This window comes from Macaca mulatta, chromosome 4 (genome assembly GCF_049350105.2).
Source record: "Macaca mulatta isolate MMU2019108-1 chromosome 4, T2T-MMU8v2.0, whole genome shotgun sequence".
NCBI lineage: Eukaryota > Metazoa > Chordata > Mammalia > Primates > Cercopithecidae > Macaca > Macaca mulatta.
Genome location: NC_133409.1, coordinates 85,409,639 through 85,553,817, shown reverse-complemented (window position 1 = coordinate 85,553,817; position 144,179 = coordinate 85,409,639). Strand labels below are relative to the sequence as shown.

Genomic DNA, 144,179 nt, shown 5'->3' with positions numbered 1-144,179 from the left:
TGTTAATATTGTAGTCTGTTCACCTTCATCTCCACTTTATTTCTGCTGTAGAGATTTGTATGTTGTAATTACTGTAACTGATGTACAGTCAAAATCTTAAACAATATTCCACACTCTAATCACATTATCCTAGCCTTAGAACTTCCTGTTCTGTCGTATACTTGCTTTTGACCACACTGCAATCTTCAACTCCTCGAACCTCCATTTCTTTTCAATTTATCTTTCTACGCCAATCCTCATTTCCTTTCTTACCATTTAACTTTCTTGACCCATGTTCTCTGCCACACTTTCAATAAAACGTCAACTATAGATGGCACCAAATACCTGCTTTCTCTCTTCCAAACTCTGGGCTGATGACTGAAAAATCACACACACACACACACACACTCACACAAATATGACATGGGTACATCATAAATTCATAATATCTTAACAAGTGATTCTGCAAGATTAAGTAATATTGAAGATACTCACACCTAGAAATTCTACCAATACCATTGAAGAACTTCATGGACAGGAAGACTTGTACAAGGGAGTTCAGTAAAGATGTGTTTGTAATAGAAGAAAGGAAGAAGTAAATCAACTGTCAGTCAGGAACATGGATTCATACTCTCTGTTATATTCAAACAATGACATAGCCAGCCCTCTGATCCCAGCATCCTCCACTACTCTAACTTCTTCCCTCCCAGAGAAAATATAACAAGAACTTTCTCAACGACTTGCCCCTATTCACACACCTATAAATGTATGTGCACCTTTACCTCTCCTCATTTGCACCTTTTCTAACTTAGTAGAAGGGTTTCTTCCTTCAATTCTCTGTATTCCACCCCTGCACCCAACAAATTCTTGGTGATCTCCTTTCATTGGATATCCCTTGTCTCAACTTTGTCTTCATTAGCTCCATTTAAGTCCTTCATTCGACACAAAATACTGAATGCCAAGCATGTCCCTGCCCTCTGTTAAGCGCTAAAGATGCTACTAAGCACAATACAGATGTGGCCACTACCGTCATGGATCTTAGGCAACACCTATCACTCTCGGGTGGTACTTCCCTTTCAGCCTGTACGAATACTAAAGCCTTTCCCTTTCTCTCTTTCTTATAACTAAACTTCTCAAAATATGTCTGAATTCACTGTTTCCACTTACTCTCCTCTTTAACATACTGCCCTCTGACTTCTAAAATCTCTCTAGCCAATATTATGTATAAATTTCCCATTTAATGCAATGGACACTTTTTATTTCTTCTCTTGACTTTTCTTGAATGATTGACACTCCAAACTTTCTTGAAATTTTTTCTTACTATCGGTGGCATTATAATTTTCTGGATTTCTTCTAACAACTACAGCCACTCCTTTTGCCCTACTCAGCTCTAAAATGTGGTATTTATCAAGATTACCACCTCAGGTGTTTTAGCACACTCCACATTTTCCTTAAAAGACTCATTCAATCCCATCCCATAAACTCTAGAACCTCTGTATTACGATGACTCTTAATCCCTGGCTTCAGTATAAACCTCACCCCTGAATTCCTTTCTTATACCTCATAGTGCCAACTGAACATCCCCATCTGGACAGGTGCCTCAAACCAACACTTCCAGGATAGGATAATAACTCTCCCACTGAAAAGAATTATAACAACTGATAAAATACCAGAAAATGTTACTATAAAATATCTAAGACCAAACCAAGGCAGTCAATATTTGAGCCAAGGGACGCATATTGATGTGAGGCCTATGTTCACAGCAGTTTTCACCTGCAGGGCATTTGTCAATCACACGGCAAGATGAAAAAGCCAAAGAGAAACAGCAGTATACCGTTGGAATTCAAAGCTACAAAGACAGCCAGGACTTGAAAGATCAAAATTCCAGAGAAAGGAAACCACAGAGAAGCATGACTAGTAGTTTGTTTAAAATGTAAAACATGCAAGGTGGATCTCTGATAGATCAAGCAGAAAGCATCAATAAAAGACTAAAAAGCTAAGCACAGAGTTGTTACACTCTTACTGTGTTAGGGAGACAGAAACTGGAGTTTAGGGCTCACCAAAGAAGGGTCCGGTCTTTTTTGAGATCTCTTGAAAGTCTATTCTATAGAAGTAAGGACAAACTGGAAACAGTTCAGCCTCAACCAGATCAAAGTTATTTTCTCTTACTCAACCAACCTACCAAAAGAAATTTAAATCCTCTGTGAAAGAAGATAACATTATCCAAAGCCTCTATATTTTGTCACAGGGTACATCATTCTATAAAAAAATTCCAGTGATGAAATAAAACAGGACCTCATGACTGAAATCAAGAGAAAAAACAAGCAATAAAAGTACATTGAGAGGTAATACAAATATCAAAGTTATATAAAGCAGACATTAAAATAATTATTAGCAGTATTTCTAGGAAAAAATATAAATAAACGGAGTGTGTTATCAGAGTACTGAAATCTACAACAAAAGCATCAAATGGAACTTGTGCAACTGAAAAATACAATTAAAAAGAAGAACTCAAAGATAATTTCTATAGGATAGATACACCAAAAGAGAGGACTAGTACATTGGTCAGGTTAAAAGATCAAGATTGATACTCAGAAAAAAAGGATTAAAATACCAAAAAAAGTAAGAGACATATAGAACATAGATAATATACATGTAATTGTAGTCTCAAAAGGAGAAGAGACAGAGAATAAAGAAAAAGCGATATTGTAGATATAGCTAGGTAAGAATTTACCCACCGATTCAAAGAAGTTTATGAACCCATACAGGTATATATACAAACAGAACAACATCTGGGCAACCAAAGACAAAGAGAAATTTTAAAGGTCGCCAGAGAAAAGAAGATATTATTTTTAGAGAAGGTACCAAGAAGACTGAAAGCTGAGTTTTTAACAAAAACAATAAAAGTCAAAGCTGAAAGAAAAATGACTGTCAACATAGAATTTTATTACTGGTGCAAATAATCTTCTAGAAAGAAGGTAAAATAAAAATGATTTCAGAGAAACAAAACCTAAGAGAATTCATAGTCAGCAAGTCTAAACCAAAAGAAATACCAAATTAAGTTCTTTTGGCAAAATAAAAATTATCTCAGATGGAAGTATGGTAATGCAAGGAGGGATGAGAAGCACTGGAAAATGGTAAACATGCTGCTGATACTAAATAAAACTTGATTACTTGGTTGTTTAAAGTGGTAACACTAATGTATTGTGAGTTTTATAACAAATGTAGAGGTTAAATATATGATAGCAATTTTATGTAGGACAGGTAGTAGATGAAATTAAAGTGTTTAAGGTCCTTGCATTATATAGAAAATCAGAGCCTGATTAGAACTTAATTTAAGGCAGGCTTTCATAATATAGAGGTGCTTGTTATAGGCTAGATTAACCATTAAGCAATGTTTTGCTAACAAACTAAAATACGGAAAAAAATGAAGCAGTAAAAATAAGTAAATGCAAAACAAAGAGACAGGGAAAAGTGTAAGTGAGACAAACAGAAAATGCTTATAAAATTGAAATATTTAAGCCAAAATATGTCAGAAATTATATTAAGCATAAATAGAATAAATATCTCTTCTAAAAGACAAGGATTGTCAGACTAGATTGTATCATATACATATATAACTAGATTATATTATATAAATATTTGTTGACTAGATCGTACCATACAAATATACTGTGAGACTTTTTGTATCATTATGTTTAAGGTATAAAGAACTCTTGTAAGTATCATATATGTATTATGTTGGTGCAAAAGTAATTGTGGTTTTTGCCATTACTTTTCATGGCAAAACTGCAATTACTTTTGCACCAATCTAATATGTTTATATGGATATATACATAGACCCATATAGAATGTGGATATAAGTATTATATATGTATATATAATAGTCACAAGAGTCATACCTTAAGCACGGTGACACATTCCTAAGTACAGGAACGAAAAAACATACCATGCAAATATCAAGTTAAATAAAGCTGCTATAGCAATATTATCAGACAAAGTAAGCTTTAGAAAAGCAAGTGTTATTAGAAATAAAGAAGGATATTTATAATTACAAAAGAATTGATTTTTCAGGAAGACATAACAATCCAAAATCTATAGGTATGTAGTAACAGAACATCAAAACAAGTAAAGCAAAAACTCATTAAAGAAAAAATAAATAAACCTATACCCATCATGAGATATTTTGCATGCCTCTCAGTGAAACAGAAAAAAAAAAAAAACACTAAATCTGTAGATTTGAACAACTTGATTAACCAAATAAACCTCATTGACTTGTCAAGTACACAAGAAACATTTCCCAGAAGAGGCTATAAAACGAATCAATCAGACTTTAAAGTGTTGAAATACACGGAGTATGCTATCAGTCTAAATTATAACCAAACTAAAAATAAATAGCAGACATTTAGAATTTACATAATATTATTCTAAATAACAATGGCCAATGGTGAAATTATAATGAAAATTAGAAAATACTTTGACCTGAACACAGTGGAAATGCAGTAAATTGCAAGAAACTTGTAAGAAGCAGTTAAATCTGTGGCTAGATAGAGATTCTTGACCTGGAGTTAGAATTAAGGAGATATGTGAAATTGGAAGGGAAACTTTGTTTCTACCAGTCCCATACTGAAAAAGACTAGTTATTTCCTTTATGAATACAGACAACAAACTACATTAGTATTAGCATGTTCTGGGAAGCTTACAAGAGTATTACAAAATTTAATATAGAAATGCAAATACAAAAATAATGATTAAGAAGAAGAAAAACTAGAGAACATATACAACCAGACATCAAGACATCATAAATCTACAATAATAAAATAGTGCAGTATTGGCAAAAAGCTACACAAATAAATGGAACAAAATGGTCCAGAAACAAACCTGCAGATACATGGTCACCTGATTTATGATGAAGGTGATACTGCATTGTGATGGAGAAAGGAGAGTATTTTCAATAAATGTCACTGGATCCACTGGCTATACCTATGTGAATAAAAAAATGAAACTTGACCCCCTATCTAACAACATAAAGAAAAATTAATTCCAGATTATTAAAGAATTAATAATTCTGGAGTCAGAAGATGACTCCAGAAGATAAAGTTTCTAGGAAAAAATACAAAGATGTCTTCTGGCTTAAGAAAGACAAATCTTTATTAAACAGGATACAAAAAGCATTAACCATAAAGGAAAATATTAATAAAATAGACTTCATTAAAATTTAGAACTTCTGTTTATTACAACAACAATATAAGGAAAGGCAAGTCACCAATTAGAAGGTATTCTCAACATATGTCCAACAAAGGATTTATATCTAAAATATAAAATCAGTTTCCAGGAACAATCAGCAAAAGATAGGCAACATAATTTTTAATAAGCAATAACTGAACAGATACATTACAAAAGAGAATATCCAAATGGCCAGCAAGAATTCAACAAAGCTATCAACATCATCATCAAAATTCAAAATAAAGTTACAATGAGATATCACAACATACCCACCAGTTTGTCTAAAATTAAAGGTTTGAAAATTCTGTGGACCACCTAGATTCCTTAATCAGTGTTGATGTGAGTGTAAATTAATACAATCATTTTGGAAAACTATTTGATGTATCGACTAATACTGAACATACTTATAACCTATAACCCAGCAATTTTAACACAAATGCATATATATGTGCATCAAAAAAATACAAGAATATTCATGCACCATTAAAGTAACACAGAATTAAAGACAACCCAAGGGTCAATGAATAGTAGACAGGCTAAATAAATTGTGATATTTTTACATCAGGTGATATATGCTCACAATTATAGCAATGAAAACAATGAAGTAATGCTACATTCAATAACGTAAATGTTGAGTAAAAGAAGCCCTAGATCAAAATGTATACATATATATACTGTATGACTTCATCTAAAATCCTAAAACAACCAAAACAAATCTACAGTAACAGAAATCAGATTAGTTGTTACCTTCGAGAGATATCTAAGTAATCATGTAGTCATCTCCTAAGCAGTTTTAAAACCTATTCTCTTTTGTTTCCATTTCCATTGCTTTAACTCAAGTTCTAATTATATCTCACCAGGATTATTACAATCATGTACAATCATCTTCTGACTCCAGTCTTGCCCCACTGTATTAAATGCTTCATTATGTTGATTTTTCTAAATTGCAAATCTAATTATGTTTCTCCTCTGCTTAAAATCTTAAAATTTTAGGTCCTCAGTTAAAATTGTTGGTCCTTGGAAGAGTCCACAAAGCAGTTTATTTTCAGTTCCTATTTCTCCAGCTTCATTTCCTGCGCTCTCATATTCCATGCTCTAGTCATGCAGTTTCCAAATCACACCCGGTTCTATGTCTTTGTGCCCTTGCATGTGGTATTCCTCTGCCTGCAAGGCCCTTCATTTTATCCCTTCTCTACCAGAAGAAATATTCTGGATAGATGGCCCTCTACATCTGCAGGCTCTATATACATTTTCAGGTCAAAATATTCAGAAAAATGTTTTTAAGGTACAAATTTTAAAAAGCAATACAGTACAACTATTTACATAGCATTTACATTGTGTTCGGTGTTATAGGTAATCTAGAAATGATTCAAAATATACAGGAGGATATATGTAGGTTAGGTACAAATACTATCCCATTTTATGTAAGGGACTTGAGCATCTGCGGGTTTTGCTGTGGGAAGCGGTGGTCCTGGTACTGGGGAAGGAGTTCCAGAACCAATCCTCAGTGGATGCTATGGGACAACTGTACATCCTTCAAATTTTATGCTGCCCAAGTAGCACCTCCTCTATGAAGTCCTCCTGGGCTGCTTACTTCCTGTCACTACCCCAAGATAGGTGATCCTTTTCTGTAAACTTAAATTTGCTTCTGATCTAGTCCTGCTCATAATGCATATAATTATCTCTTTACTCCTCTGATTATCCAAACAAACTGAGGAACCAAGAGCATGAGTAGCGTCCTTTACTTAAGATACCAATAGATCACGCAAAGTGAGCATAAAGTAGGCTTTCAATAAATAAAGGAAAAAAAAGAGACTCGTCTCTGTTGTACAAGCATGGCCCAGTAAGTTATCTATTGCTTCTTTCTTGAATCTAAAGAGGTCACACAATTTTATTTATTTATTTTTGGTAAATTTAAAACCTACCTAGAGAGAAAAATAATATTAAATAATTAAGATCATGTTTCAGAATTTTACTTTTTTGCTCATTGAATCCTAACATTATAGAAACTTACCATAAAATGGAAATTCAAACTCTCGAATAGATTATCCCATATCTACAAAAATTAAGGCAGGGGCTCTGGAGTCAGACTGTTTGGGTTCTAAATCCCAGCACCGCCCATTCACTAGCTGTGAAATGGTGACAAAATCACTTAACCTCTCTATGCCTCAGTTTCTTCATCTGTAAAATTAGATCAGTGTCTCTGTCTCACACAGTTGTTGTAAGGATTAAATGAGATGATACATGTAACACACCACACATAGTGGATGTACCTGTTTGATGATTATCTAGTGGTAGTAATAGCAACAGCAGCAGCAGCAGTAATCCAGATTTTAAAAAAATCTGTTTATAGTATGGAAATATTCTCAGTAAATTGTATGACAGGGAGTTGTGACCATAAGGCAAAGACAAAAAAAAAATTTCTATTGATGCATTATTCCTTGAAAAAATCTTCAATCAGACTGTCAGTACTTTCAAAGTATAACTTAGAAAGATATTCATGTGAAAAGTATTGAATTATTGTCACAGGAATTATGCAAACCAAGTTACAGGTGTTTCAAAAATGCTACCTTTTGTTTAAAATAAACATAAAGGTAAATCAACATCATATGTTTTTCACTATCAGGTTTCTTTTTTTTATTTTTTTATTTCTTGTTATACTCTAAGTTCTGGGTACATGTGCACAACGTGCAGGTTTGTTACATATGTATACATGTGTCATGTTGGTGTACTGCACCCATTAATTCGTCATTTACATTAGGTATATCTCCTAATGCTATCCCTCCCCCTTCCCCCACCCCATGACAGGCCCCAGTGTGTGATGTTCCCCTTCTTGTGTCCAAGTGTTCTCATTGTTCAATTCCCACCTATGAGTGAGAACATGCAGTTTGGTTTTCTGTTCTTGCGATAGTTTGCTAAGAATGATGGTTTCCAGCTGCATCCATGTCCCTACAAAGGACATGAACTCATCCTTTTTTATGGCTGCATAGTATTCCATGGTGTATATGTGCCACATTTTCTTAATCCAGTCTGTCATTGATGAACATTTGGGTTGGATCCAAGTCTTTGCTATTGTGAATAAACATACGTGTGCATGTGAATTTATAGTAGCATGACTTATAATCTTTTGGGTATATATCCAGTAGTGGGATGGCTGGGTCAAATGGTATTTCTAGTTCTAGATCTTTGAGGAATCACCACACTGTCTTCCACAATGGTTGAACTAGCTTACAGTCCCACCAACAGTGTAAAAGTGTTCCTATTTCTCCACATCCTCTCCAGCACCTGTTGTTTCCTGACTTTTTAATGATCACCATTCTAACTGGTGTGAGATGGTATCTCATTGTGGTTTTGATTTGCATTTTTCTGATGGCCAGTGATGATGAGAGCATTTTTTCATGTGTCTGTTGGCTGCATAAATGTCTTCTTTTGAGAAATGTCTGCTCATATCCTTTGCCCACTTTTTGATGGGGTTGTTTGATTTTTTTCTTGTAAATTTGTTTAAGTTCTTTGTAGGTTCTACATATTAGCCCTTTGTCAGACGAGTAGATTGCAAAAATTTTCTCCCATTCTGTAGGTTACCTGTTCACTCTGATGGTAGTTTATTTTGCTGTGCAGAAGCTCTTTAGTTTAATTAGACCCCATTATCAAGTTTGGCTTTTGTTGCCCTTGCTTTTGGTGTTTTAGACGTGAAGTCCTTGCCCATGCCTATGTCCTGAATGGTATTGCCTAGATTTTCTTCTAGGGTTTTTATGGTTTTAGGTCTAACATTTAAGTTTCTAATCCATCTTGAATTAATTTTCGTATAAGGTGTAAGGAAGGGATCCAGTTTCAGCTTTCTACATATGGCTAGCCAGTTTTCCCAGCATCATTTATTAAATAGGGAATGCTTTCCCCATTTTTTGTTTTTGTCAGGTGTGTCAAAGATCAGATGGTTGTAGATGTGTGGCATTTCTGAGGGCTCTATTCTGTTCCATTGGTCTATATCTCTGTTTTGGTACCAGTACCATGGTGTTTTGGTTACTGTAGCCTTGTAGTATAGTTTGAAGCCAGGTAGCGTGATGCCTCCAGCTTTGTTCTTTTGGCTTAGGATTGTCTTGGCTATGCGGGCTCTTTTTTGGTTCCTTATGAACTTTAAAGTAGTTTTTTGCAGTTCTGTGAAGAAAGACACTGTTAGCTTAATGGAGATGGCATTGCATCTATAAACAACCTTGGGCAATATGGTCATTTTCATGATATTGATTCTTCAGATCCATGAGCATGGAATGTTCTTCCACTTGTTTGTGTCTTCTTTTATTTCATTGAGCAGTGGTTTGTAGTTCTCCTTGAAGAGGTCCTTCACATCCCTTGTAAATTGGATTCCTAGGTATTTTATTCTCTTTGAAGCAATTGTGAATGGGAGTTCACTCATGATTTGGCTCTGTATTTGTCTGTTATTGGTGTATAAGAATGCTAGTGACTTTTGCACATTGATGTTGTATCCTGAGACTTTGCTGAAGTTGCTTATCAGCTTAAGGAGATTTTGGGCTGAGATGATGGGGTTTTGTAAATATACCATCATGTCATCTGCAAACAGGAACAATTTGACTACTGGTTTCCTAATTGAATACCTTTTATTTCTTTCTCCTGCCTGATTGCCCTAGCCAGAACTTCCAACACTATGTTGAATAGGAGTGGTGAGAGAGGGCATCCCTGTCTTGTGCCAGTTTTCAAAGAGAATGCTTCCAGTTTTTGCCTATTCAGTATGATATTGGCTGTGGGTTTGTCATAAATAGCTCTTATTATTTTGAGATACGTTCCATCAATACCAAATTTATTGAGAGTTTTTAGCATGAAGGGCTGTTGAATTTTGTCAAAGGCCTTTTCTGCGTCTATTGAGATAATCATGTGATTTTTGTCTTTGGTTCTGTTTATATGCTGGATTAAGTTTATTGATTTGTGTATGTTGCACCAGCCTTGCATCCCAGGGGTGAAGCCCACTTGATCATGGTGGATAAGCTTTTTGATGTACAGCTGGATTTGGTTTATCAGTATTTTTTTTGAGGATTTTTGCATCAATGTTCATCAGGGATATTGGTCTAAAATTCTCTTTTTTTGTTGTGTCTCTGCCAGGCTTTGGTATCAAGATGATGTTGACCTCACAAAATGAGTTAGGGAAGATTTCCTCTTTTTCTATTGATTGGAATAGTTTCAGAAGGAATGGTACCAGCTCCTCCAGGTACCTCTGGTAGAATTCGGCTGTAAATCCATCTGGTCCTGGACCTTTTTTTTTTTTTTTTTTTGGTTCATAGGCTATTAATTATTGCCTCAATTTCAGAGCCTGTTATTGGTCTATTCAGGGATTCAACTTCTTCCTGATTTAGTCTTGGGAGAGTGTATGTGTCCAGGAATTTATCCATTTCTTCTAGGTTTTCTAGTTTATTTGCATAGAGGTGTTTATAGTATTCTCTGATGGTAGTTTGTATTGCTATGGAGTCGGTGGTAATACCCCTTTATCATTTTTTATTGCATCCATTTGATTCTTCTCCCTTTTTTTCTTTATTAGTCTTGCTAGTGGTCTATCGATTTTGTTGATGTTTTCAACAAAAACAGCTCCTGGATTCATTGATTTTTTGAAGGGATTTTTATGTCTCTATGTCCTTCAATTCTGCTCTGATCTTAGTTGTTTCTTGACTTCTGCTACCTTTTGAATGTGTTTGCTCTTGCTTATCTAGTTCTTTTAATTGTGAAGTTTGGGTGTCAATTTTAGATCTTTCCTGCTTTCTCTTGTGGGCATTTAGTGCTATAAATTTCCCTCTACACACTGCTTTAAGTGTCTTCCAGAGATTCTGGTATGTTGTATCTTTGTTCTCATTTGTTTCAAAGAACATCTTTATTTCTGCCTTCATTTCGTTATGTACCCAGTAGTCATTCAGGAGTAGGTTGTTCAGTTTCCATGTAATTGGGCGGTTTTGAGTGAATTTCTTAATCCTGAGTTCTAGTTTGATTGCACTGTGGTCTGAGATTGCACAGTTTGTTATAATTTCTGTTCTTGTACATTTGCTGAGGAGTGCTTTACTTCCAACTATGTGGTCAATTTTGGAATAAGTGCAATGTGATACTGAGAAGAATGTATATTCTATTGATTTGGGGTGGAGAGTTCTGTAGATGTCTATTAGGTCCGCTTGGTGCAGAGCTGACTTCAATTCCTGGATATCCTTGTTAACCTTCTGTCTCGTTGATCTGTCTAATGTTGACAGTGGGGTGTTAAAGTCTCCCATTATTACTGGGTAGGAGTCTAAGTCTCTTTGTAAGTCTCTAAGGACTTGCTTTATGAATCTGAGTGCTCCTGTCTTGAGTGCATATATATTTAGGATAGTTAGCTCTTCTTGTTGAATTGATCCCTTTACCATTATGTAATGGCCTTCTTTGTCTCTTTTGATCTTTGTTGGTTTAAAGTCTCTTTTATCAGAGACTAGGATTGCAACCCCTGCCTCTTTTTGTTTTCCATTTGCTTGGTAGATCTTCCTCCATTCCTTTATTTTGAGCCTATGTGTGTCTCTGCATGTGAGATGGATCTCCTGAGTATGGCACACTGATGGGTCTTGACTCTTTATCCAATTTGCCAGTCTGTGTCTTTTTTTTTTTTTTTTAATGACTAGAAATTTATTTAGGAATTTTAACTATTAGTCAGAGGTGATATGGTCATTATATACTCTTTAAATTCTCATATTGAGTTGTTGCTTCATCTTTATGTGGCTAAATCAGCATGTCTAAAGGGCAAAGAAACGATCCAAGCCCAAATGGAAAGGGTTAAGAAGCTGTTTCAGCAGACCCACAGTCTTGGGTCAGAAGTTCCACTTGGCATCCCCCCGGGCCCCAGATCCAAGACTAGAACTTAAAGTATAATAATAATAAAAAATTAAAAAAAAATATATATATATATTTTGAACAGTCATATTATTCTGTTAGGCTTCTAATATTTTTACTGTTGGTAGAGAACTTTGTTATGTGTAACAGTCTGTGTCTTTTAATTGGACCATTTAGCCCATTTACATTTAAGGTTAGTATTGTTATGTGTGAATTTGATCCTGTCATTATGATATTAGCTGGTTATTTTGCTTGTTAGTTGATGCAGTTTCTTCCTAGCATTGATGGTCTTTACCTTTTGGCATGTTTTTGCAGTGGCTGGTACCAGTTGTTCCTTTCCATGTTTAGTGCTTCCTTCAGGATCTCTTGTAGGGCAGGCCTGGTATTGACAAAATTTCTAAGCATTTGCTTGTCTGTAAAGGATTTTATTTCTCCTTCACTTATGAAACTTAGTTTGGCTGGATATGAAATTCTGGGTTGAAAATTCTTTTCTTTAAAGAATGTTGAATATTGGCCCCTACTCTCTTCTGGCTTGTAGAGTTTCTGCCAGGAGATCTGCTGTTAGTCTGATGGGCTTCCCTTTGTGGGTAACCCGACCTTTCTCTCTGGCTGCCCTTATCATTTTTTCCTTCATTTCAACTTTGGTGAATCTGACAATTATGTGTCTTGGAGTTGCTCTTCTTGTGGAGTATCTTTGTAGCTTTCTCTGTATTTCCTGAATTTGAATGTTGGCCTGTGTTGCTAGATTGGGGAAGTTCCCCTGCATAATCTCCTGCAGAGCATTTTCCAACTTGGTTCCATTCTCCCGGTCGCTTTCAGGTACACCAATCAGATGTAGATTGGTCCTTTCACATAGTCCCATATTTCTTGGAGTCTTTGTTTGTTTCTTTTCACTCTTTTTTCTCTAAACTTCTTTTGCCACTTCATTTCATTCATTGGATCTTCAGTCACTGATAACCTTTCTTCTAATTGATTGAATTGGTTACTGAAGCTTGTGCATTTGTCACATAGTTCTCGTGCCATGGTTTTCAGCTCTATCAGATAATTTAAGGACTTCTTTACATTGGTTATTCTAGTTAGCCATTCGTCTAATCTTTTTTCTAGGTTTTTAGCTTCTTTGCTATGGGTTTGAACTTCCTCCTTTAGCTCAGAGAAGTTTGATCGTCTGAAGCCTTCTCTCAACTCATCAAAGTCATTCTCCGTCCAGCTTTGTTCCATTGCTGGTGAGGAGCTGGGTTCCTTTGGAGGGGGAGAGGCGCTCTGATTTTTAGAATTTTCAGCTTTTCTGCTCTGCTTTTCTCCCCATCTTTGTGGTTTTATCTACCTTTGTTCTTTGATGATGGTGACGTACAGATGGGGTTTTGGTGTGGATGTCCTTTCTGTTTGTTAGTTTTCCTTCTAATGTCGGGACCCTCAGCTGCAGGTCTGTTGGAGTTTGCTGGAGGTCCACTCCAGACCCTGTTTACCTGGGTTTCAGCAGCAGAGGCTGCAGAAGAGTGAATACTGCTGGACAGCAAAGTTACTGCCTGATCTTTACTCTGGAAGCTTCATCTCAGAGGGGTACCCAGCCGTGTGAGGTGTCAGTCTGCTCCTACTGGGGGGTGCCTCCCAGTTAGGCTACTCAGGGATCAGGGACCCACTTGAGGAGGCAGTCTATCCGTTCTCAGATCTCAAACTCTGTGCTAGGAGAACCACTACTCTCTTCAAAGCTGTCAGACAGGGACATTTAAATCTGCAGAGGTTTCTGCTGGCCTTTTGTTTGGCTATGCCCTGTCCCCAGAAGTGGAGTCTACAGAGGCAGGCAGGCCTCCTTGAGCTGTGGTGGGCTCCACCCAGTTCGAGCTTCCCAGCTGCTTTGTTTACCTATTCAAGCCTCAGCAATGGCGGGCAACCCTCCCCCAGACTCACTGATGCCTTGCAGTTAGATCTCAGACAGCTGTGCTAGCAAGGAGGGAGGCCCCATGGGTGTGGGACTCTCTGAGCCAGGCACAGGATATAATCTCCTGATGTGCCGTTTGCTGAGACCCTTGGAAAAGCACAATATTAGGGTGGGAGTGACCTGATTTTCCAGGTGCTGTGTGTCACCATTTCCCTTGGCTAGGAAAGGGAATTCCCTTACCCCTTGTGCTTCCTGGGTGAGGCGATGCCTCGTCCTGCTTCGGCTCTTGCTTGATGGGCTGCACCCACTCTCCTGCACCCACTGTCTGACACGCCCCAGTGAGATGAACTGGGTACTTCAGTTGGAAATGCAGAAATCACCTGTCTTCTGTGTTGCTCACACTGGGAGCTGTAGCCTGGAGCTGTTCTTATTTGGCCATCTTGGAACCCACTAACAGGTTTTTAAAAACTTAAGTCAGTAAGTTGCTGCCTCAATAATATAATAGCATAGTCTTTGAAAATATAAAAACCCATTATTGATTTAAAATTAAAACAATGCTGACAATGCTGCTCCAGGAATCTGACTCTTTTTTAAGAATAAAAACCATTATTTTATCTTCAAAATTGATTTGCATGGTGCTTGATTAAAATGATGTGCAAATTAAGTAAATTTCTATTCCCTGAATCATAAAACGCTTTCCCTCCTCTGAACTTAGTACCAAGATTTTTTCCTGTCTGTCCAATAAAATTTTCGGAGATCCAATACTCTTACCGCCATTTCCAACAATCGGAGAGCTAGACTTCTTTTAAGATTGGGAATAAATAATGGTTTCTTAAAATCTTGGTGATATTACACTTAATGGTAAATGACCTTCAATTTTCACTTTTGGGGAAAATATTCTTGCATTTCTGATAGTAATTATTAGATGTATAAATAACACAGTGACATATGGTTCTAAAGAAAGCAGAAAGACTATGTAAATTTTTCCATTAAAATGTGTAGGAAAATAAACCTGAAATAAAATTTGATATGTTCATTATTTTACAAAGGCTTTTTATGACAACAATAACAAAATATTGTATACAAGATATATATATATATATCTTGGAACCTCATAACATTTGTAAGCTTAAAACAAATCTTTACCTTAAAAAATCCAAGTAACAATTTTACTGCGTCCTTATCTTTATGACATGAAATTTTCCCGTTAGTTATTTTCTGAATTCTGATACAGAAATAAGTTTAAATAATAATTTTACTTTTTATTGTTAATACAGATTTAATATGAAAATGTCTTATTATTTACACATTTTAATACTGCTTCAATGGAATACCAGAAAAAGTTCTTAAAAATAGGAATATTCTACTCACAAATTGTTTTAACTAAAACTCTCTGACAATGTTTTAAATGATTATGTGATTAAACTGACTGTTTTGACATATTTTAGACACAAGCTAGAACTGTATAATTCTGTCGCATTTGCCAGCGGCAGAATATAGCTTGAAAGTAAAAAAAAAAAAATTACTTTCAATAAATAAATATTATCTTTGAAAGTTGACATTTTGATACCAAAAAAAGTCATATTTCCGTGTATGGCAAAATTAAACAATATTCTTCCAAGTACTAAAAGTGTAACTATGAAATGAGGAAGGCAAGAAACAATAATATACATCATTATGTCCAAATGGATGTTTATAACCAAAAGACACTTTGATGCCTACTGCAGACTTATCATATTGCATGCAAAGTCAGATCAGAATAGGTCAGGCAAACAAAAAATTCCAAATGAAACCATGTTAGTAGAGAAAATCCTATCTCCTAAAAGAACACTGAATACAGGCAATCCCTATAGGCTTTTATAAGACATTCCACTTCCACCTGGCAGTGAGGAGTTTCCAAACCAGTGAGTGGCAACTCAGCAATGTCACAGAAATTCTCAATAGCAATTTTTTCATTAAAATGTCAATGGAAAAGACAAAAACTGTAACTCAAGCAAACTTCTGAACATGAAAATATCCAGATATGAAACTTTATAGCAAGAAGTGACTCTAAATCAACAAAATTAATTTAAAATATATTTTTGACCATATGTAATCACTCTTTGGCCTGTCCCTAAAAGCTGAGTAAGTTAATTTTAATATTTGTTTTGTTTAAATTCTTTTAACTATAAAACATTTATTAACCAAAAATAATTCACACAGAAAAGTATAAAGGAAACAGAAATAGCACACAATTCATTCTAGCAGATTTATCTTCATCATTGGCTTTAAAAAACAAAAGCAGAACACACATAAAAAATTCCAACTGCTCAGAAGGGCATAAAATGAAAAGTAAAAATCATCCTCTTCCTCTCACCGCTATTCGTTTTAGTCTCTTCTGAAATTGTCTTAAAATTTTTAATACATTCATCCAGAAACACACATATATATTTGTACCCACATTTACATGTACTCACCTACCCTTGCACAAGCATTTTTATAATGTTTTTCCACTTAAAAACATAATGTAGAAGCTATTCAATTCTAACATTAGAATTCTGTTATTAAAAATGTAAACATTATTTTTATGATTGCCTTATTACATTTTGTAATAAACATTATTTTGAAATAAATTCACCAACTGCATGTGGCTTGTTTCAAGTCCCTGTAACTAATTCAAATGACTTATAATGACATCTAAATATCCACATATATGACATCCAAATATCCACAAAAAGTGAAGGAGAGTTCTTCAGATAATTCTAGGTAGGTCCCATGAAAAATGGAATAAATAAAATTTCAAAAACCCTTAAAAGAGAGACAATTCCGATAAAATCTAAGCTAATTATAAGACTTATAATTTGTTTTATAAACTACTATTTAAAGCAGTCTAAAAAACCGACTTCCATTTACCACTGCTAAGACTGAATATAAAAAGATACAGAAATTAGGTAAAAGATATAAATTTTTAAAAAATTGATAGTCTAACATTCACATCTATTTTGTATCATAAATACATGAAAATAAATAAAACTCTCTTCCCAAAACGTTTGATTTGAATTTTCCAAAAACAACTGAAGTTAGAAAGATGTCTCAATTTTATACTTGGTTTTGAAATCTCTTCAAATTGAAATTTTAACATCTGCCTACTTTATCTGAACATATTTTAAATATTTTTAATTAAAATAATTCATAATTATATTTCTTATTTTTAACTCTTCAAAAAGATCCTAATTCTGGTTAGTTTCATGAATAAAGATCTATTTCTTTATTTCAACATATTCTAACCCAAAATCAAAATTTTATCAACCAAAAATTACATTTTAACTTAGAGATATAAATCTTATGATTCCCACTTTAATTCTTCTACAATGCAATCTATCTCACATGAGAAAAATATTCTCCAACTAAATCTGCAAATTTTTTATTATTAAATCAGAGTTGTTGATCAAGGCATCTTAGACCTTTGTCTCAAATTTTGTCAATACCAATAACTTGACTTATGATGGAGTAAAAGTCAAACTTCTAAGTTGGCACTCATATTAAGAAATGCTTCGTGGGGTGAAGTCAATTCAAATTAATATTCTAATGGGTGAGGCTACCTGTGTCAGAGGAGGATACACCTCTTCAGTTGAAAAAGATTCCTGAAATTTGCAATAAACTGACTTCATCGAAAATAAAAACACTGCATAGCAGAGTAGTTTTAGGAAGCAGATTATGTGCATTCGATCTGCATAGTTCAGAAAGAGAGTTTGAAATCTCTTTCATGGTTACTAATGACTTGCCCTTACTGCTTGAATACAAGTACATTCGGAAGTCAACATTTGCTTTTAAATGTGCTTATCTTTTTCTCTCCCTTGCCTGTCTCTCTGGAAGCCAGATCCAGCAGCTCCCTATTATCCCTGCAACCACTACTGTCCAGGACCACAATGAGGAAGGAAACTACAATAGGTCAAAATGTTCTACCAACTCAACTCCACTAGACCCATTCACCATTATGAGTCCTGACAACCTCTTATGATTAATATCATCATTTGTAGTAAATGAAATTGATTCTTTCATCACCTTCAAAGCTCTACAAAAAGAAGACCAAGAGATGTATGGGCAGTTGGAGGTGATTTGTCTTTTACAATTTACAGAAGTGATAAAGAAATTTAGCAGAAAAAGGAAACAATTTAACAGTAAGTTAGGAGGCTTCTGTCATAGAGCAAATTGAATCACTGTGTGTTTACAACAAATCCCATACTAGTTCTGCCTAATTACATGACAAAATATTTCCAATTTCGACTCAACCTCAGACAAATTCCCTGCTGTATCTTTACTGGCTGCATTCTTGAGCAACTTGGAGACTATTTGCTCAGTATTTGCAATGAACCATATGTTTTGGGTAATTTCTCACCGTAGTTTAAAACATCAATGTCCTTCTCTTCTCTTGAGTAGAATTGTGAGTTGAGTGGAAACCTCTAACACCAAAAAAGCAATATTGTTTACTAAATCTGAATGTCTGTGTCAATTAAGAATAAAATACAGTGACCAAAAAAGAACAACTTTTCCCACTTGTACATCCATTTCCCCCTCTCACCTGTTTCCTCTTTGGGAAACTCTTCTCTCAGGTTTATATTTGTTCTAGAAAATCAGCCCTTAGCTTCATTCCTTTGCCTTTTCTCTGTTTTGTCCTCAGTGAAAAATTCTTCTGGAAAACGACATTTTATGCCTGAATTGATAGCCCAAGCTTTTAATTCTAACATTTCAATACATGGACTAAGGGAGATTATATATGTGTCTTGTGTTTCATGGACTTAGGGTTGTGGTAATTTAGGTCTAGATTGCTGATAATATTGGGGCATTGTACAATATATAGTCTGACAGTGGCCATAAAATAGACATTTGTTACTGCACTGTGCTTCGTGTTGCTTAATGGTGTCCACAAATATTTGCAAAACATAAAGAATACTGATATTTTAATGATGCAGTAGGATTACATCAAATAAAAAGCACTTTAGCTATAGCTGTGTGACAGCAAAATTTACTGCACAACAATGGCAACAGAATTTAAATGAAAAGTTCTATGGAAAAGAATAGCCTGCTTTTTCTAGGCTTATACGTGTGTGTGTTTTTATTGGTGTGCTAAATTGATTCTATGCAGTAAATGGCATCATTGCTTTTACATAGCATTTTGATAATTTCCAGATGGTTCGTGTTTTCATTTTGCATTGGAAATTGTGAACATGGAATCATTTTCCAAAGTTTTAAAATGTGACGTAGTTGTGAGTCTAAACCTACATAAACACCATAACTGTGTGAAAACCTTTTTTCTATATAAATGTAACATTTACAGACATATTCTCTATTAACTGGACAAAATCACTTTATGCCTAAAACTAACTTATTGTTGGTGATGGTGATGACCTTAATAAAGATAGTCATTGATGAGCAAACTATTTTGCCCTCTATCTGTCCACTAATATTCCTTCAACCAAAGCTAAAACTTCAGTGTTCTTTGCTCATTTTTCTCTTTCCCTTCAGAACCATCGGTCACAAAGGAATGTTGCCAAGGTGTCTGATTTCCCAGAAGTCCACTGCCACAGCCGATAATTTGATATTAAACCACAGTGTTTCTTCTGCCCACGCTGTTGGTGGTGATCCCATTTCAGCTCAGTGCACAGCCTGCATTGCCGCCCATTCTCCACACGTCTGCCCCCAAAGATCTTGTGTTGCCGACAGCTTTGCCACAGGATAGTCAGGCTGGCTGAGATCCAGAAGCACGTTGTGGGTGATCCTGCTTTGTGTTTCATGTTAAGTACGGCTGGTGGACGATGATGAGGGAATGACTGGAGACGCCAGATGTGACATCTAGTGAAGGTTGGATATGATCACCATGCCAGAGAATTTCCATTTGGTGTGGAACTGGATGCCATGTTGGTTTCTTGCAGTCTTCTGTTTTGCAAAGGCTCATTGCCAATGTTCTCGATGTGATTATCTTTGCTGAGGAAACTGAATTAATCCAGGTAGCAAAATTCTTACTGTCTCTAATATGCTAATTAATATCATTTGTTCCATATATGCATTTTAAGTCATAAAAAACATGTGTCCAACAAACCAAAAACATTCCTTCAACTAATATTGCTTTATTCTGAGACCTGTGCTCAGTATAAGGATAAAGTGGAGAGTAAGACAACCTGTAGACATACCATTAAATTGGGTCTGCATTTTTTCCCTTCTTCAATGAATTGCTTTGGCATTACAAACCTGATTCCAGAACAGTCTTTAATTGTGCTATCAATGGAAATGCCACAGTTTTGGATATATGCCAGTATTATACTATAACCTTGGACTGACTAAAAATACTGTGCAGCTAATTAATTAAACCATATCTCTTCTTGTTTAGAGTGTGGTTTGTTGCAATACCTAAATGTAGTCTTGTAGATATTCAAACTGAAAGTCTCTTACAGAACAAAATATGTTACCTTCTAATTCACTGCTTCCCATGCCACCTATGAAACATAGATGTTCATGCACATATGCACACATATACACATATCTACTTTCTTCCCTCGAAATAACCTCAATTGGTCATTTGGTGTGTGTGTCTTGTGTTTACATATATGTATGTTCACATCACAGTTATATTTCATGACTGTTTTGTATACATGTGAATACTACTATTGTTTCATGCATTGTTCACTTAAAAATATGTCTTAGAAATCTTGCCAAGTAAATGTGTGTTAAGTCTACCACTTTCTTTTCAACCACTGAATAATATTCTTTACTACAGATGGACAATATTGGATTTAGCCCAGGCCTCCACTGATGTATCATGGTACCATTTCTCATTTAGAAGGAATAATACTTTATTGCCAATTTTTTTCTATTTAAAGGAATTTCCGTGGAAAAGCTACACCATACATATGATCTCCATTTTCAATATGCTATTCTTTTTCATTTGTAGTGTTTGAAATGTATCAAAGCTCCATAAGAGAATTCTGGGTCTAATTCTCTCTGGAGTCTTCTCTACAGTACTCATTGCTTGAAGGCATAAGTTTCAAGTTATATACTTGGTGGCAACAGTAATCTCCAAAGTATTTCACACTTTGCATTTTTTAAGATAATTAATTAGTTTATAGCATTACATACCCAGCACTGAAATTTAAAAACTGTACTTTGGAGCTATAAACCAAGTGACCTGTAAATCTTTATTTAGATGACTTGGAGAAGGTCATGTCTCATAAAATCTGAGAATATTAGTACAATTTGTTATTCACTTGATTGAATTTTGAAAATCTAGTCTCAATAGGAACAGAGGATGGATCAAGATTAAATCTGTGTGCTTTGATTATAACCTTCAGAGACAAGACATATAATTTGTCCCTTCAAATTCCTTTTTGGTGAAGATATAAACAAATATCAATGGAAAAGAATATATTTGTGAGTAGTGATAATGACGTGGTCCAAATAACTCAGAGCAGCAATTTCATCCACACTTCCAGTTACTAGTTGAATTTTGTCCCCTAACAGAGATGATAAGTCACTCAAAATCACTATTTTTTTTGAAATCTCTCTCAGGTTGTAAGCTTTTTGACATTCTGTTAATACAAAATATGTCAGCACACACAGCTGGTGCCATTTCAAAGAATGGGCATAATACCAGTTTCCTGAGAATTTCTAAGTTGAATATTGTCATTTTTATTATCTCATGCCTCTCTTTAAAGGATCAACTAATTGAATTTAAGTTCTCCACATGTCTCTACACATTTAACCAAGTTCTGCATAAATCAGTATGCTTAATTTCCATAGTATACAGGATTGGTTTTGCAAAGATTTTAGACTAAAGAATAAGCCCCGGACTGTCTATGAAGCACATTTAAGGCCAAGAGCATAATTATTGCTGACTCAGGAGTATTGGTTTTTTCTTTAACCCCTGCTCAGGTTAGCCAATAGTCTGGCTTTGTCCTTTCTACTCTCACAGACCTAATTCAAATGTTATCCCAGCACACCAAATTCTTAGCAGAAACTGAAGGGGAGATCATTGTCCAACAATGGTAAATATTCAATTCCATCCCCTTTGTTCCTAGGTTTAGGAGGTGAAAGAGTGAGTCAACCGGAGAAGTAGAATTTTATATTTATTAATGCAACCTCTATCAGCACAGTGAGAAAAGTAATCATTCAGCCTCAGGAATGTTTGCCTGCTTCTACAGGCTAAATGCTGGCACTCTGCCTGTCTCAGACTTTCTCAAGCAGCTCACAATACTGCTGCTGCCTCTGTGGCCCCATCAAAGGATGTCTAGGAGTCTGTTCATTTCAAACAAATCAAAATATCCATACTTCATGCTATCATCTCATGTGATAAAGTCTAATGTCTTTAGTTCCTCTGTAACGTATAATTTTTCTTTAGCTTCTGATTTTCCATTATTTTCACTACAATAGTAGATAATAATTTTATGGCCTATTTTTACCCAAAAACTGTATGAAAAGATTGTATCAAAACTAATGGCCAACCAAACTGAGATACCAGTTCACACCCCCAGAATACTTAAAATTAAAAAGACTGACAATATCAAGTGTTGGCAAAGATGTGGAGCCATTGGAACTCTCATCCATGACTGGTAGAAATGTAAATTGGTTAAGCTACTTTGAAAAATAGTTTGGCAGTTTTCTACAAAGTTAAGTATGTACTTTTCATATGATCCAACAATCCTCCTCCTTGGTATTTACTCCCAAAAAATGAAAACATATGCCCACAACAAAGACCGTGTCAAAATGTATAGATCAACTTTATTCAGAATAACCCAAAGCTAGAATCACTCCACTGTTCAACAGTAGGTGAGCCGATGAATAAACAAATTATGGTATATCCATACAATAGAATCCTAGAGTCCTCAGAAATAATACCACACATCTACAGCCATCTGATCTTTGACAAACCTGAGAGAAACAAGAAATGGGGAAAGGATTCCCTATTTAATAAATGGTGCTGGGAAAATTGGCTAGCCATAAGTAGAAAGCTGAAACTGGATCCTTTCCTTACTCCTTATACGAAAATTAATTCAAGATGGATTAGAGACTTAAATGTTAGACCTAATACCATAAAAATCCTAGAGGAAAACCTAGGTAGTACCATTCAGGACATAGGCATGGGCAAAGACTTCATGTCTAAAACACCAAAAGCAACAGCAGCAAAAGCCAAAATTGACAAATGGGATCTAATTAAACTAAAGAGCTTCTGCACAGCAAAAGAAACTACCACCAGAGTGAACAGGCAACCTACAGAATGGGAGAAAATTTTTGCAATCTACTCATCTGACAAAGGGCTAATATCCAGAACCTACAAAGAACTCAAACAAATTTACAAGAAAAAAACAAACAACCCCATCAAAAAGTGGGCAAAGGATATGAACAGACATTTCTCAAAAGAAGACATTCATACAGCCAACAGACACATGAAAAAATGCTCATCATCACTGGCCATCAGAGAAATGCAAATCAAAACCACAATGAGATATCATCTCACACCAGTTAGAATGGCGATCATTAAAAAGTCAGGAAACAACAGGTGCTGGAGAGGATGTGGAGAAATAGGAACGCTTTTACACTGTTGGTGGGATTGTAAACTAGTTCAACCATTATGGAAAACAGTATGGCGATTCCTCAAGGATCTAGAACTAGATGTACCATATGACCCAGCCATCCCATTACTGGGTATATACCCAAAGGATTATAAATTATGCTGCTATAAAGACACATGCACACGTATGTTTATTGCAGCACTATTCACAATAGCAAAGACTTGGAATCAACCCAAATGTCCATCAGTGACAGATTGGATTAAGAAAATGTGGCACATATACACCATGGAATACTATGCAGCCATCAAAAAGGATGAGTTTGTGTCCTTTGTAGGGACATGGATGCAGCTGGAAACCATCATTCTTAGCAAACTATCACAAGAACAGAAAACCAAGCACCGCATGTTCTCACTCATAGGTGGGAACTGAACAATGAGATCACTTGGACTCAGGAAGGGGAACATCACACACCGGGGCCTATCATGGGGAGGGGGGAGGGGGGAGGGATTGCACTGGGAGTTATACCTGATGTAAATGACAAGTTGATGGGTGCAGCACACCAACATGGCACAAGTATACATATGTAACAAACCTGCACATTATGCACATGTACCCTACAACTTAAAGTATAATAATAATAAATAAATTTAAAAAAAAAAAAGAAGCAAACTACTGATACACACAACATGAGTAAATCTCAAAAATATTTTGCTGAACAAAATAAGACAGACACAAAAAAGTACAGATGATATGATTCCACTTACATGAAATTCTGGTAAAAGTGGAAAAACTAATTTACAGAAAGCAGAAGTTGCTGCATGGGGCCAGGGTAAGGAGTGTATTGACTGCTAAGGAATACAGGAAAATTTAGGGGAGCAATGGAAATGTTTTATAGCTTGATTGTGGTGTAGTTACATGGATATATATAATTGTCAGACTTAATGGAATTGTATATGAGCACATTTTATTGGGTATGTTATACCTCAGTAAAGCTGATTTTTAAAAAATTAAATGGCCAGACACTAAGAAAGAGAATTCCTAAATCTGTCGAGATGAGCCTGAAATGAATAAACAAAGAGCAATTCACACTTCTATAAGGAGCATATTTTAGCAAAATTTGGGGAAAACAATTAGGTTCAGAGATATTTATATCGTCAAGCCAGTAATCCCACTTCTAGAAGCACATCTTAAGAACATTATGCGATCATTAGAAAAAGACATATGTAGGAAAATATTAACTTTGGTAGCAAAAATAAACATTATTTACAGTAGCAGGAGTAAAAATTTATAAAGGAATCATCCCAATGCCCAACAATAGGAAAATGATTATGAAAATTTTAACGCAACTCAATAAAAGATTATTCAATGATTAAAAACATTGAAGATCATATAGCGGTGTGAAAAATGACCATCATATAATGTTAAAGAATACAAAATTGTGTCTGTACAATACATATCTCAGATATTTTGTTCACATATGACATGAATTGAAGGGAAACATAGAAAAATAGTTATATTTGTAGAGGTAGAAAGAGAAGCCGTTTACTTTCTTCTGTTAATGTTACCATGTTATTCTTAGAATAAATAATGAATAAATGTTAGATGACCCAGAAGTGCATTTTTTGTGTCCTAACATCATCATAAGCTATTCTGTAGGCTGCATGCTGCTTAGAAACCTGGGAAAGGGACAAATCAATGTACCCAGTGGAGTTGAGGGGACAGTATTCATCTGTAAACAAGAATGAACATAAGCCATGCTTTTCTCTTTACAAACTTGAAGTCCATACTTATGTTTTTCAAGCTTTCTGTTTCTTTCATTTTCACCTCTGTCGTTTATGATTTAACGGCAATTGCATTAGGTTTTTTAGCTGCATAACAAATTATATCCAATTTACCTGCTTAAAACAACACATACTTATTATCTCAGAGTTTCCATAAGTTAGAAGTCCAGGCATGGCTTAGCTGGTCCTCTGCTCAGAGTCATGTAAGGTGGCAATCTAGATGTAGACCATACTGTCTTTCCCCAAGCTCTCATAGTTGTTGGCAGAATTAATATTTTTTTGATTGTAGGACTGAGGTCCCTACCTTCTGGCCGGTTGTTATACAAGGCTGCTCTCAGCAACTAGAGGCTCCATCAGTTCCCAGCAATGTAGCTCTCTCACAGGCCCTCTCACAACGCTGCAGTCGACTTCCTTAATGCTAGCAGAAGCATCTGTCTTTTCAGAAAGGGTCCAATCTTTCTTTTAAGGGCTTTCATTTGAATAAATTGGGCCCACCCAAAATAACCTCCCTTTGAATCAACTGACTTGGGTCCTTAATTACACCTGCAAAGTTTGAATGAATTTTATTTAAATAAAGTGGACCCACCCAAGACAATCTCCCATAGTCAACTGATTTGGGTCCATAATTACATTTGCAAAATTTTGTAATCATAAGAGTGGCCCTCCATCATAATCATAGGTCCTGTTTATACTCCAGGGGAGGGGATTATACAGGGTGTAGGCGCCAGCAGGTGGAAATCTTGGGTTTCATCTTAGAATTCTGCCTGCCACTGTAATTGATATTTATTATATTTACTTATTTACATTATTACATTATATTTACATATTACATATATTTGCTATGGTAAAAAGAGGATTCCCACAGAGATTGAACCTATCCTCGTATGTGTCCACTACAATTTATAAAGGTATTGCCTGAAACAGACAAACACAACACACACACACACACACACACACACACACACACAAACCAATAATAATGGAAAATGCTGTCCTTGCAAGACTGGCATCCCCATAAGCAGAGAGGCCACTCACCTTCATATGTAAACATAACTGGCCTCCAGGGAACTCACCATTTCCTTCATTTAAGTGATTTATTATTAGGTTAAGATAAGGATAATTAATATGAGCAGGAATTCCTCCAGTTCCTTTTCCATGTCAGTGACAGACATCACTAGTAGATCACAGTATTTCTTTACACTGTGTCCAGACATGGCTTCAGAATTCTCAGCACAGCTCTTCAGAATCCACAAAAATAAGTAGCAGTTGACACATGAGATTAAATCTACTTACCATCCCTGGTTTAAAATACTGTTTTCAGAAAGTGCCAATTAAACAACAAATTTGAGTGCCAGCTATGGGTAAGGCACTTCAAAGAACTTACACCCAAATTCAGAAAAAAATAAAAATATTCATAATGTATTTCATTTTGTTTTCATTCAAATTAGCACTCACTGAGGTTCTTAAAGAAAAACATATATTCCCTACCATTTAGATCACTAACTTAATTGACAAAAAAAAAAAAAAAAAAGAAAGTGGGAAAAGTTGTATTGTGCTTCTGAAAGCATATTTGAGAAGAGCAATGGAAAGACAGCTTTCTTATTTCTTATCGTTTTCCTCCATAGGACACTTCAGAATTTCCAAAGTGAATTCATGGTATGATATCACTTAATTCTTGAAATAATGTTGCAATACAGGCATTATTATAATCTTTCCTTTAAGTTGGAGAGGTCAATATAGGTCAATTGAGATCATACAGGTGACCACATCACTTGCCGAAAATGAGAGTATTCTCTGCAGATAGAACCAGAATCAGTTTATTGTAGTTAAAACCACATTTACTGTCTGCCAAAGAATCAGCCTTGAGAAAGGGCTTTAACTGAATTATTCAGGCTACAAATAACACCAACTCAAGCTGTGTTAAATAATAAAGTATCTCACATAACAGGAAGTCCAGGCAGTTGTGTCAGTTATGTTAACAAGGACTCAGGTTTTTTCTGTCCATCTGCTCTGCTGTCCTCAGCAACCACTTCTTCCTAAAACTAGTTTCCTTTTCCCACTCTCCATGGCCTCCATACAGAAGCTTCCTACTCTCCCCAAACCCTCTCTGATTCATGCCTAACTGCTAACTGTGCACCCACCTGAATCATTTTCTGCCTCTTCCTTATCCTCTCCATTTGACTACACCTTTTATCTTTAATGAGTTCTCACTCTTTCCAGTAGAATCATGATTTAGTATTTTTCTCCTCCTGCTCGGATAAGCAATTTCCATTTACAGGAATCAAAACATTATTTATTCCTAGCTACTGAGATGAGTAATATGCTCATGTATTTACATTCAGGTGCTAGAGCTATTCAAACTATCCAAGTACCTACAGAATAAGCTTTTCAAAACTTAAGCACAGTTTGCAAAAACATAGCAACAACTTTCCAAAGTATACTTTTTCCTTTTTTACAATCTTTGCTAAATCTGGTTTTGAACGTGTATCTAATAATTCCTTAGATGTGTATAGTAATAGTCGAACCTTTTCAAACCACATAAAATAACTGATTTGAGCCTTACAACAATTCTACAGGGCTGGAAAAGTGTGTGCTCTGACCCCATTTATATCTGAGGCATTTCTTTGCTCTTACAGAGGCATGAGCATGATAAGCAGAACGTCATAGACTCCTCTGCAAATTACTGCAACACGCATTGAAAGCTTACATTTGCCAGGCATGATTAACTCAGTGATTACATTGAAGAACACAGAGTGGTAATATGCATTGTAGAGGATGCTATAATATACATCTTTATTAACACATATTAATTAATAATATATTCATATCTATTTGTGATTAATATATTAGCTATTATATGTTATATAATCAATAACAAGTAGGTATGTATTTCACAATACTTAAAGAGATTTGTAATTTACGATGCACTTTCACATCTGCTCTCCCATGGTAGAGGCTGCCATGCTTGCTTTTTCCTGTGACCCTGCTAACTTAGCTAGCCCTGGTTAGATTTGGAGCCCCAGAACCCATCAAATACTTTGGCAGGAGGAATAAATACCCTCAGCTGTGTACCACACTAGGTGACACCTCATCAACTGATGACGATCCTATGAGACATACAGTGAGAGGACTCACGGGTTAAAAATGAAGAGAGAGCAGATAGAAAAGGAAAAGGGAAAGGCTGAGCCACAGAAATGTGCAACTAGTAGAGCTGCCACGTTATCCTGGAAGATGTTCCAGTCTTCGCTGACATCTGACTCTCCAAACCGGAGGCAGCTTCTCGGCTTCCTTACTTTCTCGTGAATCCTTAGAAACCCCCCACCATCTGAAGTCCCAGAATTTGTTGTTCCTTGAAACTTGAAAAAGCCAACACACTGATTTTATGAAGTGAAATGTCATTAAACATTCTCTGGATTAATCAACAAAATCAAATCTTGTTTCCTTCTAAATGAGAAAGACAAAGGAAAAATAATAAAGACCGAATATTTTAGTATTAGGAGGAAATCATTTTATTTTCCTGAACAAAATTATGTTTTCAATTACCAAAGGGTTGAAAAATCTTCAGACTAGAAAAGAAAAAGTACTTTCAGTTTTCCCTCTTTCCCACCCTAATTAAATAAAATATATGTGCAAGGGACAGAGTATCACAATGTTTGCCATAAATGAACCAAGCACACGACGTCTATGCAATTTTACAGATTGTTCAGTTCCATTTAGGTCACATTGGACTTTCATTTAAAATGCATCACGTTTTATTTATTATTTATAATTATACTACTAAATGCTGCTAAACGTACAGAGTCTAGATGGTACTTGTAGCATGCAAGGGTCTGGGCCCAAAAACTAAGGTCACATAGACCTGGAAAGTGAGGCTTAATATCCACTGGCTTACAGAGTGAATGTTACTTTTCCAACACTATCCACCCTCTGAAACTGTGTTAGGATGAGAGAGTTAACTCCATTTTGTGAAATCATGTTTCAGGTTAAAGTCACCTTTAGCAGTTTGCTGCCCCCGCAGGGGAATAAATAAATATAAGTAAATAAGAAATAGGCATCTCGTAGCTTAAAAAAAAAAAAAAAAAACCACATCCTCGTGTATGTTTTTCTTCTAGTGAGTTGTATGTGTATTTGGAATGGGTAAAAAATGAATCAGGAAGCAATGATTCTTGCTTTAAAGGAAGAAAAACATCACTTCTTATTGTGCCAATTTCCAACAGATAATTAATCTATATATGTTGTTGCCACTTAGTAGTCTGACCCCAGGACAGCAGGCAGAGTCAATCTCTCTGTCTCTCTCTCTCTCTCTCTCTCTCTCTCTCTCTCACACACACACACACACACACACACTTCACACAAAAGTCTCTCTCTGTGTCACATACACCTGCATGTACTAAGGTCCAAAGTGTCATTAGTAGTACACACAGTCTCTGTTTAAAGATGATAACTCAGTTATTCCAAGATAGGAAGCTCTCTCTTACCCTTAACACCTGCATAAAAGTGCCAGGTATTTAAAACAAGTTGCCTGGTATTTATTTCCAAATACCAACAGTATTACTGCTGCAGCTAGATAAATACCACATGACATGAGGGATAACCACCATTCTGCCATGGCCCTAGACAGATCTGAGTTTACAAAGATTAAGGCAGATAACACTGAGAAACTCAGGGCAAGCAAAGAAATTAAAAACATGACTTTCTCTCAATGGTGTGAAAAGCTATGGGAAATTAAAAAAATAAGCTTCATAGAAAGCTTTGTAAAAATGACCTGGAGAAAACACAAATCTGAATATCAGTAATAAATTAAACATACCTGGAAGTGGGTGACTCCGACAATGCAAAATTTTGAAACTGGGACTTGAGACCAGTCCTTAGAAGGATATGAAATTGGCAGCAACAGGAATGGGCATATCACTCACAAACTTTGAAAAGTTAAAAATACTATCCTCAAGTAAAGTGATTTTTATTAAAGTTCAAAAAGCAGGACTTAAAGTTTCTCTTCTCATGCAGTTCTCAAGAGCACTCTTCAGCTTTCACTTCCTTCTTGCCCAAAGGCAAAGATGACATAGCTGTGTCTTTATGAATTTTCATCCACTCTTATAAGAAAACTGAGACACACCAACACTTTCAAAACATTTAAAGATAGTTCTATTCTTGAATCTGTGTGACCAGGAAATCCAAAATAATACATTGACTCAAAGTCTTGCAATGTTTTGATTCATATCCAAGATCTACACAAAGAACGGCTTTCATTCTTTGAACAAATAATTTCTGAATGTCTACCATATGCCAGGCTCAGCACTGGGCACTGGAAACTTAACAATGGTATAAGAGGCATTCAGTAAGTATTTTTTTTCACTCATTTGAACCAAAATTAAGATGAAATGGGGCAAAAGATGTAAGTTAGGAATTCTTCATTAAAGACTATTTTTAGAATTGTCTTAATTTTAAAATAATTTTATTTTTTAATTGATGCATAATAGATGTACATATTTTGGTGATATGTGTGACAATTTATACATTCATGTAATTTGTAAAAATCAAATCAGTATAACTGGCATATCTATCACTTTAAATATTTGTCTTTTCTTTATGCTAGAAACATTCAAATTATTCTCTTCTACCTATTTTAAAATATACAATATATTGTATGTAGTCATTCAACTGATCTCTCAAACTCTAGACTTTATTTCTTCCATCTAATTGTACATTTATACCTATTAATCAACTCTCTTCATTCCCCCCATCTCCAGTTTTATCATTGCGAAATATGATTACAACTCAACTGATATAGCAAAATTAACTTGACAAAGTAATAAAAAATAAGACAGATTAATATATAATTAGGAACTCAATTTGTACACGTAAATAAATACTTCTAAAATATTCAAAAAACATTTTTTCTCTACTAATTTACTCCTCCACAATTTTGTGCATACTATTAATTTTAAATTTTAATGTACTGAGATTTTAAGAAAATTTTTAACTCAGTTTTCTCCTAAATAATAAAAATTTCCACATATAAGAGACCAGATCCATAAGGTTTGGGGGGCTTCTATACGCTCTTCTGCATTCTGCTCTTCACACTCACATCCCATTTAGAGCCTTCCTCTTAGGTGTCTTGGTTAATTCTGAAGCTGGCTGGGCACATGAAAGTGTGCAGACATTCAGTGCTCCCATTGGAAGTTTGCCTCACAGCCCAAAATATAAACATTTGCATTCTCACTTAGAAGAGGGTGAGAGAAGAGAGCAAATCAAAGTAACTTAAAAGCTGTTACAGCATTTTAAATGTTCACTCATTTAATCACTACCTTAACATAGATGTGTAAGTTATATTTATTAATACTAAAGAAAATCCTGCCCTGGTTATAACATCATTTTGTTACATATTATAAATAAACTTTTGTCTGTTGGAATTGTTTTGTGCAAAAGTAATTGAGTCACATGACAGCATTCGTGATTTTAACAGAAACCCTTTTTGCTGGTGGAAGCTTCTGTTAGAATGTTACTCACAGAGAAATCACAAGTGCATTTTTTGTTACTAGGGAAAATAGAACAGATATGCTGTTAGACTTTACCTTCCCTTAAAGCCCAAAGAAAGAAAAGATTTCTACTGCCTTAACAGTTTGAAAGCAAGTGAAATAAGCTTTACTTCCCAAAGCATTCTTCTTGTTTAGAACACTATGTAATTCAAATTCACTTTGCAGAAAAGAAAATCAGAACATTTAAGAGGAGAGAAAGGATCCTAGAAGAAAAGACTGAAGGAAGCCATGTGTCATTAATTCAGTTATAAATTATTAGCCAAAAGCAGCCTCTCTGCATTTGTATTTGATGAACAAAAATTGATTGCTTCAAGGGCATTTCAATCCTTTTGATGTTCCCATCTTTTAGCCCACCACAAATCTGAATCCTTAACAGAATGATTATAGCATTATAGTAATCCTGAGAGCCAATACTAAAGGATTTGCAAGAGCAATGGAGATCAATAGTTTGAAAAAAGAATGTCTTTTTGAATTGACAGCGCTGTCTCGCCTGATCGTGAACCTGAACAAAATAAGTGGAGTCTAAGTACACAAGCAATCTCACAGGCCAAGCTGAGCTGCTGCGATGAGCCAGTTCTCTGAGAGCTTGAATAGGCCTGAGCGCTGAATATTTCTAAAGGATTAAACCCAAACTAATGGCAACCCAAAGATATTTTGCAAACAATCAGCTTTCCCAAAATAGTTAAGATAATACATTATGGGTCTTGGTTTGGTATTCAAAAGACTGAGTTCAGCTACAGGTTCAACATTTGCTTTTGCATAGAGTTTGAGATTATGGGAAATTGGATTAGCAGCCACGTTGTCTTAATGGCCATCTCCTTTGGGCTGCTTTGAAATTGAGAATCCCCGCAGTATTTCAGGATGGACTGGAAAAAACTACATCCTTAACACATAACATGTTAGAAAACCCAACGAGCCAGAATTATTTAAAGACACAATTGCCTGCATCTATGGGATTTTCAAGTTGTAACATTATTTGATGCCTCAAAAGACAGAGAAAGACAGCTGACTGTTAAAAGCTTCTTGAACAATTCAAGGATTAGCATAAAATTATACATAAAGGAGAGTAAGTACAGCACAGGCACTTGCTCACCACAGTAGGGGCATTGTTAGGAAACGCAAATGGACTCAGTGAAAGTGTGAAGGCATCTTAACATTGTCTGACGGCCCGCATGTTTTAACATTGATGTATATATTTTCCAGTTCTTTGTTTCCTCAAGAAGAGGCAGCTTAGTCCACTGGAGAAAGAAGTCAGAAGACTTCAGATGGCACACATCTGGAGAACATCCCATGGAAAATTGTGAATGGCTAAGTAATCTCTTTCAGAACCAAGACAAGGAGTGGTAATTTATGGTTTAACAGACTACAAAACCTGCCATTAGTTCTAACATACAAACTTTAAACCAATGATTTGGAAGAGTATAATATACAACAACAATTAACAGAAGGAAAACAGCCATCCTGCATGACACAAGTTCCACACTTTCAAAGATTAAAAAGAAAAGAAATCCTTTCTCTAACCGAGTTTGTGTTTTCAGCCACTGGGCAAGACAGCCTTGCCGGCCATTGCACTGGTGGGATGGTGCTGATCCTCACATTTCTGGCATCTAAAAGAGTGGCTCAAATTAAAAGCATGTTGAAGTCACAATCCTTGAGAGTTGTGCTGGAGCAGGCTTAAACATTTTATTTGGAGGCTATGCATGATAACATGTGATCCTTAAAGTTAACCTTTTTTTTCAAGCTGTTTAAAATGTTTTGTAGCTGTTCTTGTCTAAATGAATCAAAAGAAGGATAAGCAGGAACTAGCATAAATAATAGCTGCTTTAAAAGGGGGCAGCAAAATTGATAGCTCTACAAATGGCAGCCACCTGTACCAGGAAAACTCAAAGAAAGAGAATAAGTATTTGAAAGAAAGAATAATTGGAGATGTGACAGCAAAGAATAGAAATCACTCCCCAGAAGGTGTTTAAAAAGCTCTTCTCTCTCCTACTTAATCACTGTTCCCTTAAGCCCATAAATTAAAATGCGATGTGTATGTTATATGCATTATGAGCATGAATACTCGTGTAATCTAAAGAATCTTTGCTCAGCTTGTTTTCATACTGCCAGACTCAATTCCATAAATAATATAAGAACAACAAACTCTTACAGTGAACCGTTCTGCATTACATTATCTCACAGTTTTATTGAATTGTGGTATTGATAGTCTGTTACTTAAGACTCTCATATTAGTGCATAAACAAAGACTTGATTTCTCTAAAAATAATTATCATTCTTTCCTTTAGAAAAGGTATAACAGATACATCACTAAATGTGAAAGAAATTTATAAAAGAATAAAGTACTCGTTGGCAATATATCCCTGAGAACTTAAATGGTACACATGACAGATGATGGAGTGAGTCAAATGACAGCTTTGTTGTATTAAAAGAAGTGCTTTAAAGAAGTCCTTTGTTGGAAAAAGAAATGCACAACCTTGTAATTTTTGAAAGAATAAGAAATATTTAACCCTAACTCTTTAGTAAATTAATAATTCAATCTAACCAACTTGACTGGCATCAACTGGTCTTGTAATAGGGATTCAATGATAAATAAGACACTTGAAGGAGCTTGAAATCTAGTAGGGGTGATCATTGTGCCCTTGAAATGTGCCTGTACTATAACAGAAAAATGTATGTCATCTTTATCCTTAGGTTCCTGGCACAGAGTTCCTAAAACCGTTGGAATTTCCTGTGTGATAAGAATGGATTTTATTATCCATAAGGAGCCCCTTTTGATCCTGTCAGAGCTTATGCTAATGAAGTAACTTGGAATGGGGTCCCTAGGTAGACTCAGGATAGGTCTGGTCACCAGGAAGACCAAGTGATTAGAACTAGAACTTTCACTTCCTCCCACCAACATCCAGGAATAAGAAGGAGATCTAGAGATTAAGATCTGTAAACACTCTTGACATGTGATGAGCTTCTGGTTGGCAAGCACATGGAGGTACTGGAAGGGTAGCTCCCTAGAGAGATCATGGAAACTCTGCACATACACACCCCAGCTCCCATACATTGCCCTGTGCGACTCTCCTGTTTGGCTGTTCCTGAGTTTTCCTTTATAGTAAACTGGGAAGTACAAATAAAATACTTTCCTGAATTCTGTGAGCCATTCTAACAAATTATCAAATCTGAGAACAGGGGTCATGGAAACCTCAATTTATAGCTGGTCAGTCAAAACACAAGTGGTAACTCAGACTTGAGTTACTGGCATTTGTGACTGGCATTTGAAGTGAGGGGTCAGTCTTGCGGAGCTCAGCCCTTTAACTTGTGACATTTGACACTAACTCAGGTAGATAGTGTCAGAACTGAATTGAATTGTAGGACACCCAGTAGAGAAACAGTTTTCTATTAATGTCATTAGTATTATGGTTTTATTATTGCCAACGTCACCTAAAAGTTGATCTGATTTTCTATAAATACCTATAATTTCAAAGGACTTTTAGCATCATTTACAAGTGAAAAAGCTATGTAATCAGTTAAAGAGCAGGTCAAGCCTAGCAACACTATGCAACACAATCTTCCCCAAATACTTCCCTTAGAACAATACACAACAAAGGTTATAGGTTTGTTTGCCTGGTGTGCAGCAAGTCAACATACAAGACATTGGGGATGGCAGCAGAGAAAGAACTGAATGGGGAGATAGAAGGGAATCTCAAATCCACCTCTCCAAGGAGCTGGTTCTAAGGATTTTAAAGGGTTTGCAGGAGGCTGAGGTGTGAGGACTACTAATTAGTTGAAGAGTGTAGAGTGAAGTCATGAGAGAGAGAGAGATGAAAAAACTTCATTATTACACTGATGTGATTCCTCTATGGGGGTCTATAAATTGGTTGGCATCAGCCATTCCACTGGAATTCAAGATCTGAAGAACATCTTAAGCAATTCTTAAACATAAAGCCTTATAATTCTAACATCAGTGATCCTATCTGTAAGACCAGTGGGAATGCAAATGGTCAGTATTTAGTGCTACATGACTTTTCATTACAAGGAAATGGGCCAAAGTGCAGTCTGACTAATACATAATTATAACTGTATTTCTGCCGAGAACCCAGCATGTAATCCCTGTTAACCCTGTGGGGATGGTTTCTATAACATGTGCCAAGGAACACTAGTCTCAAAAGATGTTCTCTATAGAAAAAAGTTTCCATGGCCAATTAGTTTAGTAATTACAAAACTATACACAGATTAGAGAATCACAATATATATCACCATATAAAATCGCTTGTGAAAAAAATTAATGAAGAAAAGAACTTAACTCTCTTTAAATTCGGTATTGCACAGCATGTCTGAACATGGAATGCCTTTATTCATTACACCATTAACATCCTTGAAAACAAGAGTTCTAGCGAACATACGTTGGGAAATTTCTGTGGATCATCCTCAAGGACCAGTTTTTGAGCCAGACCAAAGCAGTGATTTCCTTTGCTCTGAAATTCTATCTCAATTGATACCAGAAACATTACATCATTTTGTTCTTTTTTAAACTTTTAAGTTCAGGGGTACATGTGCAGGTTTGTTGCATAGGTAATCTGTGTCATGGTGGTTTGTTGTACAGATTATTTCATCACCCAGGTATTAAGCCCAGTGCCCATTTGTTATTTTTCCTGATCCCCCCCCCCCCACCTTTCACTCTCTAATAGTCCCTAATGTGTGTCATTCCCCTCTATATGTCCATGTGTTTTCATAATTTAGCTCCCACTTATAAGTGAGAACATACTGGCATTTGGTTTTCTGTTGCTTTGTTAGTTTGCTAAGGATAATCTTTCCTAAACATGAGTTAGCACAAACCATTTCAAATATTCTTCACAGATTTAGAGACATCCCTCAAAACCTTGGTTAGAAATAAATGAATTAATCAATTATTTCTTAAACATTCAGCACAACTATAAAATTAGACTAATTCCAAATTTACATAACTAAAGCAGATGAACCGTTCTGTGTTCCAAATGTTAACAAAATTTAACTCTTTGAAACACACATGGAGATTGAGTTTCACTGCATAAAAATAGAAGAGCAATAGAATAACAGAGGGCCACAAAGGAGGGGCAGGAGCCTGTGGGTGGTGGCAGTGGACTTGTGCACTTCATTTGAGATCATCGCTGATGAGAACCAGGAGTCTTTAAGGTATCTGGATGCTACTCTGCTACCTTAAATGAAAACAGAGCATTAGTTATATACATGGAGAATTCTTCATGAAACTGAAGGCCAAGAATGCAACTGGGACTGCACACCAGGAAGCATCCTGGAGGTCAGCTCTCTTCAAATCTCTCCAAACTGCATCTTGGCTTCTTTCTACTGTCTACTCCCTTCCTTTCTCTCTCTCTCTCTCTCTCTCTGCAGATAGGCCTTTCTCCACTCCTCACCCATGACTCATTGCAGCCTCTGGCCTCCAGGTCTACATGTTCAGCCACATGAAGTAACTAGAGGTCTAGTTTCAAAGCCAAAACATTGAACGAAAAAATGTGACTGGTCCATTGCAGATCAGGTGTCTTGACAACGCTGCCTAAAGGCACAAATAAAGATGCACATCAAAATGACCTCCAAGAGCCCACCCTGTGAAGCTGAAGCATAGTTAACCAAAGAACCAGAGATAGCCCATGAATGAAGGAGGCTCTCTGATAATATCCACTGAAGGTACTGAAGCTGTGGTTTAGCAATTTATTACTTCAGAAAACAGACAGGGTTATAGTTTTACACATGTAGGTAGATTGGCAAATGCCATTACTAACACTAATAATGGAAAGGCATGATGAGCAAATTAATAGTAAAAGCAGAATTTCAGCGGTACGTGGAATATTGTTATCTCACTTCAGAGGAGATGCAATGAGAAGCTTTTTCACTTCTTGTCTGATAACACAAACCAAATTTTAATAAGAAAAATGCTTTGTTTGTTTGTTTGTTTGTTTGGTTTGAGATGGAGTCTCACTGTCACCCACGCTGGAGTGCAGTGGTGCGATCTTGGCTCACTGCAACCTCCGCCTCCTGGGTTCAAGTGATTCTCCTGCCTCAGCCTCCTGAGTAGCTGGGACTACAGGTGCATGCCACCACGTTTTTGGGTTTTTCTTTCTTTCTTTTTTTTTTTTTTTTTTTTTTTTGCATGTGTGTTTTTAGTAGAGACAGGGTTTCATCGTGTTAGCCAGGATGATCTTGATCTCCTGACCTCGTGATCCCCCCACCTTGGTCTCCCAAAGTGCCTGGATTACAGGTGTGAGCCACATTGAAGTGAATGTTTCCACTTCAAAATAATTGCTAACATGTTATGAGACACTATTCTAAGCTTTTTAGGTGTAGTATCTCAATTAATAATCCAGCAACCCTATCTATGATAAGGTATTAGTTTCATCTCCACTTTACAAATGATGCAACTGAGGCTTAGAGTGGTCAAGAAAATTTTCAAGGGTCACATAGCTAGAAAACAGCAGAGCCAGGGCTTCAACCAAAAAAAAATCACACTGGAACCGTCTGAATAATAAGTCTGTCCAATCCAGAGTCCAGGAGAGGGAGAAACTGAGGCTGCCTGGAGCTGCATAGTCACATGAATGTTGCTTCAACATTAGTAGGTATCACCTACCTTCCTCATAAAACAAATATACTCAAACTTAAAAATGAAATTTAAATCAGTGCACTAACAAAGGCTCAAAACATACAAAATTCACCAACTTCTCAACACTAAGCATTACTGCCTTAGTAGACTGTTAAGCACACATGCTCTGCACCACGTGTAGAGAGATACTCATTCCACAGGTCCTGGGAGTTAAATTTTTTCCTCATTTCATAGAAATTGAGAAGAATTAAAAGAGTTTGTGTTGGGGTGAAAAGCTTTCCAGGCAGGTTTTGTTCACTGAAGTTAAAGGACAGTTAATTTTAAAATATGTGCACTTAAGAACAGCGTTTGATCTGCCAACAAATAAACCAAGAATTTTCAGTAAAATGGAAAAAGTTTTAAGGTCTGGAAGTGATATAAAATTGTCATGAAAAATAAAATGTTTCAGTTGCTTGATAGCAGCTTGGTGCCAGTTCTGATAGACACACTAGGATCCAGAGATTTCCCAAACCAGGGGCATATGGCAGAGAATTGTTATGTACAGAGATTTGATCTAGTACTGTACCACCCTGTTAGCATTCAGCAGTTAGTAGATACTTAAATGTTAGTTTTCATCTAGCCTTAGTTGGAAGGAAGAGAAGATCTTGAAGTTCCAAAGCAAAACTCGTAAAGTTCTCTGTGTCTTTCAAAGTCACTGTTGCTACCTCTGCACACACTTCCCAGTAACCTGGGTGGGCTCTCTCATGGATGGGCTCACATTGCTCTCAAAGAGCACAAATGCTGTCAATTAAAGCAATGACTCTCAACGAAACAAGTCTACTCTTAGCTATACAGTTCTGTGCATGGAACTGCAAAGGCAACAAAAATTCTAATAGCAGGGATGGGAAAATTAAAGTTCAAAGATTAGGAAACCCTAGGGCTAGAAACAAATTCAAGGAGAGTGTTGTAGGGCTGAACAGAAGCATCCAGTGAGAGCAGAAACCTGAATATGATTATCACAGGACTTCCTAAGGGGAGAACCTGACTGGAATGTGAGGGAGAAGAAGACACAGTGGGAAGCCCTAAAATACACTTTCCTTCTCTGGTCCTCAACAAATGAGCCTCATCATCATCCCCAGACATCACAGTTAAGTACCCTGAAAAGCTCCACTTCAAAATAAGAAGGAATATGAGTTAGAGAAACTCAGTTTGTTGAATATAAATTATTCACAGCCTTATTAGAAATAAAATGTCCTTATTAATAAAGCACTCTGGTTATCATATACGCTGTATATGGATTACAATTTTTATCATATATGCTGTATATGGATTTTATCGTATATGCTGTATATGGATTACAGATATGAATGCAAAAAAGTACATTCACTGCCTTAAATGGAATAAATTTGGTTTTTTTTTCCTTAATGGTGTGCAGGCCCTTGAGGATCCCATTCTGTACAGGCACAGCACCATTTAGCACCATTTATCATTCAGCTGAAGATGTGTGAAATTGCTAGTTAACACAATTCCCTTTGATGGTCTGTCAGATGAAAACTCAGTTCTCACTGTTCGCAATATGTGTTCTATATATACATTAATATATTATAACTGAAGTCAAAACCACAGCTAATATTGACATTGCCATATTATTAGGCAAGGGTCCATTACGTGTTCAGGAACTCCAAGTTGCTGCCTTGCACAGATAACACCCACACTAACCAGCTCCTCATTTCCCTCCCTCTCTCTCTTTTCCTCTTCTTGAGTAGCCCTTTAGTACTTTCCCATCTTACTCCTTTTTAACTTGGACTGCTTTCCTTATTATGCCTTTTTATGTTCCTGTGAGTTAGAGCATATATTCTTCAAATTTGAATGTAAAAATCAGTCCAGAATGAGTCAATCGATAGAATGTGCTAGAATTACTACTGGAAAGATAGAGGAGGGAGGGAAAGGAGAGAAGGATTTAACGCTTTGCAAAAAAACCCAACCTTCTCTATCAGCAGAAAGCATAACCCATTAGCATTCCAAACAGGCTGTGCTGAACTGGTCCTGCCCCTCTCCCCATGCACACACATCCCAGGGGTATCTCCATCCTGGAGCCTCCACACACACGGCTGGCACAGCATCTGGAATTTTATCGCCATTGCAGAGAGAGGATCTGGATGGACCCACTGCTGGTTACTCCAAATTTTTCTCATGACTGAATGGCTTGATATGCATTAACTTGCATGGTATTCTTTGTAGTTGATTTTTGCAGATATTTGCTCTTTCGACACATTTGTATTACAAAGAGGAACATATGGTCCACAAGGAACCATTTCTATATGTATACGTTCCAGAGTTTTCAGATCTTTTTTGTTTCTAATTTAGCTTTTAAAAAACTTTTTTTATTTTTACACTTTAAAGATGGTTTTTCTACAAGGACCACATATAATCATACTTAAAATTCCTTAAAGTCAGTGGCATTTTAGTGAGCATACTTTACGTAGGAGACAAATATGTAAGACAAATACCTAACACAAATAGACAAGAGGCTTAAGAAAGAAGAAATACAAATAATATATTCCCATGGAGTAAAAGTATAGAGGGCTGCATTTTTGTCGGTAGAATGGCTATCCCTTAACTGGCATTTCCTCTATTCACACAAATTAACACAGGCCACCTCTAGTATCTCAACCAGGATCTTGGCGTTTTAAAGGCTGTTCTCCTTTTATAGCTGGAGTACAGAGAGAAATATGGAAGATGTGGACTAATGGGAATAAAAAGTAATCCTGCCAAATAAAAAAAAACAACAAAAAAAATGGGTAGACATGATATGACATATCTCAGTGGAGGTATTGTGGCCCAGCTGAGAAAGAAAACTATAAGGACGATGCATATGTATTTGCATTGCTATAAGTGCTGCAATAATTATTCAGTGACCTAAGGACTGAGGTTTTCAGCTATGAAAATTATAGTTACTTGTAGCTACTTATAACAAGATTTTTTTAAATGATTAGAGCAAAAAGTTAGCTGAAGCTCACTTCACTCCATGATTTACTTCTTTAAAGCAAAATTAATGATAACACGATATGTTTTCTAAACAAATGCCAAAGCAAAATGGATAAATGCATAAACTTCAAGGCCATTCTTCCCAGCTTTCAATCCTGGTGTTACCACTCATTATCTGGTGGCCTTGGTTAAGTGAGTTAACCTCTCTATGCTTCAGTCCTTGGCATTAAATTAACAGACAATAGGTGTTGCTACTCTTATTATTTTGACTCATTTTTGTATTAGCAAATATATAAACACTTATACTAACTGGTTTAGGTGGGGATAAGTAATGTTAGCTAATATAACAAACTCCAAAATTTAAATTAGCTTAACACAACAAAAGTATTTCTCACTCATGTCAAAGGACAGAGTGTGGAGATAGTTTTACTCACCAATGTGGGAGCTAGGTTCCACCTATTTGGTAGTTGTAGTTTCTTCATATTCTATGGCCTTGGTGTCCATCACTGGATCTCCTGCATTCAGTCTGCAGAAAGAAAGCTCAGGAAAATGCAGGGGATTTAGGAGCCAGGCCTAAAAGAAGCTTGCATCATGTCCACCACATTTTATTCTCCAAGACTTAATTATGGCCCCATCTGGATACAAGGGGGTTAGAAAATACAGTCTTATAGTATGCCAGAAAGAAGAGGAGAAAATAGATTTTGGAGAGCACTACAGGTTTTGTGACAAGACACTCTCCTTCTTACTAGCCATCTTTGACACAAAGGGCATTGGTAGGAGTTTACTTGGGATTTAAAGATGGAAAAAGGAAGCAATGCCTTGCAGACATACAAGTCTGCAAGCAATGCCTTAACAGACTTATCACAGCAATAGTATGTATATGATGTAACATTTATGACCATTAAGTGAGAGAGTATATGTAAAGAGCCTGGCACCTAGTAGATATTCAATAATTGTCAGCTGTTTCATTAATTATTGTATATGAATTTACAAATCTTGGGCACATCATATACCAATTGCCTTTTTTGAGAATGTAAAATATTCTTCCCACAAACCTTTCCATACTAGTGTATATATTTTATATTCTCCTTTTACTTGACTCAAAACGAATATCCTTTGTAATAGGAAGGTCAATCCCAAGCCCCAAAGCACACTGAATTCTATATTTTCTAATAATCTTATTACTTATTTCTCCTAGATCTCATCTCAGTTTCTCTTAGTTATTTTTCTGAGAGTCCTGAGAATGGAATAAAGTAATGGTGCTGGGATATTATATGTAACCTGAAAATACTGTTGTGTTACCAGTCAAGAACATGATCTTCCTCACAATTTCTCTATCTATCACATAGCTTTCATTTTGAAAGTGATTCTGGGATTCCACATATTTTGCAGAAGATCTTGAGAATCAATTAAATTGAGAGTACCAATGTAAAGAGTAATAAGCTTTATACTAACTCACTACAGGTATTATAAAATGTAGTCCTGTTAGAATAGGAGGAAAATATAATTACGTGATTCAAATCTAGAGGCAACTTGTGTCTGTTAGGTCATGGAAATACACTAGCAAACAATCTCTTCCATGGTACTATCCTGTAAGAGCTAATTCAGGAATTATGTTTCTTCTATAGAAACTATAGTTATCAATGTGGTGGTCGGGGGGCAGGGTGGTGGTGGAATTATTCTCTAACAAAGGAGCAAAAATTGCTCTGTTTAGAAATTTTTACTTTACTTTTGTCTAAGACACTTCGTTTCGATCATTTCTCAGCAAGAAGATCAAGCTACCTGTATAAGATTGACAAAAAAAGAACACAAAATAAGACTAAATTAAGCCTTCTATACTTCATGGTAAGAAAATGTCAGCCAACATATTCTGAGTCCTTGCTATGTGCCAGATGTTGTTCTAGGTCCTTTGAGGCAGGTTCTATTATTGTCCCCATTTTACAGACAGGAAATGGAGACTGGGAGAAGTAACTTGCCAAAGGCCAGGGGCTGATTTGGGGTAACACTGGAATTTGAATATAGGGAACCTGGCTCCAGGGTCTAAGTTCTTAACCATGACCAGCCCTTAATAACTAGAAGGTGACAAACTACCTGAAACTGATACCCAACATAATGCGTTAAATACTTCTCATGTCGTTTATGTGTAGAAAAATAACTATTTGTTATTCCAAACCAATAGCTGGCCCCATGCCTGAACATAGAAATTCTTCCCAAGCAGGACCTTGGGCTTAGCACATTGATATGGTTAGGCTTTGTGTTCCCACTGGAATCTCATCTTGAATTGTAAGCCCCATAATCCCCATGTGTCAAGGGAGAGACCAGGTGGAGGGAATTGAATCATGGGGGTGGTTACCTCCATGCTGTTCTCATGATAAAGAATGGGTTCTCATGAGATCTGATGGTTTTATAAAGGGCTCTTCCCCACTTTGCTGGTCACCTCTCCTTCCTGCCACCTTGTGAAGAAGGTGTCTTGCTTCCTCTTTCACCATGATTGTAAGTTTCCTGAGGCTTCCCCAGTCATGCTGAACCGAACTTCCCCAGTCATGAGTCAACTAAAGCTCTTTCCTTTATAAATTACCCAGTCTCGGGCAGTTCTTCATAGCCACATGGAAACGACTAATACGTACATATTGCCCTAAGGATCTTAGTTCCTATTAGGTGGCTCAAGACATTGTTACTCAAATATGAGTCAAATGATGTAACATATGAAACAGATGAACTTTATCCCACAGTCCCCATACAGTATCTATGAGCTTTGTCTTTCAACAAACCCATGAAAAGATAATAAATAGCGAAGAGTAACTCCAGGAGCCTAAGAGCTTGGCCTCAGTAGCAGACAGGAGGCTTTGAGGCCTAACACTCTCTTACCACTTGTGTGACCAGTTACTTTAATATGATAATAAAAGTACTTTTCCTATTAGGTTTTCCTTTTTTTTTTTTTTTTTGAGACAGAGTCTCACTTTGTCACCCAGGCTGAAGGGTAATAGCGTGGTCTTAGCTCACTGCAACCTCTGCCTCCCAGCTTCAAGCGATTCTCCTGCCTCAGCTCCTGGGTAGCTGGGATGACAGGTGCACACCACTACACCCGGCTAATTATTGTATTTTTAGTAGAGACGAGGTTTCACCAGGTTGACTAGGCTGGTCTCGAACTACTGACCTTAGGTGATCCACCCACCTTGGCCTCCTAAAATGTTGGGATTACAGGCATGAGCCACCACGCCTGGCCCTATTAAGTTTTCTAAGGCAATAACATTTCTCAGTCTTTCTGTGTGGAAGTACAGAGGAGACTTAAGGCGTGATTTGGTAGATTATAAAAATGGCAGTGTTTTAACCTCCCTGTGACACACAGGCAGAATTCTAAAGATGCTCTTCCTAATCCCAAGATTTCTATTCCATGCCCATTCAAACTAACACTAATCTACATACTGCTGTGAAGGGAATTTGTAGGTATAAAGTTCCAAGTCAGTTGACCTTAAGGTATGGAGATTTTGGTAGGCCTGACACAATCAAGTGAGACCTTTAAAAGGAGAGAGTTTTCTCTAGCTGGTGGCAGAAGAGGAAGTTAGAGATTCAAAGCATGAGGGAAATTTTATAAGCCATTGCTGGTTTGAATATGTGCCAAGGAGTGAGGGCAGACTTTAGGGTAGAGAGAGGACCCTGCTGAAAACTGACACTAGGAAACAGAACCTCAGTCTTACAACCAGAAGGAGCTGAAGTTGTTACCCAAATTACCTTAGCAGAGTTTTCCCTCGAGCTTTCCAGAAAAAAGCCCAGCCTGGCCAGTGCCTTAATTATAGTTTTGTGAGGCCTTCAGCAGAGAACCCTGTTGTTCCTGCCCAGATTTCTGAACTAGAGACCTGTGAGCTAATGAATGACATTGCAGCCAGGCACAGTGGGTACACCTGCAATCCCATCACTTTGGGAGGACGAGGTGGACGGATCACTCGAGCCCAGGATTTCAAGACCAGCCTGGGCAACATGGCAAAACCTGGTCTCTACAAAAAATACAAAAATTAGCCAAATGTGGTGGTGTGCTCCTGTAGTCCTAGCTACTGGCAGGGCTAAGGTGGGAGGATTGCCCGAGCTCAGGGAGGTTGAGGCTCCAGTGAACGTGCATGATCAAGCCACCATACTCCAGCTTGGGCAAGAAAGAGCTCAATAATAACAACAAAAATAAGAAATGAGTATTGCAATAAGCTGTTACATTTATGAAAATGTGTTACACAGCAATAGAAAACTAATACATTCCCCAACCCTTTACTACTACACCCTTCATTTAAAAACTCTTAATCTCAGTAATTCTTAATTTGTTCACAATTTCACCAACTTCTGAAAAAAATATATTTTTATTTGAGGTTTTCATGCCATTAAAAAGGCTGCTATAGACTGGATATTTGTGTCTCCCCGCCGAAATTCGTATGTTTGAAACCTAATTCCCCAATGTAAGGGTATTTGGAGATTAGGTCATAAAGGCGGAGCCCTCGTGAATGGGACTAGTGCCATTATAAAAGAGGCCCAGAGAGTTCCTTGCTTATTCTGCCATGCTAGGACAGAGGAAGAAGATGGTCTTCTATGAACCAGGAAGAAGTCCCTTACCAGATACCTAATCCAAGCACCTTGATCTTGGACCTTCCAGCCTCTGGAACTTTGAGAAATAAATCTCTGTGGTTCATAAGCCACCTGGTCCATGGCAATCTGCTATAGTAGCCTGCATGGACTAAGACAGAGGCCTACACTGAGCAACTGTCAGCCCTAGGCAACCATTTTTGTTTAAAGTACGAGGTAAGCTAAGTACGCTGCACTTCAGCCTGTAGAGAAAAGAAACTTCTCAGAGCACACTACAGATTTGCAGCCTCTGCTGTGTGCCATAGAGTTGTATGCCGAGTGTCACACATCTTAATCTTTGACCAGAAAAATAAAATCTCTGCTTTTCCCTTATTAATCATATGAGCAGGAACTGGTTTGATTCAGCAGTACTTTCATCCATTCTCCTCTTTTTTCCAGGTTACAGGTTACATCCACATTTCACTTTCCCTTCAAAAGAGTTATTTATATCATCAATTGACTGTCATCTAGAGATCCTCTTTATCACAAGCAAATATATAAAGAACAGGATACCAAACAGTATATACATACACAGTAGACAGATATAGATAGACAGACAGATACATAGATAGATAGATAGATAGATAGATAGATAGATAGATAGATAACCAGATAGATAGATCCATAGATCCAGATGGATGGATAAATAAATAGATATATAGATAGGTAGATAGCTAGATCCATAAATTCCAGAAGGAAATATACAGAAATTGTAAGAATTGTTATCTCTGAATGATGGAATTGTGAATATTTCATAATTTCCTCTTTATTTCTAAACTTCTACAATGAAAATGCATTTTTAAATCTGAAAAAAATATTATTATAAAAGAAAAAATTTCCTGCTAGTGCATAAAGCAACATTATTCATGCACTTGGAACTTTTTCTTGGATCCTAGACAAAGGTTTGAACCACTCACTCGCCATGATAAAATTTGTATAGCATTTGCCCTGCACTAGGACATAGATGATCCGTTAACTTGAACTAGAAGATCCAAGTTCAAGTCCTAAACTTGCCACATGTGGCCTCTTCAGCAAATCATCCATTTTTCTCTTATTTTCTTCTTTATAAAATACAGATGGTGACATCTGCTCAGTCTTGAGAGGATCAACAAGATCCATATGAAAGGAGCTTGTAAATTTAAAATCATTATGTACATGTTTAGGTGGTATCATTTTTAGTTTTAATTAGTGTTAACAATCCTCTTTCCAGAATTGCCTTGTGAATGCTGATTTTCCTCATCCCAGTCATTAATACAATAACATGTTTTTCCATAATTTGGAAACATTATTTTTAAAAAACCACTTCTTTTTTCCTTTATATACTGTCCTTATAGAAAAATCTTTGTTTCAAAATATTTATTAAATCAATCAAATCAGTTAGATAAGATTATGGGCAAGTATTTCTCCATTGTTGCAAAAAGAACCCAAAGACTAACTCAGATTTTTGTGAAGCAGTCTAATTTCACAGAACCAGACCTTTCTCTTTTTAAAAAATTTGTATTAATTTGTGTACAAATGTGATTTTGTTACATGGATAGATTTCAAGGAAACACAAGGTTACAGTAAAGCCTGCCCTGGGCAAACTGAGATCTATCTACATGAATATTACCTTTCTGAGTATTTTCCCTCACCCATTTTTTCACTTACTATGTTCCTATTATATTTGCCATTTGCCTACTTCCATAACATGTAACGTCCAGTGAAAAAAACCACGAACTAGTTCCCACTAAGGAACAAATAAATAATGAGGCTATGGTGTCCTATTGTAACAGACTGTCAGGAAGAAGTGTTAGAGTTTCAGTCTTCACAAACAGGTTGAAAGTCAGAAGGCCTGTCTAGACCATTGAAATCTTCTTGTGTAGGCCCAATACTTACTCCGTACCTCCACCAACCTACACAGTGTGCTAACACCCTAAAATTATTCCTTATTGCTTTTCTCTTCCATCCCACCAGCCTGCATCTTACTCACACCCACACCACACCCACACACACTGTCAGTGTTGATAATATTAGTTATAAATTTCCGAACAAAGTTTAATGTTTGAGTGACTCATATATTAGGCACATTTAAAAAACAGGAACTTTTCAATTTGAATTATTTTTTTCTTTTGTAAAATATATGACTGACATTGTTTGATATCATCAACAAACTCTCCCACTTGTCTCATACACCAGAAGTATAAGTGGCAATTTAGTGCAATAGTTTTGCACAGATTAGAACGTGAGCTTAGGAGGCTCTGGGCCTTGCTTGGTTTCTATGGTGGTTCAGATCATCAGCTCTGTGTCAGAGCCTGTGTTTAAATCTCAGCCCCAGCACTAACTAGCAGTGAGAACTTAAGCAAATATGTTCCTGTGAATCAAGTACTATTATTATCTACATTGTGCAGACCAAACCTTCAGTTGGTTTGGTCTATATAATTGGATAATAATAGTACTTGGTTCACAGGAGCTCAGGTAAATATCTGAGAAGATATTACATATAGTCCCCAGCACAGCACAGGGTTGGCCATGTAGTACACATCTGATATTTGTTAATTATTGTTATTATACAAGTAGAGGGTGAGGCTAAAAATCTCCTCCTGCACTAGGATTCTATGATATAATTAGGGTGACATGCCAACGTTATTTCTCCCTAAAAATAGTACTTTATTTCAAACATTTTTTATCCAGAATATGTAATGTGAATTTCTTTCTTCTACTCTCCAGAGGGCCCGAAGTTTCCTTCTGAATGGAGCATAGTTCGCTACCTTCATTGAGGCACTAAGCAAGACAAAAGAACTTGTCCCTGATTCCCTCACATCATGTAAAAGCATGTGTGAAACTAAGGAAACTTTTCACTATTTCTCCTTACCCATCTCCTCATCAAAAACCTCTCCCACTGAAAGTGACTGCATGCTTTTAGCACGGGCACTGAAGAGCATAGAAAGTTGGTGAAAGCAAAGAGAAATAAAGAGCCCAATGGTGTAACCTTTCGAAAGGGGATTGGGCAGGACAAGATGACAGTGCTGCAAGCACTGCAGAAGTTCATGCTCACATGCATCTTGAAAACAACATCTCCACTCCCAAACGTCTGGTCCTAATTCCACTTGGAGGCATTGGCTTTGATATGAAGGAGCACAGCCAACACCCAGGAGCTGGATCCTCATGTCACCAGCCTCCTGGGGAGGGCTGGAGGCTGCTTCACTGAGGATCCTGTCCCTCCCCGAAAAACCCCAAGCGTAAGCAAAGCTCAAGCTTACAGGAAAGCCACACAGAGGATGGGCTTTTTTTGCAATATGGGATAAACGGATAATGGATGGATTGCAAAAGAGGATATTCAAATGTCCTTGGTTCTTTTTACTTTTCTCAGTTGGTGTTTGCCATGCAAAGGGTGAGAAGCTTGTTCTCTTTTTTGTACATTGAAGGGTATTAACATTTTATGGAGAGGAGATGGATTGGTCTTTTTGAAGTGCTCGCTTTGCTATTATTGTTCAAAGAAAGAAATCAGTTCCGCATTAAGCTGCGGCTCTCATGGTAGCCTGGGAGGCCAGAGGGACGTCGTTGTGTTTCCACTTTCTGAACTCAACACACACAGCTAAGAGAAAGTCATGGGATTCCTCAGGTCTGCTTAGAGCCACTTGCAAATTATGTGGCTAAATTGGATCCAAACTACCCAGCTGTTGTTTGTTGCTAAATGGGTGCAGCAAGAAGCCCCTTCTGTCCCCAGTGGGACTATCAGAAAGTAGGTGAAATGCCTCAGCCAGATTGCAGATTAGACAACAGTGAGGCCATCTCTCAGGCCTTAGGGAATCTGTATCTTATACTCAAATTTCCCCAATTGTGGTATAATGAGAAAATGTGGAAGCTCACTTCAAAAATGCACCCAGCCACTCAGAGTGAAATGAGGAAAGTGCCATCTTCCATTGGGCTTCCTCATCAACACACCTGAAAACTCTCTGGCCATCCATCCTACACACCCAGTGCCAATATCCTCGTCATGGCGGTTTGGCAACTTCCATTTGCTTTTGGACACACAGCTCCTGTGGCAGTCCAGGTTTTCCTAATACATTTAAAAAGCAGATGCCCACTACCCTGATATATGACCACAGCTTCATTCACCCATAACCAAATTGTGATATTTTGTCTTTATTATAAATGAAAAGTCTGACTCGTGACCTAGAGTAAGTCGTTTAAAAATCTCCAAGCCTCAATTTCCTCATCTGTCTAATGAAGATTAAGCATGAAAATGTATGGTAAGTTTCCAGGCTTGTTGCAGGCCCTCTTTCCATTGTCTACTGCCATGGTGATTAACTTTATGTTCTGAGCACAATACAGTTCTTTGTACATGCTGGCAAAGTTGTCCAAGAAGAAATCTTTATAGCCATTAAGAATACCTCACCAAACCTCAGATATTTATATAAATTTAAATGCTCAATTGTTCAATTACATTCCCTAAAGCTTATGATTTCAGCAAGAGAATAATAAATAACATTAAGATGGAAAATGGGTTGAAGATATCATTACCCCAAACTTCACCTCCTCTAAAGGATTTTATTCATTGTTATAATCTGGACCAAAGAAGAAAGTTTTTTTTTACTAAAGGGAGAAGAGGAAGAAATAATAATGTGATCTACTGCCATTTTCCCATTTTTCTTTCAAAGTAACTCCCTGTCCATCACTGATAGGAGGCTACCTCTGGGACCCCAAGCCAAATCATATCAGTAGAGTTAGAAAACAGTAAATTTACTTTTCCTCTCTGGGCATCAGAACAGCATATTTTATAGTGAGCTACAGATGTTAAATTATTTGAATCCTTGTTCAGATGTTCCTAATTTACATTGTCTGTGGCAAATAAAAACATAAGTATGATCCATATTGCAAATGCATCATACTATGATAAATCTGTAGCCTTCTTTCTCTGAGTCTTCTTCACCTCGTGGAATTTATATTGCAGTCATAATAATGTCAAACCTACACTATGAATATCTTCCTGCTAATTATGCCAAGTTTTTAAACAGTGCCCATTTATGAAGACAGTATTATGGTATTCTTGATTATACCCTAAATAATTCTGTAAACATAAAACATGCTTAATAATATTGGAATTCCACTAAAGAACTGCAATAAAAATAAAACTATGACATACATTCCAACGTTTTCTTTTTCCTTTTATAAAGAATGCTTTTGATGAGATGCAACACCCTTTAAAATCTCATGAACTAAAAAGTACCCATATATATTCTGATTTCAGGTTATTCCTAGAAATAGAATTGAGGCCAAAGAACAATGTGAGAATAATAATTATAGTTATGATAGTACTGATCATAATAAGTAATATCTATCGAGTGATGAGCTAATTATGTCCTGGGTTAAACTATGCTACCATGCTTTGAAGATATTACTTTAAATCCCCTTATCAATCCTTTAAAGTAGAAACTCTACCCCATTTTATGGTTGTGGATACTAAGACTTAGAGAGTTCAAGGACTTGTCACATTTATGCTATATGATCTTACGAGTTTTCAGATTCCAAAATATCCAAAAGCAGAAATGGCAGAAAATTTCCAGTTGGACTTCCAGCCTATCCACATAATTTTTGGCAGGCATGTATATAAGCTATAGAGACCTAGTAGGCAAACTTCCATTTGGGTCTTGTGGGCAGAATCCTCATAGCTATAGTAATTTCACAATGTAAATGCTCAAGGATCGGGCTCTGATTCCAGGTCAGATGTGTTGCCACACAGACACAGTGGACAACTTATAAGACCTCTTTCTGATTGCTTTCCTCCCAAGGCTCCTGATCACCCAGCCCTGCCTTACCTCACACCTGTCTCTATGTTCACAGCGTTTCTACTAGAAGAGTTCTTAGAACAATGGCCACAACAACAGAGTCTACCCTTTTAAAACGTGGTCTTACATGAGTAAGGCAGCTGATGGGACAACTTCACTTTTCAAACTGTTCTTCTGACATTTTAAAACCTTGATTCCATGTCCAAAGCTTCATTCACATGCAATTTGGCCAAGTTTACAGTTCTGAAGAGCATGTCCAAATCTGCAGCATGTGACAGAGTCTGGTTGGGAGTGGGGGGATGGTATTGTTACTCCTCTGTCTGTGATGTCATCTGCACCTGTAACATGCATATCAATCTGGGATAGTCCCATGGGTAGTGGGACAGTGGAGAGCTGGTTTCAGAGCACCTGGAATACAAAGAAATTCATTTTCATTCAAATGAACTATCCTAAACATAGAGAACAAAGTTAATAACCAAGATATACCATATATGCTAAGGATGCTGAAATGTGATTGATTTACTTTGACATACAAAAATAGATAAATCAAATTTTTCTATAATTTAAAATTTACAATCTAGTGCTGTAAAAAACTGACTAATAGCTTCATTAAAATCCACACTTCCCCCCACCCAACAAAATAGTCTCAAATCTTACTCAGTATAATTAAGTGATCTGGCAACTTCTATATAAAGCATCTTGAAATAGCATGAATAGCTTCTGTGTTACCCCACACCCTAGGATATCACCGCAAACAAAATTTCACACTTAACAAAAAGAAAATGACTCCATGTGCCTTGGAGAAAATTGGAAACATTAGCAGGAATCTGTGCAAATGAATTTTTCCTGATCAATTATAATATATTAAATAGGACTTGGTTTGAGAAGAATATTATAAGGTTTGGGTACACCAATTTTTTAAATATTTAAAACGTTTATATTCTTCACATCTTTCACAGATTTTTTTTTCTCCCAAGGATAAATAAAAAAGAAAATCCAGTTCAATTCATTTCCTTCAATATAGCACACTAGGACTTCCTCATTTAAACCGCAGACAACGTCCCCTCTAGTCCCCTCCTCCCTTGAGCCTGAGTCGAGGGAGACTCTCTCAATGTATGCTCAGCCACCAGCTACCACAAGTCACTTAAGTAAACACAGAGGCACCTTGGTGAAAGCAATTGCATGGTCTGAATACCATCAACTGACACTTCTATTCAGTGACCCTCTCAGGTCTCAGAAATAGTCTTTTCAAATTCCGGGTCTTGAGGTATTGATTTCAATCAGCAGCTTTTCCTAAGAGCATCATTTCAAAAATAGCCCTGTCACAATTTCTACTATCTCATCTTAGTTTCATCTGGGCTTTGTATTCCTATTTGAAACCATTCAGTGAGATGACACCAGAGGGTTTTACTGAGACATTGATTCAGCTTCATGCATAGGCAATAGAACGTATTCTCCTGTATATGAGAAAACATTAATATTTAAGTTTGGTGGAGAAAGGTTTCAGGTTTAAACAGTCCAGGTATTATTTTGCTCTTCTTGTAAAAATAAAAAGCCCAAATTAGACCACTCTCACCATAAAATTCTCAAGCTTATTGCTGAACTGGTGACTTAATAAGTCAGAAGCAATCCTAGTCTTTCAGGACATGTAAGAGATAGTCTAAAAGCAAAAATGAAAAAGATGTATATGTATTTCTGTTCATATCTGCATACATGTGGTTGAAGTAGGAAATATGAAGGAATGACCTATAATTTCAGTATAAATTTCTTACTAATTGACAGTGATATCTATACTATATTAAGGTTTTCTGAAGTTGTAATTATAATCTGCCCAACAAATATTTTTGTTGACAGTGATCAAAAGAAGACTGACATCCACTAGTTCATTTTGCAGTGGGGGAGTGAAAGTTTAGAGTTACTCATAATCTTACCTGCAAAAACTTCTTGGATCGCCCCGATAATTCTGCCATGACAGGTAAATCCAGGTTATTTTTCTATCTTAAAAGGAAAAAGAAGGGAGTTAACTTTAATTACTTTCACTGCTCTAAACACTGCCATAGATATTTAACATTTAACATAGATATTTAAATGTTTTTCCATTTAATCTTTACATTGGTCCTTTGAAGAGGTAATATCATGTTTTACAAATGAAGAAACAGACACAATGTCAAGTGACCTGCTCACATTTTTAGGAAGAGTTTGAATTGCGGGTTGAATCTGGGTCTGCAGAGCACAAACACAAGGCAACGTTTTAGCATCTACTATGTGTACCTAGTGTTATATGTGGTGTGGGTATGTATGTATGTGTGCTTACCCTGATGTATGCTGTATGCTGAGTGATGTATGCTTTCTGCCCTCAAAGGGCCCATATTCAAATAAGGACAAAAATAAGAAAATGAATTACAATGGAAAATATAGAAGAAAAGACTTGAAGTTAAACATTAGCACACTGAATACAGAAATATATTAAAAGAATAATTTGACCAAGCAGGTTTTGGCTAGGAATTCAAGAATATGTCAACATTAGGAAAGAATATCTCAAATTAGGAAATTAAGGGGGAAAAAAGTACTGTCATCTTGACTACCAAAATTCTGTTGATAAATTCAAGCATGATACTATTTTTTTAAATATACTAATCTAAAACTCAAAAAAGAAATATTTAAGTATTGAAAAATACTGTCTACATAGAAAATCCAGAGGAATCAACTAAAAACTATCAGAAATAATGAGGTCAATAAAAGATTATTTGTATAAGGTGAATATGCAAAAATCAATTGCTTTCCTATACATTATCAATTCCAAATGAGAAAAAAAAAGTTATAGAAAAAGATCCACATGTTGATATTAATAGTTCAGAAAATTATTGAATAACCATGAATCAAGTTAAGAAATACATAAAACTTACATGAAACAAACTATGAAATTTATTAAAGGGCAAGAGTATGGTCTCACATCCTGTTGAAGGGAGTGTCTACTTTTAGAATGTCTTTGAAGGGCAATTTGATAATACTTATGAAAATTAAAGATACTCTTTGAATCAGCAATTTTACTTCTAGGAATCCATTCTACTGAAATTTAGTCACAGATGCAAAAAGATATATTTGCAAAGATGTTTATTGTACATATGTACATGATGTAAAATAATACATAAAAATTGGAAGGAAGTAGATGTCTGTTAAAAAGACAGATTTCTATCATAAGTAGAATTATAGCAAGCCCATACAATAAAATACTATAAAGATAATTGAGAGCTATATGAACTCACATAGAATGATGCCTATGATATATTGTTGAATGAAAAAGTTACAAAATTGTATATATTCTCTTTATTACTGTACACATTTGTGTATTACATCAATTTTTAAATAGTCCCTTATTTTTATAATTTTTTAAACCTTATAACTCATAGTACACTCAATAAATATTTAACAGAAATATGAGCCATGCACTGCGGGAGCCAAGAAAGGAGTATAAAACTTTCCCAAAGAGAACTAGACATCACACGAGAACTATGTGCCTTGAAGGGTGAAGAGGAATTTTCCCAATAAATAATGGTTGTGGAGCATTCCAGCCAGAGAACAGTGTGTGCCAAGGCCTGGGATTGTGAAAGGCAAGGCATGTTGCAGGAAGAGTGAAAAACTCGGTACGGCAAAAACCTAGGGTACCCAAGGTGACAGATGGAGATAAGGCTAATGAGGTAGTTTAGGGCTCAGTTGTAAAGCACCCAGTGTGACAGGCTAAGGGATTTAAATTTCATTCAGCTGCTACAGGGACATAAAAGGGCTTTCTAAGTAGATGTACGATATAAACTATTTGGGAAGAAGACCCTGTCAGCAGTGTGGGAGATGTATAGAACAGGAGAAGGGAAATTTGGGGGGAAATTTGAAGGAAGAATGAGAGGAGGTTGAATTTGTGGTGTTATCTCAGTAACAGAGTAAGATTTGGGAAAAGTGTTTTTTAAAATGGATTTGTGTCATGGAATACAATTTAAAAATATGGAATATGCATCATAAATGCAGAAAGAGATTTGGGGGCAAATTAGGGGAAAATGTAGATTTGAGAGGGAAGAAGAGGTGGAACACAATTGTGTTCAGTCACCATAAGCCAGAGACTGTGCCAACGTGTCTCATATATAATCTCCTTTAGATTGCAAATTGTGGGTAAAAGTCATTAACATGGATGAGACTCAGAATGATTACTGTTCAGGTTTTAAAATCGGAATGTTGAAAACAACTTGCAAACCTCCCTCTGCCCCCACAACAAAAAGAAAGAAAATATGAAGAAGCTATAATCCTGTTTATACAATCCAGAGATTATCTGGGGTTGCACAAGCCACAGGAGGTTTTATAATGCTGACTGAAGACCAGATGAAATAATCTGAAATACATGACCATTTGCAAGGCACATAGTCACTCACCCAGCATATTCATTATGTTTCTCTCCTGTGTCAGGTGCTGTTATAGGGGCTGGGGCTGAAGGTAACAGAAGGCACAGGGAATAGTCCCTGCATTGAAGGCCTTGCTGCTGATGAAAGAGCCCACACAAACATACTAGAGAGCACAAGAAAACAGCTGGCAAGCTGGCCGGGAACACTGGAGTTCAGAAAAAAAGTGCATCCTGAGGCAGTGCACAGGGGTCAGTCAAGGAGGGGGCCACGACAGGCAGGCTTCACAGGAGGGGTGGCATCTACGCAGAAGGAAAGGACTGAAAGGCATTTGAGATTATCCGTCGCCACCTTCCCCAACTGTGAACCTTGTGTGTCAGGTGCTACACGGATTTTTGTCTGTAGTGGCCTGGGACTAGCTGAATGTCAGTCAGTAGGTGGAGGCACTTCATAAATGTCAGTTAAGCACTGACTGAATGATGAATGAAGGGGAGGTAAATTCTTGGAGACCCGTAACACTAATAGCTAATATCTATTGAGCACTTGCTGTATACTGAGGGTGCCACAAGCATTGCTTCATTGAATGTTCACAAAGGTTTTTTGAGATATAAATCTTCTGCATCCCCATTTTACCAAGGAAAGAACCAAGCCAGAGTGTTCAAAGTTGCATCACTAGTAAGTAGCAGGGCTGGGATTCAAATCTAGGTCTGATTTAGCACGTAAGCACGTGCACACTGGCTACACTGCCAGTCTCTCAGAGACAAATGATGTGATATGGGAAAATGAGTACACCTGTGTATTAGGTGTAGACAAATTATGTAGGAGAGTACTGGAAGATGATTTTGAAAATGGCAGTAGAGCCACGTGCAATGACTCACACCTGTGATCTTAGCACTTTGGGAGGCCAAGGTGGGCATATTGCTTGAGCTCAGCAGTTCGAGACTAGCCTGGGCAACATGGCAAAACCCCATCTCTAAAAAAATAGAAAAATTAGCCAGGTGTGGTGGTGGCACAGGCCTTGAGCCCAGAAGGTCAAGGCTGCAGTGGGCCATGATCACACCACTGCATTCTAGCCTGGGTGACAGAATGAGACCTTGTCTCAGAAAAAGAAAGAAAGAAAATGGCAGTAGAAACTAGATTGGAGGAAATCTTAAATACCAAGAAAAGGGGTCAGGATGCTATATGAAAGACAATGAAGAGCTAATGATGACTTGTGCATGAGGGAACCATAAGATAAAAGGGGAAAATTGTACCTTAAGGCTTGGGAGTGTGTGTAAAATAGAAAGTAAGGAGTGTATCATGTCATCTAAATACACAAATAAATGAACTATTTTGTTGGTAATAGGAAGAGAGAGGATAGTATTCAAAGGACTATCCTTATTTTTGTTCTTCTTTTTTTTTTTAATTGAGAGACTGAGTCATATCTAGAAGCAGAAACAAAGGAATCAGTGAATAGAGAAAAGAAGGGAACAATTAGCAGTGTAACTGCCTCAGTATCACAGGAAGTCGAGTTACTCTTGGAAAGGAAAATCACTTGTTTCATGAGATAAGCAGGCAGAAAAGAAGGGCAAAGATACAGACACATTTTGAAGTGTTGGGAAGAGATACTGGAACGTTTCAGGAAGGTAGGACTATAGAGCACTCCGTCTTCAGCTAAGAGTCGGATTTAGGATGCTCTCGGAATGGAAAACAGCTGCTGTGAGGATTGAGCAAGAGCAACTGAGCAGCTATGAGGCCTGTGGCCTGAAGGCTGGGCCCATCTGGGAGTGTGTGCATGTGTGTGTATGCATGTATGTAAGCATGTGTTAAAAGAACACTGGCGTACCTAAAAATCCTGGGAAGAAGCTGAGAGGAGTCAAAAATGAGAGAAGGGGGAGAAGCGTGAGTAGACGAAGAGAGCTGTGGAAGCATCGAAGACAGAATGTCCAAAGGGAGGCAAGAGGACCTTGAGACAGAAGGAAACAAATTCACGCCTGATCACAGCCTTCTTTCAAAAAGTGCCACATATTGGATGACAATAAGTTATTGTTAAGTTTGGTATGTATGAGAGTGGCATAATGGTTATATATGTATTTTTAAGACCTTATCATTTAGAGATGGTTCCTGAAGTAAAATGACATGATGTCTTCAGGGTAAGGGGAGCCTGGGAAAAAAGTAAAAATTTGGAGCAATGGAATATGACATAATATCCGTAATGAAGGAAACCTGACCATAAACCAACTAAAGAGGGCATGAAAGAGTGGCAGAATTCTTAAGCCATTTTATTTCCATTAAGTGAAGGAACAGCAGTGTCATAAAAGAAAAATAAATTTCAAAAACAAGACATTCTGTGTCATTCATAACAAGGCATCTCTTATATATTTTAATTTTATGTAGGGAAATTAGCAAGGTTAATTAGATAACAGACATGGGTATTTAAACAAGGAACCCGCGAGCCTGGAAGGAGTATTTAAGCAGTGTAAAAGCCAGCCCGCTCATCTCTTTTACTCCCCACCCTGAAAAAACTTTTCTTAGCTATCGACAACCCTTAATTATGTAGCAGAATTGCAAATGTGAATTAAAAACATGCCTCTGACCTTTTAAATTGAAAAATAGTTTTAGCATGCTACCATGGACAAGCCCTGTCTAGCCTAACTAATGGGGCATGTGCCTCACACAACGGCTGAAATTGGAAATTAGAAATGTAGAAATGCACTGAATAATGAACCTCAATTACTGCCTGGATGATTTCTTCTTATGTTAGGACCCAATTACCCATTTCCAAGTGAATCCTAGAGACTTCATCCACAAAAGATTTTTCAGGTTCAGGTGTTTTTTGTTTGGTTGGTTTGGTTTTTTGTTTGAGATATATATATATATCTATATCTCAAACAAAGTTCTCAGAAACGCCTCATCAGAAACTGAGAATGATTTCCTTATGACTTGGAAGATACTGCCAAGATATCCTTTAAGATCTAGTTAGATGACACTCAAGTAAGATTCGCATATGGAATTACTCCCCACACAGGAGCCTGGCCTGGAGGAAGCTGAACAAAGCAGAGATTATTTACAAATTCCCAAAGCGGGGGCTGTTCCACATTTCTCCCACCCTGGATCTAGTTCCATCAGTAACTACAGCACATATTAAGTTATAAAGTATAATTATTAAAAAGCCAAGAAGTACTACAGAGAATCGACCCTCCTGACACTATAAGGCAGAGAGGCCAGTGGCAGTGGATGGCTGGGTGGGCCTGAGAGGCTGCCTCAGTTCCTGATACCTATGGGTTACATAATTACCAAGGCAGCCAGAGACAGACTGATTCCAGCAGGCGTGCATCATTGCTTAAAGATATCCTATAGGAATCATCTGCAGTTAGAAAGGCAGTCTTCCTGTCAGATAACTTGCAACAAGTTCCCCCTCAAATAAGGAAAATACATAATGTGGTAGTTGAAATAGCAAAACCAGGCCCTTAAATAATGCAGTCATTGCTGACACATACTGACTCTTGCTTGAGTGAGTTTTGATTGTTTTTTATCCAAAGAGGAAGGAAAATTTTCCATGAAACAAAACAAAGTATTTAATGACTGTGATGAAAAAGTAAAACTTTTGTTTGGGTTCATGTCCTGAAAATGTTAGGTAAAACATGTATACAGTTTGTAATTACTAATGAAGCCATTTGCATTTTGTTAATGGAGAAAGTCTCAAAAAAAAGTCAAATATTATGCGGAACCTTTCAGGATAACTTTCCTGTGAGCTTACTGTGCCCTAAACTTTTCTTGGTATCATGGTCATATAAAAGAAACACCAGATTCCTCATTCAGCAGGAAAGAAAAATGTATGTAAGGGGCATATCTATATATATGAAAGAAACGGCCTATAGAAAGAAAACAGAATGAAGTTAGGTAAAAGAAAACTTTATCTAACTTCATTCTGCTTTCTTTATATACATGCACACACACATATGCATATATACATATATATGTGTATATATATAGATGAAACATGCATTTTGTTAATTGAGAAAGGATGGCTGGGTGGGCCTGGAAGGCTGCCTCAGTTCCTCATACCCATGGGTTGCATGATTACCAAGGCAACCAGAGACAGACTGATCCCAGCAGGCTGATTTATTATATTAAATATTATATTATATTATATTATATTACATATATAAAGAGCAGAAGGAAGTTAGGTAAAGTTTTAGAGCAAATCGTCCTGAGTTCAAATTTCATCTCACCACTTATTAGCTCTGTGACTAAGTTACTCAAGTGAGACCTTGAGTCTCAGTTCCCTCATTAATCAAATGGAGCATATAGGTATCTTCCTCTGTGATGGTCTTCATTCAGACTTCTATGATGATCTGAGCTTGATTCAGCATGTAGCACATGATAGCTCAGTAAGTGCTTGTCATTTTTACGATTATCTAAAGAATTTATACTTTCAAAGCACATAGAGCAAATCAAAGACCCATTGTATGTCCTTTCTTATTACACCCTGCAATGAGAAAGATTCTTGGTGCCTATCCCATTTGGGACACATAATAGGTATTCAATAAAAGTTGTGGATTAAATTGGAAGTGCAGTTCTTCTGGAGAATAAAATAGGTGAAAACAATTTTATTTGCAGAAGCAAAAGCCCGAAAACAAGTATTTCAAAGAATCATATTTGAAAATATCTGATAAATGCTATAATATTAATAACAATGATATCTTGATATTTTGCTCACTTCATAAAAATGCTTTATAAAATACAAACTATATTTCCATTGAATTAGACAGATATTGTGTAGGTTCATTAAATTGGCCAATAGTTGACAATTTCTGAGTACTTTAGGGCAAAAGAGAAATTCTCAGAGGAGAAAAAGAAAAGCACGTTGGGCATTATGAAAAGGCTTAAAAGAGAAAAAAATAGATTGCCAGATAGAATAGATTGCTACCTGGCAATCTGTTTTTGTTCAACCTTAATTCTTCATTCTGAATTTTTAAACTACTTTGGATTCCAAAACAAAAATTATTCAGAGAATATTTTTAAATGACAACAAATTAAATAATCTCAATATTTTAGGTTTTCTTTTCATGTAGGCGTTAAAAACGTAATCTTTACTTTCAAATTTTCTCCTTTATTTAACAAAGAAGTCCTGCGTAAGTTGTCCTAATGAAACGTTGGAAAACCATTCTCCAGCGTCTAATAAAAAACAGACCCATTATTTAATAGTTGCTGTGCATATGTATATGCTTCTATTCCCGGGTCTCTTACAGTATGTGTGTGTGTACATATTTGTGTGTGTGTGTGTGTGTGTGTGTGTGTGTTTAGTGCTACCCATTCCAATAGAATCTAGAGCTAAAATGGTTCCTGTTTCTTTATAGTACTCCTTTGGTTGACAGTCTTCTTTGTCCTATAGAGATTTTTCTTTCAATGAATAACTCAGACTCAAACTGCATATTGGTAACTATATTTTAAACCAAAAAATTCCTCACATAATAAATACATTTTATGCACATTAACTTTGAATTTACTTCAGAAAACTATTTACAATATAAATAATTATAAATGGGAACACTTTGCAAGATATCATTGACATAGCTAATATTTTCTACTTTACATTCCAAAGTAAAATTTCAAATTACAGCTTTATACTACAATGTCACTAAAAACTATACATTGCAACATGGTGTTTGAAATATTGGTGATCAGTATCTTTTCTCACAAATATAATCCTTTTTATAGCACATTATTCAAAAAACAAATGTAAAATATTTTATCTTTTTTGAAGTGTCTACTCATAATGTTTCATTTTTTGAAATATTTCCCTTTGGAAAAAAAGAAAAAAAAATTACAGTACTTCCAAATTTTTTCCAGGCCAATTTCCTTTCTTTTGAAATGTAAACACATCAGGGTTATTGGGTGTAAATTTAACTATGATTACATGTGTCCCAGGTCAGCAAATTAGGGTAAATTCCCCCCAACCCCATATAGATTTATGAAAGCAAAGTCCCATGCAGCAAAGTTGCAATAAACAAAACTGTAAATGTTTGGTTTAAAATTAGCAATTAGGATTTCTTATGTGAACCATCATTTATTTATGTGTGTGTGTGTGTGTGTGTGTGTGTGTGTTATAATTGGATATGGCACATTTTCATGAATATGATATAAAAATCATATTTTTGTCTGTGTGTGTATGTGTGTGTGTGTGTGTGTGTGTGTGTGTGTGTGTTTGTATGCTTTCTGCATACAGTCCTAGAGAAGGAACTCTGAACAAACCCCTATTTGGCAATGACTACACTCTCACTTTTTGAGTTAAGCACTATCCATATAACCCTTGCAAGAAATTAGCACCACACAGAAATTTCCCCCAAGAATATTTTCTATGTCTGATACCTTTTGCATGTGTCCATAACTGTTCTGTCATTCATTTAAAATTTAGAAAGATAACTAATGTTTTATCCACAATAAGTTCCACAGTAAGAACTGGTTCAATAGATTTTTCTGTCTTGGACATAAATCCCTATTCACAAAAACTTGCCATTTACATGAAAGTTGAATCATTTACTTGGAGAACCATAGGATTTACATTCTTTTAAAAATCATTATGAAAACAGGATGTATGTCTACATCTATGATTTGAGTGAACTAGGGAACCAGATCTGGGCATTCAAACATTTTAAATCAGAAAGACTTCATTTGGTTGTATTAAAGTGTAAGCTATTCCACTAGGCCAGGTGAGTAACCCCAAAATGGTCAAATGCTCAATTTTCCAAATATCAGCATTCACTCTGTCACTTCCAAATACTACTAGGACTGATAGATTGCACTGAATATCTTAGTAATATCCTACTCTTGAAAGAAGAGCTATACAAATCAAATGTGTATTCAGAAGGTTTCTTTACCTGTGCTGCCGTCCATCAAACTTACTTGGTTTAGACCTTGAAGGCAGAAGTCTTGTATTTCACTTTAAAATGTCTATGCATATTTTCCAAATGGTCTTGTATTATAATTGATCCTCATCCCCCATAAGAAGGAGAAATAAAAATTGGAGCATATTATCTTTTTTTAGAAGATCCCCTAAAGTTTATTTTAAGTGGGATTCTTTACCCAGAGGCAGCATGTGACAACATGGTATAGAGTGAATTAAGAATAGTACCCAATGGAAAAATCTAGCCCTATAAAATATAACCAAGAAAGAGCAAGTGGTTTTTCTGTACAAATGCTGAAGGCAATCATTTATTGCATCTGGTCTCATTTTGAATGACACCTCAGCACTGTCATATTATCTTTTATCAGGCAATTACAGTTTAGTTAAACGAGCATAATATGACAAAAGACTTGTGGAGCTGAAGCACACCTAAATATCTGACCTGTAGTGACTGTGACATTAATATTATGCATCCCAAAATAACATATCAAATCTGTATATTCCCAATAACAATTTAAACAGAATTTTCCCAAGAAAGATTGGGGAAACATTCATTTACTTCTTTGGTCATCCAAATTTTTAAAGTAGGTATGGCAGGTGAAATGGGCAGTAAAGATACTTATTATTACTAGAAAGCAGAATTCTACAAAACCATGAGTTATGTTTTACCTAATGAACTGATACATATTATACCGGTAATTGGATAGAGCACATTTTTATGTATCCCCAAGGTGATATAAAAATCATACTTCTCCATCTATTTCAATCAAATTTCATATGTCTCAACATTTGGCAAAGTTATGGAAATCAAGAATTAAAACTAAAGCCACATTAATTTTAACTGATTAAATTATCAGGAACATATTTATTCTATATACTATTTTTAAAAGACATAGATGACATTTTCATCATGAGGAAGTATGTTCCTGCACAGAACAAAATAATGTAGATTATAAACACATTTTAACACATTCACATGTATATTAAGAAGGTACATTGTCATCAAATGTCTTAACTTACCTTGGGTCATTTTGTGATAATCATGCCATATTGCAAAAAATGTAAGCTATACAATACAGTGAGTTAATATGATATTTTATGTAATGTAATAAAGCTGCTACGATAAAATTATTGACATTCAGTAAATTTTAAAATGGTTATGTACTTAAAACTGGGTCAATCTACCAAAATTTTGAATCAAGATATAATTTAGTTAATTCTGTATTCCCTTAAAAATATTGGTCATGTCATTTTGAAGACCATTATTCCTTCTGATTACTCTCATCTCATCTGTGAAATTCATAATTTCTTCCTTTCACCAGTTAACTATCTTCCATATAAAAATTCCACTGAAATTCCTTTAGTGACAGCCTTTTCTTTAATATCAGTTCATTTTCCCTGGTTCTTAAGTTTCCAGTACTTTTAGTTTCTGTCCCTGGCACATTTGGTAGAAAGTATAGCCACCAGAAATACCCATCTGTGAAAATTATCTTTCCAAAATACACCACATTCATCAAATATTTTTGTCTTCCAAACATTTATCAATCTACAGAATTCTACAAAACCGTTAGCATTCTTAAGACATTACTTCATGTTGCAAACTGATCAAAACTCCATTTGATGTATTCCAGGATTTCTCATAAATAATTTTCTCAAAATTACTAAATACTCTTGTTTGTATCATTCAAAATTTAGTTTTTATTGTACAGTCACCCCTTGGTATAAACAGGGAGTTGGTTCCAGGACCACCCCCATATAACTAAATTCTCACATGCTCAAGTCCTGCCGTTGGCCCTGTGGAGCTCGTTTATACAAAACATCAGCCCTCTGTGTACTCGGGTTTCACATTTCTCCAAATACTGGGTTTTTGATCTGCATTTGATTGGGAAAAAAAAAACAACCACATATAAGTGAATCTGCACAGTTCAAACCCATGTTATTCAAGGGTCAACTGCACTTTGAATTTTTTGAAAATATATATAACCACTAACTTTCTCACTTACTTGCACTTTTTTGCATTTACAGCACAAATGTTAACATTATCTAATTTTATGTAGCCTCTTCTTGCATACACAAACAACCCAATATTCATCTTTCATATTATCATTCAGATTGTCACCTACCTATGGACTGTCAAAGAACTGTGTGTTAAATGATGAAAATATACTACTAATCCCTGAGTATTCAATTTCATGTTCTGTTTCCAAAATTATGTTAAGTTCTTCCAGTACATTCCCCTCCTTAAATATGGCAAGAGTTTTGGGCATGAGACTCCTAGGAAATATTATCTATGAAATTTCTCTAATCACTTATATCATTTTGCTTTAATTACTAAAGAATAGTGCATTAAATAAATCTTGATATTTTTCTTCCTTGTCATAAATTTCTACCAACTACATTTTGGCTAAATCTAGAAAGTTAACTGTAACCTGCCTAAAGGAGCCCACACACCTGCTTAAGTCACAAAGCATCTAAACTTCTGTGTACAGAAAAACCAGAATGATCAGTCTTGACAACTCATAGCAGAGAGTTAATTAGGTAATAAGTTCAGTTCTGCTCTATCACAGAACATGGAACGTTAGGGCTGCCTTACAAACCAGGAAATTAGAGCCCAGGCATGGTGAATGATACAACTGTGATCGCAAAATTAAGTTATAGGTAGGGCCAAAATTAGAATCCAGAGATCTAGTCAGCTGCCTTTCTACTATACCACACAGATGTAAGACCAAGTTTGTTGTTTACCAACAATAAGGAAAATAAACATTTTGCCTATTCCTTCAGAGTACTGCTCTTAGCTTTTAACTACTTGTCTATCAGCCTAAGCTTTCATCTTAGACCCTCGCCTGAGGCTTTCCACATGTTGTTACACTGGCACATACGTGCTTTGAAACGTTTTCAAACACTTACGCTGCTGTCATGTAGCAATTCACTGGTTTTCCTTTTATTTTTGAATGTATCAGTCTTTTTTCTGGGCGAATTGGTTTGAATTTTTTTATTTAGTTGGTTTTCCAAGCAAACCCCAAATATCTCATTTACTTATGCTGAGCCTTTAAATTGTGTCTTTTGAGATATCATTTTATTTCACTCTGCCTCTGGCCTTTCCATATTCATAGAACTTCTTCCAATTGAGCACACCAGGTTTTTGATGTGCGTCCCAACATCTCAGTGTTTTTACTTAGAAAAACCCTTAGCGCCATGTCAGTGCAATCCTCGTCCTTGTCTAACTGAAAAGCAAGGTGAAAAATTACCTCTTCCTGATTTTTTATAATGGATACCAGTTGAAAACTCATTTTTGCACCATATCCAGAACCATTTCTCTAATTTATGCCTGAACCAAATGAGCTGGCTGATTTGAAACCACAAAGAAGTCAGTTTATAAGATGTATCTCTCTCTTTCTCAGTTATTTTGGGAACAGAAATTTCTTTAAGAAGTTTAGGCCGGGCGCGGTGGCTCAAGCCTGTAATCCCAGCACTTTGGGAGGCCGAGACGGGCGGATCACGAGGTCAGGAGATCGAGACCATCCTGGCTAACACGGTGAAACCCCGTCTCTACTAAAAAATACAAAAAACTAGCTGGGCGAGGTGGCGGGTGCCTGTAGTCCCAGTTACACGGGAGGCTGAGGCAGGAGAATGGAGTAAACCCGGGAGGCGGAGCTCGCAGTGAGCTGAGATCCGGCCACTGCGCTCCAGTCTGGGCGACAGAGCGAGACTCCCTCTCAAAAGAAAAAAAAAAAAAAGAAGTTTAGTGTGATAGAGTCCAAGAAAATTACCCATTTTTTATGTATTTACATTACATAGCCTGTATTTCCATATGTAAAATGTATACCGCAGTTTGTAAGTAATAGTTTGTGTGTATGAGGATCACTGGATAGTCACAATGCAATGTTGTCATTCATCAGTCCTCTCACGTGGTATATATGCACACTTGATCTACATGAATATTTTTCTGTTCAAAATTTATCTCTTCTGGTTCCCATATAATTAGAGGGGAAATTTGTGTATTCAATTTAGCTTCATTTTCTGTGTATAACCCTGAATGCTAGTGCTATGTTTTCTTTGATTTTATAGGAACACGTATCAAATACCCAGTAACTTAAGTTACCCTCTCTAACACTCTGTGGCATAGTAAATGCTGGTAATGGGGTATTAAACTATAAATACGTTTCAAAGATCCTTAAAGAACAAAATATTTCAGCAAAACATCAGCTTCCATTGGTTATTATAACAGATGTTCCCTTGTGTCCTTGTGCTGGGTCTGGTTGCATCCTTAGATGGGAAGTTACATCAAAGTGTGAGCCATTACAGCCCAAGGAATAGTTTCTAATGGTTTCACTGTCATATAAGTGCTCCAGGGCGTATCCAGTTAATGTGTAAGCATGCTTATCAAAATACTGCCGGTGAGAGCCAAAGCAGTTTGGAGAGACAGTAGGGTGGTCTCCTGCTGTCTGATGAGGAGATATATCCGAATGCAGATAGTCTTTAGCTAGGATCAAACTGGATTTTGAAATGCGATCCGAATTGGGACTACTTATCCGTGATAGTGTGGTGGGACTGTTGTCATAGTCATTTTCATGGGGGCTCAACATTTTTCCCTCTCTCTGCTGGATGTGGTCACAGGGTGAAGTGTTGGCAAGAGCAGAGCTGTGGCAGACTTCACCTGTTGGTGGGGGCTGTTGGTAGTTTGCAAAACAGAGGGAGTGTTTTTTCCCTGCCCCATTAATGGAAGCCAGTTGGTCTGAGGGGGCTTTCCTTAGCTGTAATCTGTTCTCTTCTTCTTTAATCATTTGCTGGGTGGCTCTTATAAGAGTTTCAATTTTGCTGGGTTCATGTGGGCTACTTTGATACTGCTCAGTACGATATCGGTCACCTGATTCACTGGCCGACCCAGGGTCTGGAGAACTGACCACACTATCTTCATCCCAATGACCTCGCCCTAGAAATTAGAAAAAGTCCAAAGTAAGTGATCTCAGAATTCACCCTCAAAAATAAATATATTTCATTTTCCTATTGAAATAAACTTTATATCTTTCATTTTTAATATGTGCACCAATATTTGAAATAGGCACAGGCTCACATGATAGAGTGTCAACTCTCTGTACTGGATTCATATAAAATCAGTGAATTTTAAATGCAGACCAAGTTTATAACAAGTTTCTTAGAAGATAAACCTTGTTCGTTGTGAATTACAATTAGCAAAATGGTAAAGTGTGTTTATACTTCTCTATGGATGTATGTTATTAGACTTTTCTGACAGGAAATAAGAGGAGGATGCATAGAATTTGGTTTACGTTATTCACTAGAGCACTGTCACGTTAAATTGATGCTTGGAAAATGTTTTCAATTGGATTTGAGGGAAATAATTATATAGGCTGAACTATTCTCTCACTTCCAAATAAATAACCTAAAATGTTAATATTGCTAAATATATCTTAAGTAGAGTTAAAATAAAGCCCTAATATATCTTAAGTACAGTTACAATAAAGCTCTAATATTCATTTTTAGAGTATTTGAAGGTTAAAAATATACATCTATTCACATAGATATATATGTAAGCATGGATGGATATAAATGAAGACTATAGGTATAGATACAATCTTGCCCAAATAAAACATAAATACCATCTTATCAAATTTGGTGGTAAACATCTCAGCTTCACAGGTAATCATATAGTAACTCAGGTACCTTAGATTGTTTTTGAAGTAAGGTAAAGAATAAGGCCGGGCAAGGTGGCTCACATCAGTAATCCCAACACTTTGGGAGGCCCAGGTGGGTGGATTACCTGAGGTCAGGAATTCAGTACCAGCCTGGCCAACATGGTGAAACCCCATCTCTACTAAAAAATACAAAAATTAGCCAGCCATAGTGGCAGGCACCTGTAATCCCAGCTACTAGAAAGGTTGAGACAGGAGAATTGCTTGAACCCGGGAGGCAGAGGTTGCAGTGAGCCGAGATTGCGCCACTGCACTCCAGCCTGGGCGACAAGAGCGAAACTCTGTCTCAAAAAAAAATTTTTTTTAAACAATAAGGAAAGAAATAAAATATGGAGGAGTAGTGCATCCAAAGTATATTCCATAAACCAAATTATTCTCAAAACAGTCTGAAGTCAATATAAAAAGAGAGAAGAGAAACAAGTAGGAATATATGAAAGCTGTAAATTGCCTAATCAGCAGAGAAAGCCTGGATCACACTATTCATTGCTTTCCTTTTCTCTTTTCTTCTTGTTTTATTTCTAATATTTTCCTCCAGACCCTGTAGGTTAAGCCAGGATTTTCACTTAACTCTATTCTTTGGCAAGTAATTGCCCTTTGCTCTGGGTTTCCATTACCAGTCGACCAAACTAGGGATACTCAAAGTAAAATCAGAAAAATAGAAAGCAAGAATAGAAACAGATTAAAATTACTCAGCTTCTGAGTGGTATTTGACAGGAAGGTTTATTAATGGAAAGAATATTGCCTAGCACATTTCTCATTCTAAAGACAAAAGTAGTAGTATTGGGGCCTTCAGATCAATCCTAATGTCACTGGCTTTTAATGAAATAGGAAGGATTCCAAAGACCGGTCTGGACCCAACCTTGGAATGGACGGAATGAACTCTCCTTAACCAGTTTACTTTGAAATGAACAAAGGGAAGCATTAGCAACAATCAAGGCTTTAGCTATGGTGCCCATTTCAATGTGTTTATAAAGCTGTATAATTATCCCAAGGTGAAAATTCCAGTGCATTCTACATATTGCTTCATCCTTTGCTCACGGGATCATCATTGTGGGTTGTCATAATGATGGGGAAAGAACGGGAAGTTACTGGCATTTAATGCCCAGAAAGGTTAAACATCTGTGATATGTGTGACTGTCCATAAAACAAAGACTGGCCGTCTCCAACATATCAATAGTGCCCTCATTCAGAAACACTGCTATGACCAAATGAGCCTACAGACTGTTCAAGTTCACATTTGAAGCATGCAAATACAAAAGAAAATAATGCAAGAGGAATGTAAATGCGTACACACTACGAATTCAATAGACATATTCAATAATAAACTACATAATTTCAATACTTTCTGATGTTTAAAATAGGAATCTTTTTATTCACTTGTCAAAACTAAATGTATTTGGCAAATACTAGCAAAATTCATAACAGAGTGAACTTTTTAAAAAAATCCCATGGGTTCTGATTTGTAAATCAAAGAAGAGAACTATTTGGTCATTCACTCTAGTGTCACAATATGATGAACCTGCCCAGGGCCTAAAGCTTGGAGTTCGGGAACCCTTTCGCCTGCTCTTACCATGGATCCTGTGGACTGAAGCGATGTGAGGCATGCTGTTTTCATAGGCTTCTCTGCTTTCCGGGGAGGCCTTGGTCAGGGGCAAGGCTGCGCGAGAGCCCCACCAGGGCTCCCTCCCGGCCTGCGGCGTTCCCAGGAAGTACCTGCCTGCCTCACACAGGCCTCCTTCACAGGCCTGGGTATGGAAATGCCTCTCTTCCACCAGCCTGGAATGGTCAAGCGCAAAGCCATAGCAGAGAGAGCTGCGGTCCGAGAACTGTCTGTAGGCGCACGATGCATCGTGCTGGGAGCCAGGCCTGTCGGCGGGGTCCAGAAGCTGCGGAGAGGCCGTGTCGGTCAAGGGACTTCCGCCCCACTGGCTGTCATGATCAGATTCCGATCTTTCCGTGTGAAATCCCGAATACTGAAATCGAGTAGGGGAGAAAAGTTCATTTCAAAAATCGATCAATCAGTAAGCGAAAACAAACAAACAAACAAAAAACAGCTTTTATTTACTCTACAAGCATCCTTAAGTTCTAATTGTCCTGAGGTCGTCAAAATAAGCGTTGCTTTGGCATCATGGCTTGGTGCACACCTAGTTAGGTGTGCACACCTAACTTGGAATTACTTAATTCATTATGATGCTTCCAAAGAAAATCCTTTTGGCTGCTGAAAGCAGGAGATAAAAATAATAATGACAACCATCGACTGAAGTACTAGGCCCTGAATGAAGTGCCTTATATGAACTATCCACGTAGCTCCTATAGGAAACCCTTAATGGCGCTATTAGTATCCCCAGTTTATGGATAGAGAAGCTAAGGCTCAGAGAGAGAAAGTGATTTGCCCAAAGTCACAGTGTTAGCAGGTGACAGAATGAAGATTATTCAAACCCAGGTTCTTCATCTACCCTGACAGTATTGCCAAAGAGAGATTCCAAGTAAGTTCCATATTTTATTTCTATTTGCCTTCTACGTTTTTTGTTGTTGTTGTTGTTTGTTTGTTTTTTGTTTTTTTTTGTTTTTGACAGGGTCTGGCTCTGTCCCCGACTGGAGCGCAGTGGCGTGATCATGGCTCACTGCAGCCTCCATCTTCTGGGCTCAAGCAACTCTCCCAACTCAGTCTCCTGAGTAGGTGGGATCACAGGTGTGCAAACATGCACAGCTAATTTTTAAATTTTTGGTAGAGACAGGGTCTCACTTTGTTGTCCAAAGTGGTCTTGAACTCTGGAGCTCAAGCAATTCTCCCACCTCAGCCTCCCAAAGGGCTGAGATTACAGATATGAGCCACAACACCCAGCCTACATTTTTTCTTAATTAAAACAAACAAACAAAAACCTAAGGTTTAAGGCACCAATGTCCTGAAACTTAATCTTCAAACTTGACTGTTAACTCTCTGAAGGCCCTGCTGGAGAGATGGCAGAATAGTTAATAAGTGCTTACATAATTCAATTGCAATGTAACTCTTAAGAAGTCTTGTCCCATATAAGAGCTGGGCCTATTCACTAGCATTTGCCTCTTGTTTAGAAGATAAAACTTGAAATATGCATAGGGTCACCAGAAAATAACAAACTACAGGCATTGCTGTGCCTTGTTGGAATTAAATGGCTTATCTACTCCCAGACTATTTGGTCAGGTTTTGAAAGAAAATATAAAATGCTTGGTAGATCTCCCTCAAAAGTGTGCTCAGTTTGAAGGCCCTCATGAGCCACTAAAATCAGTAATATAATAATAATTTTTACCAGTTTTGGGTTGCCTAGTGCCAAACAATTCTAGGTACTGTAAAGAGATTACCTACTATGATAATGATGGATGCCATTTATTGAGAGCTTACTATGTGTCTGGCAATATGCTAATCATTCCATATACATTTCATCATTTAATCCTCACAACCACCTGAACATAATACAGCTCCATTTAATAGAGGAAAAAAGGACATTACTACAAGTTTTAATAAGATGCCACAGCCACCTCACAGTCTATCTGGTCTCAAAGCCTGCACTTAAAACCATGATTTTACATTTCAGATAAAACACTGTTAAGGAAGAAAGGAGAGAAAAAATGATCCAATGTTAGGGAGATTTGCAAAGAAGGAGCAGGAACTGTTTCACAGTCCCAGGAACCAAAATACAAGTCCATTTTAGACTTCTATTTCTTACCCCAGAATAAACAGGAGTGGGCATGTTGGTGTTGTGGAGGGAAGAAGAAGAATTCCTAGTCTCCACTGCTGTTCCCTTGTCACCCACGATGAGAACTTCACAGGACAAAACAAACCTTCCCCTTACCAGTAGGCCCACCCTGTGGGAATAAGAATCCTGCCTCTTCCCATTTCAGTACAAAGAGGCATCTCAGCCGAGGGCTCTTGGGGACAGAGAGATGAACTACACAGGTTCCTCTGGGGAACCTCCAAAGTATGCCAATATGGCATGCTCAGAACAGAGTCCTGTGCAAATTCCAGGTCGAAATTTTTCCTTTGCTATTTCTAATTATTACTTTAATTATTTTCCACATGCACATATGGTCTATCACTATATTCCATCAAGAAAAAAAATTAGAAAATCCACCTTCTCTCCCTGCAGGGTTGTAGGATAGGAGACATCAAGGCATCCTGGGACTCGGATCCTATATCATGCCTTCCACATGCCATCATCCTCTTCTCCCAGTGAACCCAGACTCTCTTTTCACAAGATACCACCTTCACTTTCACCAAAGCAGGGCTGGCGCTTCCTCACCTTACTGAGTGGGGATCCAAGTGCTATACATGTACATGTGTTCCTTGAGAGTACCATCCATGTGCTTGCCTCAGAGAAACTCAGACCATCAGTGTTATTCCAAGCTAGGAGTTGCCCAGATTCTGCTTGTTTTTATAAAAGTATAAACTAGGTCTATTTCTGAGGTACTCCAGTCAAGACTTTTGAGCCCTGTTAAGAGGGGGAAAAGCTTTCCCTGAGTGCGTATGGGAAAGTGCTATTGGCGCAACAGAGAAGAACATTCTGTCCTTCAATCAAATGAAAATTCAACAAAAGACAACCTGGGCATACAGGAGGTATACATTTCAAGAGTACCCAAAGAAGAATTGAAGGATAAGCCTCTTGTCAATAGGCAGGAAACCACAACAACACCAAATGCATTGCCCTGAGATATTCAAGCAGGCAGAAGTTGGGTGGTTCAGTTAGTCCAAGACCTCACACTGCTTAGGAGATACAGAGGAAAAACCTCACAGTAAACCTTTTTTTTCAAGACCTATAAATTTACACCAGTGGGCACCATCAAAACTCTGAGCCACATTCATCCCTTTAAAATGAACTGCACTTGGTGTAAACTCTGTTGAGGACACTACAGCCGCATTACTTGATCCAAAATGTTTCAGGTATTCATTATATATTTGAGAAAAGAGAGAACGCAGAAAGAGAGGAAGGTACAATGAATGAATACTGCATAAAAATGCAGTAGTGGGTTAGATTAGACTTTATCTAACTTGTCTTTCAGCTCTACTACTCTTTACAATATAATAACTATTTGGTATCCTTTTTAGTGTTGAAATGTTTGAGTCCTGTGCTTGTCCCTACATCTCAGTTATTGGAAGAAAATAATTATTGAGAACAATAATCCAAGTCTATAAATTTTTATTGTCATAATTATAAAAAGAAAGTTATTGTGTAAAAATTATAATTTTACTATAATGCCTATTTTTCCTCCAAGTATCCTGTTATGACACAATTTCATTAGGAATTACATGCTGCCTTTTGGTCAATAAATTATTGCATTCTAGAGGCTTCTGAGTTTGAAGGATAATGGCAACCACTGTAATCTGGATCTGTCCACACATTCTGCCCTCAAAACCTATAAAGTCATTAAGAAGCACAAATTAAGTCACGCATTACCCATACTATCAGCATTACTTGGAGGCAGAAAATGTGACAAACTTCAAATATGCTCAACTGATTTTTGACAATTCAGTGAAGGAAACATAAACTTCTCAGCAAATGGTGCTAGAGTAATTGGATATTCATAGGCAAAAATCAAATAAATCTCAACCTAAGTGTCACAGCTTATATAAAAAAATAACTTAAAAGGTTCACAGACTTAAATGTAAAACATAAAATTATAAAACTTTTAGAGAATAACATAAAAGAAAATCTTCAAGGTCTAGGACTAGGTAAGGAGTTTTTAGACTTGAAAACAAAAACAGAATCCATAAAAGAAAAAAAAGATAAATTAAACTAGATCAAAATTAAAAATTTTTGCTCCAAAAAAGACCCCATCAGCCGGGCGCGGTGGCTCAAGCCTGTAATCCCAGCACTTTGGGAGGCCGAGACGGGTGGATCACGAGGTCAGGAGATCGAGACCATCCTGGCTAACATGGTGAAACCCCGTCTCTACTAAAAATACAAAAAACTAGCCGGGCGAGGTGGCGGGTGCCTGTAGTCCCAGCTACTTGGGAGGCTGAGGCAGGAGAATGGCGTAAACCCGGGAGGCAGAGCTTGCAGTGAGCTGAGATCCGGCCACTGTACTCCAGTCTGGGTGACAGAGCGAGACTCCATCTCAAAAAAAAAAAAAAAAAAGACCCCATTAAGAGGATGAAAAGACAAGCTATAGGAAGGGATAAAGCATTTACCGACTACATATCTAACAAAGGACTAGCCTCTAGAGTATATACCGAACTCCCAAGACTCAACAAGAACAACAAAAAACGGTGAAAGATATGAAGTGGCACTTCACTGGGTAGGATATACAGATGGCAAATAATCATATGAAAAGATGTTCAACATCATTAGTGACTAGGATGATGCAAATTAAAACCACAATGAAATATCACAATACACCTATCAGGTTGGCTAAAATAAAAAATAATGACAACACCAATTGCTGGCAAAGATGTAGGAAAACTGGATCACTCATACAAAGCTGATGGGAATATAAAATGGTGTACTTACTCTAGAAAACAGTTTGGCAGCTTCTTAAAAACTAAATGTGCAATTACCACATGTAATCCTGGACATTTATCCCAGAGGAATAAAAACTATATTCATATAAAACTTGCACACAAATATTTATAGCAACTACCTCTCTGCACTTCCAAGTCCACTTTAATTGTTTCCTTTCTTTTTCAATGTGGCAAAATACACATAACATAAAATTTACTATCATCCATTTTTAAGTATACAGTTCAGTGTCATTAAGTACATGCATGGTGCCATGCAACCATCACCACCATTCATTTCCAGAACTCTTCATTTTACAAAACGGAACTCTGTACCCATTAAACAATAACTCCCCATTCCCTCTTCCCTTCGGTTCCTAACAACACCATTCTAATTTCTGTGTCTATTACTTTGACTATTCTAGGTACCTCACATAAGGAAATTTGTAGAGTATTTGTCTCTTCGTGACTGGTTTATTTCACTTAGCATTATGTTCTCAAGGTTCTTCCATGTTGAAACAGGTGTTAAAATTTCCATCCTTTTTAAAACTGGAGAGTGTTCTATTGTATATACCACAATTTGCTTATCCATTCACCCATTGATGACATTTGGGTTGCTTCTACCTTTTGGCTATGAAGCTACTATGAACATGGATGTACAAATATGTCTTTGAGACTCTGTTTTTAATCCTTTAGGGTATATAACCAGAAATGGGATTGCTGCATCATACGACAATTCTATTTTGAATTCTTTGAGGACCTGCCATGCTGTTTTTCATAGAAGCTGCACCATTTTACATTCCCATCAATAGTACAACGGGTTCCAATTTATCTACATCCTCACCAACACTTGTTATTTTGTGTGTGTGTGTAGTAGCAGTAGTAGTGGTAGCCATCCTAATGTGTGTGAGATAGTGTCTCATTGCAGTTTTGATTTGCATTTCTCTAATGATTAGCAATGTTAAGCATCATTCCGCATGCATATTGGTCATTTGTAAATCTTTGGAGAAATGTCTATTCAAGTCCTTTTCCCATTTTTTAATTGAGTTTCTTTTGTTGTTGTCATAGCTTTATTTTTAATAACCAAAAACAACAATTAAAAAAATGAACTATTGATACATGCACCAATGTGGATGAATCTCCAGTGAATTATGCTGAGTGAAAAAAGTCAATTCCAAAAGGCTGTATGATTCCAATTCTACAACATTCTTGTAATGACAAAATTACAGATATGAAGAACAGATTAGTGCTTGCTGAGGCTAATGACAAAAGCAGGAGCAGGAGAGAGGTAGATGTGGTCGTAAAAAGGCAACATGAGGAATCCTTGTGGTAGTGAAATTGTTCTATATGATGATAGTAACAATGCAATATCCTGGTTTTGATACTGTACTACAGCTTTGCAAGATGTTACCACTGGGGAAACCAGATAATGAGTAAATGGGCACTTTCTGTGATACCTGCATTTTAATTTAGAAATATATCAAAATTACAATTTGATTAAAAACAGAAAAATAGACAAATCAAGAAAACACATTAAATATAGCATAATGCATACAGTAAATATTAAATAATATGACAGCAGTGAATCGAACATATCAAACCCATCAATAAATGTGAATTGGCTTAAATCACCAATTTTAAAAAAGAATTTTCTGATAATTTATAGAGCAAACCCAATTCTATACTGATCATGTGACATACCTGAAACAGTTTCAAAAGGCTAAAACTAAAGGAAAAGGCAAACATAAACAAAGCAAATGTAGACAATAAGAAACCAAGAGTTTGGATTGTAAAACCAAGCAAAGTAGAATTTAGCCTTAAAAAAAAGCAGTAAATAAAACAAACATAACAAAAGACATTTTATGTTGCTAAAAGCCAGAATTCACAATGAAGATAGAAATGTTATGAATATTTATGCATCAAATAACATTGCAATGCCATCTATATGAAGCTTAGGAGATACAAAGGAGATATAGAAACACTGACAAATAAAAGACTAACATACCACTCTCAGTAACAGAGTAAAGTGAATTTTAAAAATAATAAAGACTACAGAAGACTTAAAAAAAACGAAAATCAATCAGTTAAATTGTATGGCTATATATCACTTCAAATACTGATAATAAAGAAGAAACCTTCTTGATGTAGATGCCCAATCATCAAAATGGAGCAAATATTAGGTCACAAAGAAAACTTCAGCAAATTTCATGGAATAGAAATACAAACAACACCCTCTGATCACAATGCATAAAAATGGAAATTAAAAACAAAATTTAAAAAAAAACCCTTCGACCCGAAAAAAAAAAAAAAAAAAAAAAAAAAAAAAAAAACTTTTAAATAACCTTTGGGGAAAATAGGCAACCACAAATTATGTAAATTAAATACAGAATTCTGTAGGTAAAAGCTACATATCCAGACCTATGAGATCCACAGTTTTGAATAGCTTTACATAGGAATGATAGGGACATATCAAAACGACACAGGAGCCAGCTGGAAGGAAATCCCTCCGGCCAAATACAGAAAAACTTAAGCAAAAGTAAACGACAGTAATGAATAAATTGTAACCCACTAAATAAACCTATGGGTCCAAACTGATAAACAAACTAGCTAATAAATAGGGAAACATAAACGAATCTTCCTTACAGGAGAGTGCCAACTGATAAATACGGAGGGAGTAGTTGAGTTAGAAAATAAACATTTTGCAATCACCTCGGTAAAGATTTATTTGGGCACAGATGATCATGGATGATAAATCTCGGGGAAGAACTGTTGAGAAATAGGCTATTTTTATGGTCTTAAAGGGTTTCCCCACAGATTGCTTTTTAATTAGAAGGGGAAAAAAAAAGTTATACAGTAAAGAAACCAAATGATACTTTCACCAGGTGATCAAAATTAACATCACCAACCAAGTCAGAGCAGATGGACATTATGTGCCTCCGGATGTGACAGACACTCTGAAGACACAACCTCACTGATGAAGTATTCCAGTGGATAATGTATAACCAGAATCTAACCATGAAGAGGCAGCACACAAACTCAAACTGAAGAACATTCTGTAAAATAACTGGGCTGTGTTCTTCAAAAATGCCAATAACATGAAAGAAAAGTCCAGGCTAAAGAACTATTCAGATTAAAGGAGATGAAAGGGGCGTGAAAATTAAATGTAATATAGATTCCGGGACTGAGTCTTGTACTAGAGAGGAAATAACAAATGCTATTGGGGACATTACTGGAGAAATCTTACATCTTACACCTGTAAGATTAGATAAAAATCATCTTATGAATGTTAAATACTCTGATATTGATAATTGTGCTGTGGTTATATAAGAGACTATTCTTGTCCTTAGGAAATACACATCGATGTATTAAGGTTTAGGTAGAGGCATGATATATGTAACCTACTCTAAAATGGTTCAAAAAAATAAATAATAATGAGGGCAGAGGGAAGGGAAAGAGAAAAAAAATGATAAGGCAAATGTGGCAAAATGCTAAGCACTGGTGAACCTAGTGTACAATTATACTATTCTTGCAACTTTTCTTGAAGTATGTAATCATTTTAAAATAAATATTTGAACATCAGAAAAATCCCATATAGTAAACATATCTTATTTTTATACAATCATTTCGGACAAAGCCTTTTCTTAAACAACATTTTTCTGAAGAAATGGAAACTTGTTTTAATAAAGCTATAATTTAATTGTTTAAATACCTTTGTTTTTATTTCTGACTATTAATATTTTGCATATGAAAATATAAAGTTATCAACCAGGAATTTCAGTACAAATAAACCTTGGATTCAGACATGGGCGCATCCTGATCTACTGCCATTTGATATGACTTGTGCAAAGGATCACTTTTCTTGGGCCTTGGTTTTCCCATTTGTAGAACAGGAACACACTACCTTATAGGATTGCAGTAAGAATCAAATAAATAATACATATAACAGCACTAAAAAATACAAATGGTACAGATATGCATGTGTCAAGTAAAGGTCATTGATTAATCACTTTCACTTAGGTAAACAGAAGTGGTTACCATCTTGTAAAAATTATTTTCTGCCATAGACTATATTGTCTAGAAAAACCATGTTTTCAGTACCATCTTATAGGCAGGTAAAAGATAAGATATATATGTTAAAGGGTTAAAAAAAATCAACATTCCCAACTGCAGAAAGCAATCAGGCCACTAGCCAGTCATCTAAATACTGGGGCCTTTTCTTCCAAATACTGCAGTTTTCAAAGCTGGAAAGTAGTTTGGTACCAACAGTTTTTATCATTTACACTTTGATTAAGAGCCTAAAGACGTGTCTTAAGAGTGGAGAGGAGGGAGAATCGTGGTCAGTTAGGTTTAATGCAAGCCTGTGGATGGTTCTCCTAGCCTTTCTTGGTATTGACACTATTTTTAAGTAAAACAGTCATGCTTTATGAGTTAGAGAGTATTTCCTCTTCTTTCTTTGAAAAGATAATAATGTTTTCTCCTATATTTGAAGCTGAGAAACTGAATGATTCCTTTATTTTCATTAGATTATGCCAATCAAGTAAGAAAGTTCAGTGAAAATCTAGCTTTAATTTTGCTGAAACCTCTTTCTTCTTAGAAAATTTTTTGTCATTCTGAATACTATGCACCTTAATTTACCTCAATTTCATATTTAAGTTTTAATTTTCAAAACAAGCATTCATTTTGCAAATTAAAATATGAGTCAGATGATGGATGCTCTTGTTCTCATGAAACATGCAACCAAATGCCATCCACCAAAGGTGGACTGAGGCTGGCAAGCAAAGAGCTCAAATGACTGCCAAAACTGGATTTCAGATGACATCCACAGTCCCCCAGCTCTCCTCTGGAATTCAGCTTATAACAGAATCCTTCCTTCTAGAAGAGACTGATAGTTCATCAGGTTAAAGGCCTGAGCCATCCCTCGGGGCTTAATATGCACCCAATGGGATCTATTTACAAAAATTCATTCTAACATTCATTCTAATATTTATTGAGTGACTGTTATTTGCAAGGCAGCATGCCAGGTAATAGGAGAAATACAGCCCCACCTTCAAGATGTTCACATTAAGAGGGATATAAACAATGAACAGAACATAACTTTAATACAATTTAGAAAAGGCAAAGACCTGAACAGAGAGGAAAACAAAATAGTTTAGGAGTTCAAAGAAGGAAAACATTACTGTTTCCTTTAGTAAATAGGTTATTTAGGAAAAAGGAAAAGAACTGTGACTTATTAAGTAGCAACTTACTATATTATCTTCTTATGCTAACTAATACCCATCACAGCAATAGTTACCATTATAAAACACTTGCTATGCATTAGTCACTATGCAGATTCCATAGACATTGTTTTATTAAATGCTAACAACATCTTTACAATATTATTAATCCCTTTACAGACATAACAAATAAAGTTCAAAAAAATTTTGCCCAAAGTTGCAGAATTACGAAGTTTAAGAGGGGACATGTAATTCCAGAACCCTTACTCTTTTCACTGTCCCATGCTTTGATATACTGTACTTAGATAATAAAGACAACGGTGTCCTACCCTCTATGCAGTAATAGATTTCAGGTTCCCAAGCATCTTTTTACAAAGGGGACTTTCTCCATCCTCTACACCCCTTAATCCCCACACACCCTTACGTATGTCCTCTAATCACTCAAACAGTCTCCTACCACAAGTACACCCATAGATATTCTTCTTTTAATTACGGTCATAAGATTCATTCCTGCTTCAACAGCATGTTCCAGACAGGTGCTCTGCATTCATCCGGATGTGGCAGCAACCACCCAGCCCAGGAAAAATGCCAGATGTTCTAACAATAGATGTCACAGTTATCTATTTTTATTCTGGCAGCTCATTGAGGTTTTTATCATTTATAGCTGTAAAATATATAAAGAGACCCTCTTCTGGTAAAGTCCTGTTTTTCATGAAAAACTTTCACTCTATCAGGCATGAGCAGCTTTCCTCTTGATTTGTGTCTGAACCATGAGAAAAAAAAAAAATCACAGATGCAGACTGCATTGTACTAAGAACATATGCATGCTTTTAAATCACTTTTATCTTTTTTTCTTTTACTAATGTAACCCTGAAACATAAAATATGTTCTTTTTTTTCATTCACTGTTATGGGAAGAACAGATGGTGAAAGGGTTAGATTAAAGTAATACAGCATGTCCATTAAAATAACCCCACTTCTCGGGATGCTTCCCTCAAACAGGAGTCCTGTTTACTATAAAGAATGGCTTTGACTTACACACATTGGAAATTGCCAGGAGTTTTCTCAAGGATAAACACAGGAGTAAGAGAAAAACTAATATCAGAATCAAATGTATTTTTAAATGACAATAATGCAACTTATTTTGCTAATCTGAGAGGTTGATGGAAACCATGTGCCTGTGATAATGTAACTGAACAGCAGTCAAATAATAAAGTTTATTTCTAACTGGAAAAATTTTAGTACCTAGAAAACACAACTAAATAAAACTGCAAAGAGAATATCAAGTAGAAATTATTTTCCACATTCCTGCACTCCTACAAATAATAGAAATGTTTGCTGTCATTTCATTTCTAATTTATTACCTTATTAATAAACAGCAAGAATAAATCTAATCTAATATATGTTAATAAAAACTAAGTATAATTTGATTTCTAGACAAGTCTCACAAATTTTTAGCATTGGAAAAGAACCCTCCTGAGATATGTTTGTGAAATTTAATTCAATTACATATAGTTCCTAAAGAATTAAGCTTTAAAAAAACTTCAAGAAAAGTTGGAGAATATATTCTAAAAGAAAAATTATATCAATCTTGAGTCACATTCCAGAGTTGAAGATAATTTGGCTAGAGGAACTGAGCAGTAAATATACCCATTTATACTATAAATAGTTAGATGGTAAATACTGAATCAAAATTCAGTTAATAGAAGTTTTAAATATTTTGGCCATTTCTTCCTTCATTTTAAAGAACAGCATGAATTATCAGCTTCCCAAAATCAATTTTAAAGTATTTATTCACAAGATTTTCCCCCATTATGTTATAATTTGATTCATTTATAGTTTAATCTATTATTTATTGTGACTTTTTTACCTTTTATCCACATTTTAGTCATATTTAGCTCAAAAGAAACATTCTGGCAAGAAAGCTTTTATACCTGTAAATTCTCTGATATATTTCATGAAGTAGAAACATGGGAAGTTTTAAAAATATGCCTCAAATGTGGTTTGAAATGTCATAGGCCTTCTCTTAATCCACCCCACCCCCCAAAAAAGTTACAAAAATGTTCCTGGGATTTGGTTAACTCATTTTTCTCACAGAAAAGTAACCATAGTCAACATCTCATTAGCTGTCAGGGTGATGTGCAGCTGGAAGGGAATCAGCACGCAGGATCCAGGGCTGGGTTTCCTTCAGTGTAACACTATAAGGAATCTCCTATAGGATTCCGTATGGAGAGAGTTGTTCCCAAACCATGAAATCTACAATCTATCCGTTTTGTAAATCAAAGGTGAAGTCTTAAAGACTTACAAGCATTTTCATTGCACTGAAAATTTTAATCAGGTAACAACAAATTAGAATAAATATTTAATTAAGTCCTTTATGTCATGGCATCCATGACTGCAAATGATTAAGTATATTCCAACTGGCATAGATAATATAGAAATAGTTCTAGCCTACTGGGTAAAATCCTGGATTTCCAGAACCAGTAGTACTAATTTTAATTTAAAGTAGCCCATCTTCCATGATGGGTTTCAGGCATGTGCCACAATCACTTTGCTCCTTTCACTGATGCTCTGACTCACTCTCTGATTTTCACATATAAGTGGCAGATTAAATGGGTTTGAATTAGATGGGTACAGGTGGTGCCACCTGCTCCAACCCCTCATTGCAGCTTTGTTTGGTCTTCCACTGCTTTATTCTGTGTTTGGACAAAGCATGGACTGCCCAAGCTGCTCTTGGGAATGTCCTAGAACTAGGCCAACAGATTGGCAGGCATATTACCAACTTTCTGCACACTGAAAGAGGAGGTCTATCAGATTTGTAATTTTGTAAAAAGAAATTGAAGCTTAACGGCCCTCCACCAAGTTGAGCAACTGTGAATGGAAGGATAAGTCTACCTTTTCTTCTTCTAAGTCCAGTACAGTAAACATGAGGAAAACTAAAATAATATAAACTATATAAACAATAGATATCAGAACTTTTCCTCAAGCCTTACTGCAGTATAATTGACTAATAAAATTGTATACATTTATGGTATACAGCACCATAAACTTAATGTAACTGTACATCGTGAAATGAATACCACAAACAAGTTTGTTAACACATTCATCACCTCACATCATTACCTTTTGTGTGTGTGTGGTGTGAAAACTTAACATTATTCTTAGCAACTTTCAAGTGTACAATACAATATTATTAACTATAGTCACCATGCTCTACATGAGATCCCCAGAACACATCCATCTTATACCTGAAAGTTTGTACCCTTTTGATCAACATCTCCCCATTTCCCCCACCCTCCAAGCCCTGACAACTAGCATTCTCTGTTTCTATGAGTTTGATTTTTTTAGATTCTACATATAAGTGAAATCATGTATATTCTACATATAGAATATTCTACATTTTTTAGATTCTACATATAAGTGTAATCTACATGTAAGTATTCATTTTTCTCTATGTGGCTTATTTCACTTAGCATGAATAACCATTTTGTTGCAAATGGCAGAGTTTCCTTCTTTTGTGGCTGAATAATATTTCATTGTATATATATATATATACACTTTTTAATCCATTCATACAGTATTCCATACATAAGTGAAATCATATAGTATTCATCTTTCTTTATCGGGCGTATTTCACTTAGCAGGTTGATTTATTTTGCTGCAAATGGCAGAATTTCCTTCTTTTGTAGCTGGATAATATTTCACTGTACATAGATATATTTTTTAATCCACTCATTCATCAATGAACATTTAGGTTGTTTCCATGTCTTCATTTTGAATAACACTGCAACGAACATGGGAGTGCAGACATCTCCTCAACATACTGATTTTTTTCCTTCAGGTATATAAGAAGTGAGGTTGCTGAATTGTATCATAGTTCTATTTTTAATTTTTTGAAGACCTTTCATACCATTTTCCATAATGGCTGTACCAATTTACTAACAGTGCCTGGCTTTCCCTTTTTTACACATCTTTGTCAACACTTACCTCTTGTCTTTTTTAATAATAGCCATTCTAACAGGTACAAGGTGATATCTCATTGAGGCTTTGATTTGCATTTCTCTGATGATTAGTGATGTTTAGCACCTTTTCATGTACGTGTTGACCATTTGTATGCCTTCTTCAGGAAAAGGTCTATTCAGGTCCTTTGCTCATTTTTAATCAAATATTTCCTTCTTCTTTTCTTTATTTTTTCTGCTTTTCTTTTTTGTTTATTTTGCTATTGAGTTATACAAGTTCCTCATATGTTTGTGATATTAACTCTTTACCAGATATATGATATGCAAATATTTTCTCTCACTCCAAAGGCTGCATTTTCATTATATCATTTCCTTTGCTATGTAGAAGTTTTTAGTTTGATGTACTCCCATTGATTTATGTTTGCTTTTGTTGTCAATGCTTTTGGTGTCATATCTGAAAAATCACTGTCAAGACCTATGTCAAGGACCTTTTTCCCTATGTTTTTTCTAGAAACTTTATAGTTTCAGGCCTTACATTTAAGTTTTTAATCCATTCAAGTTACTTTTTGTGAGTTGTCTAAGATAAGGGCTCAATTTCATTCTTTTGTATGTAGATATCTGGTTTGCCCAGCACAATTTATTGAAAAAACTATCATTTCCCCATTTTGCATTCTTGGCATCTTTGTCAAATATTAGTTGATCACATATACGTGGGTTTAATTCTGGGCTCTCTATTCTGCTCCACTGGGGTGTCTGTTTTAATTCTGGTACTGTTATTGTATGGATTATTATAGCTTTGTATAATAATATTGTTTGAAGTCTGGAAGTGTGATGCATTCATCTTTGTTCTTCTTTCTCAATAGTGCTTTGGATATTCGGGTTCTTTTTTGGTTCTATATGAATTTGAGAATTTTTTTTCTATTTCTCTCTTTTCTTGTTTCTGGTCTTAGAGGGAAAGCTTTCAGGTTTTCACCATTGAGTATAATGTTAGCTGTGGGCCTGCCCTATGTAATCTTTATTATGTTGTGTTATATTTATTCTATACTAATTTGTTGAGAATTTTTATCATGAAAGGATGTTGAATTTTATCAAATGCTTTTTCCGCATCTATTGAGATGATCACATGATTTTTATCTTTCATTCAGTTAATGTGGTATATAACATGTATTGATTTGTGGATGGAACCCACCTTGCATCCCAGGGATAAATCCCACTTGATCATGGTGTATGATCCTTTCAACATGTTGTTCAATTTTGTTCGCTAGTGATTTGTTGAGAATTTGGGTGTCTGTGTTCACCAGGGATACTGACATGTTATTTTCTTTTCTTGTGGTGTCCTTTTTGGCTTCAGTATCAGGGCATTGTTGGCTTTGTAAAATGAGTTTGGAAATGTTCCTTCTTCTTCAATTTTTTGAAAGAATTTGAGAAAGATTGGCATTAATTCTTTAAGTGTTTGGTAGAATTCACCAGTGAAGTCATCTGATATTAGACTTTTCTTTGTTAGGAGGGATTTGATGATTGATTTAATTTCCTTACACATTATTAATGTGTTCAGATTTTCTATGCCTTAATGATTCAGTCTTGGTGGGCTGTACATTCTGGAAATGTATCCAGAAGAGTAAGTTATCCAATTTGTTAGCATATAATTGTTCATAGGGGTCTCTTATAATCCTTGATATATCTGTAGTATCAATTATATTTCCTCTTCCATTTATAATTTTTTTATTTGTGTCCCCTGTCATTTTTTTTGGTTAGTCTAGCTAAAGATTTGTCAATTATGTTGATCTTCTCAAAAAACCAACTTTTACTTCTGTTGATTTTTTCTATTGTTTTCCATTCTCTATTTCATGTATTCCTGCTCCAATCTTTATTAATTCCTTCCTTCTGCTAAACTTGGGTCTAGTTTGTTCTTTACCTTATAGTTCCTTTAGGTGTAAAGTTGGGTTATATGAGATCTTTGTTTTTTTCTTAATGTAAGTGTTTATACACTTTCCTATTAAAACTGCTTTTGCTGCAACCCAGACATTTTTATATGTTGTGTTCCCATTTTCATTCATCTCAAGATATTTTTTATTTCCTTTTTTATTTATTCTCTGACCCATTGGTTGTTCAGGAGTTTGTTAATTTCCATGAAATTGCAATTTTTTCAATTTTCCTCCTGTTACTTATTTTAGTTTCATACCACTGTAGTCAGTGTATATTATACTTGATGTAAGGCCAACCTTCTTGAATTTATTAAGACTTGATTTGTGGACTAACATATGACTATCTGGAAAACGTTCTGCATGAGCTCGAGAAAAATGTATATTCTGCATCAGAACCTTGACCTTACAGAAAAACAAAGCAATTCAATGCCCTGTAATACACTAAGGCGGTTTCCTAAAAATCTGTGAAAGAAGGAAGAATTAAAGGAATCTACATTTCTTAGCTAAAGATACTCAAATTCAACTTTATTAACTCTAGAAGGGTCAAATGCCACCATAAACTGTCAAATGAGGCATTGCTCTCTTTAAATTTACTGTTCAGTTTTAATAATACTTTATTCCATAGATTTTGTTAAAATAAATTTCCCTAGATACATTTTGATAGTAGATTCAGCCATTTTGCTCTTCTCTTCTTTTCAGCTGGGGAGCAGAATCACAAATTGCAGTTTCACTTCCATTAAGCCAGAAGCAGAGGCTTCCGATTTGATTTAGCACAGTTGCTCCACCCACTGCCTGATTTCTTTTTGGAAACTAACCGTTCCCCAGATCCAAACCATGCTACACTATGGAATAGTGACATGTTGAACATAAATTATGACTTATATCCAGGAATCTGTGGGGATGAGAGGCGGAGCTGCAGCTGTGCTTTGATGGGTGGATAGGATTTGAGAAGCAAGTTATCCTCACACAGAGTTAACAGACTCTAGCTAGAGTGGAGTGCTGACAAGGGGGCGGGGGTTGGCAGGTGGACTGAAGTAGGTAGAGTGAGGCAGGCAATGGGCCAGACTGTCAAGATTGGATGTCATACTATAACCAATGAGGTGACTCTGTAGGTATTTAAGCAGACAAGGTAAGGCATAATGAAAATCATATTTCAGGAATCTTACCCCAGCAGGAATGATCAGAGACCAAAAGAACAATAAAGAGGCAGATTAGGTTCTCTAAATGTGATGTCCTGTTCCAGAGAGCCTGGAACCAGGCAAAGACAGTGAGGAGGGGACAAGAGTTGAGAAACATTATGAAGGAACATGACCCTCACAAGGCCTTTTGTGTCCATAAGATCAAAAACCAAGCCAAACAAACAGAAAATAGTTTGAGATACTTTCCCTTTATTGTGGAGAAAATATATGTTTCATAAGCACAACACTATTAAAGATGTAGAACAAAAAGTGTACATAAACTAGTAGAATAATAGTAAGAATGTAATCTAGAAAGAGACTAGTTATCATGAGAACTGAGCCCTGGAACTAGGGCTGAGCCCATAAACACGGGTAACTGAGATGGAATATAGGGTCAAATGGCATTTCCTACACAGTCACTCAACTGCCAGTGCAAGTATTTTATTATCAAAACACACACACAAAGTAAATATCAGCTGTCACATATTTCCATTTTGTACTGGAGATGACAGTGAGGACAAGAAGACTAGAAAGCCCAGCTCAGGACTGGAAATGGATGGTTCTCTGTCCCTGGAGTATGAGACAGAGAGTGCTTGTTCAAAGTTTTACTCTCAAAAGAACCCTTAGATTCCACCACATCTAATTCCTCCTCAGCACTTAGGTGTTTGATTTTTATTACAGGATGTGGCATTTGCAGACCATCCCTAGGTTGTTTTGTCTCTTTACAGAGGTTATAAATTTCTTAGCAGCAGTATGTTCCCTTCCTCTTGGGGTTTTTAATATCTCCACAGACAATTAACAAAGTGTCCCCATACTTTTAAAATTTATTTATTTATTCATTAATTCTATTACCATTTAGTGAGTAAATATGTGGATGCTGGGGAATGGAGTGGGGGGGAGGTGGATATAAAAAAGACGTGTCATTACTTTCAAAGAGATTATAGTCCAAGAGAGGAGATATGACATGTCTAGAAGGCAGTAGAAGGCAAATTATTCTAAATAGGGGTCCAAAGGAGAAATATAACTCAGCAATATTTTATGAAAGAGGTGGTTCTCAATCTGGACCTTAAGCAGAATTTTGAAAAATAGGGGCAATGCGTGCAGAAATAAATGCATAGGCACAAGCATGGGGGCAGAAAAAGACAAGGCATTCATCAAACAGTGAGTAGACCGGTCTGCCTAGATCACAAAGTTCAGGTAGGGGACCAACAAGAGAGAATGTGAGGAAGGTTATTTAGGGCCCAATTATAAATGACCTTGAGGAACAGCTAGGGCAGTGGTCTCTGATCATGGTCTGGGAGACATGGCAGACTGGGGAGGAAAATTTTCCAAAATAGGGAGAAAATTAAGATGCTGTTACAATCATCCAGGCTGAGGGACCTCCCAGGACACGGGCAATGAGGGGAAGAAGATCAAATGGGTGAAAGCATAGAAAATCACAGCTTGGGCTGGGTATGGTGGCTTGCGCCTGTTATTCCAGCACTTTGAGAGGCCAAGGTGGGTAGTCACCTGAGGTCAGGAGTTCAAGACCAGCCTGGCTAACATGGGGAAACCCGTCTCTACTAAAAATACAAAAATTAGCTGGCCGTAGTGGTGGGTGCCTGTAATCCCAGCTACTAGAGAGGCTGAGGCAGGAGAATCGATGGAACCCTGGAGGTGGAGGTTACAGTGAGCCAAGACAGTGCCACTGCACTCCAGCCTGGGCGACAGAGCGAGACTCTGTCAGAAAGGAAGGAAGGAAGGAAGGAAGGAAGGAAGGAAGGAAGGAAGGAAGGAAGGAAGGAAGGAAGGAAGGAAGGAAGGGAGGGAGGGAGGGAGGGAGGGAGGGAGGGAGGGAGGGAGGGAGGGAAGGAGAAAGCAAGAGAGAAAGAAAGAAAGAAAGAGAAAGAAAGAAAGAAAAAGAAAGAAAGAAAGAAGAAAGAGAGAGAAAGAAAGAAAGAGAAAGAACAAGAGAGAAAGAAAGAAAGAGAAAGAACAAGAGAGAAAGAAAGAAAGAAAGAAAGAAAGAAAGAAAGAAAGAAAGAAAGAAAGAAAGAAAGAAAGAAAGAAAGAAAGAAAGAAAGAAAATCACAGCAGGGTATTCAGAGTGAGCATGAGTCTGGTCCTTGAAGGGGCACCCAAGTACACCAGGAGTTTATTAACTGTCATCTTGCAGCCCCTCTGCAAATCTTGTAAACAGGGATAAACCCAATCCTGCTGATAACTCCCCTTAACATGTGAGCTCTTTAAGACTAGGGGCTATTGGTTCTCTCACTATCTGCTTCCAACTCCTGCCTCCAGATCATTGCTGGAAGGGCAGGTCAACTCCCAACACATACCACCACCACCACATATACCACACTGACACCACCACATTCCTTTATCTCATTACATATTACATGTGTTTAAACAATGTTTACATTTTAATTTGCCCATTGAATCTGCTTTCTGGGGTGAGGATAGTATCCTCAGGACTTAACATGTCTCATCACTCTCCTGCTTCTTTCTCCATCTACCCCATCACCTCGGTGGGAATCATCCATCCATTCACTCATGCACTCACTCAATATCTGCTAAGGACTTCTAGGTGGCCAAGGCAATCTGGTTACTAAGGGCAACATCTTCTGTTCTCATGAACCTTACCTTTACTGCCCCAAAATTTCTTCCTTTTACCATGTCATTGTTGCTAGGTCTAATTTCACGTTCCTCATTTATGCCACTTTTTCTCATTTTTTCTTCTTATTGGTCTTTTCTTATTCAATAACTCCTGCCGCCTTACTTAGAAAACTAATGTGACTAAATCTAGCCATCCATTTACTTAATTTTTGTGAGATGTGTCATCTTTAAGTTCTCAGTATCAGGAATTCATTCTAAATGCCATGTGTCAGTGTGTATTATGATGTTATGATAGTAAACGTCAATAAAATATTATACCTAACATATATACCCACTTAAGTAAACTAACAAAAAAGGTATACAATCCTATATCTGATTCCATGTACCTACTTTATCTACCATAAATATCTATTTTATATTGTTGTGCTCCAAAGCAAGGTGAAGGCCAAAGAAGTTCTCTATTAAATAAACTGCATTGGAAACAACCACTTTTGCCTGTCTCTACTGTTAGTTCCCTTCCATCTCTTCACCCTTCTGCACTGTCTCCTAAAATGTTCCCTTTCTCTGTGCTCCTTTACCATGCATATTCACTCGGCAAGATTGTGTGTCCTTTATAGCAGACTTCACTATAACCTATTTGAAAAAAAGCACGCTGGTTCCTCCTGAGACCCAGTTTAGAAAAACAGGATAGTGACAAATAAATTTGGGGGTATAAGGAAGTTAATTAATGGAGAATAGTATGAACAGAATGTGATTTCATAAAGCAATCATGGAGAAACCCTGTTTGGGAAAAGGGATGGATGGGCAGAAGCCAACAGTCCCTGGACACCACTGTCTGCCCCTTGCCTCAGTCATATGCCAAGAGAATAAAAGGGCAGAAATTGTGGCCTTGAGGCCCTATGATCAATGACATCTTATAATTCCTCTCTAACAGGTTAGCTTTGCCTGCCCAACTAGACCCTAGTCTCTTAAGAGTTCACCTGTATTACTTTACTGCACATCATAGTACTTAACTAAATGCAAGAGTTAGTAAAAACCAAACTACAGAGGCTTCACCCCACTGAGTAAAATGTTTTCTAAAATGTGAATCTGAGATTCATTTATGAAAACCATCTAAAAAGATTATAAAGGTCTACTCTAATAATCTCCTAAAATTTCAACAGGAGAAGAAGACTAATCTCAAATTTATCCATGGACAGGAAATACAAATGCACCTATCTAATATAAGACTTTCTATGAAAATAACCTGAATTTTTCTGGCAATATGCATTAAAAATTTTTGTTTTTAGTGGTCCAGGATTACATGTTTGGGTGTTACATATAAAACATGAAATGAAGGAATATCTATATCAATAGTGATCAAAGTGCTATGTATAAAGGGATAACTATGCTTAAGAAATTATTGACCCTTCTGATATCTGTGACTTAAAAAGTCAGTCTCTCAGCATAGTAGTCATTAATATATTTTTGAGATCAGAGAAAACCTTTGCAAAGGAAGAGTTTCTACCTTCACCGAAAGGAAGCCAGATTGCTGGCAATGAAAATTAAGAGATTTCTGTGGGATTATTTAAGGTAACAGATGTAGAATAAAATCTGCAAGTGTTACAATGTATCAGTAGCAAGTGATTAAATACTTTCAGATTTCAGAAGCATACAGTCTTCTGTATGCCCTGTTATTACTGAATTATATAGTGTATTGGTTATTACTGACTAGGGAAAAGGCAAGAGGAGGGCAGGATGATACAATAAAACAGGATGGCACGCACTGTCTGTAATAAATGTAACTATAAACATGCCAGTGAGAAGTTTAAAAGGAAACTCTGGAATGAGGAGGCAATTTATTCATGATTGACGTGACTAAACCATGGCAAGATAACCTCCAACTGGTGTTAATGTAGCTATAACTAGTTTTATTAAAATAGACAGAAAATATTGTAGCAATGTCTAGCAGATAAAGTCTTTGAAATAAATTATATAAACTCAGTATTTCTAATTCAACAGAACTCTGAAAAATACATTGCTATTTTCATAAGCATAACAAATGTCATAACAATAAAATACAACTGTCATAATGGTAAGATTGCTACCATACAGCAGCACAGTAGCTATGGGCAGAATCTTTGGAAATTAACTGTAATATTTCTTACAATTTTTCCAAAACCATTCAAAACAATTTTATTTTGACCTCTCCTGTCCCCAGTAATACCTTGAGGTACAAAGATAACTGAGTCATTCATTAAGTGGTCATAATATAATCAAGTCTAACATCATTCCTAAGGGTATCTCATACCAGAAAGGGACCTAAAGTTTCATCTATTAATGGAGACAAACTGAGTGGTGGTTGACAGAGCAGTAGCAACATCATCTTGGACAAACACCACCACTTTAAGTTCCAGCTCCCTTTCTAGCCTCATGCATTTCAAGGAAATCACTTCTCTTCTAACTACAAGCAGACAGAAAGAGCAGACAGTAAAATAAGATAAGACAGCTCGGGCACAGAGGGAGGTGGTGGGGAAGTCTCTTGGGTAATGCCAAACTTTATCCTCATACAATGGGCCCCAGTAAAACGGTGGACCTTAATAAGCACATTCCTTTTCCTTCAGGTTCACTAACATAAGGAAGCTAAAAGCCGACTCCGGAGGATGCCTGCAGCTGCATGAAGATGTATGGGAACAGACATACAACCCTCCCTCCCAGATAAGCACAACAAAGAGACACAGAAGCAGTCCCAGCCTCTAATAAACTCTCCCACCCTGAACCCTTAAAAACCCTTAGTCTGTAAGAGAGTGTGGCTCTGACCTAACTCAGCCAGAAGTCCCTCTCAGGTTCATTTTCTAAAATAAACCTGTCCTTGTTGACTGGCAAGCCACCCTGCATGTTTCTCTCCTCTTTCTTTAATTCTTACAGTGGTAGCAAATTACAATTTGTGCATGTCTTGAATATTTGTATAAGGGTGCCTACATAATTCCAAAACGCAGTATTACTGCCATTTGTTAGGTATCTGTTAGAAATCTAGATATGCCTGATACATACTAGTCAGAGCAAAAAGCCTAATGAATAATAGTGATAGAATCATTAAATCACCATTTATAGTAGCTAAAGAGGCACAAGACATTACCCTATGAGTCCAATTTTGCTTTTGCTCTGGAAACTGCCTCTTGAAAATTTTAATGTGAATTTGCATGCCAAAAATATGTAAATAAGTAAATAACAAAAAAGACTGTCACCTTATTTTTGAAAAAATGGACAGAAATATTTAAAATTAAATACAATTGAAAGTTTTATCATTCAGTCACAAAAAAAGGAATTTATTTTGCAGCTATCAATACAAAAAGGAGAATCTAATATGTGTATCAATAACTACTAAAAGTAAGCTTTAAAAGTATAATTTCCAACTAAATCCATAATGAATGATCAGAATATATTTATGACAAGAAAAGGTACAAGCAACAAAGGATAAAACATTTTATCCATTCTTCCTCTACAGTCCCTTTTATTTCAGGAGAGAACTTTAGTTTAGATCTTCATAGACTCACGTCAGACTATTAAAATTAGTCCCCTAAATAGTTTTCCTTGCTTCAATCACATTAATCCTCTCATTTCCTGTTCAAAACCTTTACTAGTTCTCCAAAAAACAAACTCTAAACTCTTTGGCCTAGCATATAGTTGGTACCACTCTATATTTCTAAATATATCACTTCTTCTTAGTGCTCATTAAAAGACACCAACCCTCCTCCACTCCACCCTCAGACCCAATCACATTAACAATTTATTCCTGCATTTCTTCATAATTCTAGGCTTCCTGAAGTCCCCTTTCCTTTCCCTTATGCCCATATGCCTGAGTTCTACCCTTGACTCCAGGTCTCCCACAACACCTTCCTCAGCCAGGCTAGAGTCCATATGGTTCATACCACCTGCAATGTCCTTTGTATATACCATCTCCTAGACAATACTTATTCTAGTATATAATTTATGACTTCATCTGTACTGCAAAACTTAAGGATATTTCTTTTACCACTTCTTTGTAGTCTAGTACTTTTTAATCCAACCCCTAACTCCCAACTATCATGATGACCAGAGAAGTATCTTTTTAATGCAGGTATTCAGCTAGCATCTGCTAAGTCAAAGACATGTAATAGCAATGATACATGAAAATTAAAAGTGAATTATTCCTTAACAATATACAAACAATTTGGACCAGATAAGATTTTTGAGAAGCTAATTTTTAAAAATTCTGAGAATTTAAAATCCAAGATGGAGGACTTCTAACTTGCCTCTTCCAACAGAAACGGTGATGAGTTTGCCCTGGACACCATAATTTTCCAGTGTGCCCCAGAGGAAACTCTCAGCCTATGAGAATTCACTGTAAATGCCTGCTTTCTTGTCTGTCTATACTAGCAAGGATAGCATGTTCCAATTCTGATCTCTAGGTTATCAACAACTCATGCAGGAGGAACTCAGTCAATGATTGATTTAGTACCATGATTATCTAAACACAATTAAAGAATAACCTTAACTAGGCACATAAATGTTAAGTAAACTTAATTTATGACTGTGCAATTTCAAGTGAGACATATGGTTGAAATTCTAAGGACTAGTTTATGTAAGTATTAACCACAATAACAAATACACAAACTTTAAGATAAATCCTATGTGGACATACGTGTGTGCATGTGCATTTCATAGAACATTTCTAGAAGAAAGAACAATTTTGGATAGAAAAAATGAAAAATGGGCACTTTGGGAGGCTGAGGCAGGAGGATGGCTTGAAGCCAGGAGTTCAAGACCTGCCTGGGCAACAAAGTGAGACTCCCATGTCTACAAAAAGTATTTAAAAATTTTAAAATTAATGGGCCACATTGTTGTGTGCCTGTAGTACCAGCTACTTAGAAAGCTGGTACTACAGGGAAGTATTGCTTGAGTTTAGGAGTTCGAGGCTGCAGTGGGCTAGGATCTTGCCACTGCACTCCAGCCTGGGCAAAAGACTGAGACCCTGTCTCCAAAAATAAATAAATAAATAAATAAGAAAATGTTCTACTTTCTACTCATCTGTGTTCCTTTTCTTTAAATCATAGAACGTGTATAACTTTCCAGTTAACTCCTTTCCGCCTACCCTTACCCCATGGAAAGGGTAAACTAATGGTAGTTAAAACATTTAGTATCCTGTTAGAGTGAACTAATAGAAATGTTAGCTGTTAAGAGCTGAGCATGAAAGAAAACATAGACTAGACAGTGAGGATTTGGGGGTCCAATAGGGAGATTTTATTTTTGTGGCTTAATTTCTATATAACAATGGACAAACTCCTTCTACTTAGTACCTCCTAATTTAAATTCTTCTTTCATCTATGTGTCCAACACATCTACATATTAAAGGAGAGAACTACCCAAAGCCATAATCCATCTTTCCAAGCAGTAAAAAGAAACCATAAAACTCTCTTCCCAAGGTACAAGAGAGCAATAAGAAAAGTTTCTCATTAGATGTTCCATAAAAAGAAGCAGCTCCTGGCCGAGTATGGTGGCTCACCTCTGTAATCCCAGCACTTTGGGAGGCCTAGGTGAGTAGATTGCCTGAGATCGGGAGTTTGAGACCAGCCTGGCCAGCATGGTGAAACCCCGTCTCTACTAAAAATACAAAAATTAGCCTGGCGTGGTAGCGGGTGCCTGTAATCCCAGCTACTTGGGAAGCTGAGGCAGAAGAATCGCTTGAACCCAGGAGGCGGAGGTTACAGTGAGCTAAGATCGTACCACTGCACTCCAATCTGGGCAATGGAGCAAGACTCCATCTCACAAAAAAGAAAAAAGAAAAAAAAGCTTCTTCTCTGCAGTGACTTTGACTAAAATGTAATGTTTTATAAATTAAGTGCTCAGTACTTATAATGGAAGTTGTACACTGAAAAACATCTGGGCATCACACATCTACTCTCTTTTCTTTTGCCAGAGTAAAGAAGCGTGATCTTCTGTGGAAGACTTCAAACCATGTGACGTAAGTCTCTTAGAGGCAGAGACCATGTTGTGCTCATCTTCATACACCAAGCCACTAAAATAATCTAGCAAATAGCAGCCTCTTAGTGACCACTGGTTCAGTGAACAACATTTTCTCAAATAGTATACACTTATAGATATCAACAGAATAACATAACTCTGACAAATAAGAAAACAATAGTTTCTATACCTACTGGATTGTCATTTTTACTTACAAAACATATTTTAAAATAAATGACAAAGGTCAGCTTGATGAATAAGTGACTCAGAAACCAGTTTGGTTTTGTTTTTGTTTTTTCGAGATGGAGTCTCACCATCACCCATCCTGGAGTGCAATGGAGCGATCTCGGCTCACTGCAACCTTTGTCACCCAGGTTCAAGCCATTCTCCAATCTCAGCCTCCTGAGTAGCTGGGACTACAGGCACATGCCACTACGCCTTGCTAAGTTTGTATTTTTAGCAGAGTCGGGGTTTCACCATGTTGGCTAGGCTGGTCTTGAACTCCTGACCTCAAGTGATCCCCCACCTCAACCTCCCAAAGTGCTGGGATTACAGGCATAAGCCACCATGCCCAGCCTCCAGTTTGGTTTTATACTAGCCCAGGAAGCATTTCCCGAGCTACTCTAGTGAACTGCAGGAGGTTTGACATGATGCTATTAAAAGAGAAGGATGGAGGTGAGGTGGCCACAGGATATTGGGAATGGGTAATTCTCAGTCCTGTCCTACTTCCTTCAGGCCAGGAGAGCTGTGTACACACCTTGACATAGTCTAGTTTCTATGTCTGTGACTGAACAGAAAAATAATATTTTTTTCTTTCAAGAACCAGGAATCCTATTTGTACCTTGCAACGTTTCTGGAATATCTCTCGGGGTCTCATCTTCTCTCTACCTTGCAAAGATAAGAAGAATTTGCTTTTCCTACCATTCCGGCCATCTGGAAGACCCTCTTTATTTCATTCCTTCTAGTAAATAGCCAGTCTGTGTTCAAATTGCATGGGAACATGCATCCTTGTTCCTTTGCCTTCCCCTTTTAATTTTCTTCTTCTTTAGTTCCTGTCCCAAGATTCATTTTTCTACATCGAGCTCTTGTTTCCTGTATTTTATTTTGCTGGCTACATCATTTCACTCACTGGGTGGGAGGGAAATTCAGGATCAATCTCCTCAAAATCACAAAGAAGTTATAGTTCTGACAACAACCAGACTCTCGTGACCTTTATATTAATGCAGTAAACCACAAATTTTCAAATTTTCAAATTTTTACTATCAGTTATTTTAAAAGGAGGCAGATAGTTTAGAGAACCTTGCAGATTTACAGAAGTTTTAGTTATTAAAACTAGATAATTCATTCCAAACAGTTTTAATACTTTCTCAACCTCAAGTTCAAACCATGTCACCAAAAGAAAGTTGCAAAACAGCAATGCACTTACCTGAGGGTATGGGGAAGTCCTGGATTTTGACTTTGAGCTGGAGAGCCGGGATTTGGCCCCCTTTCTGTTGTCAGTCATGGTTGGGGTGGAGCTGCTGGTATAGGAGAAGGCTGGTTTGGAGACTGAGATCTGATCCAGGGAGAGCTGCAGCCCTTTGTATTCTGTGTCTCTGCAGGGTGGAAGGACAAAGCCCTTAATCAGCCACCATAGGAAATGGATTCATGCATACTCTCATCAGGAATGATAGTAATCCATATTTGAAAAGAAGGCAAGCAAAAGTTAGCCCTATAACTAACTTCCACAAGCACCTGGATTATTCTAGCAAGGCCTAATATTTAACTAGTGTGCTGATAATAATGTATTTCTCATTATTTTTATTAGTTAAGTGGAAAATAAGCACATAATTCATATTTTCTGAACTTCTGTGAGCTCTTTGATGAGATATGAATTAAACAACCTACTCTACAGGTTTCTTATGTGGGGTGGTCATCTGATGCTACCAGATTATTGGTAGCATGTCTACCACCAATATAAGGAGAATGTCTACTGTCAGCTGTTCTAAGATCAATCATTCTGGTAAACATTCAAAGCATTCTTAAAGTTAGCTAACTAGTTTAAGCAGGATTATAAATAGTTAAAAATTCCTCTCAACAGGTTAATTCAGTTACTTTAGGTACATTTTACCACCGTTTTTTCCATTCCTTCCTTTATTCAATAAATATTTATTGAGTTCCTAATATACACCAGACTTTGTGCTACATAAGGATGTAAGAATAAATAAGATACCTATAAACCCTGCCCTTGTGTGGATTATAATACACTGGGGAGAAGAAACAGTAAACAAATAAACATACATAATAACTGCAGACTGTGGTATGAAGCTTATCTTAGGAAGCTCATTTCAAAGGTATACTTGAGATATCTAGGGGCCGAAGATGACAGCCTTGGCCTGCCCATAGATACAACCTCTGCTGGCTTCTAGACAGCAGTGAATCTCATTGGACTCCTCAGTTTTCATAAGAGGACATTAACCCTTTCCACTGGCAGCCAAAATAAAATGTTTTAGAGAGTCTTCTTTATGAAGACTCATGGGAGAATTTTCTCTCAGGTTCCGGAACTCACTGGGCTGCCCCTGGGTAATTGATTTATTTTGATCTCATGAAACTGTGAATCATATAGCTCATCAAGTTTCCCTCTTTGCACTAAAAGTCAAAAGTCCCCAAGCCCTGAGTCTGATTTGTAATCACTTCTAGCAAGTGTACAAAGTCCTCATGCCATGCATTTTGTGCAACACACTCCACTGGCTTCTCTTATTTTTCTTATTTTTCACTTTCTCTGATTCTCTAATGGGTTTGCCTTTTAAAATTTTTTACATGCATTTTTAATTGTCTTTGGATTGAGAAGCATATAAAACCTGATTTTTTTTTTTTTTTTTTTTTTTTTTAAGACAGAGTCTCACTCTGTCACCCAGGCTGGAGTGCAGTGGCGCAATCTCAGTTCACTGCAGATTCCACCTCTTGGGTTCAAGCGATTTTCTTGTCTCAGCCCCCCAAGTAGCTGGGATTACAGGCAGCCACCACAATGCCTGCCTAATTTTTGTATTTTTAGTAGAGACAGGGTTTTGCCATGTTGGCCAGACTGGTCTCGAACTTCTGACCTCAGGTGATCCACCCACCTTGGCCTCCCAAAGTGCTGAGATCACAGGCGTAGGCCACTGCACCCAGCCTAAAACCCAATAAATTAATAAAATCATATATGTAAAAGTGACCAGCACATTCAGTTATCAGCAAATATCCAGTGATCAGCAAATATTCAGTTATCTTCTTTTCTTTGACCCTATTGGTTCTTCTATAGCAAGATCAGGCAAAAGCAAAAGTATAATTCAGTACTTGAAAATTGCTAATAGAGTGGATTTAAAATATTTTCACCACACAAACACACACACACACACACACACACAGACATAATGATGAGTATGTGAGGTAATGCACATGTTAGTTTGATTTAGATTTTCCACAGTGTATACATACATCAAAACATCACGTTGTACATCACAGATATACATTTTTTACTTGTCAATTTAAAATGGATAAAATATAATTCAGACAAGGAGACTCTTAAGTGAGTAAGAATAGAAACCAGCTAAAACAGCTCCAACCATATCACTGCCACAAAACACAGGGAAGTGATGTATATCAGCAAATTACAATGGCTTACTATCAAATAATCTATCCACTCAATGCAAGCTTTCTTTAAAAAAAAAAAAAAGTTCTTCTACATAAACAGTAAAAATTTAGAAAGTGAACCTGCAATTTGTCTTTCAGGCCTGGGAAGTCCTATCCCATCACTGGTCTGCTTTTCAGCTCTAATCAACTCCTTTTAAGGACCATATAGACTCTGAGCACTCTGTCAGAAATGGAATAACTTTCAAAATGCTGCTCCCATTTGCTTTTTTGAAAATATTTCAAAATTTTCCTTCATCTACCCCTTCCTTCATTAAAACAGTTGTCCCTAAATTGACTTTAAACTCTCTTGGTTCTTCTTAACCTATAAAACTCTTCTTAACTCCCACTTGCCTCTATGAAGCCCTTCCTGACTGCTAAAGCTATTTATTGAATCCATATTTACTGAGTGTCTTTTCTGTATGGGGCCCTGTTCTGGGGACAGGGAGACATCAATGAACACAAGAACTAAGTTCCTACCCCTCATGAAGAAGGTACCTGAGTATTGTGGGGAAGGAAGCAAGAACTATCCTTTTCCACCTCTAGCCTTACTTTTCAAGTGATTATGTCTTGTCTTTCTCAGCGGATTCTAAGTCCCTAGAGGACAAGAGTTAAGAGATATTTTATTATATTCCAATGACCATTTGCACAGTATTTCACATAGAAGAAAGAGGAAGACGATAACAAGGATGAAACTAAGAAAGATTGTTTTCCCCAGTGACTACTAATAACTTGCAACCCAATATCCTTTCTGCACGATAAAAAACTCAGATGGGCTATGAGTCCTCTGACCTACCTGCCATTAGACATCAGTGAGCCAAGTTAACTGGACTCTAACAGGAGGTAGAGCCTCCACCCTTGGGCATTTCCTGTGTCAAATGCACTTCCGTTCATTGGACAATAGTCCAGTAGACATTTAGTTTCTGCTGGACAGGATCTAGACAGACAATAAGAATTGTGCACCCATGAAAGTTTGGCCAAATAACTTGGTAAACTCATTCCTAGTGCTGCATCTCAGCCCAGGGGTTTTATGGCTATAAGCAGGGAATAAGCAAGGATTTATTTTTCTCTTGCACACTTTCAGATCCCGCCCCCGCCCAGGGTATGCATCTCACTGTTGAAGAAGTCTTACCAAAATTTTTGCATGGCCTCTAATAACAGAAATACTTCAAATTAAGTAGGTTTAAATAACATGTAAAACCAAGACATAGTTTAAAATTTCACATATTCACATGAAAACTCTAAAAAAATAAGAAGAGTTATACAAATACTCTTGATAAATTAAACAAATATTAATGCTTTGGTACACATCAAAAATACAAAAATAATCCACCAAAATGTAACGGAAGACCATGATGGCAGGTTGATCAGTGGTTTAAGCTAACCTCTGCCTCTATGTATAGGCCTCAATTTCTTTCTTGTAACTCATACGGATTTGGTGAATTTTTTTATTTTGTTCTGTTTTGTTTTGTTTGAGACAGGGTCTTGCTCTCTCACCCAAGTTGGAGTGCAGTGGTGCAACCTTGGCTCACTGCAGCCTCAACCTCCCTGGCTCAAGTGATCCTCCCATCTCAGCCTCCCAAGTAGCTGGGACTATAGGCATGCACCACCATGCTCAACTGATTTTTTTATTTTTTTATTTTTGATAAACACGAGATCTCTCTGTGTTGCCCAGGTTGGTCTCATACTCCCAGGCTCAAGTGATCCTACTTGCCTTGGCCTCCCAAAGTACTGGGATTACAGGGGTGAGCCACCATGACTAGCCTTGGATTTGGTGAAGTTTAGATGAAATATTCTATGAAAAACTCATAGCACAGTGCCTAGAACATAGTAAATGCTCAATAAATAGCATTATATCTTACCTTCCAAACTGTGTGACAAGTTTTGGCACCTGCTATCCCCAGAACAATAGTTTCACTTTGGTAATGATTACAATAAATTTCATTATAAAAACCTTTTGCTGTATTTCATTCCTTTCTATCCCTGATATGGTTTAGCTGTGTCCCCACCCAAATCTCAACTTGAATTGCATATCAGGGACCCAGGGGGAAGTAATTGAATCATGGAGGCCAGTCTTTCCCATGCTATTCTTGTGATAGTGAGTAAGTCTCACAAGATCTGATGGGTTGATCAGGGGTTTCTGCTTTTGCTTTTTCCTCATTTTCTCTTGCCACTGCCATGCAAGAAGTTCCTTTTACCTCCCGCCATGATTCTGAGGCCTCCCCAGGCATGTGGGACTGTAAGTCCAATTAAACCTCTTTTTTTTTCCCAGTCTTGGGCATGTCTTTATCAGCAGTGTGAAAACAGACTAATACAATCCTAGACCATTTTAATTTACTCTGTTACTTTTTGGCCTCTAAAATCTATTGCAGTATGGCCAGAATACTTTTTAAGGTAAATTCTTTATTGCTAAGTCAGCAAATGGGGACCTTATGGCAACACAGTCACTCTGAGAGGAATTTGGCCTTCCTGCCTCTCTGTTCAAAACTCCAACAGCTCAAAAGATGTGCTAGGATGGAAAGCACAACAAAAAATACCCACTTAAAGCCATTTCAAGTACGGTTGATGTGCTGCCAAGAGCAGCTCTGAATGGCAGATTCACTAAGAACAAAGCATTTGTTTTACTTTTAGAATTCTATTAAATTGAGCGTTTCACTTGTATAGCTTAAACGGCTAAATGCTGATGGAAATCACATTATGAGCTCCATTTTCTTCCTCCTAACCCAGACACAAATTGCCTGGCCCTACCCTCTTCCTTTCATTTCGTGAGGCACTTTCTGGTATCGCATATGTCCTCAAAGTTACATGCATGCTCAGTAGAATCATATATTTAATGCTTCCTCATGGAGTGGAACAAAGTAAAATACTCAGCTGCACAGAACTTAGACTCTTAAATCAGTGTGGTAAGAAATTTGACTTATCCAATTTTCTAAATGAAGGACAGCACTGCTCTCCTTCTAAAGTTTTCTTGAAACGTGCCACACAGACCCGTTTGGGGCTCCATGAGGTAACTTTCTCAAGGGCAGTATATGCTGTTCTCTCAGACGTGATTGGCATATGGAAAGGAACTGTGGCACATGCATTTGACATATCCTTCAAAAGTCTACTGAGGAAAATTTACACTTTTTTCTCCCTTCAATGATTTCTAGAGAGCTCCAGACGTCTTCAGGTGCCTCAGCTCTGAAAGCAATCTGAAATGGGAAATTTGCAATCACTAGGACTTGCAGCTTGTCAATCTCACCCATATTTGCACAGACCAAAGTAATCCTCTTATTCCATTACAGGCAGTCAGAAATCATTCAATTTGCAGAATTAACCATCTGAGTCTACTTTAAACTTTATAATAGTCATGTACATATTTGAAATAACTCAAATTCCAATAGAGAAAATGGGGCCATTTTGTATCTTTGGGCTTCCTCAGCCTTCCCTTAAGCAATACACCGTGACCACTCATGAGGCAAATGCCAACATGCCATATGGGAAGCTCAGCGTGACACCCTTGGAAAGCCAATAGAAGGTGTCTTTGCCACAAAAACTGCATTGTCAGATTTAGAGAAATGCATTCACATTATTTCTATCATTTCAACTGGGAGAATAGCCTCCATAATACCAGTAGCCAAAGTAATTTATAAAGAAATTTGGAGCTATTTACAATTTCAAGTGAGTTTGAATGAGTGTACAGAGAAAGCAATGAACAGTATTTCATCAGTTCTTTTTGATTCAAGATTATTTGCAATAACTTTTCTCTTCCACCCCACCATATTCCACTTTCATTTTAGACAACTTTATTTTTGCTTCTGTCATGTCAATTTGGAGTTGGCTGGCCAATCTGGAGCTTCTTTGTTGGCTTTATGTTATGTGGCAATTCTTAAAAGGGGTTGCCAGATTTCCCGATTGAGCTTTTTTTTTTAAACAGCTGAAGGTGATCAAATTACCAAGGAAAACGTGGAAACAAAGACGTACAATTGATTTGGCTCCAAAGGCGCTGATTGAAATAAGCAGAGGATTGCATTAAACCGTGATCGGATTAGGTGGGAATGACTGCCTTACACTAAACTTTTTAATTGGATTCTAGAGTCACTGTTACACGAAGTGCATGACCTTCTTTATATTCTGGCAGAGTTACCGCCTGGCCACTGGGTAAACCTCTGCAGCAGAGAGACCTACTTTATGTTTCATTTTCAAGCTCCCACGGAGCCCAGCAGAGAGAGCTGACAAGAAGGAATACTGTGAGGGACTCACAGACTAAGACAATCTGCTGGGAAATTAGGCTAAGGCGCCCTTGGAAATTGTAATAGTCTCATACTAATAAGTGGATTTATGTTTGCTCCTTGTAGTTTTCTCCATTTGATCTGGTGATTTTAATAGTTGTCCCAAAGTCTTTGGTTTTACATAAACATACATTGCCTCTGCCTAGAAACCATCTTTCTTCTCCACTTTGAAGGTTTCATCCAACATGCTATGGAGTGGATGGCATCACAAGGGTAAGGAATGGTTCAGACACAAAGTTTGCTATCACATTGTAATTTCAAGATGGAAAGACATGAGTGTAATCAACAGGCAAACAATAACAACCAAAAAGTAAGGCAAAAAAAATTGTGAAATGTTGATAAGATGTGCCAAAGTCAACCAGCCTCATAACAGAGATTGTTTAATACCTTCATACCAACCCATGGAACAAGTGGAAATATAGCTAAATCCAGATCTGCCATCACACTACATCTAAATTTGTTCCGTCACCCCTCCAGGCCATGGCGATTTCTCCCAGCTCCTTCCTCTGAGTTCTTATACCATTCACTGCCTCAACCACTCAACTGGCATTTCTAATGTTCTGTCTTACAGTGTGGTGGCTTCATATCTTGATAACCTCCTTCTAAATTCCTTCTTATAACAGCCTTTATTTACTGTCTAGACAGTATCTCACATAGAACAGACGCTCACTTGCAAGTGATTAACAAAATAATTATCTTTTAATAAACTTTTGCTCATCTCAAATCCAAATGAATAAAAATTCAAATACTGGTAAATATTTTTATGTAAATGAGAAAGAGATATCTACTAAGTAAGTGAGTTTATGTGAGAGATTCTTAAATTCTCAGATTATAATTAATAATGATCATTCTGAAGTTCTGTAAGGTCTTAAATTTTAAAAAAGCAAATCATGTTTTACTGTTATGCACATTAATAAAATGTACTTATTTTATGAAATTATAATTCAGGCTCAGCATATGTGATACTTAGCCAAATTGGAATTTTAAATTAATTTCATCCTCAGGCATTTATTTGGACTATTACAATTGTATTGAAGGAATTAGAAAGATAGTGTTTTAGACGCCCAGAGAAATAACTTCTGCAAATCAACAAGAAATACAATATATCTGCAGTAGAAAAATAAGAAAAAATATATGAACAATGCACAAATTGCTGAGAAACATTTTGTAAAGGTTTAACCTCACGAGTAAAATGAATTAAAGCAGCTAATGGGTGCCATTTTTGCTTTCAAATTAGCAAAAAATTTTAAATGACAATAAATCCAAATGAAGATAAGGTGAAATAAATGGACATTCTTATATACTACTAGTAAGACAGTAAACTGGTAGTGTTTAAAGAGTTTTAAGAATGTTCATACCTTAAATTCAGCACACTAGTGTCCCCTCATCCAAGGGAGTACATTCTAAGACCCCTAGTGGGTGCCTGAAACCATGGATAGTGCCAAACCCTATACATACATTATAGGAAATGTATGTATAGGAAAACACACACACTTTATCATATACCTATAATAAAGTTTAATTTTAAAACAGGGTATAATAAGAGATTAACAATAATAATTGGTAATAAAATAGAACAATTATAACTACATGCTGTAATTGTATGTAAACATGCTCTTTTTCCCTCTCTCTTAAAATTGCATTGCACTCACTTATTGTTGGACTACAGTTGACCTCATATTACTGAAATCACAGAAAGCAAAACTGTGGATAAGGGGGAACTATGGTAATTCCACCTCTGGGAATATATCTTATAAAAATAATTAGAGATAAGTATCAAGAATTTGTATACAGGGCAGGGCGCAGTAGCTCATGCCTGTAATCCCAGCACTTTGGGAGGCCAAGGCGTGTGGATCATTTGAGGTCAGGAGTTTGAGAACAACTTAGTCAACATGGTGAAACCCCATCTCTACAAAAAATACAAAAAATTAGCCCGGCATGGTGGTATATGCCTGTAGTCCCAGCTACTCGAGAGGCTGAGGCAGGAGAATCGCTTGAACCCAGAGGCAGAGATTGCGGTGAGCCGAGTGCACCACTGCACTCCAGCCTGAGGGACAGAGTGAGACTCCGTCTCAAAATAAAAGGAAAAGAAACTGTATACAAGTGTGTTTATCACAGCATAATCTCTTAAGTTTAATTATAAATAATGAAATAAGAAGAACCAACAATAATAGAATTACTAAATTATGATATATCCTTGTGATAAAATGTTATGCAGTTATTAAATACTTTTACTCTAATGACATAAAATATACATAATAAAGTAAAAAATTATCTCTCTTTGACATGTACTCTATATGCATATTGAGAGATAATAAACTAAAATATTTAGTTGATATTCGAAAATGGATTAAAGATGTCTTTCATCTTCTCTTTAAACATCTCTGCATTACCCTAATTTTTTCCCTAGTATGTATGACTTTTACAATCAGAAAAATATTTCTTTTAAAAAAATACTAATTGAGGCAAATTTCAGGTACTTTTCATTTCATATTAAAACTTTCTTTACATTTCCAGAATTTCTTCTTTGTGTATATTAAATTACAAAAGAGAAAGCATTAGTAAATTCCTTTTCCTCAAGGTTCAGCTCCTCAGGTATGCCATCTGTAATTTTAAAATATCCACATGCTGTCTCAGTGCCTGCATGTTTCACTTACTTTCTGATCTTTTTTCCACCCTTCCTACCTTATAGAATTATCTGTCTCTGAAGGCTTTCATGTGAGCTATATGACTTTCTGTTTCCTTCTTAGGATAATATAATCTAAATTATTACCACAATTGAAAAAAAAATAAAGTATTGTCATGAACTTTCTTAAAACAATTTAGTTTCATGTGGCTTATAAATGGTACATTTGTCATTGTTCAAATGAAGTAAACCCTAATGTGGGGGCCACATTTTTTGTTCTAAGGAACTTTATTCTGCTAAGAAATTCATTCCGTATTTAGCTACTAAAGTTTAAATATATTTGTGAATCCTTCAGGTTGAAGTTCTACATTCTATTGACCTTATATTTTTTCTGTTTCTTATTTTCTTTTTTTTTTTTTTTTTTTTTTTTTTTTTTTTTTTTTTGAGACGGAGTCTCACGCTGTTGCCCAGGCTGGAGTGCAGTGGCGCGATCTCGGCTCACTGCAAGCTCCGCCTCCCGGGTTCCCGCCATTCTCCTGCCTCAGCCTCCTGAGTAGCTGGGACTACAGGCGCCCGCCACCGCGCCCGGCTAATTTGTTGTATTTTTAGTAGAGACGGGGTTTCACTGTGGTCTCGATCTCCTGACCTTGTGATCCGCCCGCCTCGGCCTCCCAAAGTGCTGGGATTACAGGCTTGAGCCACCGCGCCCGGCCTTGTTTCTTATTTTCTTGGAGGCTGGAAGAGAGTGTTGGTCTTTAAAAGTTAGATCTGAATAAACACAAAATATGCTGCCTCTTTCAAATGAGGCATATATTTAAAATTGTCAGTCTCTTCTTCCACAATCTAAACCCCTAATTGTAGCCCAGTTCTAGAAAAGAATCAAATATAAAGAAAAAGTAATATTAATATCATATTAATATCAATCACATTTGTATTACTTCTTTTATTTTCAAAAACTAGGAAATAAAATACGCATGTTATTCTGGCCCCCTCTTTTCCATTATTTCCCACCTCCCCACCCTCTGTGTCCATCCCCCTCACCAGACCCTTCACTGTCATTTATTAAGCTAATGTCTTTCAAGTGTACCTCCCCTTTAGAAGTCTTCCAATACCTAAAAAAGATAAGCAATGGAAGATCCCATTACTGAACATCTTACATAAGGTTCTATTATCACAGAAACAGCTTTCCTACCTAGTTCTTAGCAAAACTGATTCCTAAACCCTAAAAGTATCCTCTGGTGGAGGGGTGAAAAGAGCATACCTCCTGTTTTCAGCTCCACACAAACTCCAGGAACAAAAAAAGTTACCTGTAATCATAAAATAATTTTCCACGACACTGGGAAATTTAGACCCCATACCCAAGGCCACAGAGTCTCCAAATTCCCCACAGGATCTCACATGGGGAGACCCCATAAGGCCCAACCTCACAGCAGGTTGGAAGCTCTGCCCTTTTCTGTACAACACAAAGACACTGGCATTTCTGTAGATTATAGAAAAGTAGAGCCTCAGATTCTGAACTCCCCGGAAAATGACACCGCAAAAAATGATGGCATGATGCAATGTTTTCAAATGCACAAATCTTCATTTGTTTAACTTAAATATTTTAAAATATGTCCTATAACATTTATTCTTGATTAAACCTCTTCTAGATAGTTAATCATTAATGGTTTCTTTACAGTTGCTGTGCAAACAGTTCATTCATACCTATGACATATGAAATCTCATAGACATGTTCTTTAATTGGATTCATTTATTTCTAATCTCCTTAAAGCCCTTACTACTGTAATGCTTGGCTAAATATACATCAAACTCTATTATTTAAATGACTAAAATAAATTTGAGATTTATTTTATGAATAAAAATCCACAATTCAACAAATGTCCTACCATTATTAGTAGTATTATTCTGTGCTTCAGTATTCAGACATTATTTTAAATTGCCTGGTAGATAAGTTGCGTTTAAACAAAATAAGTTCTGAGTAGTTGCTAGGGATTTCAGATTGCCCACTAAAATACCAAAATTTTCATTGTCTCTATACCTGAAGTCAGAGAACTTGCATACTACTATACAGAATACATAGTTATCAACAGAGCCCATTACCAAAGACAGAATAGGCAGCAGCAGCCAGTTTTTATGATTTATAGAGCTTGAGAAAGTTCCCTGGCCATGATGAAGATGTCTCAATAGTGGTCTAATAGCTGATGCTTAAAATTCATTTATTCATATTTTAATCTATTTGTCTTAAGCCGATGGCCCAGAAAGAGATAATAGTAGGGCTGGATGAGTGATGACTCATTCATTGGCCAAAGTGGGAGGACTGCTTGAGGCCGGGAGTTCAAGAACAGCCTGGACAACATAGCAAGACCCCATCTCTACAAAAGATAAAAAACAATTAGCCAGGCATAGTGGTGCACATCTGTAATCCTAGCTACATGAGAGGTTGAGGCAGGAGGATTGCTGGAGCCCAGCATTTTGAGGCTGCAGTGAGCCATGATCATGCCACTGCACTCCAGCCTGGGTGACAGAGTAACACCCTATCTCTAAAAACGAGAGAGAGAGAGATAATAGTGTATGCCTCATTTGTTATCATTTATTGTTTAGTTTATCAGCTACTTTCCTGAAAGCAGTAGTTCTAAAACTTCAGCACGCCTCAGAAGCACTTGAAGAGTGTGTTAACACGCCTCAGAAACAGCTTGCTGGGCTGTTTCCCTTAGAGTTTCTCATTTGTAGGTCTGCGGTTGAGCCCAATGATTTGCATTTTTAACAAGCCACTGGATGGTTCTGATGCTGCAATCAGGGGCCATACTTTGAGAACTAAAGCAGTTGTTATCTGAGTTGTTGTTGTTATTGTTTTAAATGAAAGGAATCAGATGAAAGGAGACCACAGAGAAGATAAGAAACTACTGAAAAGGGAGGGTTCCAAAGACAAAATTCAAGCTTCACACTTTCCCCAAGGCATACCTCACTGGATATCTTTCAATGAAGTACTCCCACCCCTACTCCCAACTGCCTGTTTCCTCTTAACCTCCTTTTGAGTGCCTCTTATTTCTGCAGACCCCAAAACATTGCAGAGCCACAGGGTTTAGTCTTCAGGATGCTTCTCTTCTCTATTAACACATACTCTCTGGGTATCTCATCCACTCTGCTGACTTTAAATTCCATACACTGTTTACCCCCAATATCTAGCCCAGACCTCCCAACTCCACAGACCCCCAGGTTCAAGTGCTTATGTGACATTTCCACTCTGATGAATGATGGGCATCTCAAAGCTAAACATGTTGTCCACACACAACCCTGGTTGCCGCCTCTGCCTGCTAAACTGTTCCTTCCCACCATTTACCCAAGTTGCTGAGGCTAAAAATCTAGGTGTTGTTCTTGACCCCTTTCATCTTCTCACATCCCGTATCCAATCTATCTGCAAATCCCACTGAGCCTACCTTCAAAATGTATGCCAAATCTGACCCCTCACCACTACCCCATGTTTCAAGCCATCGTCTTCCCTCACTGTGGCAATTACAATCATTTCTCAGTGGTATTCTCTGTCTCCACCACCCATACTCCCAAAAGCCTATTCTCCAAACTAGTCAGAATGATCTTTTCATATACAATCAGATCATGTCACACCCGTGTGCAGAATTCTCCAACGGCTTCCCAAAACCTTCAAGATCCAACACGATCTGGCCATGACTATTTTTCTAGCATCATTTCCTTCCATTCTTCCCCCTCTCTTACTTGGTGGCCACCACAGTGACCTTCTCTGTTCCTCAACATGCCAAGCAGGTTTCCACCTCAGGGCCTTTGCATTCACTTCCTTCTGCTGGGAATACTCTCCCTGTAAGACTCCACATGGCTGGCCCCTTCATTTATGAGTCTTTAGAGAAGCCTTTCTGACCAATCTCACCTCTTTGTCCTGCTTAATTTTTCTCCTATCACTTTCTGATATTATGTGACATTTTTTATTCCTTTATAATTATTTTATAAGTATATTAAAATTTATGCTCAAATTATCCAGGTGTGGTAGCATATGTATGTCATCCCAGCTACTGCAGAGGCTGAGGCCATGGGAGGATCGTCTGAGCCTGGGAGATCAAGGTGCAGTGAACCGTGATCTTGCCACTGCACTGCAGCCTGAGCAACAGATCAAGACTCTCTCTCTCTCTCTCTCACACACACACACACACACATTTATTTTATATATATAATGTATACTATATATATATATATTTAAAAACTTACATTCCATGAGGGTAGGGACTTTGTCTCTTTCAGCCACACTGTAGCCCTACCAGGGCCTGGCACACAGTAGGCACTGAGGAAATATTTGCTGAGTGAATGCATGAACAATCCCCAGCTTGTCATAGAGAGGACTACACTCTAAAACATTTCTTACCCATTACCTTAATTATAGCAACAGAGATTAAGCTGATTCTAATGATAGAAATTTGTTTATAAAGAAGGTCCTATTGAGTTAACCAAGAAGAGACACAAATAGAAAAGAGATTAGACTGTAAAGTGCCATGTAACGTCTCTAAATATTTTCCTCCTGGTTTTCAATTAGCCTTCACAATAAAATACTATCCTGCACATTGCTATTTCTTTATCTGCTCTAATTGGAGGAATGAAATTGACACTCACTCTGCCCTCCCCTTTGTGGGCGTCATTCTTCTAGCATTCCTGAGCTGTAACCCTGCAAGGGTCCGTTATCCAAATCCAACACAACAGATACTTCACTATGCCAGGACTGTGGTAAGATTTCAACAGTGAATATAAATGCTGTGGTACTATTAGTCTCTTAATGGTTTATCAAAATTAAAATGAAAAACTCTGTGATGCGTTTGGTTTGATCTGATAACAAGCAGCTCTTTGACTGTCACTTGTTTGGACACCAATATCAATTAATGGGAGGTATTGAAACAAGTAAAGCTCCTGGTTCAGTCACAAGAACACATTATAGTCATTACAAGCACGAGAGTAAAATGAATGACTGAAGAGCAGCTGCAAACCCGTAAGAATGCTCAGAACCAAGGATTCTACTTTTGTTAATGGTTTTCAGTAGGAAGAGGTGAGAGACAGCACATTCTAAGATTGCATTTTACCAGAGAATGTTGCTATTCTTGGAGAGATGTAAAAAGTGGCAAGGGACTTGGGTTTAAAAGCACAAACACAGAGAGAATCCCACCTTAATGGGTACCATTATGATATCCAGTTCAATATAATGAGGCTATTTCTACAATCTGGCCGGCAGCCCGTATTAACACGGCTTTACTGATGTGGATACAACAAATTCTGTTTGAACAAGAAATCCCTGGGGCGGGGGGAAGAAAGGATCCATTCACAGGCCCTATCCATTTAGCAATCAATCAAAGAAAAAATATTCTTCTAGTAAAGACAGCAGCTCCCATTTGAATCCTGGTAAAATATTAAATGTTCTAAATAAAATAATGTTCTGTGGGTGATATGTCAATTGTTGTTTTGTGAAAACATCATGACTGTCGATGCTAACATTAGTGAAGAAGAGATGGGCTCAAGATATTGACTGGCAATTGAGTAGGTTCCAAATATACCCAAACTCTGAAGAAACCGAGTCACCTTGTGGAGACCCCATATTTAAAAAGGGGGTAAACTATCCATAGACCATGCAAAATATTGGCAAAATATCATAAATGACTATGTAAATATTAGGTGGAATCATATAAAATTGCCAATATTGAACTGTTTTAATGTATAGAAGTGACAATTTCATATGGTTCACCCTAAAACAGCATTATCCACTTAAAGAAAACATGCCAAAGAGGAAATCAGGTGGATGCTGGAGTCCAGGCCCTGGGTTGGTATGCTCGCTGGACCACTCACTAGCTATATTGCATTGGCTGAGTCACTTTACCTCTCTGACCTCTCACACAAAGCAGCCACCCTTCAAATGTGAGTCTGTCTTACTCCTCAGCCTTCCTAAGCATGTAATGAACAAAACAACATGCCACCCTTCTTTCAGCTTAGAGCTAACAACCACCTCGCAGTCTCTCCCAGACAGAGCAGCAATGCCTGAGAATTACCTCTTATAAAAGAAAAAAGAAGCAAAAAAATTACAAACATCTAAAAAAATTGACAATGTATTTCAAATGTAATAAATCTGCAAAGACTATTTTGAATCTAGAATAATTCTTTAATTGAAAAACTCACTGAGATTCATAATCCTATCAGAACTCAACCCCCAAAATTTTGAAAAATCCCATTTAGAGCAGGACAAAACATCATTCCAACAGGACAAAAATCAACACAACTGCTCTCTCTCCCTGAGGCAATGAGATACACAGGGCCCACCCTGGGCAACGTCCTTGAGAGAGTTAAAGTTGAACTCCTTAATCTGTAGACAGTTACTTGGCTGCCAGTCATGAACTCCCTTACCATACACATCACACACACACACACACACACACACACACACACACACACCCCTTCCAAGGTGTCCAACTCCTCCCACTGTCTCTCCTCCCTTCCTACTATCTAGCCAGAAAGCAGTCTGACTACACCTGTGAGCTCTTTCCTCAGGAGTGACCCAAACAGTGCCAAGATGCTTTGGGCTGTCTTCCTTCTAATTGTGGATGGACACACACTTTCCTCCATAAAGGCATCTCAGTTACCAGCAAGCCCACAGGGAAATCAGGCTAGGATACAGCTTGGACATATGCTTATTTCTTTTTCCTGCAGACACTGCCTTACTCATTTTGATGTCCTCTGAACTGTGCACAGTGCTTGATATATAATAGGTGTTCAATAAGCCTTTTATGAATGCTTAAAGGCCACTAGTTCTAACCAGTTGAAGGAGGATCTTTCCAGATGCATCAACATAATTGCTGATTTCTTGTTCTTGGGCCACTCTCTGCCTTCCTAAGACTCATGCTTTCCCTCCTTCAGTTCAAAGACTCACACACATTTATTTTGTGTTCATTGGCAGGACAAAAATTACTTTATTCAGTTTCACTAAAATAACCACTGTAATAATGGCCGGGCGCGGTGGCTCAAGCCTGTAATCCCAGCACTTTGGGAGGCCGAGGCGGGCAGATCACAAGGTCAGGAGATCGAGACCACAGTGAAACCCCGTCTCTACTAAAAATACAACAAATTAGCCGGGCGCGGTGGCGGGCGCCTGTAGTCCCAGCTACTCAGGAGGCTGAGGCAGGAGAATGGCGGGAACCCGGGAGGCGGAGCTTGCAGTGAGCCGAGATCGCGCCACTGCACTCCAGCCTGGGCAACAGCGTGAGACTCCGTCTCAAAAAAAAGATAATAATAATAATAATAATTCACATGTACTCAGTGTTACTGTGTCGGGCACAGAGCCACCAACCTTACACATAATCTCATTAAATGTTCCAATTGACTCTATGAGGTAGAACCTATTACTACCTGCATCTTACAGGTTTTTGTTGTCGTCGTCGTTTGTTTTTTGTTTTTTTGTGACAGCATCTTGCTCTGTCACCAGGCTGGAGTGCAGTGGTGCGATCTTGGCTCACCGCAAACTCTGCCTCCCAGGTTCAAGCTATTCCCCTGCCTCAGTCTCCCGAGTAGCTGGGACTACAGGCCCTTACCACCATGCCTGGTTAATTTTTTGTGTTTTTGTAGAGATGGGGTTTCACCATGTTGGCCAGGATGGTCTCGATCTCCTGACTTCATGATCCACCCACCTCAGCCTCCCAAAATGCTGGGATTACAGGCATGAGCTACCACGCCTGGCCCATTTTGCAGATTTTTTAAAAATAGAGAGATAGCGTAGTTAAGCAATTTGTTCATAGTCATTGGGCTAATGAATGGCAGTGCTAGGGGACAGACAATAGACCCTAGATTCTAGAGCCCAACCTCTTAACTAATATGCCATGTCATAGGATAAAATATTATGATACCTCATTTGATAACATATTTTTCAAATAACTTGTAATGCATTGCTATGTTTTTCAGAGTCTGAAACATCCAACTAAGAAGCCTAAGGTTTAGTCTGCATCATATTCTAATAACAACAGGATGATAATATCAAATGAGACCCTCCGACCCTGCAAACCTGGAACAAGCTGTATAAGGACTTTGCACCTCCCTTTTCTCCAATCTGCTGGTGTTTGTCATCCTAATATATACCTCATATTTTCTTTCTGAAAATAATTTTTGAAATATACCCACCATATACTCGGTAGCACAGTGTATTCATTTCAATAAGATTTGCATTCAGAATATTAATATCCCTAAAAAAATTTTAAATGGTGTTGTAGTCTAGAAGCTAAAAAAAAAAAACCGTATTCATTACTAAAGCTGAGTAAACATTTTAATCATATATCAGTACCAGTTTGGGAATGGCAAGAGACTGTACCTCCCTGGCACAAAGAAAGTGCTCCATAAATGCTGACGTTTCTCCCTCTGCATGGAAATCTCTGCTCCCTTTAGAGTATCAATGACAACAGTGAAAAACAGAGTGAGCCTGACCAAACTGCAGAAATCACCACATACAAAGAGCACAAAGCTTGGAGGTTTGTGTGTTGTGGGACTGGGGAAGGGAGAGAAAATAAACACCTAAATTTGTGGGTTTGAGGATATAAAAAAAATAGTTTCCAGTCCTGATGAAACGCTCAGTTCTGGATCCCTGTCTCTCACCTTGTACAAAATTCAACTCAAGATGGATCAAATACTTAAATCTAAGACATGAAATCATAAATTCTAGAAGATAACTTTGGAAAAACTCTTCTGAACATGGATTTAGGCAAAGAATTCATGGCTATGACCCCAAAAGCAAATGCAACAAAAATGAAAATAAATAAATGGGACCTGATTAAACTAAAAAGCTTCTGCACTGCAAAAGAAACAATCAGCAGAATAAACAGACAACCCACAGATTGGAAGAAAATACTTGCAAACTATGCATATGACAAAGAACGAGTATGCAAAATCTACAAGGATCATCAACAAATCAACAAGAAAAAACAAATAATACCATCAAAAAGTAGGCAAAGGACATAAATAGACATTTCGCAAAAGAAGATATACAAACAGCCAACAAACATATGAAGAAATGCTCGACATTACTGATCATCAGGGAAATGCAAACTAAAACCCCAATGAGATACCACCTTACACCTGCAAGAATGGCCATAATTTAAAACTCAAAAAGCAATAGATATTGGCATAAATGTGGTAAAAAGGGAACACTTTCACACTACTGGTAGAAGTGTAAATTAGTATAACCACTATGGAAAACAGTATGGGAATTCCTTAAGGAACTAACAGTAGAACTACCATTTGATCCAGCAATCCCACTACTGGGTATCTACCCAAAGGAAAAGAAGGCATTTTATGAAAAAGAAACATGCACATGCACATTTATAGCAGCCCAATTTGCAATTGCAAAGGTATGGAACTAATCTAAGTGCCCATCAACCAATGAGTGGATAAAGAAAATGTGGTATATATACACCATGGAATACCACTTAGTCATAAAGAGGAACGAAATAATGTCTTTTGCAGCAACGTGGTTGGAGCTGGAGGCCACTGTTCTAAGTGAAGTAACTCAGAAATGGAAAACCAAAGGTCATATGTTCTCACTTACAGGTAGGAGCTAAGCTATGAAGATGCAAAGGCATAAGAATGGTATAATGGACTTTGGGGCTTCCAGAGGAAAGGTTGTGTGGGGTGAGGAATAAAAGACTACATACATATTGGCTGCAGTATACCCTGCTTGGGTGACAGATGCACTAAAATTTCCTAAATCACCACTAAGGAATTTATTCATGTAACCAAAAACCACTTGTGCCCCCAAAACTATTGAAATTTAAAAAAAGAAACATGCTCAGTTTCAGCAATGCAGTTCAAGGTAAAGAATGTAAAGAAAGAGAGAAAACCCAGCTTAGACAAGAGCACTGAGACCGTCACCATTTGAATCTAATTTGAAGAGTGATACTAACGACATTACAAGGAGTACTTACTGGAAAAGAACAACATGACAAATATATATATGTCACTGACCCGTCTCAAAACACCCTACTTCTGCTTCCAACCCTTAAAATTCCATCCTTTCCCTGATAGCTCCACTGTCACTTTGAGCTCCTTTGTATTCTGTGTCCTTAGCAAATGGTGCAAGTATACTATAACATTGCAAACTGGGCTAATCTGACTTCTCAAAGATTTCAATGAAACCCTTCTATTTCGCCAACTAAATTGTCAACTGCTTGAGAAATGCTAAGATTCCTACTTCATGTAATCATGCAATTAATCATTGCAATCTGCTATACTCCGTGAAACACTGGTATACAGCCACACTCAGTCCGTGTAGAACAATGAGGAATATACAAAAGGCTCCACTGAACACCATCAGAAATGTCAGTGTTTGGTGTTTTATGCACATTAAATTATAACTACTAGCATTGGTAAAGTTGACAAAACACTGATTCCAACTAAATTATCCTAAATATTTGGTTAGTTTCTTATGATCTCTTTTTCCGCAAGAAACTAACCTATGTAAACACCTTCCACCCTCTCTAGCACAAAGAAGGTGCTCAGTAAATGCTGTGTTTTCTCCCTCCACATAGAAATCTCTACTCCCCTTAGAGTATCAAGACTACAGTGAAAAACACGGTGAGCCTAACCAAACTGCAGAAATCACCACACACAAACAGCACAAAACTTGGAGGTTTGTGTGTTGAGGGACTCGGGAGGGAAGAGAAAATAAACACCTAAATCTTTGGATTTGAGGATATAGAAAGTCAAGTTAAGGAGGAAACTAGTAATTCTCTTTCAAAGTATTTTAGTTGACATTACATAATTGGCAAGAGCTAATAAAAACAGCTAAGAAATTCTGAGCACCTGCTTTCTGTCAGATACTGTGCTATATTCTCTCTATATATTATCTCATTTAATCCTCCACAAATTCCCAAAAGGTAGGTACAAATGTCCCCATTTCACATATGGGGCAACAGAGGGTCAAAGGGGTAGAGTAATATGCTCAAGGCCTCACAGCTACTATGTAGCCGAGTCTTCATTCTAACCCAGGCCCATCTGGCACTAAAGCCCACGCCTTTGTTTCACAGATTGCTTGGAAAATGATACTGTGGGTGTTTGTAAAAACAAAATCACAATCCTACTGCAATACCACTTTCTGGAGATGGCCCAGGCTCAGCCAGACCCCAGAACATTGTCAATGCCCTGCAAAGTAACTTCTTCTTTCAGTTCCATGATCACCAAGGAGGAGCCCTCTTCCCCGCCAGCTCCCTGTCCTTGGAATGCCAGAGGCAGGAGAAAGGGAGATGGGGTTGGAGAGTTTACTCCCTCAGGCAAACCAGAACGTTAAATTCCTCTATTGACAGGCACTCAGGAATTCCAAGTTTCATCTAAACTCCAACCAATCCTTTTTTTGCATGAAGGTTTCATTATAGACACTAGCATTTCAACTCCAGTGAATTTTCTATGATCACCTGCTCATCTAGAAAGACATCGTAGGCCAAGAACCAAGAAGGAAGTATTGGTTAAGGTGAAAGCAGTAGCAACCTTTTACTAAATTATGAAGATATGTATAATCCACCCCACTCCCCACCACACACACATCTTGTATCAAACATAAAAGTGTTTCCCATGTGAGTAGACTAAGTCAGGAGACAAAAACATGTTTTTCTGGAGTTCAAGTAAAGCCTCCCTTGAATTTCTCCATCCATTCACAATCACATGTGTGGGTCCCTGCCTTCAAATAAGGCAGTGATCCATGTTTTTCTACAATGTGAGTCAAAGATCAAAACCCTTTTTTCCCAACAGCCAGACTAAGAGAAAGCCAGAGGAAAGTAGACAGCCTGGTCATTTAGTACACACCCAGTGGCCTCTACCCGGGAACTAAAGTGAAACTCCTGTGAATCAGTGCCCTTCAGGTCAGGGCAACAACAGAGGAAGAACTGGAGGCCAGAGAGGCCTGGGGAGGGAGAAGTAGTTGGGTAGTGGCAGTGCGAAGGGGCCAGAGGATGGCACAGCAGCCCGAAGAATACTGGGAAGTTCTCTATCCCAGGCCTCTGAATAGAACCCCCAGGGGGCATCCGCTGCTGCCATATATCCCGTCCATTCTCTCTCAAAGGCAGAAAAGGGCCAATTCCTTCCTCCCATCCCATCACCATGGGGATGTACACACACACACACCATGTAAGAAATACACCCCTGCCACAGCAGGCAATTTGCATCACATATGACTTGGTTTGCAAATCTACTGACATTTGGGTTAACTCTTTTGTTTAGTAAAAACATAAAATGTTAAATCTGGTCGCAGAAATAGAATAATTAGTAATAGCAATAATGTACTTGTGTAATCTAGAACCAAGCAATTCACTAAAACACTAAAATGTTTGCAGGCTACATTTTCTTCTTACAAAATGAAAATGCCCTTAGTGAAACTTATGGGGGAAAAATGAGACATTCTTAATTGAATGTCATTGAGAAGACAGAACAGCTAAATTTTAGCTAGGAAAATGTCAATATCTGCACACACTTGCGAAGCAACCACAAAGAGGCAGTTTCTTAATCTTCCATCGTGAATTCAGATCAAAGCCTATCTTGAAGTTTTGTGGGCTGAACGCTACAGGTCTCATTCATTCAAATCCATCCCTGTCTCTCAGACATCTTTCCTACAACCACCTTCCACTTCCACCCCTATACACAGAGAACAGCAGGATGCAGTAGGAGTGACACACCAGCTTTTAATTCTGGCTTCACTACTTACTCAGCATTACTGAGCCTCAGTTTCCACACCTAAAAATACGAAAAGCAATCTCTGACCCAACCACTGTGCAGAGCCATCAAAGAAGCAAGTCAGGTAACCAATGTGACAGCACGTTGAAACAGATATGCATTCAGTATTTGTTTAAAAAAATACAAAGTCTTTAAGTTCATAAAAGATGAATTCAAAACCAAATACAGATCCTTTTGATAAAATACTATAATAAGAAAAAAGTGTATGAAGAATAAGATTATTTAAGTGAATATTTAACTGGTATTATGTATTTCAAAAGACACTAAATCTCCTGGCTCTTCCTTTTAACTAAGTGTTTTGGTAGTTATAAAATTAGTATTAATACAAATATGTCTTCAATTTGTTTTTATAATCATTAAGTTACATGAAAGATCATCTAAAAAGAAAATTGTGACTCTGATGTTCAATATTAACTTAGTAAAGATTAAACACAATTAAGGATCAAATCTAATTTATGGGTATACGTTAGTGCATGATTATTATTTTGGAAGATCAAAAGATTAAGTCTATACAAACGCTCCAGAGAGTAAATTATTTTATATTTTCTGTAGCTTGCTAAGTGAAAAGAAAATATTATATTGTTTGTATTTATATTATTTGTAATATAAAAGTGATTTTGCTAACCAGGAAAATAAATAACTGTATGTGTTAACTATATATGTTATTGGTCAAGTTGTTTTAAAGCATTCTCTAAAAACTGCTATAATAATAATAATGCATCACTGGTCTTTAAATAAGTAATTTTTTAAAATTTGAAAACCCAAATTAACTCAGCACCAATAATGTACTTAAAAGAGGAAAGCAATATGAACATATTTTAATGTTTGCTACTTTATGACAAGGATATGTCAGGTTTTATACTTACAGAATATGTTAACATTTAAAATCCTTTTTAATTCTAAGAACTACAGTGGTTCTCATAATGGTAAATTGTTGTGGTTAACATGGTATGCAAACAACAACAAAAAGTATGGGATCTACAGTAATTATAATATAGAGACTCTTTTTATTTTCATTGACATGAAGGAAGTACTGTACATCACTTTTGGTATTTGGCCTAACTTTTCTATGAATTCAAAAGGGGTATTTAGTAGACAGCAAATGTTAAATACACTACCAATATAAATTGTCTCTATTTGTTTTGCTTTTAGTAACACAGAAATAGAAATTTTAACACAGAAGACTACTTCCTTATATATGTTCAGTGAATCACTCTAAAACACCACGTGAGATTTTCTAGGAAAGCAATGTTCCATCCTCAACGTAGAAAATAAATAAGCAGAGAAGCCGTCTTTGCTAAGAAAACGAAGTTGAGATGTTAAATCTGTCTGATTTCAAAATTTCCAAATTTCTCACTAAATCTATTCTCTCTCTTTTACTTTCCAGACATAATATCAGAATTGTATTAGCTTGCAAGTCTTATTAGAAAGCTAGTTTAAAATACAGTGTCATTTAGAACCTTCTATCCTACGAAAGTCTCCTCACAAAATATTACCTATCAATCAGCCTAATTGAGATCATACACCAATGAGTACTTGATGAACATTAGTGGCAGATTGTTTTTAATGGCACCGGTAAACTAGCTCTCAACTATGTTTTTGCAAGCTCTACACACAATAATTTTTAACACTTTAAATGTGTCATCATAAACGGTACAGTGGCTATGTTGGAAAATGCTATTCAAGGATGAAGCACCATGATATCTGTAGCTTACTTTGAAGTGATTTAGTAGGAAAAAAAATACACATTAAAAATAAGCACACATATGGGTAGAGTGAGATGTAAAGCAAATATAGGAAAATAACAGTTGTTGGATGTAGATGATGTGAATATGGATATTCATTTACTTCTCTTTCAACTTTTATATTTGCAAAGTTTATGTTTTAAAATATTTTTAAATAGCAATTTTATACTCTCTTGGGTTATCTTTAAAAGTGGCCGAATATTTCTTATTTTAAAAATATATGTAGTCTAAAAACATAAATAGAACCAAGACTGTTAATTTTCTTAGAAATTGTTTTTCATAGTTTATTAAGTGTTCTATATTTTCAATTTTCTTTACATTAAAAACTAAAGCTTTCCATCTGAGCTGGCTATGAATAATTAATAATAGTAATTAAACTCAAGAAAACATGAACTCAAGAAGACTCACATAGGTCTTTACACAGTATACTCCATATATTCTGGACTTTGCCCGACATCCTTGTTACTAGACACTAATTCCATTCACCTACCCTCTTGAAAATAACCAGAGAGTAAGGCTTGTCATACTTAACACTTATTTCAAAGCCTGAGGATACTCATAACTTATAAGAAAAATCTTTTTTAAATGTGTAAAGTAAAGCTAACAGGGTATGTGTGTCTTACAGAAAATCATGAACTGATTAGTTTTGTTTTGTTTTGTTTTGGAGCGAGGGTTTAATGAAGAGCTATAGAAGCTTCACTGAACCTCAGAGACCCAGAAAAACTAAGGGAATTTTCAGAATTTAATCACAGTATCTTCTCGCTCACCTCTCCAGATTTTCAGAACATATAGTGGGCATACAAAAGTCAGTAAAAAGCACCAAGGCATGTACCACCTGCCTCTAAAATCATCCAGTTTTCCTATATGCCCTGTTGCAACCACTTATTAAAACAAGGTTACTAAATAAGTCTAATCATTGTTGCTTTTGTTAGATAATAACTTATTTTTCTAGGCATATTTTAACTTCAGCAATAAATCAGGAAATTAGAAAATTAATGAGCTTACGAATGTTGCCTCTACCAAAACATCACAACCTCATTTGACCAAGGCTTATTTAAAATCTCTACTTTCATAACATGAAAATCCCTTTAAAATATATGCTATTAAAACATTTAAATTTGGAAAACATCTGGCATGTCAAACTATTTGGGAGCTTGTGGTTTTAAGTACTTTGTTTGAGGTGGTGTATTTAGAAAGAATTCACTTGTCATTCTCAGGCTTCATAGGGAAGTAGCCCTAAAAAACAAATGTATGTGGTAGTTCACTACAACCATGGAGAATCAATAGCCATCTATTTAATTTGCTAAGACAATGTAAATTAGTAACTTCCAGCCAGATGTGTGATATGCACATCAAACAAACTGCAACCTGTTCATTATGAAAATCCTGTCAACATACACAGAGCCACTTGATGACATTTCATCTAAAGCAATTTCCACATTTGCAGCTATAAAAATTGTCCTAAGAATTTTCATACAAGAAACTGAAGCTGAGACTCATAAAAGGGTAATCAATTTCAGCTTTTCATATTGTGTGCTGTGTATATATGCTTCTGTGTGTTTATTTCCATTTTCATTCAGAGGTATAAAATGTTTTAATGTGCACCATGCTCTTTTTCCTTCTATTAATCATTTATTTATCCTCATTACATCTTTTTAAATTTGATGTAAAGTTGATCCTCTAATTCTACAGTTCTGAAGGAGTATGTAAAGTCAGGAATGATACAATCAACAGAAGAAAAAATGTACACTTATCTACTGGAAAACAAAACAGAATATTTCAAAATGACTCCAAACATAAATTAAGTTTACCCATTGGGAGGTCTAACTTGCATTTGGGTCATTTATATGGGTCTGTGTGACTATATACCCTGCTGTTTGATAGAAAATGATTACTAACCACAGGCACCCACCAGAGAACAGAGTGTATGTGTAACGCTTGTGATGTCTCAGACATACAAAGTACCTTCTTAAAGAATGTCCGTTTCCTTTCCATAGTAAGCAGACGTAATTTTTCACCCTTTAATACTACTGCTTCACAGAGTGGCCTATTTTATGAATTATGCTTTGCCATTCTCTCTTGCATTTATTTTAATAATATGAACAACTGTATTCATAAAATTGATGGTTTTGTTTCATGAAACCCAAAATATTGGTAAATTTTCTGTTTTGTATTAAAATATACAGCCTTCTTGATATTACAAGAATTATATAATATTAATACTGTTTACTAAGATGAAAAAAAGTAAAAGATTATTCTTAATTGTCAGCTACTATTCTTGAATGTTGAATCCTCATCTAAGCCAAATTCATTTTCTAAGTCTATTGAATTAAACTTTCTTATTAAACAAGACACAGAATAAATAGTCTTACTGCCAAGCATAATATTTCCAACTACTACATTTTTAATTTGGCAATTTAAAACAACGTGAAATGAATCTAGTCCTCATCACCTATAGTATAGTCTGATTCCAAATAGCACCCCTTCACCAACTTCCTAATGTCTAAATAGCATTCCACTAAGTGCCTGGTGTGTCAACACTTCCAACTTCCAAAGTAAACAACCTATGAGATTCCCTAAAATCACAAGAATTTCAACCTCTACCAAAAAAAAGGTGGGGGGAGCGCAACTGCACACACAAAAGAGTTCTCCATAAAGGCTTCAACCCTAAGCAACTGGACTTTCACAAACATTATACAGAACGTGCTTTCTTCACCAGCCACACACCAGGCCACGTGATCAACCTGCAGGGCCACACTGGTCATCAGAAACTATTATTGTTTCTAGCAAGAATAAGGCTGAAATGTAGGCCTCTGCAGCCTCATTGTCAGTCGCACCCGCAGGTGGCACCCAGAGCTCCGCTCCTCACTCAGTGAAGCAATTACACCCCGCGCGGGGCCTGGGCACCGGCCAAGACTTGCAGCGTTCGCTGGGGTCCCTTAGCTTTCTGCGAGTTAAAGTCAGATCCTCCTGGTCACTTAAGCCCCCTTTGTGGTTCAGGGGGAAAACCACTCTCTCAGAACTCTTAACTTTGATTGGAGACTCTGGTTAAAATTAAGAACTTCAAATCCCAGATTTGAAAAAATGAAACAGATGTCCTGTTTAACGATAAATGCCTCCGTACGTCGGATCCTTTCCTCTCTCTCTCTTTTTCTTTCTGCCGCATTAAGTTTTATTTAATGCAGAGTTCGCTTAAAAGGTTAAGAGAGAAAAAGAAAGAGAAGAAAGCAAATATGGACTGTGATGGAAAAACTCCTAAATCTTTCTCTAGAATATAACGAAGAAAGCCTCTTCAAAAAGATGAAAGTGTTCGACCTGCCTCCTCTTGGCGCAGCCAGCACTCGAGGGTCAAAACGGCATTCCCAGTGGCCCGAGCCTTGTCTAACCCGGCTGCGCCGCCACCCCGCACTCTCGCAGAGAGCAGGGTCGCCTGGAGTGGGTGAAGGGGTCTCAGTCTTGCACTCACGTGAGGACATAGTTGACGCTGACGATACAGTGTGGCCTGGAGGAGCGGCTGTTGTGCACGATGGTCGCGTAGCTCTGCACCCATACCCAGCCTCCGTGTTTCGCCAGGAACCTGTAGTACTTGGTGGTCACCTGTCCCTTCACCAGCACTGACGGAGAGACAGGAGGCAGATGGTGGTGAACTAGCCTGCTCGGGACTAGTCCCAAATGCAATCCCTGGTAGTGAGAATTGAGGGCCCCCTGTGGGTCCTAATAACCTCACCAGGCAGGAAAGGGAGAGGACAGGCAAATTCCCAAAAGAATTGATTGTCTTGTTATATTGCATCGAGCCCTCCGGTCACCCTTATAGGGATGATACCGGGGTGGTCAGATGTCTTCACCGTTAGCAAAGAGGGGAACACTTATAGCTGGGGGTTTCCTCCAGATTTGCTTTTCTAACTATGGAAGTAAAGCTCTGGGCAGCTAAACTCTGGCGCTCACGTTCCCTGCCCGGGAGATTACGCTCAAAGCAAAGCTGTATCAAAAGCCAGGCGAGTCAACGCAAGTGAGTTCCAGCCTTGGTTTTTGTTCATCTTTAGTGTGGTTCGCAGATGGGAAAAAAATACCAATAGGAGAATAATATACCTTCGCGGGGGGCGGGGGACGGATTTCTCCCAGAAATGCTTCTTCCGCCTGTATTAGCGGCCCGCGGATGTTAGAGAATTAGGTGGGCCCAGTGTTAGAGCAGCCCCTCAGGAGGCCTCACACACCACCACCAACCTCCCTGGGCTCCCACCTGTCCCCTTAAATCGTGGCTCCCCCACCCCCTAACCAGGGGAAGCGCCAAGTTTGCCTGGGTACGGGGCAGGGTGGCGCCTTACGCAAATGGTGCGCGCAGCGCAGGTGGAAGGTGTCGCAGCCGTGCACATGGTGGTACAGGGTCTTCTCAATCAGGTCCTGAGGTTCGTACCCCGTCAGCTCCGCCACCCTGAGGAGAGCAATCCCTGCAGGATGAGTGCAGGTGGGGGTGCAGGGATACCCCTCAAAACACACCCTCGACAGCCCTCTGAGACCTAGCTGTCCGCCCTCACTTTCCAGGGACGGTTCAGTCGCCTCATCTGCAAAATGGGCTCATAGGATAAACGGAAAGCTTTCAGTCACTAAGCAGGGCCGCCCTCAGGCTAAGGGAAGCCCTTTCCGGCCCTGCCCACCCACCTGGAGTCCAGAAAGATGAGCTTCATGTCCAGGCTGGCGCGAAACATAAACATATTGCTGTGTAGCTTGATCTCCGTGACGGCGCTGGGAGGCAGCGAGTGGCCCACGGCCACCAGGCCCACGTTTTGGTAGCAGCCATCGAAGGGGGACATGTCCAGGCTGTACTGGCGGATCTTCAAGTAGCCGCTGCAGTGGATGACCTGAGGCAGAGGGAGAGGGAAGGAGACTCAGCCACAGTGAGGAAGAGCCCCCAAAAGGTGAAGAAGGGGCTGAAACATGTTGAAACTCGACTCAGCCATAAACGCTGTGCTGACCACGCCCATGCACTAAGGAATCCAGTTATTGGTGCTCTAAGATGTCTTAAGAAAGTGACTGCACAGCCACACTGAACTCACCTGGGAGCTCATAAAAAATGTAGAGGCCTGGCCCCACCAACCCTAACGCATCCGAATAGCGAAGTAGGGCCCTGACACCTGCTAATGACGTTCAACGACATTCAAAGTGAGACCCATAGCTTCGAACTAAAGCTCTGGTTTCTAACCTCTTATGTAACGCTACGCATAAACTCTTAGGGATCCACCAAAGTTACCCGCCCCTTCAGAGGCCTTACGAACCCTTAAGGCCCATCTCTACGGGTCACAAGTTCATAGCCACCGCGGCCATCCAATATTGGCACCCAGTTAGACTTTGTCTTTAAGCATAGTCCCCAGGTGTTCACAAAGTTCTGTGGCCCTCGTGGAGAGTCCTGGCCTGCGGCTCCTCGACGCAAGCTGGGGGCGCCCTCGCGGGTAGTCCTATGGGTGGGGACATTCCTCCCACCCGCACGCGCCTCGCTTCTTGCCGCCTCTGACTCCACCCGGAGCGAATCTTCCAGCCACGCACCTTGTAGCCGCCACAGGTGAGGCCGGCGTTACGCTTGGCCAAGACGCACTTCATTCTCAGGAAGAAGGAGCGCTCGATCTCATACTCTGGGAGAGAGGAATGGAGGGAAGCTCAGGACGTGTGATACCGGCGGCGTGGGACGGCAAGCGTCTCTGCCACGACTAATTGGGGAAAAATCACAAGCGGACCGCGATGGGCCTGAGCGTCGCAGGCACATGTCTACCTTACCCTGCACGAAGTGAGAGTGGTAGGGCTGATGGGCGGTGAGCACCGCCGTCATCTCGTCGTGGTCTGCCGGGTGAATGTATTCATAAATGCTGTTTCCGGTCAGCTCTACCTGTAAAGAGGAGGATGTCGCCGCCCCCGTGGCGGTGGAATGCCCGGTGAAGGGACTGAAAGATTAGGCCAGGGGAGCTGCAGGACCATGAGGACAGCAGCCAGAATTCTGGATTCGGCCCTGAGTTCTAATGCCAGCTCTGCTTCTTGCTACCTATTGCAGCCTATCTAAGATTCAGCTTCCTTGTCTATATAATAATAAAAATAGCAGTAACAATGATGATGATAATAATAGCAGTAATAGTAGTAGTAGCAACAGCAGCAGCAGCACCCCGGCAAAGTTCTGATAAAGATATCATGAAATAAGTATGTAACCTCCTCTCATGTTTTCTGGCTTACCACAGGGACTCAAAAAATTAGCCATTGTTTGGGCCTAGGGTGGAAGGTAAAGGAGAAGGGAAGTGGAGAAATGGAGAGACTCAGACCCATTTAAGAGTCTTCCTGCCAGCTGTGAGATGTGCAGCTCCAGGTTTAGAGAAGTACACCCAATCCCCAACCCACTCGCTACCCCTGCTCCCAGCTCTGGCTGTAAACACTGCAGGTGGGATATGTGAACCACTCACCTACCTGAGAAAGACCCAAGTGGACTGAGGCTGTCTCTGAGATGTACATGATCTTCCCATCTGGGGCTACCACGAAGATGAAGCCATCCAGGGTCTGGGGAGGCAGAAACAGAGAGAATAGAGAGCCCTCTGGCCCATCTGGAGAAATGGGAGCAGGAGGACAGAAGTTAGTGACTCTCAGCCCAAAGTGTAGAGAGATGGAGTAGAGCAGGTCTGGCAGGAAACAGGGCATAGAAAACTAGCCACATGAACCCTTTTTGTTCATTCTAAATTTGTAAACATCTGGGGCATGCAGCCCAATGGGAAAGATCCAGAGTAATTGGTGGACAAGGCTAATGCCCTGTAAGACTCAGGATCCACTGAAATGAACAAAGAAAATACATCCATAACACACACACACACTGTCTCTGTCTCTCTCTCTCTCTCTCTCTCTCTCTCACACACACACACACACACACACACACACACACAGTTCTGGGGCGGGGGGAATCACAGCCTACATATTCTATAATGAGTAATAGCAGGGTTTGGGACTAGTCGTGTAGTAGGCATTGGTGGGTCAATATGGAAGGGCTGGCAGTCTAAAGTTTGTAGGCAGAAGAAAGCTGGCCAGTGACTCTGGAAAGAGTCCAAGAGAGGCGGCGTTTAGGAGATGAGAGGTTTAACAAGGAGCAAGTCCATAGAGTAGTGCCATAGGGTGTATGTGTGTGTAAGTTTACACTGATACATCAAACTGACAGGCTCTCCATGAAGGAAAGTCTTAAGATTTTCATGGTCTCTATCTTTGTGAATAAGGCCTTAGTCCAGGCAGAGACAAGATGAGTCAGACCCTGCTCTCAAGGAGCAGGAAGTCCATCAGGGGCAACTGGCCTGAAGACGGATATAATGACGACACAGCTGAACAGACAATGCTGAATAGGCAGGCAGCCCAGAGCCTGAGTGACCAGAGGCCTGGGGGACAATCAGGCCTTAGAGGAGCTGATGTTTGAGCAGAACCTTGAACAGAAGCTTGGACTGGAGAAGAGAGAAAGAGCATTCTAGGCAGAAGGAATGAAGGGGCAAAGTCTGCTGGGTCTGGGGATAGGACCAACCTAGTGTATTCTGAGGTGATGAATTTGGTGAACCAGAGACGGCAAAGGAGCTACACCTGCAATAGATTTTGGAGCTTGAAATGTCAACTTGAGAAACCCAGAGTTGCTCTGTAAGCACTAGAGGTCTAACAGAGGTTTCTAAGCAGAAGAAGAGCATGCTTAGATGTGGCATTTGTTTAATTGTATTTTGTTTGGCAGAATGAAGACAGTGATCTGAAGAGGAAGCGGAGGGAAAGAGGAGATCAGAGAAGGCAGCTGCAGCAGAGATGGTCAAGCCTGAAATGGGGCAGTCAGAAGGGGAATATAGAAAGGCGAGAATCTAATTCAAAGATGTTTCTGGATATGGACTTCATTGGTGGCAGAGAGAGGTTTACTTCAAGGTTTCAGTGAAGGCACTAAGCAGAAGGTGGCATCAGTAACCAAGATTTAGTGAGATTTTGTATGAGTAGAATTCTAGGTGAGGGAGATAATGCATCCTTGTTTTGGAGATGCTAAACTTCAAGTGTATGCAGATTTCCATTTAGATGTGTCCAGTTTGCAGTAGGAAACAAAAATCTGGAGTTCAGGAGGAGAATCTAGACTAGAGAAACCAGTTGTTTTCATGTGGAGAAAGGAGTTGAGAGGCTGGTGTTGGGTGAGATTACCTGGGTGGCCTTGAAGCTGTGACAGGAGAAATAGAGCTAAACCCTTGGGGAAATTACAGAATTTGCAGGCCAACCAGTGGCGGCGAAATCAAAAGGGAGCAGGGAGAAAGAGAGAGAAGAATCTGGGAAATAGTGCTATTTTAGAAACTGAGGAAAGGAGACAATGTTAAATAATCAGTATCACCTCCTTCAGGTCTTAGTCCGAATGTCACCTTCTCAGTGAGGCCCTCTACAACCATCTTTTATTTTAAAAGGCACTACTCTTTCTTCCTCTCCTCTTTATTTTTCTCCATGGCACCTATACCACTTGGTACACTACACAGTGTACCTATACCACTTGGTACACTACACAGTGTACCTATGTGGGCTTGTAAAACTGCTCTCCTTAGAATGTGAACTCCATGAGAGCAGGGCTTTCAGTCTGGCCTGCAACTGCCCCCCCTAAATTTGTGGAATGAGCGAGCTCTGTTAGGATAAGAGATGAGCATCTAATTCAAAATGTGGTGAAGCCAGTGAAGAGCATGATGGGTGGGAGAGATGTCAAACTGCAGGGATGTGGGAGTGAATGGGGGGGGGGCATTGAAATTGGGAATGTAAGTCAGTCCTGCCAGAAATGTGGGGTGAAGAAGAGGAAATAAATTGGCAAGAGCTAGAAAGTGTCAAGGACAGTTTGGATTTTGTTTTCTTGTTTATGTTTCTGAGGAAAATTAGTTGGGAATATGAAAATATTGGGGGAAGGACATAGAGAAATCTGATAGAAGATGTCTAAGAGTTAAGTGCCTTTCTAGATAAATTCAAAGGTGTGAAGGCCAGGTCAGTGAGAGAATGCTTGCCCAAGCCCTTTCTTTGTCCCACGAAACTAAAATCTCCTTGGTGTCTTGGAAGGAGAAAGGTATAGGGTAGTGGTAGGAAAAGGAGCTCCTGTCAAGAGATGCTACCCATGCCAGCCCACAGGGAAAACTTGCTTAGTTTCCCCAAATGCTGCTTAGGTTCAAGGCCCCTGGGGGAAGTAGCTCCCAGTGGGCTTGAATAATAATAATGATGATGTTGCAGGGTTGGGACAAATGCAAAATCTAAAAATGCCACTGGGGTTTTGCAATTTAAAATATTTGTTCTGTGACTTAAGTAGGCAAAGAGCAATTTAAAACTGTGAGCATTACAAACCACAAGGTAATGGGAGCCTAGCATTGGTTAGACTCATTATCTGGTGGTGTGTATGTGCTTAAGCAAAGTCCTGCACGCAGCCTGGGCTGGCTTGAAATGAAGGGGAATAGGAAGAAAAGAGGGAACCTGGGCACTACAGGGAGATAAAACCAGTTGCAGATGTAGCTGAATTGGAAAGGTGTGGGCTTAAAGCACTGAGAGAAAAAACAGATTCCTGTTATTTCCTTTGGAAATTCTTCGATTCGGATGGTTCTGTGACCTTGCCTCTTCTGCCTGATCTGGGGTGTTCCAGTTCCCTCAGCCCGATGGAGACAAATGGTGCCCCCTCCCTCGGTTAGGATGCTCTGATGGGGCCTCGTTGGGCTACCTTCCAAACCCAACTTCTCACTTGTCTACTTTGCCTCCCTCTCAACCTCTTGAGGTATCATCTGCAAAAGCTAAAATTTTACTTTGCAGCAGCTATTGGGCTCTGAGAGGGCCCCGTGCAATCCAGATCCCTGTTTTTTGTTTTGTTTCGTTTTTGTTTGTTCGGTTTTATTTTGTTTTTCTGAGAAACTAAAAGCCCAACTCAGGGCCAGACACTCAGACCCTCAAAGCTTATGTGCCGCCGGAAGACCTGCACCTGTACCTGGAGCAGATGGGAGCCCAGTTCTCGGCCAACGTTGTCCAGGGGGCTGGTCCGACTCGAGTGGCCCCACGCCTCGCCAAGCCCTGTGGAGACACAGAAACATCCTGTAGCCACTGAACCCGGACCTGGCAGGCAGTTTGGGACCAAGTCCCGCGACTGTATTACCGAGCGAACACCAGCCTTTTGACTGGATACCATACGGGATCCCTCTCAATGTGGACAGCGGAAGATGGGAGAGTGTACATTTCAGTCCGTCCTCTCAGTTTCTCAGCAGAGGTTAGATTTCGTCTTCTAAATTAGACCTGGTTTCTCAGGGAGAGCTAGGCCCAGGCCAAGGGCCCCCTGGCAGGACTCCAAGTGGCTCAGGTTCGGAAAAAGCCTCCAACACTGCACCCCACCGATAACTTTCGTGTAGGTTCACTAGTGTGTTTGCGGGGGTAAGGGCACTCTGCTTCTCGCCCAAAGTTTTCATCGTCATCCTTTTGCCGGGGCCGAGCTTGTCCCAACACCCAGCGAAAGCCACTGCCAGCCCACAGCGACCTGAGACAACCGGCCAGGTCCAACCGGTCCCTGGGAGGGCTTTCTGATTGGCTGCGGGGCTTCTAGCCACTCTCCTCCCCTTGGCCTCTGGCTTTAATTCCCTTCGGAAAAATTAGTTCCCTGGCGGATGATTTCCAGCCTGAAGTCTACCAGCATCACTGATCAACCCATCTTCCTATTCCTTTCCCCTCCTAGCCCTCTGCCTTACACACAACTCATGCCCCCTACCCACCCCCCTACCACTAAAACCGGCATGGGCTTTTTCTGAAGTCAGTTACTTTGGGGTGCTAACAACCTTTTTGTAGTATTTTCGTTCTCTTCTCGAATTGAGACTCATTCAACTTTTCTACGTTCCGGGCACTGTATTCTATTAACAAAGACCATCTCTTTCTCTCCTTGGTGTTTCCCCGTTAAGATCCTTGGAGTCTTTGCTGCAAACTTTCTCTGGTGATGCCTAAAAAAATAAAACGCTCAGGACTCTTGTGGCCGATTTTTAAAAATTTAATATGGAGTATGCTAGAGTACCCTTTTGTGGAAAGAAAAAAAAAAAGGCAAAAAAAAAAAAAAAAAAAACTTTTGAAGGCCTGTGTTAAGCTATTTATGGGTGTTATCTTTTTAATAGTGCTGCTGCTAAAATTATTTTAACTAGGTAGTTACATCCTTTTATTCTTACACCATTAAACAAAGTTTAACATGACCTCCCACACCCTACCCCTCAGAAAGGTGATTTACTGCGTTAAGGAGCAAATCACCAAGAAGTACACAATGATGAACACTGGCCTTGTAATATGAGGTTGGGGGCAGATCTTTCAAAATAAAACATGGAGTTGGATTTTTAAAAGGTGTTGGCTAGGAGCTGCTTCCTAAGCAAGCGATCAAAGCCTTGGTAATGAGGAACCGTGAGCGCCCCTTAAACTCAAATCCGGTCTTTCTGGGTGTTTGCACATCTAAATAAATCTAACGATTTCCCCACCACTCTGCAAACACTGATGCTCCCCGCCCGCACTCGGGACTCCTCTACCTCTCTGGCTCCCGGTCAACTCCTCCCGACTCTAGCCCGCCCCAGTTTTCCTCCCCGGAGTGACTCCACTGCCCTGGTCCCTGGGGTCCTCCTGGACCGTTCTGGGAGGGCCCCCGCCACAGCCACCTGTACACACCCCTTCGCCTTTTCACATTTATCGCTCTTCCCGTTTCAGCCAACCTATTCTTCGTTTCTATCACGACCTGCTCTTTTCTTTTTAAATCCCGGCTCAGACATACCCACTCAGAAGGAGTGGCAGGAGGGATTGGCTGCGGAGGCCACACGGGGGAAAGGAGAAAGGACCCTGTCGGGAAAGCCGAGGACGCCGGCGACCCTGGCCCTTGGGCTCTCTGGGGCCTACGGAGGCCTTAAACCCCAAAGCTTGGCGGGGACTAAGGGCCGGGGCACTCGGGCGAGCCCACAGCGGGCGGAGACTGCGCTGTGACTGGGAGCAGGTCTCGCGCGGCTCCCGGAAGGGTACGAAGCCTGCGCTGAAGGCCAACAAAACGTCTTCAAACTAACGTTTTGAGGGTCTCCCAGAGCGGCTGTAAGATACCCGAAGCGGCCTCCCAACCAGAATGATCTGAAAATCCCCCCAGGCTGGGCTCGGGATAAATACTCGTTCTGAACTCCCGGTGCCAGCCTAGGCTGTTTGTTGTTTCGGGTTTCGGCCTCATTAGTATGCGCCTACAAGGGAAAATAAGACTTCCCCACTGGTTAATAAACAACCCGTCCGGCACAGGTTAACAGGAGCCTTCTTCCCCTCTCCTGCCCCACCCCCGCCACCTTTTAAGGAACCTTTTGCTTTCCCGGAGGTTTGCCTTCTCTTTCTGTTACCCGTAGAAATCTCACGATTGTGTCTGGGTTAATGTTTTATAAAGGACTGGCTACTCTCGTCTACCTGCCGGGCTTTCCCGATCTAATATCGAGGGAACCTCCCCAAGTCCCAGTAAGGGGTCCCCCCTCCCTAAAGTCTCGAAGTGGGGTAGAGACCTCCTCCGTGGACCCCCTCGCCTCCTGCCTTCGTTGACGCGCTCTGGCAAACCCAATTTCAGTTGGCGAGGGGGTAAGCTGAGATTTCGTTTCTGCACTTGACCTACCGCAGAAAATTCGCAAATCCTTTGATTGTCTGTTTAAAATGAGGAGGAAACCAGCTCCCTTTGCGGCGGGATTACAGTGGGAACAAGATCTAAAGATTCTCTTGTAATTCGGTGAGGCCGAGGGAACGGGGTTTTGCAAAGGAGAAAAGGAGCTCTGTGAGGGAGGCGATAACTAAATCGGGTTTTAGACAAAAGGATTTTCCTCAGCTAAAGTGGCCGAAGACAAAGGAAAACAGAATCTATTTTGGAAGATTTCCAAGATATGCCACATTAACCTTAGCTGATAAATTTTGCTTCTCCCAGGCCCCCCTCTTCCCTTAAAGTCTGGTTTATCATATTTACATAAGTAGCATTAGAAGGGATGTATCTATTATGGATCTAAAGGGCTAGCTCACATTTCCTGTCAAACCCAGGCAAGTTTCACTGTTGCTTTACCCTCCGTTCTCGGTTGAGCCATTTCCATTTAAATACCCCCTGACCCAAGGATTACCTCAATGGACTGACTGCACGGGTTTTGTAATTTCCTGAAAATGAGATTTCGATTTATAAAACAAGAAACCAATTAGTAACCAAATGAGGCGAAGTAGATCCACTAAAATTGACCTAATCCCACAGGCACCATTTAGGCCCGTTCTTGGCGAATGAATGATGAGCCCCAGTCTAGCGTGAGCTCAAAGCATCATCCAGCTGTGTTATTGCAAGCAGCAAAAATAAATTGATAGAGCTTTTCCTTCGGAATGAATTTCATACCCTTGACAAAATATAGATTACAGACCCGGCATCATCACCGCCTTCACTCAGACAGGAAAAGGAGGAAGAGAAGAGTGTGTTCTGTTTTTTTTTAAATTTTTCTTTATTTTAATAAATAAACGCTACATCTCAATAGAAATGTATCCTCCTTGCAGTCCTTCCCGGGAACCTTCACCTCCTCAACTAATTGAGGTGCATTTTAGGCAATGGAGGAGGGTGGACGGAGGCGCTGTTTCATGACCTGACCACGACTTGGTGACTGAGGAGGGGAAAGCCCTCCGAGGCTGAGGCCACTGCGGGTCCTGAACAACTTGTCTCAACCAACTGAGTGTCCCTTGAGAGTGTGTAGGAGAGTCTCGTCCGGGGGTGGGGGGTAATCCTGAAAACCCCAAATCCCATGTATCCTTCCGGGCCTGCGCATCGTCGCTAAATGAGTACTGTCCAAGTCTTCCCCGGGCTGAGGCGTTGAGTGGCCTTTGTGTTTAGCCTCCGGGCGCCTCCGCGGCCGGGCTCTTTGGAGAAAAAAAGTGACTACAAATGGGTGCTACCAGCCCGAACCAAGCTCCTGGAGCAGTCACTGGCAGGAGGCCGCTTCACGAACCAAGGCGCACCCGACCCCACCTCTGGCGCTGCTGCCCTCCTCTGCCTGCGGCCCTCTACGGCCAAGGGGCCTGTGTGGTTGACCTGAGGGCATCGGCTAGCGCGCCGGGCCAGGTCTTGTTGCACGCAGCAGCCTGGACCCCACAGTGTGTGCCTGCACTCGGCAGTGCCCTGATCTCTCCTGCCTGCCGATCCCGGTTCAGAGACACCGCGGCCGAGCCCAGGGAATCCACTAATGTTACTGTAAATGTGGGGTGGAGGCCTAAGGTCACAGCGCTGACTCTCTCTCTCTCTCTCTCTCTCTCTCTCTCTCTCTCTCTCTCTCTCTCTCTGCGCCTTCGCGGAGCTCCAGCCCCGGAATTTGGGCTTCCCATAGGGATAGAGCCTGCGGGCCAACCTGACTGCCCGAATTGGAGTCAGCCGCCAAAAGACTGCAGAAACCCAAGAAGGGCGGGGTTCGGCCAGACTAAAACTGGGGGCGAAATTCATGCAGGGTTCACGAGACAGTCCTGCGTGACGGCCGAAAAACGTCAATCGATGTCACCCTGGGACTCCGTGTCTTCGAATGCGGCCCAGCTTTGGCGATGCCACCTCTCTAGAGGCCTGCGCTGGCGTGGCCAAGCCGAAAGTCGCAGGCGAATCCACTTCGGTTCTACTTGGCGCAGGGACTCGGACGATAGCACCTAACCCGCCTTCCCGGGAACTGCCCAAACAGACTGGATCTGGACCTAAGATTTAGACGACTGCTTGCCCTTCGGGGGCAGTGGCCGGGACGGCATGAGGGGCTGCTGCACACACCTGCTCCAGCGGGACCTCTGATCCGGGCAGGGGGTGGCACCTGGGCCGGCCTGGGGAGTGAGGAGACTGTGCTGAGACCACGAGGTAGGCCCTTGGCTGGGGCCACCGCAGACAGAGGATGGGACACACCGCGCAGACCTGGCTGACTGCGTGCTTTGGACGGTGCGGGAGGCGCGACGGGGGCCTGGACCTAATTGTCCCCTGTCGGCCCTGAGCGGCCCTGAGCCGCGAGGCCGAGTGACAAGGCGCAGGAACCGCCTATTGGTGGGGCTGCCTGCGGAAGGAAGTTTACTCTGCCGTGGACACTGTTTTAGCACTTTCAGAGTAGCAGGACCATCCCTAAATAATTGAGGTTCCCCTTCCTCCACACAAAATTTTAAAATTTCACGGATCAGAGACTGGCAATGGGTGGCCCATTAAAATCATTAGATGTTAGCAAAGATGTTAGCAAAGCCTCATTTTCCTGAGAAATACCTGGTGGTACGGAGAAATGCGGTGAGAATCTATGGGCTCTCATTCTGTGTCCACATTTGGGTCTGTAAAAGCTGGAAGCTGCCAACATTTCTTAGAACTGGACAACAACTCCCCTAGAAATTAGATTTGTCCTTTAGAAATTCAGCCCTGTTTTATCATTAGATGAGTGATTGCACCCTGCTTGAAAGCATCCCACAATAGCTTATAATACCTGTTTTTGTTGTTATTGTTTTTATTAGTGATCCCTCCCTTAAAAGAAAAAAGTATCCTTTTTTATTGATCTGATCTACAATTTCTAGCACATAAATCCGCCTTGCAAATGCTCTGCACGGAGTTTAGTTCTGCACTCCACATTTTAAGTCAACATCAAAACTGGAATTAAACACAGAAAACCAGCACGGAGCGTAAACTGTGCTTAAAGGCCTTTAAATGAGAAAAACTTCTGTAAGAAAATAAACATGGAAACCTAATGCTCAATCATTTCCCCAAGAAGCAAGAAAAACAGCCTTAAATCACCGACCCACGTGGGAAATGGGGCCTCCTTTTCTTTTTCAGTTCTCTGTCTCAAAATATATATATATATATATTTATATATATATATAAAACGCCATTAAGAATTTCAGTCTTCAGGTGAAAATTATAGAAACCGTCTGCGGAAGTTTGTTTAATCACCCTTGTCTGTTGTAGAGACGATCTTTCCTGAGTAGTTACTAATTTCAACTCTCTGATTATTTTTATTTTTCCAAGACATCTTGTCAATGAAATGGCAATGTGATGTTACCAAGATTTTGAATAGCTATAGATTAGAAAATATATCTGATCCTTTCAAAGTTTATTATGAAAGCCACTACACACCCAGCCAAAACTGCTTTATAGCTGGATAACAAATATATATCTCTTTGTAGTTGAATTTGTCGTATTTTGCACACAAATGAAGTCATGCTATTTTTTAGATCCTGTCCCTCTGGCTTTGATAATACCAAAAATTGGTACATTTCCATGTGCCTCGATTTTTTCTTCACAAGGCTACTTTGGAATATAATATGTCACTAATTGGGAGATATGAAGTGTTAGTGATTTCTCAGTTATCTTTCCTAATTTTCTTTTTCTCTGAAATCTCCAACCTAATGCTTTATTCTTAATTATTTCAGGTACCCATATCCCATTTCTCTGTTCTCCCACTCCCGCATTTTCATCTAAACAGTTTAACTTCATCTACTCAGGCAAATAAAAGCTGAAACTTGCCCCCAGACACGGAAGCTACTAGACTTGGGAGGAAAACAAAAAAGTGTATTCGGCAAATGAAAAGGGAAGGGAATTAGCTGTATTTAAGGTGTATTTAAGGATATTTATTCTTTCAAATATAATTATGAAATGATTTTTGTTAATTTAACTTATAGACTTTTGGCATTACAGTGTATTAGCGATGAAATAGTATATGAACAAAACTGAAGTTTTACAGCAGTTTTATACCTACAGCTATGTCACCAGATTAATAATTATTTAGATTATATAACTTACAAAATTCATATATTACCTGTGATAAGACATTTATACCTATCTTAATCTCATCCTTAAAATTCTGTTGAGGACCTACTATGTACTAGGATGGCTTCAAGATAGATGTAAAGATGAATTTCATCTTCCAACAAATTCCATTTAACACCACTAGAAAAGATTACATCCATATAAAGTGATCAGTTACCCCAACTGCCTTGGACCCCAATCTTGTCCACTCTCTGCCTTCAGTGAACACTGAACCTAAATTTGGCACCCCCTACAGGTTGTGCCTGGTCTTGCGATTGTGACTATTTTATTGCTTTGAAAGCTGTTGTGTTGTTGTTGTTGTTGTTGTTGTTGTTGTTGTTGTTTAATATTCTCAAGAGCTGTGTTTGGGTTTTGGGTTTTTGAAGTTTGTCCACCGTCAAAATTAAAACCTCATCCCTAGAAGCCAGCTGTTCTGATGACCCTGTCTAGCTCGCTGGGTGGAAGCTGAGGGTGAGTTATGAGCTCAACAGTAGCTGGAGAAACAAATGATGTGCCCAGAGTTCACACATCGTCCACCTCCTCCACCCCATAAACTCACACTCACCCACAGAAGGGAGAGAAAGGAGGGGTCCGGGGCTGGGGGCGGGGGAAGGTGAGGGGGCTGCAGAAAGCACAGTGGCTGTTAAAGTAGCCAGAGGGGACCATCCTGGCCACCAAGAGGACTCCAGCGGAAGCCTTCATTGGCGCTCTCTTTAAAAATAACGAGAGGTTGGCTGTGAGAGTTTACTTTTTGTTCCTATTTATTTATAACGCGACTTACAATATGTAGAGTTAGCACTTAATTAAGCAAAAAGGCTTGCTCTTTTAAAAACAAAAACACGAACAACAGCAGAAAACAGCCCGATATCCTCCCAGCTGCGCCTGCCCCGGGTCTGCACCAAGCCGACTAGCGTCCCTGGCCGGGCGACTCCCCGGGCTCTCCCGGCCGGCTCGGTGCCCGCCCCAGAACGCCGCCTTGCTATTCTCCTCCCGCGATTACTCGCAGCCCCACAAGCAGCACCATATGCTGCTTCTGATCAAACAGCGAGCGACATCGGCACAGATAATTGACGAGACCGGCTGGAAATCACGCAGAAAGGGAGCCCACTGAGACCGCAGGGGCTGACAAATCACTGCTAATAATCCTGTTAGGAACAGTGCGGCCAGCGGAGTTCGCAATAGCTTCATTTTTATAAAGTAGGCGCTGACAGTATAAAAGACAACAACGAGATCTCTTTTTTAAATAGAAGGCAGTGTGGTATAATGGTAATTATCCCATCAACAATTCATAGTACAGTGTGAATGGGAAGTGTGGTTTTGGGTATATAAGTTCCCCTTCTTCTTCTTTTTCTTCTTCTTTTTAAATTATTTATTTATTTATTTATTTATTCATTTACTTTTCAGGTACTTTAGACTTTCATTTCTTTTTTCCCCGCGGTTTCCAGGGTCAGAGAAGAACTGTTCAAGGAACTGCTTTAGGAGGGAACGACTAAAACATCACTTGTAGTTTGAAGGTAGAACTGAACTATAATTTGAAAGTTTTCCTTTGGTTTTGAGCATGTTTTGCAGGCTTTTTGACTTAGATAATAACTTTAATGTCATGATCAAGCAAAGTGAAACTGCAAACCCAATAATGACTGTTTCCTGCCCATCCATTCATTTAATGGAAAACCACAAACCCCAAACATCTAAAATCAACAACAGCAAACACCTCCAGGGGTCAAATCAGAAGTTCTCATTTGTAAATAAACAGAATTCTTTCTTTTGGATTTTTGTTTGCTTGTTTAGTAATCCCTCTTTTACATTTCTGAATCCCCTTCTCCCAGCAAAGACATATCCAATATATATTTTAAAAAATATGTTTGTATTATTTGAATGCAAGTAAAGGAAAAGATGGGCAAATGGAAAAGTGTCCTTTTCTAATAAGTATAAATGGTTTTATACAGGACACTGTTCTATGAAAGCTGCACTGTCCTCACACAGTGAATCTTGATAATCTAAATACGAGTTTTAAACCATGTGAACAGCTCAGCTATTCTAACTTCTAGGCCTTATTAGACAATTTTCTCAGAATCCATTTGCCAACCTGACACCCAGAAGATATTTTCTAAGCGGGCGAGCCATCTTAATTCAATCTTATGTATTTTAGGACTAGCCTATTATCTTACAGATAACACCAAGCCCACAGTTGCAAATCATCAAGCTCCAGAGTTATTCCAGAATCTGCGAATGTCTTGAAAACTCAGAATAAATTTGCTTAGAATTTATTTAAGAACCTGAGTAAATCCAGGCATACTTGTTCACAAATATGCATGTTACCCATTTGCAAAATTTTAGACATATAGAGAAATTATTATCTGGCATATCTAGCTCCAGGTACATGGGTCTATCTACACCTGGCAAAAAATACAGAATTTGGCAGTGCTCTGGCTTTTTACTGGACAAAATTCTAACAAGAGGAGTAAAAAAGAAAGTCATGTTTGGATTAGTAGTACTTTCAATTGAGCCTAGTCTCTGAAGTGTTGACAAAAGGACTGTTGGGCTGCTTCCCAACCAAACATATCTGATGGACTGAAGAGAAAGTATTGATGGGGAAGTAGAGGGAGCCTCGAAAAAGCGACAGAAATTCTGAGTTCAGTGAGGACCTTAGTGAAGTAGCTGAGCTAAACTTCCCTTTGCAGAATATATATGTAAATATGTATGCATTTCTCTGGTCACTGGTTTCGGCTCATTGCCTGGCAAATCCCCTGCCCCTTCTGCATTTGAAATTCCATCTGGTCAAAGTCACTTACCTTCTGGGAACACGACTCTCATTTTGAGATAGCTGGTCGTGAGTCTGATTATGGATGCTTTGTCCAGCTGCGAGGTGATAGCCGAAGGCAAAGGCAGTAATTTAGCCAGTTCATAAAATTCACTGTTTTCCTTCTCCCTCCTAGTCCGGGCAGCATTTTTGGACTTTTCTTTCATTGTGTCTTGTTCCCCCTTTCTTCTTACAATGTAAACTCCGCAGATTCATCCAAAACAAAAAATAAACTTTCAATTAGAGATCATATTTGGCAAAAACATAAAACATACTTTGAATAAAGAGGCTGAAGTATTTGCACCAAGAACAGTGTATTAATGGCAGTAAAAGACCAGCGGGGGTGAACGGAAAATATTTTCTTTGAAAATGCGGGATGCAGTATAGGAAAGTTGCTGATCCACGGAATTTGGGCAATCCTGGGGGTCCTCGGGGTATCAAATGCCGGTGGGACCCCTGAGGAGCCAGCCTTTTCTTTTACTCCGAGCTGCGAACGCTGGTCCTCGGAAAATCGACATAATAATCCCCGACGTTTGTTCTTCAGTCTCGCGGCATTTAAGGTATCTCCGAGCCCCTTTGGGAAGAGCAGGAACTCCAGACAACTCTTTCAAGGCCCTGTGAAGACAACAACATCAGAGCATAAGAGATCCGCGGCTCCACAACCACTCACACACTTGTCCCAATTCCAAAAACACGGCCGGAAAGGGACTCAGCGTGCCTAGCCAGGCGTTTTGGGTTTGTTTTTAAAGAACCGGATAAATCGGCAGCGAGACGGCCCCCTGCAAATAATGCTGGCATTCCCTGACCCATGCCAGCCACATCCTCCAGACCCCTGGGAAGTTGCCCAAACAACAAAATGCATATTTTTGAAGACCCGCAAGAGACTTTCCGCTGCAGGTCCCCGAGCCCGCGCCCAGGTTGGGTGCATGTCCCATGAAAGCAGGTTTCTACAATTCAGAATTCCTCCACGGCGCGGCGGGGGCCTTTCAGCTCCCGACCTTGGCAGATGTGGACCTTGGCTACCTCTTTAACTTGGGCCTTAAGTCTGAGGGATTCCTCAAAAAGTGACACTTACACACCAAGTCCCTCGGGACTCCCAAGGCGACCCAGCGCTCTGGCTGCCCAGCAGGGGCGGCAACAAGCGGGGTCCGGCAGCGCCAGGTTAACAGGTGGCGCGGTCGCGACAGCCCCTCGCAGGCGCCCCGGGGGTGGGAAGCGCCGCGGCCTCTCCCACACCGCCGCGGAGCTCCAGGGTTGCTGGTAGGGCGCGGGATGTCTTCTGCTTCACCTACCTTCAGTCCCCACAGGCGGCAGAGGGTTCGGGGGCGCCCATCTCTTAATTGTACTCATGCCTACCGTCCAACCCAGCGGCTCTGCCGGCCTCTCCGCTTCCCACCGGCAGAGAGGAGCAGAGCATTCCCGGCTCCCTTTTCTGGATCATGAATTGGAGGAGCGGTGCGTGGCAGAAAAAGGAGGATGCAAGCTTTGGGAAGAGTGAGGTGATTTTAGAATCCTGGTCCTCCGTAGTTGCTACGAAGCCAGTTCACTATTATTCCTAATTGGAAGCCGAAAACTGTCCCCCGTAACTTCTTTATAGCTTAAGGGTTTAGCTTCAACTTCACTCCCGGGCCGCCTCTCTCCCGCCCTCCCTCAATGCCACTCAAAAGCCTTCTAGCCTCCCATTGGCCTGGCCTGGCCAGGGGCGAGGCGCTCATTGGCCAACAGGGATGAGTGACACGAGTCGGCCCCGCGCCGCCCTCCGCGCGTCCAGGCTCCGGGGTCTGGATCTTACTATCCGCTCCGCCGCTGGGCTCCTAATGAGCCCCGGGTGCGGGGTCGGCGCTGTCCGGTTGCCGCCGCTGCTCGCGGCCTCCTGGGCCTTCCCGACATCGTGTGCGACCCGCGTTCCTCGGGCTGCCTGGGGTCGGGTGGTTAAGCGCTCAGTCCAGCGCGGCGGCCCAGAAGAGCCGGGGACGTCCGGAGGCAGCGGAGGTCGGACCGGCTGGTTAGTTCTACCCGCGGAGGAGGCAGGGTTGGCCCAAAGACCCAACCCGCTGGCAGTCGGGTTCCGACGGCATGCGCTAGGCCGGTTTTGTGCTTTATTTTCTCTTTCTGTGAAACCATGAAGACACGGAATTCATTGCCAGAGGAAATAAATACAATGACTGTCTTTAAATTAATCCCAAAGAAGTGCGCCTTTTTCTAAACGGTTTGGGTTTGGGGGCTGATTTTTTTCACTGTGGAAAGCTCGATCAGGGAGTTTTCCTGTGGGGAGAAGCGAGGGGGACACTAGGGGAACACGTTACATTTCAGGGCAAAATAGAATGATTGATATATAGAGATACATATCACAACAGTCCGTTATCTTAAACATTAGCCAACTCTTTGCCGGGTTTTGTTTCAGGAAACAAAAGTCCAACATGACTATTCCTTACAGAAAGGATACAGTCTGCATGAATGAACTTAACGATGCTCACAGTTCCCTAATAGGAGCTCACAATTCCCTAATAGGAGCTGGTTAAACAAACGCTCACCAGGACTCTCCCTGAGTAATTATCTCTTAGAGACCCTCTAATTTGAAACGCCTTCTCTTTCTCTCATCTGAGAAAACACAACAGATAGCATAGAGAAAAACTCAAATTGTCCCAAAACAATTGTTGTGCTCACCAATCACATCCTACAGACTCGATTCCCGGCTTGGTTTGGGTACTGCCTGTGACCAGATTCGGCTCCCGGAGGTGCGTTTGGGGGGAGTTGTTTCATCTGTCATAAAAATCAGTGAGAACACCAGTGACTGGGCACTCATCCTCTCGTTTGTGGCGCTAATTGCCATTGAGAAAATAAATACTTTGAAGAGGGGTGTGTGCCATTCTGCTGATATTCAGAACAACTTTAAGAGTGTTTGTTCAAAAATACAGACATCTGCCACCTCCTTGCTGCCCGATGGCAGTGAGATCCTCGTAGAAGGACAACAGGAGCTTTCTGGTGGTATTTACACATCTGGGCAACACCTGGCTGGAGGAGGTGAACTTTTTGGATAGAAAGAAAAAGAAAGAAGCACGGAGATTTTGTACGTCTTTCAAAACTGGAATCCGGCTAATGGACTCCAATCCAGGAGGAGTCATTTCCCCAGTGACTGTAGCCACTTACAGACCTGGTTCTGGGCGGCTTTCAACCACCCAGTGATGCACTTTTAACAAACATGGCTAGAAGATAGCGAGAGATGCACTGTGGCTCACTTACACACAAGATTCCAGAAAGATCAGATAAGGTCAAGTTGGCTACTACATGTAAAGTCGGGGGTGGAGAGTGCGTGTGGAGAGGGAAATAAACTTTCTTGACCCTCCTCTCCCCTCCAACCAGGTCAGATATAGCTGCCAGGCAAAGCAATGACACTCAGGGTTAAGAGGAGGTTTTCTATTGACTGTGTTCTAGAGAGGATTTCAGTCAAGTCTGCGGTTACTCTAACCCTATCTCTACTTAAAACAACATGCCAGTTTGGAAGTGCCTCTCAGGGGTCTGAAACCTGT

The 144,179-nt window shown here is 38.5% G+C and overlaps 1 protein-coding gene across 1 annotated transcript; it reads right to left on the bottom strand.

Annotated features, from left to right (window-relative positions):
- Positions 1-63,824: 63,824 nt before the first annotated feature.
- SIM1 (SIM bHLH transcription factor 1) lies at positions 63,825-142,312 on the bottom strand. The gene is made up of 12 exons (XM_015136983.3): positions 141,942-142,312; positions 140,642-141,264; positions 131,040-131,122; positions 127,517-127,606; positions 126,842-126,950; positions 126,614-126,699; positions 125,732-125,931; positions 125,398-125,504; positions 124,539-124,686; positions 97,450-97,618; positions 70,271-70,673; positions 63,825-67,922 (listed from the first exon to the last, which is right to left on the bottom strand). Exons 2-12 carry the CDS (start codon positions 140,814-140,816, stop codon positions 67,192-67,194), a joined length of 2,301 nt encoding a protein of 766 aa, XP_014992469.1. The 5' UTR covers positions 140,817-141,264; positions 141,942-142,312; the 3' UTR covers positions 63,825-67,191.
- Between the last annotated feature and the right edge of the window lie 1,867 nt (positions 142,313-144,179).

Bases quoted from the DNA above. Each gene is read 5' to 3' on its own strand.
- SIM1 (XM_015136983.3), bottom strand. From the start codon at position 140,816: ATGAAAGAAAAGTCCAAAAATGCTGCCCGGACTAGGAGGGAGAAGGAA. The intron at 131,123-140,641 runs GTAAGTGACTTT...GTGTCTCCACAG, and splicing joins GAGAGTCGTGTTCCCAGAAG to GGCTTGGCGAGGCGTGGGGC. The intron at 126,951-127,516 runs GTAGGTGAGTGG...TCCTCTTTACAG, and splicing joins TCCACTTGGGTCTTTCTCAG to GTAGAGCTGACCGGAAACAG.